The 126,854-nt window shown below is 41.7% G+C and overlaps 2 protein-coding genes across 2 annotated transcripts; one reads left to right on the top strand and one right to left on the bottom strand.

Annotated features, from left to right (window-relative positions):
* The first annotated feature begins 16,633 nt into the window (after positions 1–16,633).
* Positions 16,634–53,319, top strand: Smarca5 (SWI/SNF related, matrix associated, actin dependent regulator of chromatin, subfamily a, member 5). Its single transcript, XM_027404878.2, has 24 exons — positions 16,634–17,244; positions 20,174–20,248; positions 21,599–21,765; positions 22,725–22,825; positions 24,325–24,425; positions 25,209–25,388; positions 27,001–27,156; positions 27,242–27,373; positions 29,017–29,085; positions 32,286–32,395; positions 35,400–35,626; positions 37,810–37,931; positions 38,476–38,628; positions 40,516–40,648; positions 42,606–42,754; positions 43,752–43,871; positions 44,663–44,773; positions 45,018–45,131; positions 45,454–45,576; positions 48,523–48,655; positions 48,790–48,908; positions 49,272–49,484; positions 52,072–52,179; positions 53,008–53,319. Exons 1-24 carry the CDS (start codon positions 17,044–17,046, stop codon positions 53,071–53,073), a joined length of 3,183 nt encoding a protein of 1,060 aa, XP_027260679.1. The 5' UTR covers positions 16,634–17,043; the 3' UTR covers positions 53,074–53,319.
* Positions 53,320–57,406: 4,087 nt separating this feature from the next.
* On the bottom strand, positions 57,407–119,576 carry Frem3 (FRAS1 related extracellular matrix 3). Its single transcript, XM_035441664.1, is given in 19 exon segments — positions 57,407–57,636; positions 63,974–64,016; positions 64,019–64,098; positions 64,101–64,234; positions 66,750–66,787; positions 75,823–76,133; positions 76,229–76,599; positions 83,809–83,836; positions 87,555–87,701; positions 115,048–115,107; positions 115,110–115,790; positions 115,793–115,958; positions 115,960–116,223; positions 116,225–117,328; positions 117,330–118,005; positions 118,007–118,071; positions 118,073–118,407; positions 118,410–118,787; positions 118,790–119,576. Coding segments are annotated over 19 exon segments (5,898 nt in total).
* Between the last annotated feature and the right edge of the window lie 7,278 nt (positions 119,577–126,854).

Raw genomic sequence — 126,854 nt, 5'->3', positions numbered from 1 at the left:
GAGATGGCCCCAGCAGACCTTGAACTTCACAAGCTGGTCCATTCCACAGCTCTAAAACACAAAACAATTGTGTTAGAGAGGCCCCTTGCTGTAGAAGAGTGAGACTTTTCCAACACTGCAGTAATAGTTTAAATTATGAGACAGTTACCTGTGGAGCAGACTTTTCCATGCCTTTTTCAGCACCAGGCTGAGATGTTTATGTTACTCAAATACGGAGTCAGAAAAATTCTTTTTTTTTCACTATTGTATTTCAGTTACTTCTAGAAAACACAAATGTGTGTAAATTGTTGATATAAACCTGAAGAACTAGTTTATTTCTAAGCTTAGGGTTTTTTTTTTTTTTTTTTTGTGTGTGTGTGTGTGTGTGTGAGTGTGAGTGCCATTAAGAAAATGTTTGTGTCTACAAATATAATTGCAAATATAAGTTAAACACAAATATCTTGGCACAGACATGGTAACATTTGTCTGCAGCCCCAGTACTAGAGGGTGGAGGCAGAAGGCTCAGTAGTTCAAGACTATAAAAAAGGAAGCACAGGCCTGAAGAGTCAGCTCAGTGGTTAAGAATACCTGTTCTTGCAGAGGACTGGTGTTTGGATTCCAGCACCCATACAGTGGCTTGAGGTCACCTTTATTCCAGTTCCAGGGGATCTATGCTCTCTTCTGACTTCCATGGGGATCAGACACACATGTAACAAACAGACATACATGTAGACAAAACAAATACACTCAAATCTTTTTGTTTGTTTGTTTTTTTGAGACAGGGTTTCTCAGTATTGCTTTGGAGCCTGTCCTGGCACACTGTAGACCATGCTGGCCTCGAACTCACAGAGATCCTCCTGCCTCTCCCTCCCAAATGCTGGGATTATAAAGGCATCACCACCACCGCCACCCGTCAGCCCTTCCCTGTTTCTTAGAACAGTGGTTCTCAACTGGTGGGTCACAGCTTCTTTGAGGGTCAAACTATCCATTTACAGTGATCTTATTAAGGCTATTGGAAAACATATTTACATTATAATTCATAATAGTAGCAAAATTACAGTTATGAAATAGCATTGAGCCGGATGGTGGTGCACACCGTTAATCCCAGCACTTGGGAGGCAGAGGCAGGCAGATCTCTGTGTTTGAGGCAGGCCTGGTCTACAAAGTGAGTTCCAGGACAGCCAAGACTGTTACACAGAAAAACTCTGTCTCAAAAAAAAAAAAAAAAAAACAAATAGCAATGAAAATAATTGTATGGTTGAGGTCCCCACAACATGAGGAACTGTATTAAAGGGTCATAGGATTAGGAAGATGAGAACCACTCTTAGAGTCAATGTGGTTGGCCTTGTCCTCCACTCACTAGTGTAATAATCAGGTCCTAGACAAGAGCATGCATTAGCCAAGTCAACAGAGTACATACAGTAAGAAAGAGACATATCCTAGGATGACATCTGGTGTTCTGTGTAAGTTTTTATAATACTTTAAAGGCTAATGATATAGATCAGTGGTAGAATGGTTACCTAATGTGATTTGTATAAGAATGCCCCCTAGGTTCATATGCTTGATATCAGTTACTAGTGAGTGGAACTGTTTGGGAAGGATTAGGAGGTATGACTTTGCTGGAGGAGGGATGGCCTTGGTGGAAGAAGTGCACCCCTGTGTGTGGACTTTGAGGTTTTGAAGGCCCACACCAGTGTCTCTCTTTTCTTCTGGTTGCCTGTGGATCAGAATGTGACCTTCTCAGGTACTGCTGTAGTGTCATGCCTGTCTGCTTCCTGCCATGATGATGGACTAACCCTCTGAAAATGTAAGGAAGCCCCTAGTTAAATGCTGACTTTTACAATAGTTGCCTTGGTCAATTGTGTGTCACAGTGTCCTTTACAGCAACAGAACAATGACTAAGGTACCTAATATGCACATGATCCTAAATTCAATCCCCAGTACTACACAACCAACTAACAAAACTAAGTTCTGAAGTGACTGACTAAGCTACAATGTCCCTGGTGTCGATGGACATTATAGACACCATGATTGACACGATGGAAACCCATTGTCATCTGACTACAATCATTCTTTATGGTCTTTCTACACTAGTTTATGCATTACTACACACACACACACACACACACACACACACACACACCCCTGTATTTGCAGCTGTCACTCATGATCCACTTTAAACATTCAGAGTTAATAATTCTAAATTTCTGGTAATAGGCACCCCCATACTAAGAACTTGTGGAGTCCTGGTCACACACTCCATCATGAAGCTGAGAACCCTTACATAGGTGACAAGCAGTAATTTCAAAATTTATTGGGAATGTATTACTCCTTGGTTCAAAATTTTGTTTGTTTTGTTTTTTATTTTCTCTCCTAGAATTAGTCTTGATGAATTTCTGAAACTGTTCACTGACAGTGAACTGAATTTCTGCTTCTGCTGGCCATAACTTTTATCTTGCAGGAATCACTGAAATGATTTCTCCAGTGAGCTAAAACAGAGTTCTAAGAATATAGGTGATTGGCATGCTAGAGAGACGGCTCAGAAGTTAAGAGCACTGGCTGCTCTTCCAGAGGTCCTGAGTTCAATTCCCAGCAACCACATGGTGGCTCACAACCATCTATAATGAGATCTGGTGCCCTCTTCTGGTGATATACATGGAAGCAGAATGTTGTATACATAATAAATAAATAAAATCTTAAAAAAAAAGAATATAGGTGATTTGAAGATTATTGTGTACAGCGTGCGCTCAAGGATGAATTAGTCCATGATGGTAAGATTTCTTTATTCAAGAAAGCACCAGGGCAAAACCCAGGCCAGAGCGAGGTCACAGGAACCCAGCTAGCGCTGCCAGAAAGAAGGGGCTAGGGTCTCCACGTGCAGTCCTTAAGAAGCTTCCCTTATGTCACCCTGGCTTTCCTTCACCACGCCCTTATGGGCGAGTCCCGGGTCCACCTGGCACCTGTCCCAGGACTATTGGGTGGGGCTAGGGTGTCTCCCTACAGTGATTGGCTTGTTACTGAGTAGGGCACAGCTTCCTGCTGAGCATGGAATTCCATTGTTAGATTTTTAATTATGTATGTTTTTAATTATTGTGTGTATGTATACATAGGCACTGCACTCATGTGGTGGTCAGAGGACAATCCTCAGGAGTTGTTTCTCTCCTACCATCTTGTAGGATCCAGATATCATACTCTGAATCCTCGGGTATCTTTGCCATCCAAAGTTTCCATGACTTTTCAAACATTACAACTGGATACCAGTGTTCAAACACATGAGCCTGTGGGGACATTTCACATTTGTGCCACAGCAAAGGATGCTCCTAAATGCAGTCACATCCTGAGACTCTGGTGGTTTGCTCTTCAATGTGAATGGAGTTGGGGTGGGGGTCACAGTCACAGTCCCTAACAGATAGGTGGCTGAGGTGGTTTGAATAGGTATGGCTCCCATAGAGTCATGTGTGAATGCTAGACCCATAGAGAGTGGCACTACTAGGATGTGTGGCCTTGTTGGAGTCAGCATGGCTTTGGAGGAAGTGTGATTCTATGGATGCAGGCTTTGAGGACTTACAAGCTCAAGTCTGGCCAGTATGGCATACAGTCTCCTACCGCCTGATCAAAATGTAGGATTCTCAGCTGCTTCTCCATCACCATGTCTGCCTGCACACCGACATGTCCTGTCATGATGATAATGGACTAAACCTCTGAAGTATAAGCAGATTCCCAATTAAATGTTTTCCTTTATAAGAGTTGCTATGGTCATGATGTCTCTTCACAGCAATAGAACACTGACTAAGACAGTGGCTGACTCTATGGTTGAATGCACCTTAGAATAAGAACAGTCTCTGCTGTCAGTGTAGAGATCTCATTCCTGGCACACTTGGGGCAGTAGTGGAAGACAGGTTAAGTCACCACTGACTGCATAAGTAGATTAGTTAACAGCCTTTAACAACAGTAATCAACTCACTATGGTAAGAAATCATTGTCACTGTTTTAATGAAGGGATTGATGAGAAGAGCTGACATTGAAACCCAGCAGGAGAAGTGTACCAGCAAGCATTTTGATCTAAGGTAGCAAGAAATAACTACTTCCACTCAGGTCTGTAAGGGTCTCAATTTTTGAGGGACTCCAAACCAGGGCACCTTTCTGGTGAGTTACCATTGGCTAAAATCTACTTATTTCCCAAATACACCAGGAGATACAAAGGTCAGCCTTCTAAAGAGAGTTCAGCATCAAGGTCCTCTCTAGGGTAATTGAGGAGGCAGAAGAGCATAGGCTGTAAGCCTTTTGGGTGGCTCGGATGGGACAGGTTTCCTGGAACTCAGAGTCACAGAATACTAAGTGTTACACAGCTCAGATGGAAAGGTATCCTGGAGCTTGGGAGCAAAGGAATACCACAGGTCACAGTAAGCACAGCAGCTTACAGCCTGGTTTGGGGGGGGGGGGCAGGAGAGGGGGAGAGGGAGCTTCCCCAGTGTGTCAGCTCTGCTCCAGCAGAAAAGGGCTTCTCCTTCAAAGTTGCTAGGGTTGTGCTTTGTTCTGTTGCTTCTCTTCTCTGCTGGAAGGTCTTCACCCAAAGCTCCTTCAGGGATTTTTATTCTCTCTACAATTCCATGTGGGCTCGGAGTTTATATAGTTTTTTTTCCAGGGGGCGGAGATTGGTCAAATTTGAATGCCTGAACCGATTGCCTAGCTCTCTGTTCAGGGATTGGTTAGTTTTCTGCATAGGCTTAGGGCCAGATTGGGCTCTAGTTTCAGGGCCAAAGTGTGTTTCTTTTACTGGTCTTTTTGGCTTTCTGGCTCTAGTTTTAGGGCCAGGGTGTATTTCTTTCACTGGCTCTGATTCTAGGGACAAAGTGTGTTTCTTTGGCACTAGTTTCAGAGTCAGGGTACATTTCTTTGGTCTGGTTGCTGAACCAAAATGTGTCTCTTTGGCTCTGCTCAGGGTGTGTTTCTTTGGCTAGATCCTTTTTCCTACATAGGCCAGGAAGGGAAAACAAAAGCCTCCGCAGTCATCATATTTATCATTATGACAAACCTTTCATTAACAAACATTTATTAACCATCATCAAAGAAATAAGAAGTCTTACTGTTTTCTTGCTTAACTGCTGATCTAGCCTTCTTCTAAAGTTCTTTCTTGTAGACTTCAGGAGCTGCAGAGATTAAAAAGATGGCTAAGGGGGCTGGAGAGATGGCTCAGAGGTTAAGAGCACTGACTGCTCTTCCAGAGGTCCTGAGTTCAATTCCCAGCAACCACATGGTGGTTTACAACCATCCGTTATGAGATCTGGTGCCCTCTTCTGGAGTGCAGATATACATGGAAGCAGAATGTTGTATACATAATAAATAAAATCTTTTTTAAAAAAGATGGCTAAGTGGATAAATGCATGCCTGACTACCTGAGTTTGGTCCCCAGGACCCAACTCCCACAAATTGTCCTCTGACCTGCTCAGGTATGGTGTGGCAAATGTGTAATAAACACACACACACACACACACACACACACACACACACACACACACACACACACCAGATGTGAAAAGATCAGACAAACCACATTTCTATCTCTCCTTGCAGCAAGTGGAAGGACTAAGATGCCCTCACAGATGGATGGGTAATAAAAATGTGCTATACACACATGATGGGATTTTTATGCAACTGTAAGGAAAAATGAAATTCACAGGAAAATAGATCTGGAAAGTATTAAGAGAAGGTGCTCCAAACTCCTCGTGTGTGTGTGTGTGTGTGTGTGTGTGTGTGTGTGTGTGTGTGTGTATAACATGAATTAATAAATGACCCAGAGACTGACATTAGGGTTCAATCTTCAAGCTGAATATCAGAAAAGCAGAACTGCTGGCCACTAGCTTCTTACCTCTGCCTCAAGCTGAAAGGGCTGGTCCTGTCTCCACCAGCTCTCACCAAGCCTCAGACTGAAACCTCTCCTCAGTGTGGCTAGAGAATGAATGCCTCCCTAATGTTGGGATTAAAAGTGTGAACTATAATTCTCTTTTAAACCGGTTAACTCTGTGCAGATTCGGGTGGCCTTGGACTCACAGAGATCCGTCTATCTCTTATTTATTTATTTATTATGTATACAACATCCTGCTTCCATATATATATGCACACCAGAAGAGGGCACCAGATCTCATTACAGATGGTTGTGAGCCACCATGTGGTTGCTGGGAATTGAACTCAGGACCTCAGGAAGAGCAGTCGGTGGTGCTGTTATCCTCTGAGCCATCTCTCCAGCCCCCCCCCCCCCCGCCCCGTCTATCTCTTCATGAGTCCAAGGATTAAAGGTGTGTACCACCGCCTCCAAGCTTCTGACTGCTGGGATTAAACTTGAGCATCACCACTGCCTGATCTCTATAGCTTGCGGCTGACTTTGCTTTTCTGAATCCTCAGTCAAACTTGAATAAATCATAAATAATATATCACTACAGGTGTGAGCATGGGCATAGGCTATGTGGTGCTATAAAGGAGATCCCAGAGGGGGAAAGTATTAAGAAAGTGAGGGAAGACAAAAGGACACATGATGCAAAGACCCAAAGGAGGCTGTTAGAGTAGAAAGACACAGAGGAGAAAGGGGTTAGAGCAGGGAGAGAGAAGAATCAACAGAAATATTCTTGTTTGAAAATTTCATAATTAAACATAATGCTACATGGTGATGATAATTTTTAAAAAACCCTCTGCCAATTCAAGACATAGGAATGTAAGATGAAACAAAAATAAGTTAATAACATGAAGTGGCAGGCTTTGTGAAAACATTCTAGTGATTTCTTTATATTGTATTCTCCATAGCCCTTTTAAAAATTTCATACATAAGTCTAAAGAAATTTACAAAATATTGTTTCCTATAAAGTATGTTTTCTACATGATGTCTTGAATGAATATTTCAGTGACATGTTCAAAATGTGAACACATTTTCTTCTTCCCATATCCAAGTTGTGTATCCTTTCAAGATATTCCGTGCTATTATGAACAAATTCACACGTGTTAAGGAGACTTCAGTGAGGCCTACTGGAAGGACTTGCTCTTCTCTTGAGATTACATTGCTGATGGTCTGTCTACCTCTATGACTTTGTTATTTGGTTGACGGTGCCCTCTTGTGGATGAAACTGAATCTCCAGGGCCTTCTGACAACGGGAATGCATTCATATTACCATTCTGTCTTAGAGTTACAATTGTAAAAGGTTTTCTATTTCCGGGTGGTGGTGGCACACACCTTTAATGCCAGCACTCAGGCGGCAAAAGCAGATAGATCTGAGTGTGAGGGCAGCCTGAGTTCCAGGACAGCCAAGGCTACATACACAGAGAAACTCTGTCTCAAAAAACACAACCAACCAACCAAAAGGTTCTCTTTTAACATTTTTTTATCAACTAAATTTGCTCTCTGGCAATCTCAGCCGTGTACATAATGTATACTGACCATTCTCTCCTCACTTCCTCATTTCCCTGCTACCTCTGTCTAGACCCCCCCACGCCCCACCTCACCCCCACCCCACCTCCCCACCCCCCGTCCCCCGCCCAGCCTGTCACTTTCTCACACTCATGTCTATTCACTTTGTTTTGAGACCCACTGAATTTAACCAGGGATATCCGTCCTCCCAAGGGTTTGGGACTATCCAATGGGGTCTGGCAGGGAAGACAATGACTTCCCCTCTCCTAGAATCCAGTAGTTTATCACTAAGGGGTGTGGGCACAAGCTTCTCCTTCCAACATTGATGGTTGATCACCCAGTCTTATGTAGTCGAAATTGTGATTCCATGATTACAAAGGCTGTGTTAGTGTGGAGGGTGGCATTCCACAGCCTTTCCCTGTGTCTTTCAGCCCTCACATGTCCCAATCCCTCTTCCTTATGTTCCCAGAGCCTTCAAGGGAGTGGTGTGGATGTCTTGTTTATGGTTGAGCCCTCAACCTTCACTTACTCTCAGCATCTTGGGCAGCGGCAGGTATCTGCATCCACAGCCATTCACTGCCGAGAAAGGCCCGTCTGACTAAAGCTGAGAGTACCTTTTGTTTATAGATATAGACGTACATGTTTAAAAGACAGTTTGATGCTATGTTGATTGGGTTAAACAACACTGTTAATCTCTGCCCCACTTCTAGGACCTATGCCCCCCCCCCAAGGGTTGTCAACCAGGCTTATAGTGCAGTGCCTGGGTTCCCTCCCATGGAATATGCCTCAGATCCAATCAGAGGGTGGTTGGTTACCTCCACCTACACTCATGCTGTAATTGCTCAGGCGGGAACATCTTTGTGAGAGGGTTGGTTTTGTGATTCCTGGTAGCTAAGACCCCCCACCCCATGCCTTCCTCCCATGCTCACCATCCTGCATAGTGCCTTCTAGCATTTTGAAAGCTAGCCAGTGTTATTGTTTTGTTTAAAAAGAAGAAAAGAGAAATTGCTGAGACATGAGACTTAAGACTATAAGTTTATTATAAGGCAGAATGGGGAGACTAAGAAGAGGAACAGGGTAATGGCTGTCCGCCATGGCCGGTCGCCATAGAGAGACAGAGCAGGGAAACAGAGACAGGAGAACACAGAGAGAGAGAGAGAGAGAGAGAGAGAGAGAGAGAGAGAGAGAGAGAGAGAGAGAGAGAGAGAGAGAGAGAGAGAGAGAGGAGAGAGAGAGAGAGAGAGAGAGAGAGAGAGAGAGAGAGAGAGAGAGAGAGAAAGAGAGAGAGAGAGAGAGAGAGAGAGAGCGTAAAGGGGCAGGAGCCTATCTTTTAAAGGGGTCCTCTGCACCTGCGTGCAGACTTCTTTCCCATGGAACCTTGGGCTGACCAGAGTATTGCCTGAGTGGATTCCACCAGGTAACAGGGGCAGGCCAGCATAATGCCTGAACCTTTCAGCCAGCAGAGAGGATATCTGGAGCCCAGTTCTAGCTTGATGTCTCTGTATGGTGCAACCAACACTTGTGTTGTCTTCAGCAGCAAAGCCTTATCTACTGGGCAACCAAGAGGACTGACAATTGTTTGCCCATGAGAGGGCACTCTGGGGCCTCCCTGACCAACTCCTACAGAGCTATTCCATACCTGGGAGTGGGAACCGTGCTGTGCCTTGGGCACAACGTCTCCTAGCTGGGAAGGCAGGGGAGCCACTTCCATTTGTCTTTCATGGTTCTTATTTGTTACAAGATGGTAAGTTTCCATGGGGCCTTTATATACTTCCTTCGTTTTGGTACCCCACCCCATCTCCCCAAATCTTCCCACCCTCCTCCCTGCTCAAACCTTCTATGCCAGTATTCTCCTCTACTGTCACCTGTGTTCTATCCTCCTCCCTTAAAGCAACCCGCCACCTCTACATCCCCTCCCTAATTGTCTGACTTCTGCAGGCCTCAAGGTTATATGTTGTAATCCAGGCAAACCTGGCCCTGCCTCTCACCCACCTGCACATGGTAGGTGTGTATACCCTGGCTCTTAAAAAAAAATAAAAAATAAAAAATCTACCTGAAGGAACCAGCTTCCCTTTTGGCAGCCATAACAGCCGAACACGTGCTTGCCATAAACCTGCCTTGGTCACTTAGAGGTCAGATGCCTGTCTCGTGACAAGGAACCAATCGGAAGTTAGCTAGTGGCGCTATGCTTTACGACCCTGGGTGTGCTTTACGGACAAGCACACAGCAATGATGTAGAGAGCATAGCAACCACCCTGGGAGGGCCTATGGGCCATAACAACCAGTTGACCAATCAACACAGGGCAAGCCCTCCAAGCCTGGAGGCACACCAATCGTGAGCCTGTGCGTACCCCTAGACACGCCCCTTACGCTGCCCTATAAAGATCTGTATGCAGCAGCTTCGAACGTCTTTGCTAGCCATCAGCCATGGTGGGTGGGTGAAAGACCCGAGCTAACATGGGGTTAGCTTTTTAAATTACAATAAAGCCTCGTGCAGTTTGCAGCAAGCTCTCGAATCCGCCTGGTGATTGGGGTGACCGCGAACCTGGCCTGGGACCCCGGATACTTGAGTTTTCGGGGGTCTAATGTATATTGATCATGTCTCCTCTTAAATTGTTTCAGGTTCCCCCAACAGGTGCTCCTCCCGCCTTTCCTGCAGTCTAGGGTTCAGGGATGGGTTTGTTTTCTCTGCCAGCTAAAGAAAAGGCAGGGGGAAAAGTGTTCCTAGAAATACTGTGGAGTCCTAAGAGAGCCGTCAGATGACACCAGGGAACTCAGGCCTCCCCGGGGAGTTCTTAGTTTCATTAACAAAAGAATTAGGGAGGGCCTCAAATGGAAGTTCAAGGACAACGAATTAATTTGAAAGAGTAAATCTTGAAGTAGCCGGAAGGACAATGTAGAAGCACAGAGGTCAGTCACTGACGGGCAGCCACAGGACAGGGAGGGGCTTTAGATAGAGAGCAAGGAGTCCAGACGGTTTAATCTAGTAGTTTTAAAGCACAATGGAAAGAGACAACAAATAAAAAAACAAAAACAAAACAAGTTCTACCCTTCTGAATCTTTGGGCACAGACCCAGCCCATATCTCAGGGCACTTAATCATTAGTGTAAGCACTGCAGCTCGGATGGAAAGGTACCCTGACAGTCTGGAATCAACAAGTACCACAAAGTCACAGTAAGCCTAGCAGCTTGCCGCCCTGCTCCAGGGAAGGGCTTCCCCACTGTAACAAGTCTGCTCTGGCAGGGGAGGGCTTCCTCAGCTCTGTTACAGCTCTGTTCCAATCTGCACTGGAGAGGTGTTACAGTTATGCTCTGCTAGGGCGCAGTTTCCCCATAGAAAGTGTTACAGCTGGGCTCCACTTCAGTGAAAATGTCACACTACACAACAAACGTCACTCAATAAATTTATTAAGAAGGAAGAATCCAGGAAGGTGGCTGACTCGGGTGAGAAACAACAGGTTATAGACCTTATGTAGAGTTTCTTGGGGTGGATGGGGGTGGGGGGCTCTCCAGGGTGGCCTGGGATTGGTGGATTGTTTTTAAACCGGGCGTTGGTGGCGCACGCCTTTAATCCCAGTACTCAGGAGGCAGAGGCAGGCGGATCTCTGTGCGTTCGAGGCCAGCCTGGTTTACAGAGTGAGTGCCAGGACAGCCTCCAAAACAATAGAGAAACCCTGTCTAAAAAAAACAAAAAGAAGGGTTTTTTTTTTTTTGGGGGGGGGGGGTCTGATTCTGGGGCTAGCTCAGGGATTGGTGCAATTTCCATGCTCAGGGCCTCAGGGTTTTGTGGGATTCTGTGCTCAGGGATTGGTGGAATTTAGCAGCCTGGGGCAAGTTCAGGGATTGGTAGGATTTCAAACTCTGGTCCTGGGGTCAAGTCAGGGTCGGGGTGACTTTTTCTTGGCCCTTTTCACCCTAGGCTTAGGGGGGGCACTAGGGCATAGGAATTCTGGGAAAGAAAAGTACATTATCTTAACGGTGAAGCCTCCTCCTAGGGGTGGTCCATTAGCCAGGTGTCTGATCAGCCTTGCTGGATTAACCCTTGGGCCTATCATCACCCAGAAGTAGATGCCATTCTCCTCCTCCACTTTTTAAAAATAACCCCTTCAAAGTTACCAGTGCTGCCTCCCTGGGTATGGCCACACCTGCCTGCCCAGACAGCCATCAGCCATAAGGGTGAAGCCTCAGGAACTCTTTCCCCAATTGTGTTGATTTACTGAGGACTAGTTTGACTCCTGGGCTATGTAAACAATTAAGAGATAAAATTGAGAACATTTGAATATAAAATAAAACGTTTATAACAGGTCATATTGTGCTGTTAAGAAATGGATGACCTCATCCAAATGAAAATGCTTGGAAAATCTAGTGACCTAGGTCCAGGTTTGTGTCTATTAGCACATTGCTAGGAAATAAGAGTTGATCTACATGAACCCTACTGTAAAATTAAACTTAGGTTGTAACAGTTGGACTAGTATTAATTTTTTGATGATTTGTATTGTTTTTAATTCTGTCTCTCTCTTCCATGTGTGTGTGTGTGTGTGTGTGAGAGAGAGAGAGAGAGAGAGAGAGAGAGAGAGAGAGAGAGAGAGAGAGAGAGAGAGAGAGAATGCAAGTGCAGGTCCTGAGGTATTGTGTTTGTTTTTTATTTACTCTTTTGGCTTTTTGAGGGGCTCACCACCCTGCTCCCAAATAAATCACACACCACACAGAGGCTTTATCTTAGATGTGAATCCTTGGCTTTAGCTTGGCTTGGTTCTTGCCAGCTCTTGTTTGTTTGTTTGGTTTTGGTTTTTCAAGACAGGGTTTCTCTGTGGCTTTGGAGGCTGTCCTAAAGAGACCAGCTCTTGTAGACCAGGCTGGTCTCGAACTCACAGAGATCCGCCTGCCTCTGCCTCCCTAGTGCTGGGATTAAAGGTATGCACCACCACCGCCTGGCCGCCAGTTTTTCTTAAAGTAAATTAATTTGTCTATCTTTTGCCTCTGGGCTTTTATCTTTCCCTATTCCTGTATACCTTTCTTTCCTTCTTAATCCATGTCTTGCTTTGCAGCTGGGTGGCTGGCCCCTGAAGTTCTCTTTCTCTCTCCTTTTCCTTGTTTCTCCTATTTAGTCTCCTTGCCTGCCAGCACCACCTATTCTTACTCCTGCCTCACTATTGGCTGCTCAGCTCCTTATTAGACCATCATTAGACAGGCATAGTACCACAGCTTCGTAGAGTTAAACAAATGCAACATAAACAAAAGTTTATTTCAAGAGACTAGCACCAAGCCAATTTCCCTGTTGGGAACAGGCAAAAAGCACCTTGCCCTGGGTACTACTATTTTGACTTCAGACTCCATTTTACCCGTGGGGTGAAACAAGTTCCTAAGCCCTGGAGAAGCTGGAACCTTATGGCTGACAGCCTCCTCCTTAAACCATAGAAATAGTCATTATGCATCTTTTTCTCTAAAAACATCATGGCTGTCCCTAACAACAGAAAAAAAGCAAATGAATCTGATTGGCTGGACTGAAAAGCTTACATTCTGCGTCGATTGACAGTGATGAAACACATAGGGAAAACGCCGAATCTTTGGATCCTGATTGGTGAAAAATGTAACTGTAACTTGGCATGGATGTTTGTGGTTTTTGTACTTATGTTACAAATGATAGGGTGTGGGAGAGCTGGCTCCACCCCTTACCTGAGGGGAGATGGTCCTAGCAGCCCAGTCAGACCAGCTCGGCTACCACCAAGGCCCAGACCCAGGGCTTTGAATTGGCACTCCCCAGCATCAATCTCATGTATGACCTGCTTAAGCATGTGAAGGGACTGGTCCTATGGAACCATAGCCACAGGATCTCCATGACTCAGGACAACAGCAGGAGATATATCGGAGAAGAATCTGGGTGAGGGTCCAGCATTGATGGTGAACCAGAAGCCAGGGGCTTTAACCTGACCAACAACTCATTACACAATGAACATATTCAAGAAAAGCTGTGTGGACAAAAGGGTCTACTGCATGATCACAGCAGCTCCCAATGGCACCAAGATAGTGAAGAGGCGATGGAGAGGTGAGAAATATGGAGGCCCCACGTGTTTTTTTGTTGTGGTCATTGCTTTTCTTTGTTTTTTAAAAACTAATATTATTATTTGTAATTTTAATTTTTTATTTTTGTTATTACTTTTTAAAGTTTTCCTTTGGGGGAATGTCCCGACCTGCAGGACATCAACCTGGGGCAAGAGAGTCAGGATAGGGAATGGGGACAAGAGACGCAGAAAGAACGACCACAAGACAGGATTCTGATCAAGTGGCAAACTTTACTTGTCTCAGGCTAGCTTATAGTCAGGATATGAGGAGGGGCAGAATGGGTTGTTTGTGCACCAGGTGTTAGTATAGGCAGGATATTAGGAAGCCACAAACAGGATGTTTGGCAGGGTAAAGAATTCATGAGTAAGAGGTCCAGGAAGGGATTGCCTAGGTGACTGAGCCTGTGGGTGGAGGACTGGGTCAAGCTGTTTCTTTTCTTGAGCTGAGGTTCTAAGGAGCTGCTATGTAAAGGTTAACTATGTGGCCTGCCAAGCATTGCCTAGGATCTCATGCCAGCCCTGAGATTTGGCTCCCAACAGGGGAAGGAGTGAGTGAAAGACCCCCGCCCTTAGCTTTTTCAAGTTTGCCTCCTCCTCCGGTCGGCAGCTGGCGGAGTGCGCGGGAATGCATCCTCCCCTGCACTCCCCGACCCTTGATCCCCACAGCTGCCGGCTCCCACTTCCCCGCCGCCGCGCAAGGCCGGCCCTCGCCGGATCGCTCCGTCCCAAGGTCAGCCATCTGGACGCGGCAGAAGATAAAGGCCCTTCCCCTAATTATCAAACCGTGAGAAAATGCTCTGTACCTCATTAAATTGTCCAATAGGATCCCTGTAACTATGCTTTTCGCTTCTGCACTGTGCTTTTTGCTATATAAGGACCTCTCTCCCTTGGCTCATGGGCTTGGCCTAAGAGAAGTTAAGCCCCCGGGTACCCGAGCCACTAATAAAGCCTCTTGCGGTTTTGCATCCAAGTTCGTGGTTTCGCTGATTCCTGGGTGCGGGTCTCCTTCTACGAAAGTACCTCTTCGCGGGTCTTTCATGGGCCGATGCAGAGGGACTGAGAAATGAGTGGGATTGGTGTATATGATGTAAATTTCCCAAAGAATCAGTAAAAATAATGTTTAAAAAAAATGCAGGTTTAGTGGGAGGCTTAGTGGGAGAGTGGTTTCCAAGCTGATAATCACAGTTCAATCCCAGGACCCACATGACAGAAGAGAACTGACTCCCAAAATTTGTTCTGTGACCGCCACACATGTGGCCTGTGTGCATAGTTCCCTACCACATATACGCACAAAAATAATACGTGTAATAGAAATGCTGACAAGAGCCAGGCGGTGGTGGTGGTTCACACCTTTAATCCCAGCCCTCGGGAGGCAGAGACGGGAGAATCTCTGTGAGTTCGAGGCCAGCCTGATCTACAGCTCAGAGTACCAGGACAGCCTCCAAAGCTACACAGAGAAATCCTGTCTCGAAAAACCAAAAAAGAAAGAAAAAAAAAAGAGAGAAAAAGAAATGCTGACAAGAATTATGGTACAGATAAGGACCACAATTACTTTTAGTAATTCCACAAATATATTTGTTTGAACACACTTTTAACTGCTAAAATTTTCAGATAGTACTTTATAATCAACATACTTCTATGTTAATGATTGTTAAATGTTAATAGTTTATCTTTTAGGTGTACAATATATCTAACATAATACTAATAATATTGAAATTTATCCCTTAATAAGCTTTTTGCCAATAAGTATGGATTATGAGAATTATTGAATTTAATCATATAGATATGTAAGCATTGTTATATACTAGAAATATTTTGTTTCTGTTTACAAATTTTTGGAGATAAGATCTCATTTAGTCCAGACTGGTCTAGCAGCCAACTGTGGACCCCCTGTCTCCACTTCCCCAAGTGTTGGGATTCTGGGCATGCATCACCACACTGGATCAAAATGGGCTGGGGCTCAAGCCCAGGATGTTTGCAAGCAGTATGTTCTGCAAGCATCCCACCAACTGACCTACAACTGCAGCTTTCAGAAGCACTTACTTCCAGAGAGTTTTTATTAGAGAATTATTCGACTAGTTCAAACATTCGTGTTACATATGTTATTTATTCCAAGAGATTTGAAATTCAACATGTTTTAGTTAACTCTTGAAAGGACTTCATTTATTCAATATTGGTGGCCACTAAGTCATGAATGGGAAGTAGGTGGGTGACACAGGAGAGGACACAAGGCCTCAGAGCCTCCACCACAGCCTAAGCAGAAGCAACACCAATAATTTTTAGAGGCAGGGCTTCTCTGTCACCACCGCCTGGCTAAGAATTTTTTCTTTTTTAGTTTTTGAGACAAGGCCTCACTGTGTAGCCCTGACTGTCCTGGGACTCGTTCTGTACACCAGGCTGGGCTCAAACTCTCAGAGATCCACCTGCCTCTGCCTCCCAAGTGCTGGGATTAAAGGCGTGCGTTACATACTTGACAAACACTTTTTTAAAAAAATAATTTATTTAAATTCATTTTTTGTGCATTGGTGTTCATCTCCTGAAACTGGAGTTGTAGACAGTTGTGAGCTGCCATGTGGGTGCTGGGAATTAATTGAACTCAGGTTCTCTGGAAGAGCAGCCAATGCTCTTAACCACTGAGCCATCTCTCCAGCCCCCTGACAAACATTTCTTAAGCAGACAAAAACGCACATTTTTCTTTGATGCTCGTGGAAAAAATACACGCCATCGTTTGTCCCCAGCTATTGCCATTCCGGATCTCACAGGCTCGCAGTCCATAAACTCTGGAAGGGTGGGATGGCTGATGGGGCGGGCATTTTTTTCTTGGACGTCCGACGTCACTGGAGGGAACCTGTGACGTCTGGCCGTGAGCGACGGCGGCGCGACGGTGAAGGCCAGTCCCCGGGCTGTCGCGCCGCTCCCAGGCCGGCTTCTGTGGCGCGGCGAGAGCCGAAGAGCCGTTAAGAAGCGCCCAGCTCGCGTCACGCACACCTTCGCAAACCTACGCCGACGCGCTTCCTCGAGGCCCCGCCCACTCCCCCCCCCCGCAGTTCGGGGGCGGGCTGGAGGAGGCGGGGCCCAGGAGGAGCAAGCGCATGCGCTCTCGCGATCCGGCCGCTGAAGGGTGGGGGGAGGGAGAGGACTAGCGATCTCGCGAGGGTTGAGAGCGGGTGGCGTAGGCGGCTGTCCCGGTGGTTGGAGAAGAGAACCTACGCGGGGCGAGGAGAAGGCGCCCGGACGCCGCGCAGAACCTTTCGCTTTCCTTTCCCCTGCCCTCAGCCCTCGGTCTCCCCGGAGTCAGCCCGCCCTCCCTGACCTCCGTGACCCCGCTGGCCCCGCCCACCCTCGTCGACGTGATTCCCGCCGTGAAGTCAACGCCGGCGGAGTGGAGCGGAGCCGGGTCCCGCGGAAGAGGAGGTCGGGGCGAGCTCCGCGGCAGGGCCGGCTCGGGTCGGTGGCGGAGCCGCCGCGCGTGAGAACTTCCGGCCGGGGCTCGCTCCTCGGTCGGCCCGGGCGCCAGAGTCGAGCAGGCAGGCCGGCCGGCCCAGGCCGCTTCGCTTCCCTCCGCGCCGCGCCTGCCCGTGGCCGCGGCGGGTGACGCAGCCGGAACATGTCGTCGTCGTCGGCGGCCGAGCCTCCGCCGCCCCCGCCTCCCGAGAGCGCGCCTCCCAAGGCCGCGGCCGCGGGCGCCGGCGGGAGCAGCAGCAGCAGCAGCGGCGGCGGCGGCAACAAAGGCGGCCCCGAGGCCGTGGCGGCGCCTGCGGCTCCATCGTGTGCGGGGGGCGCGGGCCCCGCGGACGCCGACATGGAGGTGAGCACGGCGGGCGGGCGTGCGCGCAGGGAGGGAAGGAGGGAGGGAGATGGATGCTCGCTTGCCCGCTCGCTGGCGCTGAGTCTGCCTCCCTCACCTCTGCGTTTCCCTCCGCGTAGTAGCCTAGGCGGCTCGCCGACCGCTCTTAGGAAACACATGTTCCTGATTACCGTGGTCGAGGGACCCGGTTTCCCCCAGCGTTAGACGCCCTCAGAAGGGCTCTGTTTCCCCCGGATCTGGGTTTTAGTTTGCACTAAACTTTGGGGAAGGGCGAGGGAGCTGGCCCCTTCGCCGTGGAATTCACGGGGCGAGCGCGACGTTTGTCAGCGTCGCACGCAGCCGGGGACTTTGGGCCTCCAGTGCCCCATCCCGGTGCTGGCGGGGGCGGCATCTGTCTGTCGTGGGCAGAAACAATGGCGAGAGCTGGAGGGCCGAATGCGCAGTGGGGATGAGCGGGGCGCAGCTGCCTCTGCAGCAAGGGGAGGCCCCTCCCGAGCCCCGCTCTACCGGGAGGAGAGCGAGCGAGCGAGCCAGCGTGACAGCCGCAGCACCTGTCCCGGATCCCCATCTAATTAGGGGTTGGTGGACGGACGGATGAATGAATGAATGGGAGCATCGGGGGAGGGCGGTGGGCTACTAGCCCAGCGAATTACCTCCTGTTAAAGCCATTCAGACAATTCGCCGTTGAACCACCATCTGGGACTCGAGTGGGCCAGATGATGATGACAATGCTGGAAATGGGGGAGAGGGTGGAAAAATGGGGGAGTTGCCAGACAGGTCTCTTGGATATGCTCCCAGGCTTTGAGTTGCCTGGGAACAAAGATACTGCTTCTAGTTTTTATTCTTGGCCTTGGACTTGTTTTGTGCTGTTCTATAGTTCAGTCTGAGAATTTCTGCACTTATATTGGAATAATACTCTAAAGATGAACCTTGCTGCAGAATTTACACTATAAGGAAATGATGGTGCAGTTGCATCACTTGGATGAAATAATGTGTTGCTAGTCTTTGAAATCACTTTTAGTGTGTGTGGGGGGTGTTAGTGTAGTGCATCAATTTGAAGTGAAGTTTCATTTTAAAATGTATTTGATGCCAGGCAGTGGTGGGCACACCTTTGATCCCAGCACTCCGAAGGCAGAGGCGAGCGGATTTCTGAGTTCGAGGCCAGCCCGGTTTACAGAGTGAATTCCAGTACAGCCAGGGCTACAAAGAGAAACCCTATCTACAAAAACAAAAAATGTATTTATGCCCCTTAAATAAGATTTTAAGTGGTCTTTTGAACTTGTAGAGTTGTTTAACTGGATTGTTGGATTTCTGCTTGAAGTCTGGACACCAAAAACATTGAAGGAAATTATTTGTAAATGTACAATTCACCCCAGAGAGATGCACTTGCTTGCCTAAGCTTTGCAGATTCTGCTCTGCGGTAACTTGAGTCACACATTTCCACAATAGGTGTCATTTCTATTTACAAGTCCTAAAGAGAACTTAAAACCCAAATGAAATTAATTTTTGAGTTTCTGTCTTTCAATTAAAATTTAAATATAGGCATGAATAAGATAACACCTACGATATGAAATAAGTGGTATTTTCGTTCATCAGAGGAGAAAACTGCGTCTTCTGGATAGAGCATGTGACAGAAGTGTGATCTGTTTCCATAATAAGCCTTTTCCACACATCTTGGCCTGTCATTTTTTTAAGTTTGACGATTTTACATATTGAAAAATATCAATAGTTTGTTTTTCTCAGTCGTATTCACTCATTTTCTTTTCTATTAATGTTGTAGTTAATTTTATTGTCTTTTTAAGACTATTACCTTCAGTCTGCTTTCCACTGTGTTAGCTGAATGTAGAATTAGAATTAAGTTTGAGTTTTGGACACTTGCCTAATGTATCTGATGACCTTAAGTAGTTTTTGCAGTTAGAAAAAGAAGACACTAAATTATGAAAGTAATGTCTGCAGTTGGAAAGCACATATTATTGTAGGGTGTGCTTTACCTCTAATGTGTGCTGACAGGGATTTTGTAAGTTAAACTAGGTTGGAGGTTTTGTATTTCCTTGTAGCATTTAAATGTCAGGACGAATGCATTTTTTTTTTGTTTTGTTTTGTTTTGTTTTGTTTTTCGAGACAGGGTTTCTCTGTGTAGCTTTGAAGCCTATCTTGGCACTTGCTCTGGAGACCAGGCTGGCCTCAAACTCACAGAGACCGGCCTGCCTCTGCCTCCCGAGTGCTGGGATTAAAGGCGTTTTTTTTTAGATTTTATCTATCTATTATGTATATATATAATATATATATATTATATATATTAATTATGTATAGATAGTTAACAGTCTTCTGCCTGCATGCCAGCAGAGGGCACCAGATCTCATTCAAGGTGGTTGTGAGCCACCATGTGATTGCCGGGAATTGAACTCAGGACCTCTGGAAGAACAGTCAGTGCTCTTAACCGCTGAGCCATCTTTCCAGCCCGACGAATGCATTTTTAAGAATAGTATATTTATTACGAACTAGGAGTCAGACTGAGAATATTCAATTTAAGCTCCTTTTTTGGACAGTGTTCTAGATAGTGTAAATTAGTGACTAATGCTGCCTTCCATGTGTACATTTGTGTAATAGCACACTACATAGATGAAATTTTATGATAAAAATGGAACTTTGTTCACATTAATGTTATGTAATTTGCATTTATAATTTTTTAATAGGTACTTATTTTCCCATATGACTTGTATAGAAAGTAATTGTTCTTTAGGGTATTATTTGATAATATTTTAATCATGCCAGTAGTTTATAATTGGCAAAAGTGATTATCCCCATTTTATCCTTCTCAGGTTTCATGTCAGGTTATGTGATAGCCTTTAGATACCTAGGGATTTTGGAGTAAGAACATTTTATTTAGTTGACAATTCTTAAATCATTCAATTTCTCTTCCTACCAGGAAGTATTTGATGATGCATCACCTGGGAAGCAAAAAGAAATCCAAGAACCAGATCCAACTTATGAAGAAAAAATGGTATGTTCTATAAATGTAAATAGCATTTATAATTAAACTTTTTTAAAAAAAAGATTTGTAAGTATTTATTAGTTTACATATCAGGTGTCTCTAATTGTGCTGTAAAACTTAAAAAAATATTCTTTGTTACTCTTTTTTAGATGAACATAACTTTAAGGCACTTTTACCCACTATGGTTTAGAATCTGATACTAATACTGTACTAAAAAATACAATTGTAGTCCTGTGTCTAAAGTTCATTTCATTGTTGCTGGTCTCACATGTATGTATCATTCCCTGAAAATCTTTACCCTGAGAGACTATTCTCTCTCTCTTTTTTTTTTTTTAACAAATTTTTAAAGATTTATTTATTATGTAAACAGTGTTCTGCTTGTATGAATTCCTGCAGGCCAGTAGAGGGCACCAGATCTCATTGCAGATGGTTGTGAGCCACCATATGGTTGCTGGGAATTGAACTCCGGACCTCTGGAAGAACAGTCAGTGCTCTTAACCACTGAGCCATCTCTCCAGCCCATGAGACTGTTCTCTTTTTAAGAAAAAATAATTATCACAATTGGTTTTATTAAATTAAAGGTGTGTGCTACCAAATCTAACTTGTTTCTCTTTGTGTAAGTAAATTATCATGTCTTTAAAGTATCAGTTACTGAAGGACTTGAGACTTTGTTATTTTCTCTTTTTTTTTCTGAGACCGGGTGTCTCTGTGTAGCTTTGGAGCCTGTCCTGGCACTCGCTCTGGAGACCAGGCTGGCCAATGCCGGCTAAGATTTTATAAGAAACAAGTTTCTTAATAAATTCATTCTCTTGATGTGATAACAGGATATATTCAAAGGGATAGCTAATAAATATGAAAGAAATATTATTACATGACATTCGGTTGAAGAGTATTTATTGATAAGTGAATTACAGACCTGGTACCAATTTAAAATTTGGCATCAGGTTGAGTAACCAGTGTTTTCTTCTTCTGAATGCATTCCCTTGTACAATGTTTTGTTTTTTATGTTGAATTTGAAAGTCTTGTTCCTGCCATCTTATTAAAGGATAATAAACGTAAAATTTTGGAAATATATAAATTCATTTAAGTATTTTTGTAAGCAGGATGTAGAGTATTTTCTATCGATCATTTCTGCCCTCAACCCATTATCTCGTTTCATCTTTATGTCACTAACTAGTACTTCATATATTCATATATCCAACTTGATAAAATGCTTCCAAGAGCCAGAGTCACCTGTGTTGCTTTTCTGGCTTTTCTGGCTTATTTCAGTTATTTGTTCATTTTTATTCTTGAGTTTGTCATGCAGGCATGGGGAAATTGATTTCTAAACCTTAATAAAATGTGTCTTAAATTTTGCAGCAAACTGACCGAGCAAATAGATTTGAGTATTTATTAAAGCAGACAGAGCTGTTTGCACATTTCATTCAGCCTGCTGCTCAGAAGACTCCAACCTCACCTTTAAAGATGAAACCAGGGCGCCCACGGGTAAAAAAAGATGAAAAACAGAATTTGCTATCAGTTGGCGAGTGAGTAGTTTATATTTCATAGTTTAAACTAAACTTGTTTTCTAAATTCTTTTGGGAGGGTGTAGAGACAGGGTTTCTCTGTGTAGCTCTGGCTTTCCTGGAACTCACTCTGTAGACCAGGCTGGCCTCAAACTCAGATCTGCCTGCCTCTGCCTCCCAAGTGCTGGGCCTAAAGACATGCGCTACCATCACCGGGTTTAAATTCTATTTTTTTAAGGTTTTTAATTTATCTTCTGTAGTTTCACAGATATGGCCAGCAGTGTCTTAAGTATCTCAAAAATAAATACAATGACTTTTATACCGTATGTGCTCTATGAATTGTAACAGCGGTGTTGTTCATGGAATTAAGATGTTAACCTGTTTCTTAGAGAGGTAAAAATTGCAGAGGCTAAGTGTGTTAGTTACTGTTAAATAGAAATACATAGTCCCAACTTGAACTTGAATCAGATTTATGTTTTTGTTTTCCAAAAAATAGGTACATTGAGGATATATAATTTTTTTGTGTTGCTACTGGAGATTGAACCAAGGGGGGGCCTCATGCTTGCTGGATGAGCATTTTATCACTGACTTTTAAAATCTACCCATCTTTTTTCACTTTTTGAAATTTTGAGACAGGCTTTTACTGAGTTGTCAGAGTTGGCCTCAAATAGAACTTATGGACTTAAGGTCCTTCTCTGTCAGCACTCTAAGTAGTTAGAATTGCAAGTCTGTAATACCAGCCATGGTAATAAGGGTGGTTTTCGGCTTACTCTGCTTTTCAACTTTTTATTTTATTTATTTTCTTAATGTTTGGGGTACGCTGGCTCTAACCAGGACTTGTACTTAGATTAGATAAGTGCTCCACCATTGAGCTACATCTGTGGCGGTGGCTTAACTGTTAAGATTGTTGTGATGTCATCATTTGTCTACTGGGTTGACATAAGAGTCATTATTAGTTGATTTTTCTTTTATTTTGACAGCTACCGACACCGTAGAACAGAGCAAGAGGAGGATGAAGAGCTATTAACAGAAAGCTCCAAAGCAACTAATGTCTGTACTCGGTTTGAAGATTCTCCCTCATGTATGTTAAATTCATTGAATCATTTGGTTTTCAAAGGCTCTTCCTTTGAGACATCTTTCTTTGACATTTGAATTTGCTTTTTCTATAATTTACAAAGGGAATTCTTAGGAATCTGGATAGTTAGAGGCTGTGAATAAGTTAGGTGTTTTTGATCTGAGATGTTAATATCTTGACTGGCGTTATAGCTGTAGAGTACAAAGCCTTGGCTTTGATCCCTAGAGCTAGAACTGAGAGATGATAGTATGTGCTGTACTTCAGAAGTATATGAAAATGCCATTTAATTTATTATGGTTCTAAGGTACATGTAAAATGGAGTGATTTTGCCTCTTATTTTTCCCAAACAAGAAAACTACTTTGTAAAAGAGTGGGGGAAAAAAAAATCAAGAAAACATTAATTTGCTGGTGTTTTCACGTGAATTTATCATTTTTGTGAAATGTATTCGTGGTTTTCTATGAGAAAACATTTAGCCAGGTTACTTATAATTATACATATGTTGATTTGTGATAGGGTAGAAGCTTCTGTCATCTTCACTGCAACTTAGCTTTCCTATGAGTATTTAGTGTGAACACTAACAGGTTTTGGTTGGGCTCTTGCTTAGTTAGAATGTTAAGGCACTCACTCACTCACTCTTTCCCTTTTCCCCCCTTGCCTTACAAAGCACCCACTTTCTGTTTCTCTACACATTAAGCTAGAGGCTAGAGGATCATTTCTGACACGATGGAAAGGACATTCATTCATCAATTGTAAGAGTGTACCCAGTTCTTATTAGCTTTTCATTCTTAAGCAGTGATTTATCCAGGGAAGTAAAACAAGTAATACGTACTGAAAGACATAAGATCTATCAGAAAAAGAACTTAAGAGATAGAAAGGGTGGAGTTGGAGAAGGAATTCTCTGTCTTCGTTCTACTGTCAATAGGAGGAAAAGAAAGTCTTCACAGAGAACAGAGACCACTAGCTGTTGGGGGTGGGGCCGAGACAGGGTTTTTCTGTGTAACAGTCCTGGCTATCCTGGAACTCACTTTGTAGACCAGGCTGGTCTTGAACTCACAGAGATTCACCTTCCTCTGCCTCCTGGTGCTGCTGGGATTAAAGGTGTGCACCACCATGACCCAGCTCAGTATCTGATCTTTTTTATGAAGGATAAAAACACTTGGTTACAAACATTGTACTGACATTAAAAGGAAGTGAAGAGGCTAGAGATGCTCATAAGAAGGCCAGTGTAGTGTGTTTTTAACATTGGGCTGAGTGGTTTGGATGAGGATTCGGATGCTAACAGTCACAGTTCTGCACTTCAGTATCAGTTGTTTGTATCCAGCTACCCCTGCTTCAGTCCAGACTTCAGAGGCTACTTTTAATGATTTTAACCTTTCAGAATCCCCATAGTACATTATCTTCTAGAAAAGAGTAGTAGACACTCGTAGGTCCCAGTTCCTGGGGCCTGGCCTATCTTGTATTTCTTATGTTTAAATTGAACATTGTGTTTTGTTGTTGTTCTTAGATGTAAAATGGGGTAAATTGAGAGATTATCAGGTCCGGGGATTGAATTGGCTCATCTCTCTGTATGAAAATGGCATCAATGGTATCCTTGCAGATGAAATGGTATGTATTTGCTTATCTTGAAGCTTGAAGGTTTTTGTTGTTGTCTTGCCTTTGTAACTTAAGATTTTTAACGTTAAATTTGTAGCTACCAATCAAGAGAATAGTTTTGTTGATTGATTTTCTCAAAGTTTTATAAGCAACTTGCCTTAGCTATTATAAGTGACATCTTCACATGTGAAGAATTATAATCTCTGTAAGTAAAGTACATTTTAGAAGTTTTTTTGCTGTTTTATTTACTTTATTGTTTTGTTTTTATTTTATTTACTTTTTTTGTTTTTGAGACAGGGTTTCTTTGTGTAGACCAGGCTGGCCTCGAACTCACAGATGTCCACCTGCCTCTGCCTCCCGAGTACTGGGATAAAAGGTGTGTACCACCAATGCAGCTTCTTTATTTTTGTAGTAAAGTAATTTGGCTGTTTCTGTTCACTATTTATTAGTCACGTAGTGAATATTTTTACCCTTCTCAATTGTTTAAACAATTGGTTAGAGAAAGTATCAAGTCCAAAAGAGATCTTTACTTCTGCCTCTGGTAGGTTACTTTGGAAATAAGACATTTTCTGAGCATTGTAGAAGTGATATTTATACGTACCTTCCTTACAGACTTATGTGGCCTAACTCTGTAAATTTTCATACACATTAAGCTCCTGTCATGCTGTTCCAAATGTAGCATTTCTTTTAAATGTTCCTGTACATGTTAGGGAACTGCTAAGTATGGAAAATTAATTATTAATTTAATTGATGTGATTAATTGATATAATGATTAATTGTGATGAATTTTTTCAGGGTTTGGGAAAGACACTTCAAACAATTTCTCTCCTTGGGTATATGAAACACTATAGAAATATTCCTGGTCCTCATATGGTTTTGGTTCCCAAGTCTACATTGCACAACTGGATGAGTGAATTCAAGAGATGGGTACCAACACTTAGATCTGTTTGCTTGATAGGAGATAAAGAGCAAAGAGTAAGTTTCTATACCATTAAGATGAAATATCTGGAGAAGGGATGAAAAAGAAAGGGTCTTCACAAATTATTAGTGATTTATAACTGTGCTACTGTTTTTGTGGTTAAGAATTTTATGAGAAGGATTTATAGACTAGAAAGCTGTAAGAATTTATTAAATTTATTTTCAGTTTGTTTCTCCCCTTGGAAATGTTTTTATACAGTCAAGGATGGTTTATTTGGAAGTATTAGCATGTTTTTTAAAAAGGTTTTGAATGTGTTATCATCATTAGAAACTTGAGGGGCAAAATTTCTAATTTAGGGTACAGTGGTAATAGAATAGTAATTGTTAAATTTGAGTAGAATCAATTCTAGTAATTTGAGATGTTATGATACAAATATGAGTTAAAATTAATTCATTTCTTAGCCATATGGTTTTGGGCTAAAGTCATAGCAATAATGACACTACTAAGAATAAAGAACTTTGCTGGGTGGTAGTGGCGGTACATGCCTTTAATTCCAGCACTTGGGAGGCAGAGGCAGATGAATCTCTTGGGTTAGAGGTCAGCCTGGATTACAGATTGAGTTCCAGGACCGCCAGAGCTACGCAGGGTAACCCTGGAGAGTTGGGGGGGGGCGGGGAGAAAAGGAGGTTGGGGGAAAGGGAGAGGGGGAGAGAGGAGAGAGAAACATAGATTTGGAAGGTGGAGATAATAGATTGCATACATTGATTAAATTAAATGGTTTTGTGCTTAATTAGTGTAGATTAATTTTTTAAGGTTATGTTTATGAGTGCTTTGTCTGGATATATGTCTCTGCACCAGGTGCATGCTTCTGAAGCCAGAAAAGGGAGTCGCATCTCTGGAACTAGAGTTGCCGATGGTGTTGAGCCACCATGTGGGTGCTGGGATGTGAACCTGGGTCCTCTCTAAGAACAGCAAGTGCTCTTAATCACTAAGCCATCTCTTCAGCCATCTAGATTTCTTTCCCTCCTGAGTAGATATGTAGGTTATTTTTAAGTTGCTATGTTGCTTTTTCTTAGGGTGACTCAATTCTCTGGTTTTTACTTTTATGTCCTTATCTATAAAATAAGAACAATAACAGTGTGTTAATACATCTACAAATCAAAGCAATGAAACTGTTTACTAACAACTGTTAGTCTTCTTGTTACAAACTCTGTTTCCTAAGAATTTTGAGATATAGTTGAATTGTGGAAAGACATTTTTTGTTGTTGTTGTTTTTGGTTTTTGAGACAGGGATTCTCTGTGGCTTTGGAGGCTGTCCTGGAACTAGCTGTTGTAGACCAGGCTGGTCTCGAAACTCAGAGATCCGCCTGCCTCTGCCTCCCGAGTGCTGGGATTAAAGGCATGCGCCACCACCGCCCGTTGTGGAAAGACATTTTAAAGAATTAGACTTCTGAATTTTGTGATTCACTTCAGCTTTCTGAAACTAAGTTAAGACTGACATTAACATGATTAATGAGTAATTTAGTGGTAGGATACCTAGCTTTAAATGCTTATTTAATGATAGCTATTCCGTTTAATAGTCTCACTTCTTTTTCTGTATTACATTACTTGTTGGTTAGTTTAATGTATAATTGCATTGAGTGATATAATTTTTCTGTTGCTTTATAGGCTGCATTTGTCAGGGATGTTTTATTACCAGGAGAGTGGGATGTGTGTGTCACATCTTATGAAATGCTTATTAAAGAGAAGTCTGTATTCAAAAAATTTAACTGGAGATACTTAGTTATAGATGAAGCTCACAGAATAAAAAATGAAAAATCTAAGGTAATTTGATATTTCATATGAACATTTTTGTGTCTGAGGGTTTGGTACTTAACAATGTTCTAATAATGAGCTTTGAATTTTTCAGTTGTCAGAAATAGTGAGGGAATTCAAGACTACAAATCGACTGTTGCTAACTGGGACGCCTCTTCAGAACAACTTGCACGAGCTCTGGTCACTTCTAAATTTTTTATTACCAGATGTGTTTAATTCAGCTGATGTAAGCATCTCTTTATGGTTAATAATATTTTGTTTTTAATGCCTTATATTTTAATAATAGCATTATTTGAGATGGTCATTAATTTTTTTACACTTATGTAGTTAGCCTATTAACTAACCTAAGTTGATTATGTATTTTGAGAATTCACTTTTGAGCCTTGGCTTTAATCTCATTTCCCATCAGTTTCTACAACTGGAATGGCATATTTTTATTCGAGTTTGGCAATCAAGGCTGTTTAATTTTACCTCAGAATTTCTAGGTTAACTGCTTGTTTTAAAGCATTCTGGGTCTCTTTGTATATCTCAAATGTTCTGTTTTAGCATTCAGAGACAGCCTTCAGGGGTTTCTCTTCCTGTTGCTGTAATAAAATACTCTGACAAAAGCAACTTAAGGGAGAAAGAGTTTGTTCTGGCCTGCGGTTTAAGGATGCATGCTGTCCAGGGGAAGGTGCTGGCAGTAGCTGATTATACATCACTTGAATTCAGCAAGCAGAGACAGTGTGATTAAATGTATCCTAGTGCTCTGATCCTTTTCTCCATTCTGAACAGTCCAAGATCCGAAACCTGGAATGGTCACACAATTGAGATACCCCTACATTAGTGCTGGGAGGCTCATTTCTGGGCTAATTGTAGACTAATTCTAGGCTAATTGTGGAATCGTTGACAATGAACAGTAAACATTACATGGCTTTCATTGTAATGTAATAACCTAGTCTTTATCAATCAGTTATTTACATAATAAAATGATGGTATTAGTGGTTAACTGTTCATTGTACTAGGAAAAATAATCAATGTATCAATAGTCTGTGCTATTAGTAGTTACAGTTGCCAAACCAAAGTTCAGTTTTGAACTGTTGTTCCTATGTTTGGAATGGGTGGGGAGAGCTTTGTAGATATCCATGTTAGTACATTTATATAAGTAAGTTGTATAAAGGTATTCATTTTGGTTTAAAAATGTGGAAAAAGTATATTCAGATTTTAATTCTAAATGTTTTGATGTTTTAGAGATAATTTTCAAGATAATTTGTTTTTCTTGCTAGGCTAATTGTTTCTGTTAAAGCCCTCAGTTGTAACAGTTATAAGATGTTTGCTTAACATAGCAAATTTATAGTAGATACTTAAAATTCAGATCGTACCTAAATAGAAATGAGATTCTTTTAATCTAAGTTCCACTTAGATTAATAAGGTGGACATTTCTCCAGAAACCTTTGAGTTGTGTATTCTAATTATTTCTTTGAGTCTCTATTTGTGGAAAAAACACTTAGGGAATATTATGATTCAGCTACTTTTCCTGGAGCTAGTAGTAAACAGGATACTTGGAAAATAAGAGTTTGAAGTAAATTGGTTTGTTTGGTTTTTTTGTTTTGTTTTTTCCAGACAGGGTTTCTCTGTGGCTTGGAGTCTATTCTGGCACTTGCTCTATAGATCAGACTGGCCTCTAACTCAGAGATCTTCCGGCTTCTGCCTCCCGAGTGCTGGGATTAAAGGCGTGCGCCACCAACGCCCAGCTGAACTTAATTGTTTTTTGTGGCTTACAACTCATATACTATACTAATTCTAGAAACTATTTTTACATCTGGTGCTATAGAACATTTGTGGTTAATATATTTTTGACCTTAAGATGGTTTTTGTTTGTTGATATAGGACTTTGATTCCTGGTTTGATACAAATAATTGCCTTGGGGATCAAAAGCTAGTTGAGAGGCTTCATATGGTAAGTATGGTTAGACCATATTTTTAATGGGAAAATACTTAAATTAGTTATTTTACTGTTAACAGAGGTACAATACAGAATTATATTTGTTTTAATTTAAAATCTACTCTTTGAAATGACATTAGGAGATGATGTGTGATGGTTTTAGTGTTTGAACCTAGGGTGTACTTTGAGTGTAATGAAAAAGAAAGTAACCTCTTAGTCCACAGGTAAAAGTTGGTAGGTAGATGAGGATGTCCTTGGCTGTCAGGATCAAGCAAGACATTGTGACGTGCAGAAGTTTGGTTTGGATAATAGGGGATAGGAGGAGACGAGACAGTTGCACTTTGTACTTTATATAGTCCATTTAACAACATCCCTAACACTTTCTCCTCGGTACCATTTGTGACAACAACAAACATGCCTATAAACATAGTAAAAGTTCCCTGGGAGATAAACTCATGCCTGCTCACCTCTCCTTACATCCCAGTCTTTTCAGAATACTCCAGCTTTAATTTTACTCTCCACTTGTTCTTTGTTTTTACTATATCTAGAATCTCTGATTTCTCCCCCCCCCCACCCCCCCCCAGACAGGGTTTCCCTGTGTAGCTTTGGAGCCTATCCTGGCATTTGCTCTGGAGACCAGGCTGGTCTTGAACTCACAGAGATCCACCTGCCTCTGCCTCCCAAGTGCTGGGATTAAAGGCATGCGCCACCAACGCCCGGCTCTGATTTCTTCCTAGGTAGTCTAAGACTTATTTATGTCTACCACCTTCTTTATTGACCATCTAGACTGAGGCTGGCCTAGTGACTTGTGTATGCATTCCATCTTGAGTCATTTGAGTATTCTGACACTGTAAGACTTTATACAGGGCACTGGAGTGTTCATGGGCAGGGAACATGTTTATGGACTTTGCACAGTGCCTGGCTTCAGTGGATATTTTTCTTCTTCCTATCTTCTCTTTCTGATGAGGAATATTCTTCTGTGTATATGTTTGTGTTATTGGTTGATGAGTAAAACACTTATTGGCCAGGTAGGATGATAGGTAGGACTAGAAGACAAGGAGGATTCTCAGAAGTGTAGGCAGAGAGGAGTTGTCGTGTGATCCCAGGAAGTGACATAGCTGGGCAGAATCAGACTACAAGCAGAGACAAATAGGAAATTGCTCTCTTCATTGCTGAGACACTGAACAGTCAAGATGTAGGTTGCCAGAGGAGTAAGAGATCCCTGGACCTTTCTCCGGTAAGATAAGACCATGTGCAAATACATGGATTATTAGAAAATGGGTGAATAATTAAGACTGAGCTAACAAATAAGAAACCTTAGCCAGTGGCCAACAGCTTTATAATTAATATAAGTCATGTGGGACCCAGGCCACTGGTGGGACAGAGTACACGTAACCTCTTTCTCCTGTCCTCATCCCTTTTTCTGCCTTTTCCCTATTCTTTTGAGGCATGATCTTGCATGCAGCCATGGCTGGCTTTAAACTAGGTAATCCTGCCACAGCCTCCTGCCACAGCTGGAGTATTCTGAATTACAGTATGAACCTTTCCACTAGGTTGACCTTTATTTCCTGTATACATTAATATTTTTAAATTCTTCTGCATTGAAATTTTTTGTTATATATCTGAGAGGTTATAATGTCCTAGGAACTTTTTTAGTTCAGATAGCAGTCAAGTTTTTAAATCTGTTTAGATTTTTCTTTTTATTTAAAGTATTGAGAGTGTTGAAAGATTAGAGTGTTGATAAAATCTAAGTGAAAAATGAGGCAGAGGAATTGGATTCTTTTCTGTTTTCTTTTCCCATACCCTTCATTTCATGGTTTCCCTTTAAGTTACCCTGTACATGTAGGTAAAGCAAACTAAAGCACCTAGGCAATGGAGTCAAGCAGTTTTAGTATCTTTGTTAATTTTTCTTAGAATAATGTGAATTTCTTTATCAATTTAAGAAGAGAAATGGTTTCTTTACTTTGTCCTGACCTTGCATTCTGAAATCCCCACTATAGTGTCTATGACTCTGTGATGGGAGGGGCATATTTAGAAGTCAGCCTGGAAGGCTGTTGACATGGCTCAGCATTACAGAAAGTGCTTGTTTTGGAGATCTTGTGAGGCACACACCAAGGTGGAAGGAGAAACCTGATTTGACATGGTTGTCTTTTGACTTCCACATGTCTGCTATAGCATGTACATCATACACAGATACATGTGCACAAAATAAATAATTTTTTTAAAGCTCAGCCTGCATGTTCTTAGGAATGATTTGTCAGCTATATGCTGCTACTAATCCAGTCCTTTACTCTCTACAAACTTCTGCCTTTTAATAATTTTAGAGTTCGTGGGTGTTGTGATTTCTTTTCAGATTTTTCCTGGGTTTATTCAGCTGCATTTAGCTGGACAGTTTTAGAAGACAGCCAAGTCTTGTCTTGGCAACAGCTGGTGCTTGATTAGGTCTACACTGACATTATTGTCTGCTGTAGCCTGGTTGGAGTTGCTGATGGTTTTCCTCACCAGGATTCTTATCAGCTAGTAAAACTAGTACAAAGAAGGTATAAAATAATTTTAGTTTTATTGTTATATTAAAACTTATATTTTATAAACAGGAAAGAACTACTACTTTGTGAAACCTAGATGCCAATCATAAACGTTGAATGAAAAAAGTTACAAGTGGTAACATTAAAAGATAATTTGTTGCTTAAAATTAAAAATAAGAGGTGAAACTGATCTGTATTGTTTACAAAGTCAAGAATATTACTTACTGTTAGGAAAGGACTGGGAGAGACTCAACGATTTATTAACTTGCTAGAGACTGAAATGAACTGAGTATTTTATACTTGCCACATGGACTGGTTCTATAATGGGTAATTATTTAAAAGCTAGCCATGCAGCTCTTAATGTTGGACAGTGTGTGTGCAAGTAACTAATTTTTAAACTAAAATGAATTATCAATGTTGAAATCAGTTTTAAAACTTACCATTATTTCCTAGTATTTAATGAGAATATAGCAAGCATTATATAAATACTTACATACAGGGTAAATAATGAAATTGTATTGTTATCCTTCAAGAATAAAATCGTAATAAATTATGTATTTGGGACAGGGAAATCTTAAAAATTACTTGGTATTCAGACAAACTGCCATATATTTGACACATAATTTTAAGATTTTGAAGTAATACCAATATTGCAGATAAGGTTATCTTTTTCTTTTTGTCCTTTCTAAGGTTTTGCGTCCATTCCTCCTACGTCGAATTAAAGCTGATGTTGAAAAGAGTTTGCCTCCAAAGAAAGAAGTAAAAATCTATGTGGGTCTTAGCAAAATGCAAAGGGAATGGTATGTATTCTGAGATACTTGAGAATACTTTGTTTTTCTTGCATTTTCATTTTACAGTCTGTGTCTTTGTGGGATTTCTATTTATTGGATTAAGCTTAACCTGCTAATGCAATGCCCATTAAAAGGTGGCAAGAGATAGGTCAGCCCACCAGCCTGGCTTGCAGTGTGGCTTTTGTTGCTCAGGGTATTCTGATGGTAGGCATTCTTTCTCTATTTTATTTCAGATACGTGATTCAAAACTAGGAGTTTAATTTAGTTATCCTAACATTGAGCAGTGTGTTTTTATTAATTTCACCCAAAGTTTACTTAAAAATTGAGTCATGGGACTGGAGAGATTGTTCAGTGGTTAAGAGTACTGGCTGCTCTCCAGAGGACCCAGGTTCATTTCCCAGCCACCTACATGACACTTCACAGCTGTCTATAACTCCAGTTCCAGGGGACCCTACATCCTCATCAAGACACACATGAAGGCAAAATACCAATGTATGTAAAATAAATAAAGAAGAAACTGAGTCATAATTTCTGTACTTAAAAAAGTACAACATTTTTCTGTCCAGTCATGAGAGCTAATGAACAGAACTAAGCAAGATCCATGATACAAACAAAACAAAATGGCTCAGGAAGTAGTTTAGTGTTTCTCTAACACGCACAAAATCCTGGGTTTGATCCTGATCACCACATAAACTAGGTGTGATTGTGTACACCTGTAATCACAGCACTGGAAAGGCAGGAGTATAAAATCATCTGGGGCTATGTTTGAGAGTAGTCTGAGATACCCTTTCATATATGTGCACACAAAAGTATACACTTATGGATATGTAAAACTTTATTTTCGTTTGTTGTATGACGGTTTTGTCTTGAATGTATATCTGTTCTCCATGTAAGTGCCTACTCCCTGTGGAGGTAGGAAGAGGGCATCAGATCCTCTGGAACAGGAGTTATAGGCAGTTGTGAGCTACTGTGGGTAATGGGAATTGAATGTGGATACTCTCTGCAAGAGCAGCCAGTAGTCTTAACTTCTGAGCTACCTCTCTAGTCCCCTGTATATATAAAACTTAATGTTTTTAGTCTATAAAGCTACTTTTATTTTAGTCTAAATACCTTTTTTTCCTAAAATTTTAAGCAGTATAAAATGCCTTTGTGAAATGATAGTAATGATACCTGGTAGTTAGTTCCCGTATTCTCATAGGAAGAAATTTAAAAGTTGAAAATGTATTAGTTCTTAAGGATTTTTTGTATGTAATTATTTGTGTGTAGGTACATATATGTGTACTATTTCATGTTAACGGTTTGTATGTAGAGGTCAGAGACTTGGGCAGTTTGGTTCTTTACAATGTGGGTTCTGTGGGTCTGCTCAGGTTGCCAGGCTTTGTTGGCAAGTGTCTTTACCTACTGAAAGATTTTACTGTCCCCACTTTTTAGAAATAAATTTTATTTTTAAAAGCTTTACAGACAGGTATAATCTAAAAAGCTAGAAACTTCTGACTTATTTTGTTAGATACATTTATCATGATTTCATGTGTATATAATGTACTTTGAACATATTTATACCCCATTATCTTCTCACCCTAGTTATTCTCCCACTGATCCCCTTCTTTCCAACATGAATTTTCCCTATTGGTAGAAAGCATACCATGGACTCATTGTAAGATGACTATAGGAAAAGATCATGTAACTTTAGAATATGTAATACAAGCATAGTGCTCCAGGGATGGATGTAAGAGGCCACCTATTATTTTACTGGTCTTACCATGTTTATAGATTGCGAGGAGCTAGAGTTGCAGAAGGATGAAATGGATATTACAGATGTAGGCAAGTTATCTGAAAGAGCTCCACTGTAGAAGATGAGCTTATTTTCCATGTCCTCAGGACTTTAGAAAAGCTATTACAAGGTAGCAGAGATACTCGGTTTGCCCTGCATGTGTATGAGTTGGTGTCAGAGGTGCACAGATGCTAGTAAATTAAACGTGTGAACTTCCTATTAGAATTGTAATGAAGTCTGCTCTCAGTTACTTTGTTCAGAACATTTGGTTTGACTAAGACTTTAATCTTTAAACATGATTAGTTACTGCTGCTAAGACAATTTCTAAATTCTTAGTAATCATTAATGGCTTTTTTATGGTTTGACTTTAAACTATAGCTGTAGTTCACAAACATCCCTTCCTCTTATGTATTTATATAAACACATGTTTAAATCACATCACATTCATTTTAATGTCATCATCATGCCTTAGCCTCAGGATTCCTCCTCTTTTCTTAGATCTTAATTTTCTTACTCAAATGTTGCACTAGCTATCCAGTATGTGACACAGTCAAGTATCATTTGACAGTGGGATATGTTCTGAGAAAAGCATTGTTAGGCATTTTTCTCCCACTGTACAAATGCCTTAGAATATTCTTACTGCGACATCTGTTAAATTAGTTAAGTGAATAATTTCGTAGGACAGCTGTTGTATGTGCAGTCTGTTTACTGAAGTATTTTGTGATTCATGACTGTAATTGAGTAAAATGAGTAATTTTTTGTTTAAAAAATACTGTATACTAAAATTATGTTTATAACAATGTTTTCTTTTTAAATCTCAATTACATGAAAAGGTTGTATCACACTACTTTATTTTTAATTCTATTTAAGCGGACTATTTTGAACATTTAAAATGTCTTTAAGGTTCAAGGGCATAAATGTGAACATATACTATCGGCAATAAAAACAAAAAAGTTACAGATGGTAAGTAACCATACCTTAGGAATTGATGGTGTACACCAGCTACATAGTATATAGATAGCATAATGATCCATCCTTTAATGATGGGATATAGTCTGACAAATACATTGGCCTTTGTTTCGTTATACAAATATGTGAAATTTTAAATGTGTGTATTCCTAGATCATCGGAAGCAAATTTCAGACAATGACTTTTCAAATTATTCTTAAGTATTTTGTGATTGGGTGGTAAGGGGATTAAGTGTGCAATGTGTCAGCATTAAACAATTTTTCTTTTTAATAGGTATACTCGGATATTAATGAAGGATATAGACATATTAAACTCAGCAGGGAAGATGGACAAAATGAGGTTATTGAACATTTTGATGCAGTTGAGGAAATGCTGCAATCATCCATACCTTTTTGATGGAGCTGAACCTGGTCCACCTTACACAACAGATATGCATCTAGTTACCAATAGTGGCAAAATGGTGGTATTAGACAAGCTGCTCCCTAAATTAAAAGAACAAGGTATCTATGTTACTGGCATTAAATTGAAAAGTAACGAAAACTTTAAAACCTCTAATATTAAGAGGACAAAAGAACAACACTTTGAAATGTCGGTTCTGACAGTTTTTAAAGTTGAAGTGGTGGATGCCAAATCCCCTTCTAATTTGGGTCCTTTACTCTCATAAAAGTTGATAAATATTCAGAGGAACTACCGTTCAATTTAATCTTTTTATCATAAGATAACAGCAGTGCCTTTTCTGCATACATATTTCCCAGATCCTTTGTTTAGAAAGTGATGTTTGGGCTTATGGTATCTCGAGTCTTGATGCCTGTACCTGTCTTTTCTCTCATGCCAAATGTTGGGATGCTATAACGCAGGTCAGTTGATTCCAGCATGAAATTTTAAGGCCTATGTGGCAGCAGGAAAGTCTAGCCTCTCTGATGGGCTGAACCCCAAACAGCCGAACAAAGATGTATTTATTGAAAGTTACACCTTGTACCAAGGTCCCTAATCTAATTTACATGTGTTACTAAAGGAGAGTATCACATGCCCCCATGACTCTAGTCCTTTATTATTGTATCATTTGCAATAACAATAATACAAGAGCCTCAGGTGTGCCTGAGGTGTCTTGTGACCAAAGTCATGGGATGGCTGCAATGCCCTTTCAGCAAAAAACGGTTCTGCAGATCACAGGAAACAATTTACTGTTTTTCACAAGGATTCTTCAAGGTCAAAGTACTTCTAAAAAATGATTGTTCATTCTAATATCTACCCCAGATACAATGGCTGCAAAATTCCCACATTTTTATTGTATTTTTTATGGAGTTTAATATATTTACTTGAATATCATTTACATGGACTGGAAGCATTTCTTTTTTTTTTTTTTTCAGTTTTTTTTTCTTTTTATTATTATTGTTATTCTTAATCAAGTTAGGGAACAGGCTTGTTTCACATGTAATCCCCCTCTCCCTCTCCCCTCACCCCCCTTCCTTCTCCCCCAACTGGAAGCATTTCTATTTACAATATTCTGATTTTTTTATATATGAGAATCTATATCTGAATAATATATAGTGTATAATATATAAAATGTGTATGTAATATATAATGTATAGTCCTTCTAGATGAATTGAAGCATCTCATTATAACATCTTGTATAGCATCATAGCTTTTAAAGATAAATATCAGTCCTAAATGAAATAGAATTCTGTAATATCAAGAGTACAGTGAGCTTTCACATTTCTCCAGTTGTATTTACAGGTATGATATGTGAAGGAGAGATGGTTGTACAAATAGATGCACCTTGATAATGATGTCCACAACATCACTGTGGTTGTTAGTGAATTGGCTTACTTTTATTTTACCTTTTTGTAATTTTTTTTATGAAAACAGTGGAGTAATTAAAGACTGATTTGGTAGGTAGGAGTGGTAGGAACCTACGCGCCATTAAATGTTGGTGAGAGTTACATTGAACTCTAAGAAAATAAGCCAGAACATCCTTATGCATTTGGTCCAAGAATGTGTGCACAGGTTGTCAGCCTCAGTTTTGAGTTAGGCTTGTACGATAATCAGTTATTCTCAAAACAACTACTTTGTCATACGTTCTCCTTAAGATGTTCCATAGCTGGCTTGTGAGAAAACCAGTAGACTCATTTGAGTCATGACATTTGGGGATGTTGGGGAGTTTAAGGGAACTTTTTTTTTTTTTTTTAAAGATTGATTTATTATGTATACAATGTTTTGTCTGCATGTATGCCTGCACACCAGAAGAGGCACCAGATCTCATTATAGATGGTTGTGAGCCACCATGTGGTTGCTGGGAATTGAACTCAGGACCTCTGGAAGAGCAGTCAGTGCTCTTAACCTCTGAGCCATCTCTCCAGCCCCAAGGGATCATGTTTTAAGAAAGGTTGTGGAGTGGTAGAAGACTCCTTTTAAATATATATGAGGTAATAGACTAATGATTCAGTCTCCTACACCAGACAGTTTACCTTAGTGTGCTGTACATGTCACTCTTTTTGTGACTTCATGGGAGATAGGTGGAGATACTGACCTAGGTATTTACTGATGCCATTTTTATCCTTTTAACCAAATAGTAATTTGGAATTGATTGGTAATTTGTTAGTCCTACTTCCATTAGCCTTAAATTTTTAAATGAAAATTTCTGTTAGAAAGCTCTTGGCAATGGGTTATTTATGTTCATCAGGTTCAAGAGTACTAATCTTCAGTCAGATGACCAGGGTGTTAGACATTTTGGAAGATTATTGCATGTGGAGAAATTATGAGTACTGCAGATTGGATGGGCAGACACCCCATGATGAGAGACAAGTAAGTAACGAAGGCTGGGGAGATAAAAATCAGAACAATTTTACTTTATTTTTTTATGTTCTGTTAGCATGTACCAAGGTAATATATGTTTGCATTGTATTGTTAGAATATTTGAGTTTTTTTAAGAATACACTTTTCTTTTTAAATTAAATTTATTTTGTGTGTAAGTATTTTGCCTGCATGTCTGTCTGCACCTTGTGTATGCCTGGTGCCCAAGGAAGCCAGAAGTGGGTGTTGGAGCCCTGGGATTGGAGTTACAGATGGTTGTGTGCTGGGGATCAAATCAGGGTCCTCTGGAAGAGCAGCCAGTGCCCTTAACCACTGGGCCATCACTTCAGTCAGGAACTTAAATGCCAGGCTAGTTTGGGATTCACTGTGTAGACAAGTATGATCTTGAGTTTCTGATCTTTGTGTCTCTTCATGAGTGCTGGGTTTTGGAATGTGCTGCCATGCCCTAGATAAAGTAATTTTCTAAGCCAGTCATGATGGCGTGTACCTGTAGTCCCAGCTGCTTTTTTTAACGCTTGTTATTTTATTCCCATAGGACTCCATCAATGCATACAATGAACCAAATAGCACAAAGTTTGTTTTTATGCTAAGCACACGTGCTGGTGGTCTGGGCATCAATCTTGCTACTGCTGATGTAGTAATTTTATATGATTCAGATTGGAATCCCCAAGTAGATCTTCAGGCTATGGTAAGAGATAACAAGTAAATGCTTTGTGTGCTTGGTAGATGTTTTAGGTAGGGTCTGCTTATTCTATAAGCATCTCTGATTTAACCTAGTAGAATTTTATTTTTAAAATTTATTTAGGAAGTATGTCGACAAATCTCTGCCTGGTGTATATGTGGAGGTCAGGACAACCAGGGGAGTCTGTTTTCTTTCTACCATCTGGTTTCCAGCGATTGAACTCAGGTCATCAGGCTTGGGCAGAAAGTTCTTTTACCTGCTTAACTGTGTCCTTAGCCACAACTCTTTATTTTCTTTTTTTTTTTTTCCCATTCCCCCTACCCACTTCTCTACTCTTAGACTCATGTTAATACATCCTCTCCTTCTCAACTTCATGTCTTGTGGGTTTTTTTTTTTTTCCTTTTCTTTTTTAAATAACCCAGTGAAACCAATTAGTGCTATTAGAATAGACTCTTTGGAGTTTCCACTGAACGTGTCTCCCAGCTCCTCATTAATATAAATGAAAAGTTGTAATATTCTGATTGCACACCTGTAGTGCACCCTGTATATGGGGCCATCTACTGGAGCAAGGGCAACTTACCAGTAGCTACACCCAAAGAAAAAGATTGCTACTCAGGGAATGGAGAGTTACTTGCCGGTAGTTCCTTGGGGGCCTCAACAGCTAGAACTTTGATGAGCTTGATTCTGTGCAGGTAGCCACAACTGCTGTAGGTCGATACCTGTAATGGATGTGTTCTGTACAAGAGATAATCATTTCACGGTGTTCCTACCCATTCTGTGGCTCTTAGGTTCCTTCTCCCACCTCTTTGATGTTCTTTGAGAGCACTTGGCTAGGGTGGGAAGTTGATAAAGATGTCCCATTTAGAGCTGAGTGCTCACTGTCACTAGAATTTTATGTCTTTGGGCTAATGGGTCAGCCAATATATTTTGAATACTCTGGTGAATGAAAGGATCAGTAAATAAGTATAGTTGTGCTTTGGGAGAAATGGGAAATTAGTTTGAGCAGCTAGCTCATCTGCCAGTTGGGACACCTAAAATTTGTGCTCATATTTGGAGTATCTGACCAAATGAGAAAATTGAGTCTTAAGACTGAGAAAATTCATGATCCACAGACTAATGTGCAATATATAGACTCTGACTACTGACTTGACTTGGAATGTTGGTATTTGTGAGTGCAGCTTGAGATCTGCATTGGTCACTTTTGTCTTGTACTGTTTGTAAGGGTGGTTAAGGTAAATTGATAAGAAATGAAGTGTTTTGCTGGATATAATGTGGTTAGTAAATTGATCAGAAGTTAAATTAGCATGTAAATATATTTGAATGTATTTAGCTAATTATGTAATGTTTAAATATTTTATATCATTTGTGAAGGACATTTTTGTTTTCCTAATAAGTGAAAATTAAGATTTCATTCAGGCCAATGGTGGCCTGAGCCTTTAATCCCAGTACCTGAGAGGCAGAGGCAGGTGGATCTCTGAGCTCAAGGCCAGCCTGATCTACAGAGTGAGTTCCAGGACATCCAAAACAAACAAAAATAGACTTCATTAACTTAATGAAAGGAAAGATTTTGAAATTAAATTCAAGTAAAAGAAATCATGAAACTGAAATACTAATTACAATTTTGCCTATAAGCTAGTGTCATATTTGTGTTACTCATGTGGTTAGCCTTGTTGACTATTAAACAACTATGATTTCTTTTAGTCTTAGGAAGCTTTCCATGTATTTAATTTGATTAAATCTGAGATATATTTATGTAGCATGAGATATTTAAATAGTATTTTATAGGTCTTTTACTTTATACTTAATAAGTATCTTAATTTTGGTTCTCATTGTACATGTTTCTGTATTTCACTTTTTAACTGTATTCAAAATGACATAATTCAATTCTCCTAGGACCGAGCTCATAGAATTGGACAAACAAAGACTGTCCGAGTGTTTCGATTTATAACTGATAACACTGTAGAAGAAAGAATAGTAGAACGTGCCGAGATGAAACTCAGATTGGATTCAATAGTTATTCAACAAGGTGAGGCCTGGAACTTTCAGATAATTCCCTAAGTTGGATTGGCAGCAATATATTTCCATCTGAAGCTTTTTGAGAGGAGTTTTTAAGCACCTAGAGTCCAGCTAACAGCCAAGAAAGATGGCTACTATTCCAGATATTTAAACTTTTATTTTGTTATTAAGGAAGTAGTTTTAAGCTTGGGTAAGTTGATTTTAGTATTTATTAGCTAGCAGTGTCCTTCTGCCTGAGCCTCACATTTCACTTAAGTGGAAATAAAAGTAATGTTTAAAAATTTTTAAGAATTAAATGGGGTACTATATAGACTATATGACCTTCAGCAGAGCATATATTAAATTGAGCTATAGTGATGATTTATAAGCACTGGGGGATACTGAAGAAATGAGAGACACAAATTTTTTTTTTTTTTTTTTTACTTACCTGGAACTATGTTAGTCACTGTTGTTGCTACCGAGACTAAAGCAACGAGTGGACTAAGTGTGCTTATTTTCAAGGAACTTTAATGTTTACTAGGAGAGAGATTCTTGACTAGACACAGGACTAGAGGGGATAGGACTTTATTTGGCTTAATTGAAGTAAACTCTCAAGTTCTCATATTAGATCAGCCTTTAGGAATACATCCTTTGCCTGTATTGTGAAAACACAAATGATGATTGACTTAATTCCTGCTGGTTCAATTTAATAATTAAATTAATTAGTTGGTTAATATTGAAATCTTTTCTGTGATCAAACTAAATTTTCAGAAGCTTTGGGTTCATCATATCTAGACATTTTATTTTATGATTTTGTGGGGGGGGATGGGGGGAGACAGGGTCTTACTGTGTAGCCCTGGCTAGCCTAGAATTTGCTAAATAGACTAGGCTGGCCTTGAACTCAAAGCAGTTTTCCTAGCTCTGCTTTCCCAGTATTGGGACTAAAGGCACCTGTTCTTACATAAAATTGAAACACATTGAAGGCTTTCCTATTTCAGTTTTCTAAGAAAAAGCTGACTGGGAAAGATGAACAGTAGTATCTTTCTGATATGTTTCTTAAGTTTATAATGTTTACAAATGTTAAAATTTGTGAGATTCTCTCTTTGATTTTCTGTTTTTGAGACAGGGTCTCCCTGTATAGCTCTGGCTGTCCTGGAATTTACTATGTAAACCAGACTGGGCTTAAATGAGAGATACGCCTGTTTCTGCCTCCCAAGTTCTGAGATTTAAATGCATGCACCACTGTGCTCACCAACTTGATTTTCAAATATATCTCAAATACTATATTGTCCCGACCTGCAGGACATCAACCTGGGGCAAGAGAATCAGGGATAGGGAATGGGGTAGGGAACGAGTCACAGAAAGAATGACCACAAGACAGGGTTCTGATCAAGCGGCAAACTTTGCTTTTCTCAGGCTAGCTTGTATAGTCAGGATATGGGGAGGGGCAGAATGGGTTGTTTGTGGACCAGGTGTTAGTATAGGCAGGATAGTAGGAAGCCACAAACAGGATGTTTGGCACGGTAAAGAGGTCCAGGAAGGGTTGCCTAGGTGACTGAGCCTGTGGGTGGAGGACTGGGTCAAGTTGTTTCTTTTCTTGAGCTGAGTGAGGTTCTAAGGAGCTGCTATGTAAAGGTTAACTATGTGACCTGCCAAGCATGGCCTAGGATCTCATGTCCAGCCCTGAGATTTGGCTCCGAACACTATATTCTTCAAAAAACATTTTATTGAGCCAATATATAGTAGGTATCATATAATATGTAAGCTTTAGAAATATTTTAAGACCCAGCTGAAAAATGTAGCATTAAATTTAATGTATTAGTGAATTTGATCACCTGTAAATTAGCAGTAAACAGAAATGGGGTAAAGCTATAGGGTTATTGCCTCTAACAAGTAAAACTTTAAGTTTATAGTAAAAAGCTTAATATCATACAACATAATTTTTAATTTATACTTAAAATTAATATCATACATACAATGTTTTCCAGGGAGGCTTGTAGATCAGAACCTGAACAAAATTGGGAAAGATGAAATGCTTCAAATGATTCGACATGGGGCCACACATGTGTTTGCGTCAAAAGAAAGTGAAATCACTGATGAGGATATTGATGGTATTTTGGAAAGAGGTGCAAAGAAGGTAAGATGCATAGTAAATGATAATATTTTGTAACATAAACTGACGACATGCCTGCTCTGCTGTATGGTTAAGGGGATTTTTTTTTTTTTTTTTTTTTTTTTTTTTTTTTTGGTAGATACAAGAGAACAGCCAGAGGCATCTGGAGGAGTCCAGAGCAGAGAAAGAAGTAGACTTGAACATGGCCAGGGCTAGGAAAGTAGCAGAGGGTAGAGAGAGCATAGTGAAAACAGCAGGAACTGAAGCTGGGAAGCTGGGAGAGTCCTGAAAATAGCTAGGCTGTTAGAAGGATGAATAGCAGGTAGGAGGGAAGCCCAGGGTCTGGAGGGAGTTTACATAGGGGAGGAAGTGAGAAAGGCTAGGATGCTAGCCTTTGGCATGGACTTTGAAATGTGTAACACACACTTGTGATAGACACTGAGGGATCCTGGAGGCCAACATGGGATTTGATATGCTTATTAGGTGCCACAGGTAGGGAGGCTGCCAGAGATAAGGGAAATGACTCCCTTCCACAGCTGGAACTGGCTTGGCAAGTTCTTGAGGAATGCTGGCTTTTAATCTAGTTGCCAGAAATCTTCCTGTATTCCAGGTTGATCTCATTTTTGGATATTTGGTCCTCTTTGAGAGTTTGAGAAATTCAAGTTTGGCAGTTTAGACAAAAACTACTCGAGAAAATACTTCCTCTTTGAAATATTATCTTTTTTTCTATAGAAAGCTTTTGTATACTGTAAAGTCTAATAAAGTCTAATTTTTTTTTTTTCTTTTGAGTATTTTATGTGTATGGGTGTATGTGCATCATGTGTGTGCTTGTTGCCCAAGAGGCCAGAAGAGGGCACTGGATCCCCTGGAACTGCAGCTAAATATAGTTGTGGGCTGTCTTTGAATTGAACTAGGTCCTTTGGAAGAGCAAGTGCTCTTAGCTGCCCAGCCATCTTTCTAGCCCCAAAGTCTAATCCATTTTGTTGCTTTCAAATTCAATGTGATGTTTTTTTCTTTGCAGACTGCAGAGATGAATGAAAAGCTCTCCAAGATGGGTGAAAGCTCACTTAGAAACTTTACAATGGATACAGAGTCCAGTGTGTATAACTTTGAAGGAGAAGACTACAGAGAAAAACAGAAGGTATTTATTTCAGAGTGGAATTTTGGAGTCTTGTGTCAGTTGTGAGACCTTAACAATTATTGTTGCAAGCAGCAACAATATTCCAATCTTAGGTTTTTCATAGTTTAAGTAGTGTTTTAGCTTGTAAGCTCTGATTTATTTACTTGTTTGTTTACTTATTTATTTATTTGGGGGGTCTTACTACAGCCCTGAGTGGCCACCCTTGCTTTATATTTGAGGGTGGCCTTGAAGTCTGCTAATCTCCTGCCTTTATGTCTCTACTGCTGACATTACAGATGTGTGTCACTGTGCTAGTTTTGGAGTGTTTGTAATTTAAATGATAAAGTTTCATTATATGCTGTTACTGAAAGTATTATTGTATGGGGTTATTATAACTGGGGATATTGGAAGTAAACTAAGTGGCAATAAAAAGACCACAGGCTACTTTTCTTAGAACTTGATTTGACTGGTAATTAAAATGATTCCATTTCATTAGCAATACTTGATACTGTGGAGAAATATTGGATATTCAATATAGAAGAAATATGTTACTTTTTAACTTTTAGACATATATTAAGCATAGTCTCAGAAGTTTTTCTAAGATTATTTCTGTTTTTTTCTACTTATTTGGGTTGTAGCACATGTTCTATGGTATTATAGATTCTGTCTTGTCTTTTAGCTACATAGTATAAGAAATACTGTAGTCCTTACCTTTATAGAGCAATATTTTGTCATTATCTTTTTATTTATAAATCACTAGATAATTTATTGCAGTGTATAATGAAATTAATGAATTATTTCCTACGTCCTAGATTGCATTCACAGAGTGGATTGAACCACCTAAACGAGAAAGGAAAGCCAACTATGCTGTTGATGCGTATTTCAGGGAAGCACTCCGTGTCAGTGAACCTAAAGCACCCAAGGTAGAGTGACACAGCATGGGAATAGTGAAATATCTTGTAAAAAAACAAAAGAAAATTGGGAATCATATTTTGTGTGACTTGAATTTGTCTAAATTTTGGCTAATGTCAGTTCATTTTCATTAAAAGGTGAATTCTGTTCCTTGGAGAATTGGCTATCATGGTTTAGGAAAAGACAGTATGGGTGTGTGTGTGTTTGCATTTTTTTGTTTTTTTAATGGACAATACTGTTTTTATTTTTCCTTAGGCACCTAGACCTCCGAAACAGCCAAATGTTCAGGATTTCCAGTTCTTTCCTCCACGTTTATTTGAATTACTGGAAAAAGAAATTCTGTATTACAGGAAAACCATTGGGTACAAGGTGATTGAAATTCTTCTCTAAATGTTTTCTCCTCAGAAACCACAAGGGCACAGCTACTTACTGACATTTGTTTAACCAGGAGAGCCTAGTAGGAAATACTGTTATTTGCTGTACTCTAGTTTTATGTATTTAGTATATGAACTTTGTGAGCTTTCACTGAAAAGAAAAAATTTCATGAGCAACACTTATTAAAGTAACATTGGAAATCAGTATGTTTAATATCATGGGTATACTGAAAATGTGAAATGTTAATTTGTTAAGAATTTAGTCTGTTAAGCTCCTTAAAATTTCCTAATTGATGGCATTGGAAAACATCTGTTAGGTGCCTCGGAGTCCTGACCTACCTAATGCAGCACAGGCACAGAAAGAAGAACAACTTAAAATTGATGAAGCAGAGCCCCTTAATGATGAGGAGCTAGAGGAAAAAGAAAAGCTTCTGACACAGGTATAACCTTGGATTACACAGTTATGTTGTGCAGTACTGTTTGGGGTGTGTTGAGACATACATAGTGCAAATTGCTGCTTTCAAAGAATAAATAGGGGGCTGACAGTATAACCCAGCACTGAAATGCTTCCCTAGCATATATGGTATTCTTCGTCCAATCTCCAGCACTATGAAGAAGTAAGAGGGAGGGTAACAAAATAAGGAAATTTGAACACATACTGCATTTTGATTTTCATTACTAGTTGAGGTTAAAAATACGTAATCCGGTAGAGTTAGTATTCTTTAGAACTTATTTTCAGTATTGGTAGTTTTCTGTGAGCTCCATACTTGCAAGTTACCTCAATTACAAATTTCTATTTGATACTTAATTAAAAACACTTTTAAAATCTTATATATTCATTTTAAAATTTTATATATTCACTGTACTTGATACTATGCTACATAAGGATACTTTTACAGCACCAACTATACATCATATGTTGGGCATACTCTTTCCCATATACCTCCCACCCTCCCCTTTCTCTTTCCGCCCTTGCTAGTAGTCCTCTTTGTTCCTTTCCCTCTTCTGCGTTCATGTCATATAGACATGAATATTTTAAGTGTCTGTAAAATCTAGATGCAACAAATGAGAGAATACATACAGTGTCTGGTGTTGGCTTCATTCACTTAGTAAGATTATCTCCAGTTGCATCCATATTTCTGTAAACAATGTAACTATTATTTAGGCTGAAAAAATTCCTCACACTGCTTGTTTTATATTTTCATTATTTCTGTAGTTGGTCCTGTAACTAGCTCTTGAACAATTGCCGAGTACAAGTATCTCAGATACATTGGACTGCCATACGGGGGCTGGAGAGATGGCTCAGAGGTCACAACATTTGTTCTTGTAGAGAACCAAGGTTTGATTCACAGCTCCCACATGGCCACTCACAAACATCCGCAACTCCAATTCCAGGATACATATGATATAGACATACATTTGTGCAAAAACACTTATATACATAACATTAAGTAAATAAGTCTTAAAAACATGCTATATTGACTTCTGTAGTGGCAGGACTAGTTTAAATTCCCACCAGCAGCATATAATGGTTCCTTTTTGTTCACATCCTTCGAAATATTTGATACTTCTTCATGATTGCCATTCTGATGCGAAATAAAATTACAATTTCATTTTAGTTTGTATTTCTCTGATGGCTAGTAAAGTTGGATAGTTTATGTATGTTCATTATCCATTTATATTGATATATATATGTTCATTAGTCATTTATATCATCTTCTGTAAGCAGTTTATTTCCTTATCCCATTATGTAATAGGGTTCTTTGAGTTTGGGGGTTTAATTATTTTGAGTTCTTTGTATATTCTAGTTCTTAGTCCTCTGTCAGATGTATTCTGCTTAATATTTTTATAATGTTCTTTGGGATTCAAACCTTTGAGAGTCTGGTCTTATATTTTTGGTTGTGAACCTAGCTTTAACGGTTGAGCCATCTCTCCAGCTTTGAGAGTAGGTCTTTAACCTGCTCTTTTTGAAAATTAAATTTATTATTTGACAATCTCATACACACACATACTGCATTCTGACAACTCTTACTTCCAACAGCTCTCTCTAATCCTTTCTACCATTGTCAAACCCTACCCCAGCCCCATTGTTGTGACCCACTTATCTGTCTGTGTGGGTGTAGCTGTGGAACATGGTGTTCTCACCAGTGGCTGCACAGCCGAACACATCTGCTCCCCTTGTCTTAGCATGTATAAATAGCCAACTATTTCCCAGTGATGGGTAGAGCTCTATGAGCTCCTCTTCTATCCGTTTCTTAACACCAACAGGTTCAGTCTTGTGCAGGGTTAGTGCAAACAGCTGCAACTGCCATTGTTTGTGAATCTCATGGCCTAGCATTTCACAGCTCTCTTCTTTGTCATCTGGCTTTTACATCCTTCTGTTCCCATTTCTGTGATACTCCCTGTAGTACTATAGCACTTTGGGCACTGTGTAGGCCAGCCAACAGGGAGGAAGCTTCCAGTTAAGTTCCAGCTTGAGTCCTCCAGGTCTTGTAACCAAATTGTGTGCTATCTTCAGCAATAGGTTATCATCATCTAGTTCTGGAGGGCAACCAGGAACAATTGCAATAGCCTGTGTTATTTCTGGGTTTCTGAGCCTTCTTAACCAACTTTTATAGGGAGGTATCACACATTTGGCAATGGGGGAGTTTTGTTTGATCGCCATGACTTCTGAGATCAGCATTTTTCACTCATGTAGAATACCTTTGTGTCGATGCTTTAAAAACACTACAGTTATGTACTCTTTGTTCATGTGTGTGGACACCTTGATGGAGTCCGTTCTTTTTACTATGCAGATTCTGGGGATTTAATTCAAATCATCAAGCTTGGCTGCAGGGACCTTTTCATGTTGTACCATGTCACTGACTTCAATACAGTTGCATAGGATGTAGCATGGGGAGTAGTAGGTTCCGTATGTCTTCTTATACCCTTAGTTTTGATTAACCCTCTCCCTCCTGTTTCTCCTTTCTCCTGCCCCCCCCCTTTTCCCATTTCATCCTAACCACAATATCCCCACGCCCCTTAACTTCGTATGTTCTATCTTTTAAGCACTGTTGTTTCTTGCATGTTTCTACTTGCTCCTTTTTAATATTTATTAACTTTTCCTCCCAAATGTCTAATAATATTTCAAAACTAAAAAAATAGTGTCATTGAACCTTTTCATGTAATGTTCCTTACTGTTTCCATTTAGAGTTAGTTGCTCAGGTTTCTGAGAAATATATAATGTACTGGTAAAAGTGTGTACATGAAAAGTTAACCACTCCAAAACTCTTAGTTAAGATAAAGTAACATTTTTTTCTGTAATACCAAATTTATTTGTAAGTATAGTAGCATTGTTTTCTAAGTTTTATGTACTGTGATTAAATATTTTGCTTATTGCTGTTTAGGGGTTTACTAATTGGAATAAGAGAGACTTTAATCAGTTTATCAAAGCTAATGAGAAGTGGGGTCGTGATGATATTGAAAATATAGCCAGAGAAGTAGAAGGAAAAACTCCAGAGGAAGTCATTGAATACTCAGGTAATACTTCACTATTTTAAAAGAGGAATGTTAGCACTCTTTGAGAGTTGAGTAGAGGTTTTTGGAAGCTTCCTGTTTTCTTTCTTATGTTTTCCCCCCCTTTCTTCCATTTATTTTAATTTATATGCTTACAGCTGTGTTTTGGGAAAGATGCAATGAGCTCCAGGACATAGAGAAGATTATGGCTCAGATTGAAAGGGGAGAGGCAAGAATTCAAAGAAGAATAAGTATCAAGAAAGCACTAGATACAAAGGTATTTTGTATATTCATAAGTACAGTAGATAGTATAACTCCAATTTGAATATGAGATAACCATGTTAAAGGAAAAAAATTACTGTTTAAAATTAAACTTCCTAAAAACAAAACATAACTTTTGTTAACATAGTTTAAAGGTGCTGGACTCAGCTTCTGCCTAAGTCATGTCAGGAAGGTTAGACCTCATTTTCTCTCAGTAACAATAGTGGAAAACTATAAAGTACTATAAGACAACGGGCAGAAGAGGCTCCCTAAATGGAAATACATTTATGGTTAATTATAATAAGGCTGGAGTAAGTTTGAAGTGTGGATTACATAGGACTTGTATTTCATCTCATATATTTAAATACAACTTTTATAGATTGGAAGGTACAAAGCTCCCTTTCATCAGCTAAGAATATCATATGGTACTAACAAAGGGAAAAACTACACCGAAGAAGAGGACCGTTTTCTCATTTGTATGCTGCACAAGCTTGGATTTGACAAGGAAAACGTTTATGATGAGTTACGGCAATGTATTCGAAACTCCCCTCAGTTCAGATTTGATTGGTTTCTCAAGTCCAGAACTGCAATGGTGAGTATCCAGGGTTTTTTCTGTAAGGCAGCAGGGTTCAGAATAAGTATAGTCAGTATTTGTTAATTTCTAAAAACACCCCTGAAGTAGAATTTTATTTAGTTTCAGAAATTAAATAATTTCCTCTATTTTTCTCAGCCAGTTTGAAAATTTAGAGGTAATTTGAAAAGGCTTGATGATTCACACCTTTAATCCCAGCACTGGGAGGGCCGAGGCAAGTGGATCTCAATGAGTTTCAGGACAGCCAGAGCTGTTACCCAGAGAAACTCTGTCTTGAGCCATGCCTCTCCCTTAAAAAAAAGAAAGCTGTCCCCTTTAATATTTTATATTTTAATATTGCTTTATACAATAGTATTAGCTTTTGCTACTAGTTTTAGTTGTTCTAAATAAGGAGAAAAGTTACCATCAAGTTCACCTTCTGAACATGATGACTTTTGGGTTTGTAAGTAGACAGAGTTCTGTAGAGAAAAATGTTCTTCAGGCATCTGTCTGCCCATTAGGATGCTGAATCTAGGTTCTTTTAAATGGCTGATTGGTATTCTTTATACTGACGAAGACAAGATTTAGTTTGTAGTCCTGTCAGACTGTTTCTAACAAGAGGTATTCATTTCTAACAATCTCAAATCAGATTTCAAGAAAAGCTTTGGATTGCTCCTTTTCTTCTATATTTCACCTCTGACCTTTGTTTATTGGAGTAATGAAAGTACAAAGATTGAGTAGTCTTAAGTTTAAATATACAGCAGTTGGCAAAGTATATGCATTTGAATATCTTGCTAAATACATAGCCATGGATGGTTTGTGGTATTTTCACAATTTACCACTGAAAAATACATTTTTTTCACTAGATACAAAAAGGACTGCAGTTTATGCATCTGTAATATAAGTGTATAGTTGGTTGAAAGATTTCAGCTGATAATAAAGTCTCCTATGGTTCTTTTATGTGAGGTATTGTTTTCACATAGTTAGTAGGAGTAATCTTGTAGTAATAGTAATGAGATAGTGTCACATACCACATAAACCGGTTCTGAAACTGCCTTATTTCCTAATATGCATATGTTAAGGTACACAAAATAGTCAAATATATATAGGCTTTTGTGATGAATAGTTGAGGCATAATCTTGCCCAGGAGTTTAAAGGATTCAGTGTGCATCAGTGTGTGCTGTAGTGCACCTATCAAAAACTGTGTGCAGCAAGCAGAGTGGTCGATGTGCTGCATGGTACTTACTGTTTAAAGGAAACACAACTTTGTTATTGCCTTCTACCTCTGTTGTTGGAAGTAATACTAAGCCATGGATGGAGTTCCTACCAAGTAGTTTAGAAGTATTATTATTACTTTGTTTTTCAATACAGGGTTTCTTTGTCTAGCCTTAGCTGTCCTGGTAGACCAGGCTGGCCTGGAACTCAAAGAGATCCATCCACCTGCCTCTGCCTCCTGAGTGCTGGGATTAAAGGCATGCCAGCACCATCTGACATTCAGAATTATTTGTACTGTGGTTGTCTGTGTAGAAGTTTTACTTACATATAAGAGACTAAACAAACAAACAAACCATGTTTGTTCTGTAAGGAAATGAGCTGCTAGCAAACAGTGATGCAAATGGATTTTACCTCACTGAGTAGTACATAGATTGGTAGAGAAAGGAGGTAGACAAAACTCATTATGAACTTCATAGCTGTGTGTGTATCACTGCTATCAACTAAGATGCTAATGCTTTTAAAGAAAAGACTGATTTTCGTCTCTTAAGTTCTAGGTACTTTTGTTTTTGAATTCTGTATGTTAACCTTTAAATATAAGTAGTCCAGAGTTCCTGAGCTTTGAGTAGTTTTTGTATATGTTGATGTTCATTGTCACTGTGTTAGTACCTAAATGATCAATAGATTAATGGTGTGTGGAGAGTATACATTAGTATGGAGCTTTACTATTTACCTGTCTATTGGCAGATACACTGAGCTACATCCCCAGCCATATGTTAGTGCAGCTTTAAAGAATCAAGTATAAACACTAAATATTTGCTCTTTGTATCCTCATAGCATGGTCTGTGAGTAAAAAATAATTTCGTTTTGCTTGTTTTTATTAGTCTATTAGAATATATGGGTGTTTTTTTTTTTTTTGTTTTGTTTTTTTTTTTTTTTTTTTGGTTTTTCGAGACAGGGTTTCTCTGTAGCTTTGGAACCTATCCTGGCACTCGCCCTGGAGACCAGGGTGGCCTCGAACTCACAGAGATCCACCTGCCTCTGCCTCCCTAGTACTGGGATTAAAGGCATGTGCCACCAATGCCCGGTCCTGTATGGGTGATTTTTATATTTGTTAAAACATCTCTATTTAGACATTGAAGTCCTGACAATATGTAGTTTGGGGGCTGGAGAGATGGCTCAGAGGTTAAGAGCACTGGCTGCTCTTCCAGAGGTCCTGAGTTCAATTCCCAGCTCCCAGCAACCACATGGTGGCTCACAAACATCTGTAATGAGACCTGGTGCCCTCTTCTGGTGTGCAGATATACATGGAAGCAGAATGTTATATACATAATAAAATCTTTTTAAAAAAATGTAGTTTGAAATAACAAATTTACTGTGTATGTTTACAATTTAGGAGCTCCAGAGGAGGTGCAATACCTTAATTACTTTGATTGAAAGAGAAAATATGGAACTAGAAGAAAAGGAGAAGGCAGAGAAAAAGAAAAGAGGACCAAAGCCTTCAGTAAGTATTCATGAAAATATAAAACATAGATTGTGTGAATGATGCAGGTAGGTAGGTAGGTGTGTGTGTGTGTGTGTGTGTGTTATGCAAATATGTGTGTGTGTGGTAGTAGTTTGTGAGGCAGAGGTTGACAATCACGTGCCACCTTATTCTTTGAGACAAGATGGAGCTTGCCATCTTGGTTAGACTATCTGTTCTATGCTCCTCAGCCCCCAGCCCCCATACCCTCATCTGATGGGGTTGTCTGGGTTTCACTGGGGTTTGTGGCTAAGAACTCAGGTCCACATGCTTTCATAACAAGCAGTTTACCCACTAGCCATCTCTCCAGAAAACCCACCACTACTACCCTGTGAAGTATTTGAGCACTGTCAGCACTTCTTGTGTTAGGTTTGTCTTTTTTCTTTGTGAGTAATAAATACATTGAGTCACCTGGAAATAGAAACTGAATTTGATGCACTACATATGGAAAAACATGTTTTCTGATTGCCAAGAGTACACCTTCTCCTTAGTTTAGGAGACTGAGGAATATTAGGAAAACAAAAGCTTTACAAGTGCAATGGTTGTCTTCTGAGCTTTGATTCACTGTCTTAGTAATGTGTTCACAATTTGAATGTATTCAGGAGGAAGCAGGTATCTTGTTACTAATAATGGTAAAATATTTGGAGATTTGATAGTGGTTTGAAAGATTGGTTGTGGAGCCCTGAAGAAAAGTCGTGTACTGTCGGGTCATGTTTGTTACACTAATGTGCTGCAACATGTATGGAAATGTATTTAATGTCCATATTAGTTGAATCTTGTCATGAGAACTAATTGTTGTGTTTGTTATAGACACAGAAACGTAAAATGGATGGTGCCCCTGATGGTCGAGGAAGAAAGAAGAAGCTGAAACTATGAACGTATATTGGTCTTATAATCACTAAGCTAGTAGTTCTTTAATTTACGGGTCTTCATAAGATGTGCTGTACAGTGCTCAACTGTTATGTCATTCAAAGACATCAGCTCCATCTGCTTACTGAGCTAGAAACATAGGATGTAGTTTCACTTTTTTAAATGCAACAGCTGTGCTGAAATTTTTTTATCATTAACACTTGAAGTAATAAAACAGGCTTCATTTATTAATAAATGTTTCATTTGATTTATTTTTCTATTAGTTTCATTTGTGAAGATTGTGGCTTTTTATTGGCTACGACATTAGCTCTTGTATGGCTTTAAAACAAGCAAACAAGTAAAAAAAAAAAATACAAAGACCATTTGTCCCTTCAAGTCTCCACTTACTTTTGTAATAATTTTACTTCACATTCTCTGCCTTTGATTTCTTCTTCTTCTTTTTTTTCCTGTAGTACTATTGAGTCTCATCTAGAAAGTTTGTGTAAATTTCATTCTTGCTGGTTATAGAATGGGGAAAGGCAAAACAAGTTATAATGATGTCTATGCATATTCTGTTACACTTTGCGTTCCTAGGGCTCTGAAGTGAATGTGCTCTGTTCGTTGGATGAGTGACCTTTTTAGTAGTATAGCCAAAGACAGTATTTTCTGGTTCTTGAAGGTGTTGTATTTTGTAGCAGGATTTTTTTCTTTTAAAGTATTTGGTTAATATTTTGATAAACGGCCTGTAGCAGCCACAACTTAGAAAGATAATGTCAGAAGTAAGGTGATTTTTTTTTTTCTTTTAAATTTGAATGACCCAGCCATAATGAGGTGTGACTCTTGTCATATTGTTACAATACTAATAGAATGTACCCTCTCAGTTTATAGTATTTTTGAGTTTTTAGAGTAAATGAAAATTTTATTTTATTATATTTTAAAATAACTTCTAAGTCTTAGTAGCAAGATGGAGTGTAATTCCAGTTTTTATTTTCTATGGAATAGACTTGCTAACTGGAGACCCTGAAGCAGGAATACCCAGAGGCCTTTATGTGCTACACATCATTTGTATAAAGTTTTATATGTGCAAATTGGGTACATAAGCAGTTCTCCATTTTTCTAAGGGAATGCAATAAATGTAGCATCGTGAATAAATATAACTTTTATAACCCTTAAAGTGGTCTTTTCTTTCCATCTCTTTGAATGTTCTTCCTTATTTAACTTCAACCTTTTTCCCTTAAGAGGTAGTCTGTTTTTCTTAGATCTCTTCCTCTGTAACTTAGTTTTCCTCTGCGTACATCCCTGAAAAGTCTGCTTTCTGTACTGTGATTGCCTGGTTGTCTTAAATGTAGGGCTACTGGTGTGTGTGTCGTGCTTTTGGACTACGGGGTTTTGTAATTTGAGTTTTTTTTTTTTCTGCTTTCCCAAAGTTGATTACTACTGAGACTAGATGTGGTTTCATTTTGGAAGAAATGATTGAAAAAAAAAGATTGAAGAAAACTATTAAAGGTCACAACGTGAGGTTTGAAAGTGAAGAGAAATTTGGAGGTGCTCTATAGTGGAAGAGCGCTGAGCATGATGTATCTGTTGAGATAAGTTAAAAAAAACTGTGGAAGGTACTAGCCAAATTTAGCATTGTGATTTACCAGTGCTGGAGGTTTGCTCTAGGACCCGTTTGGATAGCACCCCACACTCCTCTGGAAGGAAGGAAAGACTGCTATAACCCTGAACTATCCCTCTGACTTAAAAGAGGAATTGATGAAGACAGAACAGGAAGCCACACCGAAGACTGGTACAGTGGTAGTGGTGCCCAAGGCAAAACTAGAGCGCCAGCAGTCTGTTCCCCACAGAAGTATAAAGAATGGCATTACTGGGAAAATAATACTGTGCTAGCAATGAAATGCAATATAAGCGTTAATTTTAAAATGACATAAAATAATAATGTAAAAATATCTATTGCTATCCTTTTACTTGAGAGTACATTGTAATAAAATTTTAACTTTGCTTAATTTAATGGCTGTCATACTGCACACTTATAATCCCAGCACTCAGGAATCTGGTGAATTTGAGGCCAGCCTGGGCTACAGAGACCCTGCTTGTTAGTATATATTTTTTTAAGATTTTATTTATTATATATACAACATTCTGCCTCCATGTGTGCCTGCAGGCCAGAAGAGGGCACCAGATCTCATAACAGATGGTTGTGAGCCACCATGTGGTTGCTGGGAATTGAACTCAGGACCTCTGGAAGAGCAGCCAGTGCTCTTAACTTCTGAGCCATCTCTCCAGCCCTTGTTAGTGTATTTTAAATAACTGTTCTTTCAAATAAAATCCATTGCATAGTTTAACGTTCCATGTTGACAGTATTTTAAAATTAGTTATATGTTAACTTTTTTCCTTTTAGAGATCTGTTGTCCTCAGAGTAGTAAGAGGTTCAGATAAAATAACAGTTTGGGGAACATTTGTAATTCCCATTTCTGAGAAGCTGCTAACTCTTAGTGCTTGACAGTCCCCTGTTCAGTGTTTCTCTACAGTAATAAGCTCTGTAAGTAGAATCAAGGTTTAGAAAATGGAAAAGCATGGTATTTACAGGTAAAACTGTATACTTGCTTCGGGAATATAGTTTACTCTGACTTTTAAAGGAAGGAGCTTGCAGCATGAATACTGCAGTATATGTGGATCTAAAATACTGGTGCCTGGGCCCTCCCACAGATCTGGGCAGCATTGAGGAATGATAGACAGTCGCTGAAACTTGGCAACTAAAACAGTTGAGCTCTACTGTCTTCATGCTTGTCTTTTCTGAAGCCATCCGCTGGTAAGAAGCCAGGCATCACTCAGCACTACAAGTTGAGTTGATGAAGTGTCACCCCAAGTTTGATATTTTGACACTTTCTTCTGGACCTACACTGACATACTCTAAGACTTTCATCTAGGTGCTGGTAAGAAAGGCAAACTTGGGACTAGTGCTGAACAGGATCACTACTGCACCAAGATCTTCAGTGTGTAGTAGAATTGGAAAAGCAATGTTTCAAAGTATTTCATAAAAGGAAAATGAAACCTTAATGGCCACATAGCAGCAGCATTATTAGTGCCATTATTATCAAGAGCAGACATCCTCAGTAAGGCTTTACTTTTTTTTTCTTTTCCTATGCTGAACCACCAAGCTGTAACATTATCAGGAGGCCTACCAGTGTTTCCAGGCTGATCTTGAGCCTTCTCCTTCAGCCTCCCCTAGCTGTGACCCTGGGTGCAAACCAGTGCATGAACACAGATTGAAGGAAGGAAGGTTATGTTTTTCAGATAATTTTTCTTCTATGTATATAGACCAGGCAGGTCTGTAACTTGTACCTACCAAGGGCTGAGATTACAGGCACGCTCCATTGTACCTGATCTTTAAATTGTTAAATGTTAGCATTTAAGTCATGAAAAGCCCAACTACTTTAGAGCTGTGTTTCTTTAGGCACTAGGGTTGTCCATGGCAATGCAGGAGAGTGTAGAATCACTAGTGTGGTTGGCATGCATAGGCTCTGGTACCAGTCTCCAACAGCCTTAAAAGTAAATCACAGGTTGTTCAGAAGTTTGTGGGTTACAGGCATGTTAAAGTTGAGATGCCATCATTTAGAACGATTCAGTATACCCATGATTGGATAGTATTCCATTTAAATGGAATGGATGTAACAATTGATTTTTCCTGCTCAATTTTTTCTTTTTCTTTTTCTTTTTTTTTTTTTTTCTTTTGGTTTTTTGAGACAGGGTTTCTCTGTGTAGCTTTGTAGTCCAGGCTGGCCTTGAGCCCACAGAGATCCGCCTGCCTCTGCCTCCCAAATGCTGGGATTAAAGGCGTGTATCACCTCTGCCCAGCTCCTGCTCAAATTTACAAATCTATAATGTATCAGACAAAGGAAGGGTGCTGAACATTGAGTGATTCTGGATAATTAAATGATGGTTCATATGCTAGCTAGTTTGTATCAGCTTGACATAGCCTAGTGTAACCTAGGAAGAGTTTTAAACTAAATGTTTGTATTGTGTGTGCACAAGTGTGTGTGTGTGTGTAAGAGAGAGAAGGTGTCTTATGTTCCTTGACATCCAATGTCAACTGGTAAAGAGAGAGTTGATTTAATTGGTGACACTGGGTTTTACTGGCCTTAGAAACAAATGAAACAGAAAAAGTAACACTTTTTTTTATTGGTTCAATCATTTCTTTGTATACATATTTCTATCTCCATGTAGTCACATAAACTATTTGCACAAAAACAGTGACAGTACAATACCGTTGTTACTCCAGAGTTGCTAAGCTCTGGAATGGTACATCTTCACTCTGTGGTTCATATACATCTAGACTACTGTTTGTCTCTTCAAAGAACTACAAGCACTTTGCTTGGTAGTTGGTGATGTCGTCATTGATGACAATAGTGGTTTTATTTGGTTCTCCAAGCACTGCACCTGTAGGCATCTGGAGAAGTAATTCATACTTCTCTGGACCCTCAAAGGCAGGCTGACACAGGTCATCAAGGATTGTCACTCGGAGTCTCTGCACGATTACTCCTGGGCTAAAGTGCAGATTTTGGCTGACACCAATGTAGTCTGTTCCAGCTGGGGTGGGGAGGAGAGAAAAGACAATGAGACTGGGTTTCATTATGTAAGTGATGAGAGCTGCCATCCACTCCCAATGCTCTCTACTCAGCATCACCAGCATCAAGATTGCAGTGGATTTCGGAATCTATGTTCTAACAAGTGTTGGGTAGTTTCTCATCACACGTCTGTGTGCCACCCTTGTCAGACCAAGCACATCATCACCTTTTCCTAACTTCACAGAGACTCCACTCATTACATGGAAGAAGGTGGCTTACATTGGAAGTAAAAGAATTTGCCCTTTAAGATTGCATCTTGAAGGTAACTGTTAAAAGGTTTTATTTGATGAGGCTCTATTTCTCTGGTTCAGTCTTGCAACATCCCAATTCAGTTTTACTCAGCCATGGAGTTTCTGCCATTCTGCTTGTTTTATCAGCCATTTTTGCAGGCTGGCACACCCGGCCATTTAGATTCTCGGTTATTATTTATTTTGAAAGACATCTAATATGACAGAGCAATGATAATGGAATAAGGTAGAAACCCCTATACATAAATATATAAATACCTAGAGGAGAACTTACATTATCATAGGAGCTCTCTCCAGAAAATAGTTACAATAGTTAAAGCTAACTTTATAGTAGAGGAACCTAGTAAATACCACTTGAACAGACGATGAGCTAGATCACCAGAATCGGACAGAATGCAGTGAGAACACAGCACCGTCCCTGGGATATTCCTGCTGAAGACATATCATTTCAGTCTAACCATGAGGAAACCAAGCAAATCTTCCAGAACAAGTTGATGAGGGTTAGGAAAGGAGAAAGGTGTGGGGTGGGTGGAGACACTAGGGAGATGGCTCAGTCAGCCAGGGGGATTCAGTGGAAAGGGATCGAGAGATGCTTTCATCCCCTTCCTATAAAGTATTTGACCAAAGCGCCTTAGGCCAGAAAGGTTTTCTTTCAGCTCACAGTCCATCATTGCAGAGCTCAAGGAACCTAAAACCGATCCCATGGGCAAGGGCAGAGAGGGTATGGAACATGCTCATTTTCCCCCTAATCCAGGAACAGTGCCACCCACTTTTAGGCTGTGACAATCCTTCATTGAAACCCTTCCCAGGTGATCCGGCAGTCTGAAGTTGATAACTGAAACTAACCATTGCAGTCACAAAACCTAATACCAGCTTCTGGCATCAGAGAGAAGGGGTGGGGTGGGGAGGAGGAACTGCACTACATTGTTAGAAATTAAAGAGGGGCAGGAGAGATGACTCAGCAGCTAACAACACTGGCTGCTCTTCCCGGAGACCTGGGTTCCATTCCCAGCAACCACATGCCTGCTCACACTCATCTTCAACTCCAGTCCCCAGGGGGCACCAAGCCTGCACACGGTACACACGCAATCAGAACATCCATGCATAAACCAATAAAGAAATTAAAGCAGATCTGACAAATATAAGGTGGGATTTTGGATTGGATTAGTTGTGATTAGAGGAGCGCTGGCAGAGCTTAACCTGAGGATTAGGTTATAGAAATATGTCAAGTTTGTTTCCTGGTTTGATGTCTGTGTTGTAGCTCTGTGAGGGAATGTATCTGCAGGAATTACATTTTGAGTTTTTGGAGTGGTGATTCTAAATTTACTGGCAACTTTTCAGTGGTTGGGGAAAATGTCTTGTGGCACTTGTTGCTCTTCTGTCAGTTGGAGATTGTCTCAAAAATTTTTTGAGAAGCATTAAATAAATGATGGGTATTAATAGGAACTATACAACTGCTGTGAGAATCGAGAAGGCAGGGGAGGACAAGAAAGGGCTTTGTGCCCTAGTACTTGGTCACATCCTAGATCATTGCTTCATTGCATACATTAGTCAAACTCCTGTGGGCTCAGTGTCTCCAACTGCAAATGCAGGTGTTTACAGCTGCCAGCAAGGCCACTGTGAGGAGTGAAAATAAAATAGCAGCCAAGGCAGCACAATATCTGGCGAATACTGGGCACAGAATGAGTGTAGAGTGACAATTACAATCATGCATTTTTTCTTTATTCTTTTTTTCATATATTATTACATCCTGTCTGCAGTTTCCTCTCCTTCCTGTCTTCCCAGTCTCTTTCTCACACCTCCCCTCTGCTGCCCTCCTCCTCCTCTCTCCTCCCTCTCCCTCCCTCCCTCCCTTCCTCCCTCCCTCCCTCCCTTCCTGTCTTTCTTTCTTTCTTTCTTTCTTTCTTTCTTTCTTTCTTTCTTTCTTTCTTTCTTTCTTTCTTTTTTTCTTTTTTTTGAAACAGGGTTTCTCTGTAGCTTTGGAGCCTGTCCTGGAACTCACTCTGTAGACCATGTTGGCCTTGAACTCAGAGTCCACCTACCTCTGCCTCCCAAGTGCTGGGATCAAAGATGTGCACAACCACCGCCCAGCCGCCTCCTCCTTTCCCTTCAGAAAAGGTCAGGCCTCCCAGGGATATCAAGGAAACATGGCATATCAAGTTACAATAAGACTAGGAATATCTCTTCACATTAAGCCTGGACAAGGCAACTCAGTAGAAGGAAAAGGCTCTCAAAGGCAAAAGAGTCAGAGACACCCCCACACCCACTATTAGGAGTCCCACAAGAACACCAAGCTACATAACCATACCATATATGCAGAGGACCTAGATCAGACCGTTACAGGCTCCATGATTGTCAATTCAGTCTCTGTGAGCCCTTATGAGCCCTGCATAGTTGATTCTGTGGGTTGTGTTCTTGTGGTGTCCTTGACCGACCCCTCTGGCTGCTACAATCCTTCCTCCGACTCTTCCTCAGGATTTCCCAAGCTGGCTGTGTCTTTCTGCGTCTGCTCCCATCAGTTGTGGGATAAGCCTCTCTGATGATGACAATCATGCACTCTAAACACAACTGTAAAATGAGTGTTACTTCCTGAGCAGATACTGCCCATTTGCTAGGTCTGAGTTGTTCTCTCTGTGTTTTTCTTGTTTAGACACATGAATCACTACCCCAAGAACCGTCAGTTCTAGGCCACTCCAGCTCCAAAGTGGCAGTACTTTTGTGCAAAGGGATTTACCAAAAGGAATTTAAATATCTCCTCCAAATTATAAGCCAGAGTCCAGTGAACCAAAATTGGTTCTATTCAGTTCTTTACTTTGTAGACATATTTAGAACAAGAAATGAACCTCTCTGAAAATTAAAGAAAGGTAGACAAGTGAGATGGTTCAATGGATAAAAGCACTCGATGTGCAAGCCTTAATTTTACCCCTTAAATCTCACATACAGGTGGAGGGATAGAACTTAGTCCAGGAAGTCATCCTCTGACCTTCACGTGTGTGTTGTGACTCCTGTGACTTGACACACAGATCTTGCATGTGTACACACATACACACACAATTTATTTTAAAGGGATAGATGAACTAGTCAGAGTCATTGTTGTTTCACATATCTGTCTAGCATGTATGTACAAGTGTGATGATGTCAGTTTCACAAGTCTAAGCAAAACGACAAAGTAAATGTAATGAAATTAAAGTTTTATGAACTTTGCCTCCTAACACTAGATTTATTCTGACCTAAACATCTTTGAAATAAATGGCATTTGGGCTAATAGTAGAGGTTTAAAAAAAAGAAAGAAAAGAAAAAGCCAGGAAGCTTACACATGGATGGATATAACCCTGGAGATGGAAAAAATAGAAAATCATAGTTAGCGAGTCACAGACATAATGCCTTTGTAAATTAAGTGAAGATGTGTATCTGAGTTAAAGTAAAAAAAAAAATCTGGAGAGTAGAGATCAGAGTTAAAAGACACATTTTAGTGGACAGAGACATGGGTAAACTACATCAGAAGTTTACTGTGCACACAAAACCTCTCATAGTGTAGTCTGACTTGAGTCTGCTTCTGAAGTCATCTGGAACTGTGTTCCTTCTGGAACCGTACTCCATGCAGTTCCCTGTTTTCCAGTTATACCTAAAGATTCGCTGGTAACTTTGTCTGAACTGGATTGTGCTTTTTTTTTTTCTTCTTCTTCTTCTTCTTCTTTTCTGAGAGAGGGTTTCCCCTGTGTAGCTTTGGAGGCTGTCCTGGAACTCACTCTGTAGACCAGGCTGGTCTCAGACTTACAGAGATCCAGCTGCCTCTGCCTCCTGAGTGCTGGGATTAAAGGCATGCGCCACCACCGACCAGCAGGGCAGGTCTTTCTTGACAGGCATCTTCATGGTATTGGTCCTCTCTGGCCTTGGATGGACAATAAAACAAACAAACAAACAAAAAACCCAAATTTGTTTCTTGTGGAAACTTGGTGGCATCTTTGGAAGCCTCTCGCTCCCAAAGCTGGGTATCTGTCTACTGTGGTTTCTTGGTAAGGATGAAATGTCATCATTTTGATTGCACAGTTATCAGTCCTTCTTAAACCCCTAAGCATTGGGTGATATCCACTCCTGAGACTGTCCTAGCCTCTAGATGGCGCATCTGGACCAGACAGCTAATGTCTGCTGTGAATCTATGGGAACCCTCCTTTTGCCTAGCTAGACTCTGGAAAGACTGCACAATCCCAAAACAGTCTTCTCATTTGTTTGTTCATAAAAGTGGCCAATCGCTTATCTCCTGCACTGAGGTCTCTCGGGCAGAGCAAGACTGGACCTCAAGAGAGGGTTGTAGGGATTGAAATCTATTATTGTTGTTATTATTATTATTATTATTATTATTATTATTATTATTATTATTTGTGCCCATTTCTCACTCTGGTTCTTATTTCCTTAATATAATCAGCTCTAGTGTTGAGGTCATGTGTAATTGCTGTAACCTCCTGATGTAAAGACATTGTACCATGTGCAGCTTCTTCATCTTAGCATCAGTTGCTAACATGTTCATTTTGTCCCATTTAAGTAAGTCACCTGCTCTGTGTGGACTGCTATTTGCACAGAGTATCCTTTTCTATCCTTCACTTTCAGCCTCTGTGAGTACTTATGTACAACAAGTTACTTACAGATAGCATATGTGGCTCTTTTCTTTCTAAATCCACTCAGTCGGTCACTGTTATCTTAGGAATTCAATCCATTTGCATTTAAACGTGACGGCTAATAGGGAGGAATATTATGCGTGTGTGTGTGTCTGTGTGTGTGTGTGTGTGTGTGTGTGTGTGTGTGTGTGTGTGTTCACCCACACACCTGCGTGGTTCTGCAAGCTTAAGGCCTCAAAAGCAGTGGACAAGCAAGCACTCCCTGACCCTTAACTGGTTCCTCTTCCTCGCAACTCTTTTCTTCTCTTAATGTCATTCTTTATGTTTCATGGAAGCATTGTTGTTGTTGTTGTTGTTGTTTTTGTATGGATATTATAATAGCTATTCTTGCTTGTCAGCTAGACCATATCTGGAATCAACTGAAGGAAGGCCCTGGGCAGCCTGTGAGGGATTTTCCAGATCAGATTATCAGAAGCAGGAAGACCCACCCTAAATGTGGGCTGCACCATCTGGTGGCAGCACAGAGAAAAAGACAGGGAAGAAACTTCGCTTTTGCGAAATGCAGAAATGGCTTAGACAACAGACTGCTGCTCTTCCTGCGGATATGAGTTCAATTCCCAGAAGTCACTCTGTTGGTGACTCACGAGTGTCTGTAACTTCAGTTCCAGGGGCTCTGATGCTCTCTTCTGGCCTTTGAGTATGCTAGGTATTCATGTGATGCCCAGACAACCATGCAGGCAAGAAACCCATATCCATAAAAAAAAAAAAAAAAGAATGAAAAGAAAAAAGAATGTAGGAGCTGGAGGATGGGGAGGAGTAGTGTGAAGTGCTGTCCTGAGTTTCAGTTGGGCTCTCCAGAGTTCAGGAACCCCAGGAAGGGGACCAGATGCCTGCACACAGAACTCTACAGCCACCCACCCCCATGTCATTTTAAGACTCCTTATGTTATTGAGGACTTAAATGCCTGACTTAGGATCTTCCAAGTCTTATACAACTCCTTTGGCTACGCTGTTTTCTTTTTCTTTTTAGAATGAAGTCATACGTACAGTCTTAATCTTCCTGCATTCTATTTTGCCCTTGGTGTTGGTGGAGTCTCCACATGTGGAAAGCTATGGCATAGCCTTAGGAGGAAGCAGAACATGGAGGTAATGGGGGCTGGCACAGTGGCTCAGTTGATAGAGTGTTTGCCCATCATACACAGAGTTCTGGATTCTGTCCCCAGCACTGCATAGAGCCAGGCATGGTGGCTTACATCCATGATCTTCGCACTTGGGAGGTAGAGACAGGAGGATCAGAAGTTCAAGGCCATCTTTGGCTTGAGGCCAGCCAGGGCCACATGTGAGCTACATGCGAGATATCTAAAATTGTATAATTTACCTTACAGCTGTGAGAGCCAAGTAGGAGCTGAGCCATTGCTTAGATTAGGAGAATTTACCATCCTCTCTGTCAGCCAGGATTGTTATCCCGGCAGTGGGGAAAATTTGGCTCCCAGCTGTCCTCCCGTTGACAGGCTCAGGACAATGCTGAAGGACTCCTCTTCTTTATAAAGGGAGTCTTCTTCATAAAGACCTGACAGGTCTTCTCCATCTCACCCTTTTTGAAGTGGAGCACGCTAGTGTTGTCTCCTGGTCGTGAGATATAATCTGACCAAGATAACTCCAAGTTGAGAATCGTGCCAGTGGCAGAACCTGCAGGCAAGTCAAGAAACACAGAGACATCAAGAAGAAACAGAATTCCCAGTGGGACTTTCTTCCCAGTTCACCAAACTATTTGTAAACAACAGTCATCTGAATTACGTACTTGCCTCTTCCATTAGTGTTACAGTTGGAAGGTTCTCAGCACAGTCTACTACTTTGACATGGTGAGGATTTACTGGTCTTTAAGTAGGAGTCAGGTCCACTCCCCGCCCTCCCAATAAAAGGACAGGCCCATGGATGGGTCCAAATCTGAGTCTAGGCCCAACTCAATCAGGACAACAGATGGATTTCTGTCTGGCAGTTGGCTAAAAGCCAGCATTCCTCAAGAGCTTGTGAAGTAGTTCCCAGCTGCCAAAAGAAGTCATTCCTCTTATCTCTGGCTACAGGGACACGTGGCTCAATTGACAGATACTGTGGCTGCATTCAAAGCCCATGCTGGCATCCAGGCTTCCTTGTCTCCAATTCACAAGTGCTTGCGGTGTATTTCAAAGTCCACAGTAGCCACCCCAGGCTTCCCTCTTCCTAGATAGTCACGTGTTTTCTTTATAACAGCAAGGTTTATCCCCTGCCCTGCTATTATCACTGTTCTCTCTCCTACTCTCTCTCTATCTCTTGCTGTTCTCCCCTTCTCCCAGACAGCCCTGGTCATGTCCATTGTGTTTCTCTTTCTCTTTGCTTTGGACTCTTCCAGATGTCTCTGGATGTGTTCTCTCTTTTATGCACAAAAGACTTTCCCTTAACTATACCATGGAACGGACATGTTGGCAGTTTCTTTACTAAGCCCCTTTGCATATACAGTGTATATTGGATAAGGTTTGTTTATTTTAGGAACTAAATGAACTGAAGGACAATAGGATTCTGCAGCTGGATTACCCCAATCTTTCTTTAACAGATGGGAAAATGTAGAGCAGAGAAATGAGAACCAGGGAATCCAGAGTGTGACAGCTGGATAGAATTTTTCCTGCCTTCCTATGCCATAGTGACATAGCACTTACACAGTGGGCAGCATTTACACAATCTGTCACTCACATTCTGATTAGAGTTCCCTACACATCACCATCATATGGCCACAAGATTAACTGTTAGTTTACAAACAGTACAGGATTGATCAGGGACTTAAAAGTGCTTGAATTTATTGTACTTTATATATGCATATTTTTTAGGTTTTTGTTTTTCTTACTTTTTTCTTTTTTTTTTTATTTAGTTACAAACACGATTGAATTACATGACAATCCCAGTTCTCTTCTCCCTCCCGTCCTCCCCTACCACCCCCCAACTAAAACCCTACCTATCACATACCCTTTCTTCTAATCTACACCTGACTCAACCTTTCTGCTTCCTCATGACCTCTGCAACCTTCCTCTTCTTCCCTTCTCATTCTCGTAGCTCCCTCCCCCCTCTTCCCATGTTCTCAATTTGCTCAGGGGATCGTGACCCTTTCCCCTTCTCCAGGGGACAAAGTTTGTCTCTTTTAGGGTCCTCCTTGTTTACTAGTTTCTCTGGCAGTGTGAATTGTAGGCTGGTAATCCCTTACTCTGTGTTTAAAATCCACATATGAGTGAGTACATATCATGTTTGTCTTTTTGTGATTGGGTTACCTCGCTCAGAATGGTTTCTTCGAGTTCCATCCATTTTCCTGCAAATTTCAAGATTCCATTTTTTTTTTTCTGCTGAGTAGTACTCCATTGTGTAAATGTACCACATTTTCTCTATCTATTCTTCAGTTGAGGGGCATCTAGGTTGCTTCCAGTTTCTGGCTATTACAAATAGTGCTGCTATGAACATGGTTGAACAGATGTCCTTGTTATATGAATGTGCTTCTTTTGGGTATATGCCTAAGAGTGGAATCTGGATCTTGTGGTAGACTGATTCCCATTTTCCTGAGGAATCGCCATACTGATTTCCAAAGTGGCTGTACGAGTTGGCACTCCCACCAGCAGTGGAGAAGTGTTCCCCTTTCTCCACATCCTCTCCAGCATAAACTGCCATTGATGTTTTTGATTTTAGCCATTCTGACAGGAGTAAGATGGTATCTCAGAGTTGTTTGGATTTGCATTTCCCTGATGGCTAAGGATGTTGAACACTTTATGTGTCTTTCAGTCATTTTAGATTCCTCTATTGAGAATTGTCTATTTAGTTCTGTACCCCACTTTTTAATTGGATTGTTTGGTGTTTTGGAGACTAGCTTCTTGAGTTCTTTGTGTATTTTGGAGATCAGCCCTCTGTCAGATGTGGGGTTGGTGAATATCTTTTCCCAGTCTGTGGGCTGCCATTTTGTCTTACTGACTGTGTCCTTTGTCTTACAGAAGCTTCTCAGTTTCAGGAGGTCCCATTTATCATTTGTTGATCTCAGTGTCTGTGCTACTGGTGTTATATTCAGGAAGCGGTCTCCTGTACCAATTAATTCAAAGGTATTTCCCGTTTTTCTTACTTTTTAAAGTGTGTGTGTGTCTGTATAGGGCACATAAGTGCAGTGCCCATAGAGGCCAGAAGAGGGCATTTGATCCCCTGGAGCTGGAGTTACAGAGGATTGTGAGCTGCTGACTTAGATGCTAAGAACTGAACGTGGGTCTTCAGAAAGGGCGGTATGCGCATGCTCTAAGCTGCTGAGCCATCTCTAAAGCCCTATCTTTAAATTTTATTGAAATAGTTCACTCGTGTTAAGATTTATCAGTGTAAATGCACAATTGTTGAGTGTCGATAATAGGAATAATATGTAACTAACAATATAATTGTAATATAGAACATCTTTTTATCCTCCCACTAGCAATGACTTATACTTCTATTTTGGAATTAATTTATTTAATTTAATTTTCCTTATTTATTTAAATTAGAAACAGGCTTCTTTTTTTTACGGTTAAGTTTTTTTTTCCCAACTTTTTTTATTTGAATTAGAAACAGGATTTTTTTACATGGCAATCCTAGTTCCCTTCTCCCGCCTATCCTCCCTTATTCCCCCCCAACTAAAACCTTATCTGTCACATATCTTTTCTGCTCCCATTGGATGGTGAGGCCTTCCATAAGGTGTCATCAGAGTATTTCGTATCCTTTGGAATAGGGCCTAGGCCCACCCCCATGTGTCTTGGCTCAGGGAGTATTCCTCTATATGGAATGTGTTCCCAAAGTCCACACCTATGCTAGGAATACATACGGGGCTTCTACAGGAGGTCCCATACATTTCTGAAGTTTCCTCACAGAAACCCATGTTCCTGGGGTCTGGATCAGTCCCATGCTGGTATTCCAGCTATCAGACTGGGGAGCAAGAGTTCCGGATGTTCAGGTCAGCTGCTTCTGTGTGTTTCACCAGCCTGGTTTGGACCTCTTTGCCCTTCACTGGTCCTTCTCTGCATCTGGGTTCCAGTTCAGATCAGTGATTAGTTATGGGTGTCTGCTTCTACTTCCACCAGCTGCTAGATGAAGGCATATAAGTCAGTCATCAATCTCATAATCAAGGGAGGGCATTTAAGGTAACCTCTCCTCTGTTGCTGAGATAGTTAGCTGGCGTCATCTTTGTAGCTCTCCAGACATTTCCCTAGTGCCTGATTTCTCTGTAAACCTAAAATGTCTCCCTCTATTATGGTATCTCCATTCTTGTTATCTTCTATTCTTCCCCTGACTCAACCTTTCTGCTCCCTCATGTCCTCAGCATCCCTCCTCTTCTCCCCTTCTCATTCTCCTAGCTCCCTCCCCCCTCTTCCCGTGCTCCCAATTTGCTCAGCAGATCTTGAACCTCTCCCCTTCTCCAAGGGACCATGTATGTCTCTCTTAGGGACCTCCTTGTAGAAACAAGCTTCTTTTACATGTCAATTTCAGTTCCCTCTCCCTCTCCTCCTCCCCTGCCCCCCACCGACCTCCTATCCAAACCACTTTCTTCTCCCCAGGGAGGGTGAGGCCTTTCATGGGTGATCGTCAAAGTCTCTCATATCGTTTGGAGCAGGGCTTAGCTCCTCCCCAGTGTGTCTAGGCTGAGAGAGTATCCCTCTATGTGGTGAAGGCTCCCAAAGTTCATTTGTGTACTAGGGGTAAATACTGATCCACTACCAGTGACCCTATAGATTGTCCAGACCTCCAAACTGACTTCTTCCTTCAGGGGGTCTGGAACAATCCTATTGACTTACACTTCTTGCAATCTTCCTCCTGTCTCCTAGTCCTCAGAAACTACAGATCTGCTTTGTGTCATTATAACTTTATTCAAAATCATGAGGATTCCATATAAATGGAAACAAACACCACGAAGGCTCATGTGTCTTGACTCTTCCATGTGACACAGTACTTTGAGACATCTGTGCATCGTGGCTTTGTCTTCTTTTATTGCTGATTGTTGTTTCTTTTCAGTTCCAAAGGAAACTCCGATTCCCCAAACTCCAAAAGGCAGTCCAAATATCCAGAAATGAGATGAACCTGGACTATAGGAGGATTTCTGGTGGTTATATAAAAGCCAGCATTCTTCAGGAACTTGGGAAACTGGTTTCCATCTGCCAAAAGGAATAATTACCCATATCTAGGGCCGAAGGAAAATATGGCTGCCTGTGGCACCTATCAATATATCAAAACACATTCTGACCTCCAGGCTCCCTCAGTACGGCAAGTATCTGTAACAAATTTCAATGTCTGTGTAACCAAGAGTTATCATCCTAACTCTTCTCTCCTTCCCCATCTAAATTCTCTACAGTTCATGGGTTTCTCCCCACAGCTACTCATTCTCCTTCTAACCCTGTGTCCTCACTATGTTCTCTCTATGCTCTGCTCTGCTTCTCTCATTATGGTTTCTCCATTATCTAGCCCCCACTCTTTTCCCCTCTCGAAGATAGCACTAGCCGTGTCCAGTCTGCCTGCCATGTTCAGCCTACTTCTTTCTTTCTCTGCTCTGGACTCTTCAAGATGCCTCTGACTGTTTTCTCTCCCTTATCTACAATTAAACAAACAAAAACAAAAATACCTTCACCCTAACCATAGCATGAAGAGGTCATGTCATCAGTTTATCCATCTGGTGTGGAAACTCAGGAGATGCATGAATGGACCTTTCCAAAAGGCTCAGCTTCTCCTAACCGAGTCAAGCTGCTGGTCTGACTTTTCTAAGGTGCAGGTCATTTGTTTCTGCTGGCTTCTGCCATCTACTACATTTGACTCCAAATTTTAGAGTCTACCTCTTCAGCCACCTCTTTTCCTTATCCCTGCTCTCTCCTGGTGCATGGGTAAATGTCAACTAGAAGCTAACTGCTTTGTCTCTGTCAGTTCCTGGCACCTACTGCTGCTACAGCAATCTCACTGGTACACCAAGCAGTTTCTCTCACCCTACTGGACACCCATCTCATGGAAAGGGATCTCTCTCTGTGATTTGGGACATTTCTCTCTATCATTGTGTAAACTTTGTGTATCCCAGGATTTGTAAGATAGTAGATTTTTTATGTGATGATTTTTGTCCTGAAAGTAAAAACAAAACACAACCAAAATCCAAAAAACAAAAAACAAATGAGTACAAAACATGAACAATGTTTATGGAAACTAGGATCTAAAACCAGCCTGTGTTTGATGATTAAGGTCTACTTAGGTTAACAGAAACTGACACAGAGGTGGCTATCTAACCTCTTATATCTTTTCTAGCTGTATTCAACACCAGGCTTCTATAAGATTTTAGATAAGGGATAGCATATGTTCGATGAATAAGGTAGATTTGATAAATAAGGTTTATAAATTCCTAAGGTCTATTCGGGCTAGCGAAAACTAACTTGAAGATATATGTTTAGTCTCTTTGTCTTTGCTAAACTTTGTTAAGCTTTAGTTCCTTGAGATAAACTGAGTCATACAAAAAAAAAAAACTGTGATATTCTGTAAAAGTACACTGTTAAAGAATCAGAAAAGTAAGGTTCCCAGTTTGTCTGCAGACTGTGTTTATAGTTTTAACGTTTTATTTTGGTTTCTAAAGGGTCTTCAGTTAAACCTTCTATTCAATTTTTTAAGACTTCAATTTAACAGGGATTAAATTGTAAAGTCCTAATTTTATAGAAGCTACTAACTTGTAACTGTTAAAGATAATTAAGGCACACAAGTTAATGGTCAGTCACCTTATACATTATTAAATTCTTTAATATTTCTCAGAACTGTGCTTGTAGTCATGTTAAGCACAAATGTAATTCATTCACAGAACAAGATTTAGCCTTCTGTATATGTTGTCATGGTTAAGCCTGAAGCAAGTAACTAGAAATTAGTTAAAACTAGTAGTTTGCTTAAAATCAAGAATATTTAGTAGGTTAGATTTTTGCCCTTTAACTCTTCAGAGGGATCTGCTGATTATGGAGTTTAATGAAAAAGGCTTCCCTGTAGAGACAGTAACACCAGCTTCTATGGCAGTAGCTGATGCTGCCTCCAAAGATGGGCAGCAATGGGCTCCATCCAGAGCTTGCTTCAAGGGTGGTGACATGGACCTCTGGCCAAAGAACTGTCCCAGGCCTCACCCACCACCAGGCTTGCCCAAACTGGAAATATGGAAAAACCCCTTCTCAAACAAAGCAAAGCAAAACAAAACATACATAGTACACCCTGACTGCAGTTTACTCTCCCCCAAATCTTTGGAGTACCTCCGTCACCTCAACTTTCCCAAAGAAGTGTCTATTTTGGTTTTTTGTTGTTGTTGTTGTTTTCATCATAGAGCAAGACCACATAGGTACTATCAAACTGAGTCAAAGAAGATAAACATTAAACTTAAGGTTAGTAATGGCTTTTCTACCATTCAAATTCTAAACAATAACAACAGAGCAACAGTGATGATTAATTAGAGTAAGTTATTCTTACTCTAATCACCATGGAAGATCCCAGGCTGGTAGTCCAGGTGGTGGGTCTCTTCATTTTAAATGATCAGAAGCCATTTGGACTGTACTTCCTGTTCAAATGTATCTGTTTGAGATGTCTGTGGTGGTGTTGACAGTGAGCTGTGGCTTTATCAGTTTAGCAGCAGCAAACAGACTTAGCCAGCTCCTCCCTCGAATGCTGCAGCCACACTGTCAGTTCACATCATATAGAAAAACCAGGCCTTGCTTTTTCTAGAGCCACTAGGTCTCCTGCTGAAAAAGGCAGACTCACAGACAGAAAAAGAAAAGCTCACAAAACAGATCTTGATATAAAAACAAACTCAAGCTATCATGCTGCTATTACTAACTAAAAACTCACCTTTTACTATTCTTTTATTTAAAAGAATTTGCTTTTCAATGACTGCTCTTAGTAATCAAGTACTTACATCTCGTGGTAAGTGATTAGATGAAAAAAAAGGGTTAAAATTTGTGTAAACTGTGAGGATCTAAGGGAGTGATTTAAGGTATGCGAAAATTGAAACCCAAAAGATCATAAATGATGGTAAGGTTTCAGAGATTTTTGTTTTGTTTTGTTCTTTTTTGTTTTTTTGAGACAGGGCTTCCGAAACTCCCTCTGTAGACTGGGTTGGCCTTGAACTCACAGAGATCCGCCTGCCTCTGCCTCTCAAGTGATGGAACTAAAGGTGTGCACCACCACTGCCTGGCAAGGTTTCAGAGTTTTAACGATAATCAATGGAGTTCTGATAAACTAGTAATCTGGCTTTGGTAAATACTGTTTACTATTATCATAGTAACAGGCTCATAGATTTGAATTTTCTTTGGTTATTTTCTAAATATAGGCTTAAAAACGCTTCTTGCTGGGCCTTGGTGGTGCATGCCTTTAATCCCAGCACTCGGGAGGCAGAGGCAGGTGGATCTCTGTGAGTTCGAGGCCAGCCTGGTCTCCAGAGAGAGTGCCAGGATAGGCTCCAAAGCTACACAGAGAAACCCTGTCTTGAAAAACAAACAAACAAACAAACAAACAAACAAAAAAGTGCTTCTCACTGTGCTGAAAATACCTCTGTCCAATCCATATATATCCAGACATGCTCTCCCGAGTTGACACCATTTTAGGATTTCTTTTTGCTATGGCTCCAAGGCGTGAGTCTTCTCTTCCTTCTGCTGTTTACAGACACTTTGTTAACTGCTTTTCTACAGTGAAGGATTCAGAGCAGATTCAGACAGTGGTCATGCTAATATATCTAAAGCTTTTTATCTCTTGTCAAGTTTAAAAAATCCATGTAAGTTTCAGGGAGTCCTGACTTGTCTTCATCTGTCACAGTCAACTGTCAACCACCCGAGTTTTTCCACCCCCTGCCTATCCCAGAGTTCGGCTCTTTCCTTCTCCAGGTTCTTTCCACAGCCACAACTACCAGGGTTACAGCCCTGAAAGCCTCAAGTGTACACTCAGCACAAAGATTCCCCAAAGTTGCTAGACTTTACTTTCTGTCCCTAGTCTTTGTTTGACAGTTTTCCATAGAGCTGACGGATGCCATCCAGGAATTATCTGTGACCTGCAACCACTCCCAAACAGCTTGCACCACACCAGCCCCAGGTGGCCCTGCAGAGTCAGGCCAGCCTTGGACTTGTCATGAACTGGTCTAGCCAACATGATTGCTTCTGACAAATGCCACCTACCATTTCTGAATCCCCTTCTCCTCCTGGCCTTTGCCTGGCATTCCAGCCTGTCTGAGCTCCAAAGACTCCAAAATTCAGAGTTTTAACGCTCCCTACTGTTTGGCTTTTCAATATTTCTTCACTCATTAACCAAGTGTTATGAGACATTTCTGTAGACAGTCTGACTTAATTCTTCTATGATTATTCCAATGTTGGTTTTTCAGTTGGTATTTACATTTATCTGTCTGAGCTAGAGTAGAATTTCTAGGAATCGGCTCATTCTTTGGTAGCATAAAAAACAGCAACTCGAAGGGCTGAGGCTGTATGACAGGGGTGGAGTGTTTGTTTGTCTGTCATACAAGAGGCACTTGGTTCAGTTCCCAGTATTTCTAGAGGACAACCACAATAAGCGATAGAACAAAGCCAGATTTGGTGGCACACACCTGTAATGGGAGTGCTGGGGTACACAGAAGAGGACGAAGACTTTCACGGCAGCGCAGGATTTATAATCCTGTGGGCAAAAGTCTCATCACCAAGCTTGGTGACAGGTCAAACTAGGACCCACATAGTAAAAGGAGAAAAGCAGCTCCCACCAGTTGTCCTCTCATGTCTATTCATGCACCATGGTGTGAATGTGCTACTATCATACATGCACAACCAAATCAAAGTAAAGCAAATCAAATCAGATTCAATTTCTAAGGCCAGCCTGAGTGACACAATAAGACCTTAGGAAAATGAAAGGATGAAGATGAAGCTTAGTGGTAGAGAGACTGCCTTCCCTGGGCAAGGCCTTGGGTTTGATTCTGCATACCATAAAACCCACAGCAATAAAGAAAACACCAACAATAGTACATGTTTAGAGTCAAAATTGTGAAAAATAGTTGTAATAGGCAGACCAGATCAAAAACTTTAAAATGTCTCAATATATTTGGCAAAGTATTTTCTAAAAGTATGAGCATCTCCTATCATACTTTCTTTAGTAAAAAATAGTGAATATAAGTAAAGCAAGCCAGTAAACAACATTCCTTAATGGCTCCATTTCAGCTCCTCCCTCCAGGTTACTGCCTTGAATTCCTGCTACAACTTCTCTTAAGGATGGGCTATAAATTGAGAGTGGAAATAAACTCCCCCCCCCCCACATTGTTTTGGTCAGTGTTTCATCACAACAACAGGAAGCATTTTAGAACTTGGTGCCATGTTGAGAGGCCAGCACTCACACTGCCACCCCTTCCTCGGCTCTTCTGCTGTTTCTCTCTTCTCTGCTAGGCTCCCTGAGCCTTGTAGATGTGCTCTGGATGCATGGTAGGGCTTAGCTCAATAGTCAGTTAGTCTCAGCACTGAGACAAGTATGAGCCTCTGCAATAACCACTACCCACTTCACCAACGTTTCCTACATTGAATATTTATGACCCATACTTCTTAGGAGTTCTTTCAAGAGCTGGTTAGTGCCTGTGGGTCTCAACCCAGCAGCAGTTTGATTCCAAATTGTTATGTTGTAGAAGGAACTGTTAAGCTAAAGCCAATCTATCTACTAGATTTTTTTTTTTTGAGACAGGATTTCAGGCTGGCCTCAAACTCTCTCTCTCTCTCTCTCTCTCTCTATATATATATATATATATATATATCATACTATTATATAATGATATTGTATATAATGATATTATATATATATACATATATACACACATATATATACATATATATACATATATACATATACATATATACACATACATATATACACACACATATATATATACATATATATATATATATCGTTATATATAGCTGAGGATGACCTTACTTCTGATTTTCCTGCCTTCAGTTTTTGATTGCTGGAATTACAGACATGTACCACCATGCCCAGTTTTATGTGGTGTTGGAAATTGAATCCAGGACTTTGTGTATACCAAGAAAGTATTCTATCAACTGAGCCATATCCCCAGGTCTATGTATAATTCTAGAAAATTTTAAGAAACTACTTGGTTATGTATATGGATGGTATAGTCAAGAACACAGAATATTGCCATTTACATAAATAAAAAGTTCAATTTTTTAGCAGCAATTTAGGTTGGAGAGGAGGCCTGTGATTGGAGACAGGAGGGGAAGGGAGTGGGGAGAAGGGCAGATTGGAGATGCTGTAGATTGGAGGCTTCTATCTAGGGGAGTCTTTGCAACTTCTGTCACCAGTGCTTGGCCCAGGTGGTGCTCTGAGGTGCTTCAGTATTACAGTCTAAGCAAAGCCAACCATCCTGGCTTTTCTATGCTGAAAGAAATCAAGGAAACCATCAAGAGCCCCAAACAATGACAGAAATGGAAACAGAATACTCTGCTCTAACAACAACAAAATCTTTCAAAGTTCAAAAATAAAAGCCTACAGTCTCCTCCTATCCCACCAAAGGATAGGCAAGCACCCTGAACCCCAGGCCACCCTAGCCAGAAGACCAGAGAGAAAACAGAAACCAAAGAAGAAAAGCCCCATCCAACAAAGACAAACCAAAAATTCAGCACCAAGACCTATAATCACCAAAAGACAGATGTCTAGCACAGTGTAAGAACGTAATTAACAACAGCCATAGGAATATGTCACCACCAGGGCCCAGCCATCCCACTACAGTAAACCCTGAATATTCCAACACAGCTGAACCACAAGAAAATGACCTTAAAACCAACTTTATGAAGATGATACAAGTCCTTAAAGAAGAAATGAATACATCTCTTTTTTTCACATAAACCTTTGTTTTAATGAATAAAGAGTATTTGTGGTTTAGATTTTAAACCACATTTCAGATAAGAAAAACTAGACCCAAATAGTAACAGTGAAGCTAGTGTTGCTGGAGGAATGCAAGCCCCGCATGCACTTGACACCCAGAGAGTAGGGACAGCATGCACACTCACTCTAGACTAGACTAGGAGCAGGGAGGATGCGTCCTTGGTGAGGGCTCCTTAGCACCATCTGACCCCTCGTGTACTGCTGCAGAACCAGTGTACAGTTGTGGTGTCAGATGAGCCGGGGCTGGGTTCCTGCCCACACCAAGTGGCCCTCCTTCTATGACATTAGGTCAAGGCCACAGGCTGCAGAGGGGATCCACTGATTACCAGTTAGAACAGAATGAGGAAACCACACAGGTATCTGCTGCTCCAGGAGTACAGCCTCGGATGAGCAGCACCTCCTCAGGCTCAGTCCAGAAACCTCCTATTGGCATTGGCACCAAACAAGGCTCCTGCGACTTCTGCATCATCTGTAGGGCTGTGAGGTCCAGCCAGCTTTCCAGAGTGTTAGAAACCTTTATCTTGCGATCCCCATTATAGATTTCAACTCCACCAGGTAGGCTCCTGGTCAATTTGGACATCAACATCTTTTTCGGTGGCAATTTTATAAATAGGATTTGCTTTTTGTACTGCAGCCTCCACCAAAGGGAAATCTTATTTTCTGCAATGCACAATCAACAGAGGCTTTAACAGGTGGTACAAGCCTTGAGGGACCAGCCCATCCAGCAGCACTTGGTATCTGGTTCTGTCTTTTACCACCTTGCTGTTTTGCCTCATTTAGCAGATCAGTGATGAGGTCATCTCTTGCTCTAAGGACTTGGAACCTTGCTTGATTCATCCGATTGGACATTTGAATCTTCTTCTGCTGCTCAATTTGCTTTTGTTTCTTCTCATAGTATTCCATAGACTTCAGTCTTTGGGTTTGCACAAGATGACATTTCTCAATGTTGAACTCTTGTGCTTTTTCATTGGCTTCTTGGTTGAAGAAAGCCATCGTGTGCTTAATCCGCCTCTGCCCATCTGCATCCCTGAGAGCCACAGAAGGCAAAGCTCGGCCATGGGCTGCCTTGAGTCTGGGCTTTAAGTGGCAGCGGGGCAAACTCCAGACAGAAACCCCGAATATATTTCTTAAAGAATGTTATGAAATCCAAGAAAAAAAACATACAGTTGAATAAAATGAATAAAACTGTTCAAGATCTGAAATTGGAAATAGAAGCAATAAAGAAAACACAAACTGAGGGAATTCTGGAAATAGGAAATCAAGGTAAGGAACTGCAGATACAAGCAAACAGAATAGAAGAGATGGGAGAGAGAATCTCAGGCCTGGAAGATAAACAGAAGAAATAAATACAGCAGTCAAGGAAAAGGTTAAATCTAAAAAATTTCAAACACAAAACATCTAGGAAACTGGGGACACCGTGAAAAGACCAAACCTAAGAATAACAGGAATAAAAGAAGTATCCCAGTTCAAAGATCCAGAAAATACTTTTAGCAAAATCATAGAAGAAAAATTTCCTAACTTAAAGAAGGAAATGTCTATATAGGTACTAGAAGCTTATAGAACACTAAATAGATTGGACTAGAAAAGAAAGTCCCCTCAACACATCATAATCAAAACACTAAACAGAGAGAACAAAGAAAGGATATTAAAAGCTACAACAGAAAAAGACCAAGGAAGTAACAGATAAAGGAAGACCTACTAGAATTACACACGACTTCTCAATGGAGACTCAAAAAGCCAGAAAGGCCTGGACAGATGTGCAGTAGACTCTAAGAGATAATAGATGCCAGCCAAGACTATAATTCCCAGAAAAACTTTCAATCATCATAGATAGAAAAAACAAGATATTCCATAATACAGTGAAATTAAAAAAAAATCTATCCACAAATCCAGCCCCACAGAAAGTACTAGCAGGAAAACTCCAACCAACTACATCCAAAAAACACAGATATCCAAAAAATAGATAATCTCATACCAGTAAAACCCAAAGAAGGAACACAAACAGACACACACACACACACACACACACACACACACACACACACACACACACTACTACCAACTACAACAAAATAAAAGGATTATTAACCTTTGATCATTGATATCTCTCAATATCAATGGACTCAATTCTGCCATAAAAAGATATAGACTAACAGAAGGACTACAGACTAACTGAAGGACCACAGACTAACAAAAGGACTACATCCTTCTGCTGCATACAAGAAACATACCTCAACATCAAAGATAGACATTATCTCAAATCAAAAGGTTGGAAAAGATCTTCTAAGACAATGGCCCCAAGAAACAAGCTGGTGTAGCTATTCTACTATCTGACAAAATAGACTTACAACCAAAATTAATCAAAGAGATGGAGAAAGACATTTCATACTTATCAAAGGAAAAATCCACCAAGATTCTGAACATCTATGTCCCAAGTGCAAGGGCACCCACATTTTAAAAGAAATACCACTAATACTCAAATCACACATTGATAGTGGGAGACTTCAATACCTGATTCTCACCAATGGACAAGTCATTCAGACAAAAACCAAACAGAGAAATAATGATACTAACAGACGGTATGAACCAAATGGACCTAACAGGTATCTATAGAACTTTTCACCCAAACACAAAAGAATATACCTTCTTCTCAGGACTTCATGGAACATTTCCCAAAACTGACCACATACTTGGTCACAAAGCAAGTCTCAACAGACACAAGAAAAACCCCTTATCCCCTCAGACCACCATGAGTTAAAGCTGGATTTCAACAACAACAGAAACAACAGAACGCCTACAAATTCACATAAACTGGACAGCTCTATACTGAATGACTACTGGGTCAAGGTAAAAATAAAGAAAGAAATGAAAGACTTTCTAGAATTCAATGAAAATTAATGCACAGCATATCCAAACTTATGGGACACAATGAAAGCTGTGCTAAGAGCAAAGTTCATAGCACTAAGTGCCTTCATAAAGAAATTGGAGAGATCTCATACTAGCTCTAGAACAGAAAGAAGCAAATTCACCCAAGAGTAGCAGATGGGAGGAAATGAGGGTTGAAGTCAATCAAATAGACAAAGAGAACAATATAAAGAATCAGTGAAAGAAAGAGTTGGTCCTTTGAGGAAATCAACAAGATAGACAAACTCTTATCCAAACTAACTAAAAGACACAGAGAGAATATGCAAATTAACAGAATCAGAAACAAAAAGGAGGACATAACAATAGACACTGGGGAGATCCAAAGAATCATTAGGTCATACTTCAAAAACCTGTACTCCCACAAAATTGGAAAATCCAAAATAAATGGACAATTTTCTTGATAGATAGCACTTACCAAAGTTAAATCAAGATTCAATAAACAACTTAAATAGACCTACAACCCTTAAGGAAATAGAAGGTGTCATTAAAAATCTTCTAACCAAAAAAAAAAAAAAAAAGTTCAAGGTCAGATGATTTCAGCATGAAATTCTACCAGACTTTCAAAGAATAGTTAACACCAACACTCCTCAAATTATTCCACAAAATAGAAATGGAAGGAACACTGTCAAATTAATTTTATTTAACTTTATTTTATGTGCATTGGTATGAAGGTATCAGATCCACTGGAATTGGAGTTACAGATAGTTGTGAGCTGCCATGTGGGTGCTGGGAATTGAACCTGGGCCCTCTGGAAGAGCAGCTAGTGCTCTTAACCACTGAGCCATCTCTCCAGCCCACCAAATTAATTTTATGAGGCCACAGTCATCCTGACATCCAAACCACACTGATTTAACAAAGAAAGAGAATTACAAATTTCCCTCATGAACATTGATGAGGGAATACTCAATAAAATAGTTGCAAACTGAATCCAAGAACACATCAAAAATATCATCCACCATGATCAAGTAAGCTTCATCCCAGAGATGCAGGGATGGTTCAGAATATGAAAATTGGTCAATAGACCCCATCATATAAACAAACTAAAAGAACTCAGGAGGCAGAGGCAGGCGGATCTCTGTGAGTTTGAGACCAGCCTGGTCTACAGAGCAAGTGCCAGAATAGTCTCCAAAGCTACACAGAGAAACAAACAATAAACAAACTAAAAGAAAATGATCATCTCATTAGATGCTCAAATAACCTTTGACAAAATCTAGCAGCCCTTCATGATAAAGGTCCTGGAGATAATGGATGCAAGGGACATACTTAAAAATAATAAAGGTAATTTACAGCAAACCTATAACCAACATCAAATTAAATGGAAAGAAACTCAAAGCGATTCCACTAAAGCCAGGAACAAGACAAGGTTGTCCACTTTCTCCATACCTATTCAATATAGTGCATGAAGTCCTAGTTAGAGCGATAAGACAACTAAAGGAGATCAAGGGGATACAGATTGGAAAGGAAGAAGTCAGAGTATTGCTATTTGCAGATGATATGATAGTATACATAAGCAACTCCAAAAATTCTACCAGGGCACTCCTACAGCTGATAAACACCTTCAGTAATGTTGCTGGATACAAGAATATTCTAAGGGATGAGAAAGAAACCAGGGAAACAACACCTTTATAATAGCCACAAATAATATAAAATGTCTTGGGGTAACTCTAACTAAGGACTAGAAGTCTTTGAAGAAGGAAACTGAAGAAGATATCTAAGATGGAAAGATCTTCTATGCTTATGGATTGGTAGGATCAACATAACAAAAATGGCCATGTTACCAAAAGCAATCTTTAGATTCAAGGTAATCCCCATCAAAATTCCAACACAATACTTAACAGGCATTGAAAGAACAGTACTCAACTTCATATGGAAAAACAAAACAACAAAACAAAAAACCCAGGTTAGCTAAAACACATCTATGCAATAAAAGAACATCAGGAGGTATCACCATCCCTGATTTCAAGATGTACTACAGAGTAGTAGTAATAAAACCACACGGTATTGCCATAAAAACAGACAAGTTGATCAATGGAATAAGTTTGAAGATCCAGATGTAAATTCACACACTTATGGACACCTGATGTTTGATAAAGAAGCCAGAAATACACACTTGAAAAACCGAAAGCATCTCCAACAAATGGAGCTGGTCTAACTGGATGTCAGCACGTAGAAGAATGCAAACAGATCCATATATACCACCGTATACAAAACTCAAGTTCAAATGAATCAAAGACCTAAGCATGAAACCAGATACACTGAACTTGATAGAAGAAAAAGTGGGGAATAGGCTTGAACACAGGAGACAGCTTCCTGAATGGAACACCAATCCCAGAGGCACTAAGATCAACAATTAATAAATGGGATCTCATGAAACTGCAAAGCTTCTGTAAGACAAAGGACACTGTCAATAGGACAAAGCAGAATCCCAAAGAAAGTGAAAAAATCTTCACTAACCCCACATTTGACAGAGCACTATTATCCAAAATATATAAAGGACTCAAGAAACTAGGCATCAACAAACTAAACAATCTAATTAAAAAAACGGGGTACAGATCTAAACAGAATTTTCAACAGAGGGATCTCAAATGACTGAGGAACACTCAAAGAAATGTTCAACATTCTTAGCCATCAGGGAAATGCAAATCAAAACAACTCTGAGATTCCATCTTATATCAGTCAGAATGGCTAAGATAAAAAATGTAAGTGGCAGTTAATGCTGGTGAGGATATGGAAAATGTGGAGGAGATGCTGTACTCTGCTATTGCTGGTGGGAGTGCAAACTTGTCCAGCTACTTTGGAGATCATTATGGCAGTTTCTCAGAAAACGAGGAATCAATCTACCTTAAAACCAAGCCACAGCACTCCTGGGCATATATCTAAAGGATGCTCCATCCTAACCACAAAGACACTTGCTCAACTATGTTTATAGCAGCTTTATTCACAATAGCCATAGACTAAAAATGATACAGATGTCCCTCAACTAAAAAATGGATTTTTAAAAACTGTGATATGTTTACATAATGGAGTGTTACTCAGCTGTTAAAAAAATGACATCATGAAATTTGCAGGCAAATGGATATAACTAGAAAAAAAATCATCCTGAGTGAGGTAACCTAACCCAGCCCCCAAAGGACAAACAAAGGTATGCACTCACTTATAAGTGGATATTAGCTGTCAAGTAAAGAATAATCATGCTACAATCCACATATCCAGAGAGGAAGTCTTAATAGGAGACTCAAGGGTCTCACCAGGAAGCAAAAATAGCATAGATTTTGCAGGTGGGGTTGGGAATAGGAGGGATCAGATGGAGGGAGAGAATACTGGGGGAGACGACTGGATTTGGGGGGCATTTCAGGAGCAAAGCAGAAACCTAGTGTAATGGAAACTCCATGGAGTCTAGGTGGGACTGGGACACCAACCCAGCCACAAAGCCTTTGTCCTCCAGTTTAACCTGCCTGCAGAGTGTTCTGGGACCAAAGCCTAGCAGAATTGTCATCAGAGACTAGAGAAACTTCATCCAGCAACTGAAGGGAGAAAATGTAGAGTCCCACAGCCAAACATTAACAGGAGCCCTGGGAGTCCAGGGGAGGAGGGGGAGGAAGGACTGCAGGAAGCAGAGGGGTCAGGGCCACCATGAGCAGAGCACAGAATCAACTGAGGGACTCAAGAGGTCTCACAGAGAGCAGGGAGCCTGTAGGGGTCTGACCTAGGACCTCTGCATATATGCTATGACTGAGTATCTTGGTGCTCTTGTGGAATTCCTAACAGTGGGAGCTGAGGAGTCTCTGGCTCTTTTGCCTGTCTTTGAGATCCTCTCCCTCCTACCGGGTTTCCTCATCCAGCCTTGTTGTGAGACTATATGCCTGGTCTTACTGTGGCTTGTTATGCCATATTTGTAACTGTTCTGAGCAGAGGTGGCAGGGGTGGGGGTGAAGGAGGGGGAGAAGAGAGGTGGGGGAGAAACAGGGGACGGGGAGGGAGGGGAAACTGTAGTCAGGTTGTAATATATAAGAAAAGAATAAATGAAAAAAAGAAAAGAACGAATGAAAAAAGTAAGGAAAAACACTGAAAAAAAAATTCTTTTCAACTCTCCAGCGCCTGATTTTAACCCAAACCTCCCCTTTCTTTATTGGTCACATTCGAGCACATTCCGGTTGCCTGGGCCTCTTTCTTGGGCAAATGATGCTGTTGATCAAGTTACCTAAATAATTACCTTGGCTCAAACAGGCCCCCCTCTTTCTGACCCCGTATCCTTAGCCCAAAAGCCCATGCCATTCATCGTCTCAATGACCATACCCTACGCCTTCAGTTTGGCATTACTTGAGAACAAGCTAGAGAGATAGTCCGCTCTTGCAAAGGCTGTTTTACTCTCCTGCCGGAGCCCCACCTTGGGGTTAATCCCCGAGGTCTGCTCCCTGGACAACTTTGGCAAATGGATGTCACCCACTTCTCCCAGTTTGGGAAATTAAAATATATACATGTGACTATTGACACTTACAGTGGTTTCATTTATGCCACGGTCCAGGTGGGCAAGGCCACCAAAAATGTCATAAGTCATGTTCTTTCCTGCCTAACGGCCCTACCCCAACCCAAGACTATTAAAACAGATAACGGCCCTGGATATACCAGTCTAGCCTTCAAGCAATTTTGTTCTCATTTAAATATCAGTCACATTACCGGTATTCCCTACAACCCCCAGGGCCATGGGATTGTTGAAAGAGCTCACCAAACACTTAAAAACATGCTATTTAAACTATATTCGGGAGGATGAATTTTATACCCCACTAAAGGCAATCATAAGAACCTACTCAATCATGCATTGTTTGTGCTAAATTTTCTCACATATGATGCTACAGGAAAATCAGCCGTGGATCACCTCTGGCATCCATCAACGGCTCAAAATTATGCTCAAGCCTTATGGAAAGATCCCCTAACTCACAAATGGCACGGACCAGATCCGGTCCTCATTTGGGGAAAAGGACATACATGTATTTTTGATACTCAGGCCAATAATGCTAGATGGTTGCCTGAACGCCTTTTAAAACTATATAATCCACCCAGGGAAGCCCCTGAGAAATCTTCTAATTCTGTTTAATTTTAGATAAAAAATGCTGTCTTTCTGGCTACTTGTGTGTTTCCCACCTTGGATTGCCGCTGCAGCAAGCCCTTATCAGATCTACAACTACACCTGGGTGATCATCAATCAAGCCGGTGACGTTGCCAATGCCTCTACGTACATTGGACCTCAGCCTTCTTATTCCCCCCGATAGTAGATCTTTGTGCCTTGGCTATGGGAGTCGACCCTCTCTGGAAAACTCCCTCCCATTTTATGCCACAACCTAGACCTGTTAATACCTCCACTAGGTATGCAACCACCCCTAATTGCTATAATCTGTTCTCTAGAACTTACCTTTCAAAGGCACCTCTATACGTCTGTCCTGGGTCTCACAGAGTGGATTTGAGAATGAAACTAGACCCCTGTTCCAACAACCTAATTCAGGACCAGCCCACTTTAACTCCCGCTGTGGATCCCATTGGTGTAACCCCATACAAATTACCTTTACCGATAAGGGGAAAGCATCCTCCCTTTGGCAAGGGAGAGGTGCCCAATGGGGACTTCGACTCTATATTTCAGGCTGTGACATTGGCCTTACCTTTAAGATCCAGTTGCTAAAAAACCTTCCTTTCACCGAGAAGGTAGCCATTGGACCCAACCCAGAGTTACATCCCAATAAGGGCACTATGGGCAAACTTCCCCCACAGATACCCCCTGCTACTAGCTTCGTAGCCCATACCCCTATTGTGTTTCAGCCGACCATTCCCCCCGGGCCCTCCCTCCTCTGCTGACCTTATACTTTCACTAGTTAATTCTACGGTTCAGGCCATCCACCAGGCCAACCAGTCCCTCATAGAGGACTGTTGGGTCTGCTACTCTTCCACCCCTCCCTTTTATGAGGGCATTGCAGGTTTTTGGGATCTACACCCCACTAACGATACCTCTTCCCTACACTGGAATCCAACTGACGGCCAAGGACTAACACTTGGACAAGTGTCAGGTTTGGGCCTATGCCTTCTTGGGCCAGATATGCTTCCCCCAACCCCCCTTTCTCAAACTTGCAATCAAACCCTTATAGTTAATTCCTCTTTTCTTTATACCTCAACTTTTAATAATTCTTATCTCACCTGCTCCTCAGGATTAACCACCTACATTGTTATCTCGGTATCTTTGTCTAAAAGAGATTATTGTGTCCTGGTTCAACTATTGCCCCACCTGACCATCCATGATCCAGACACCTTTTTGAATTTCTGGGATCAAGGCGCTGCCCTCCAGTCCAGACCCAAAAGAGAGCCCATTACTGCTATCACCTTGGCGGTTATCTTAGGCCTGGAAGCCACGGGAGCAGGAGCAGGACTAGCAGCCTCATTAGTCCCTCCAATAAACAATATGCACAATTAAGCACAACTATAAATAAAGACATACAGGAACTACAGAGAGGACTAAAAAATCTCAAAGATTCTGATGTCTCCCTCTCTGAAGTTGTATTAAAAAACAGGAGAGGCCTCGACCTCCTTTTCCTACAGCAGGGGGGCCTATGCGCTGCCCTTAAGGAGGAATGCTGCTTCTACTCAGAAAAGACAGGCCTAGTCGAAGATAGCCTAAAAAAGGTTCAGGATAGTATAGAAGAACATAAGAGACTAAGAGAACAAGCTGAATCTTGGTACCAAAATTGGTTCTCCACCTCTCCATGGCTTTACACCCTGTTACCTTCCATCCTTGGTCCTATGGTTGGGTTTTTCATTTTAATCTCCTTTGGGCCCTGGGCTTTTCAAAAACTAACCAGATTCATTAAGTCCCAGGTTGACGCCATCCTCAAAAAACCGGTTTTGGTTCACTACCATTGCCTGGAGGCATTAGATTCTAAGCTGCCTGATGACAATGAAAAACCCCACAGTCCTAAAGGACTGGATTTTTCAGGCCTTGAACATCGAACCTCCCGATTTCCTTGGCCTTGGAACCGTCCGTGATGGCAATATTGTGATGCTACAAGCCAGATGCTGACCCTTCCCAGCAGCTGTAGCGTCCTCCATGACGGGTTTAGCATGAGACTGACCCCCAGATGCCCACTCCAAAGCACTCCTGAGCTGCTAGCCTTATGAAGGGTCATCGGAGTGCTGGGGGCAGATGCATCTCACATAACCTAAGACAGAGGCACTACTCCTCACTGTCATATAAATGACAATATCATAAAACATAGGGTCCTGGATGCGGGTGCCCATCACTTAGCCTAAGCCAGACACTCCATTTTATTATACTTAGTAGGGGGAGATGTCAGAAGCCAGCCTCGGCCACCTCCTATGCCTAGCTAGCCGCCAGCTAGCCTAGCATCCCACCCCTCAGGTTCTGGGACCTGGCCTGAGAAGCAACTAACACCTATTCCTTCCCCCACTTCCTTAAGACAGGAGATTCCGGATACCTGCCTGAGAGCAATTAACATTCATTCCTCCCCCCACCTCCTTTTTCTCTGCTTCCTCCTTTCTCTTTAAAAATCCCCTTGGTTTCAATAAAGTTGGCCTTGACAAGGAAATCTGCTTGGTCCCGCTCTTTCTTTCCTGCCCATTATTTGCAGGCGGGATCCACCTCGGACTCATGAATTGCCGGAGCCCCACCGGCCGGGGCATCTAGGCAAGGCTACCAGTGGTGGGACTGGGTTGCATTTGGTTGAGCTGCTGATCAAGAAGGTCCTGAGGAGATCCCTAAACAACCCAGGCTAATGCTAGGACAGAAGGTCATTCTCTGAGAACTGACAGCAGGCCATGGTGCAGAGGACAACTTCTACTTGTAGAGAGGTAGAGCTGGTGCCACACACAGCCTTCACCCTTGCATTTTAGTCTCCGGTGCAGGAAGGGACTCTGCAGGCTATGGAAAGAGAAACCTAGACACCAACCCAACCACAAAACCCCGAACCTACAATCTGTCCTGCCTGCAAGATGTACTGGGGCAAGTTGGTTGGCACAGAACTTGTGAGAGTAGCCAACCAGTATTTGGTTTAACTTGAGGCCCACTCCACATGAGGGAGTCATACTCTATCTACACTGTCTGGATGACTAGGAATTGGAGACTGCACAACCCAGGGATCTAGGATGGAACCAAACAAAAAACCGAAACAACAACAAAACAAACAAAAAACAATAAAATGACTCCTAATGATATTTTGCCATACTCATAGAACAATGCCTTGTCCAGTTATCATCAGATAGGCTTCCTCCTACAGCCGATGGGAGCTGGTATAGAGACCCACAGTCAGACATTATGCAGAGATAAAGAGAGCCTAAATTGGAGGAGGTCTCCATTGGGTCCCTCCCCTCAGAGATCAGGGAATCCAGTGGAAGGGGAAGGGGGACTGAAGGAGTCAGGGGGGATGGAGAACACTGGGAAAAACACGGCTCACTGAATAAACTAAGCTGGGCTCACATGGGTTCACAGACACTGAAGCAGTAAACACTGGGGCCTGCAAGGGTCTGCACCAGTCCTCTGTGTATATGTTAAGGCTGCTAGCCTGGTGTTTTTGTGGGGCTCCTAACAGTGGGATAGGGTGGGTCTCTGACTCTTTTGCCTGCTCCTGGAACTCCTTTCCTCCCATCCGGTTACCTTGTTCAGCCTGTTGAGGGCTTTATTCGTGTCTTACTGTATTTTGTTTTGCCCCATTTGTTTGTCTTCTCTTAGAGGCCTGTTCCTTTCTGAAAAAGAAACAGAGGGAGTGGAACAGGGGGAGAGGGGAAGTGAGGGGGCAGGGAGGAGAGGAGGGAGGGGAAACTGTGGTATAAGTAAGGAATCTGTTTTCAATTGAAAAAAAAATGGGTGAGCTGGGGGTTGTGGGATGGGAAGGAAATGTCTCAATTTTCCAGGAGTTTCTTGAGTTATAGAAAAGAAAAAGATTATAATCTGTTAGAAAATGGAAAACACACAGAAAATAACCAAAGCATACCAACTTATAGCTCACTCCTGCAGCTCACACAACACAGATTTCCTCTAATTTTTGTAGGTATTTCCACCAAATCAGCTGCTGATACTCCTTCAGTTACTGTTTGTGAGTATTTTAGGCCCACATTTTGTTTCCACATCCTCTTGCTTACAATCAATCCCAAGCTACTTACTGATGAAGGATGTGCTTTCAAGGTACCCTCTGCATGTCAGGGTCACTTCGAAGAACACGGAGTCTTCATCCACAATGTAGTACTCTTTTTCCAAAAAAATCCAAGCCCAGCGTAGATGGAAAGGTTGATTTGTTAGTTTATGTCCTCCTGTAATGGGTGGAGATAAAGAAGACCTCAGCAGGTTTTTTGTAGAGAAGACATGTTCTTTGATTTTTCTAGAGAACATTATAAATAATTCTCAACACATGGGTATCGACCACCACAGGGGTTGCAGATCAGATATTCTGCGTATCAGATGTTTACATTAAGACCAATAACAGTGGCAAAATTACAGCTATGAAGTAACATTGAAAATAGTTTTATGGTTGGGGTCACCACAGCATGAGGAACTGTATTAAAGGGTCGAAGCTTTAGGAAGGTTGAAAACCTCTGGCTTAGAGAAACAATGGTACAAATTGTTGGGCACAAATTAGATATTCAAAGCATGTCAGTTATTTTCATCAGGGCTTTTATCTTTTTGTTTTTATTTGTGTGTGCAGGCATATCTGTGTTTGGGTATGTACAAATGGGCAAAGGTGCCCATGGATGCCAGGAGACGGTGTCAAAGCACCTGGAGCTGGAGTTATAGGAAATTGTGAGCTTCTCAACGTTCATCATAGCTTTAAAGGGGTACAGACTTGATTTCTACCAGGTTATCTACTCCTGGTACAATACACTTTTAGTAGCAATTGGATTATTTGCATTAAAATTTTCTGCTAGCCTTAAGAACAGCCTCTGCTTTTGTCATAGCATCTCAGTCCATGGCATCTTATTATGATTTAATGTTAGTTAGCTTAGTCCTTGAGCAAGATAAGTAGATGTGAAAGTGTCCCTGCCTCAGGCATGAGCTCATCAGTCTCTGGCTTGACATCTAAGGCAAGCCATTGTGTTCTGCAAGCCCATGCTTGCTGTTGGGTTGCCTATCAATTCCCTCCTAGGGAAATGAGAAACACAGGCAGTGCAGTGTGGCACCTAGCAGATGTTTGCACCAGGTGTGTTGAGAGGAAGAAGCTAGGTGAAGCCAAGAGGTGAGGTTCATCTATGGGTGTTTTGAGGCTGTTGTCACTAACATTGCTAAATAATGACTACCTCAGAAATAAAGAAACAAATATCTAAGAAACAGTTTGACAGAGCTTCAGTGTAAAGATAAATGCTCCAAGTACATGCAATGAGACACTGAAGAAAAGGCAAAACTAGTCATGAAATCTAAAAAACTCCAAGAGGTAAGAGAGCATTAGAAAACTCTCTCCCAAGAAATGAATGACCCTCCCCTGTTATATTGGCCATACCCCACAGACTGATCTGAAAGAAATATGCACCCCTTAAAAGATGTTAAAGACATTACTATATTTGAATTAAATATGGACTTTTGTCAATGACAATATCTGGTGCTGGGATTGGCTTATACATGATGCCTCCTTTAAGAGGTAGAGCCTCCTGGGAGAGTTTCACTCATGGAGACATGTCTTTGAAAGGAATACCACTACTCTAATCTCTTCCTTCTCCTCCCTTTCACTTTTGCCATGAGGAAAGGTCTCTCCCCCCATAGACTCCAGTGATACTCTCAGCCTTGCCAGGGCTCCCAGATCAACAGGCCGACCAACAGTGGACTGCAACCTCTAACACTGTGAACCATGGTAAACTTTTCTTCCTTTTTTTTTTTTTTTGATTATGTTAGGAACTTTGTTACAGTAAAGAAAAGCTGGCTAGCACAACTATTAATGCAATGATGAAGATAACAACTAACTGCAGAGTTTCTAACTTCCTGAAATGTAAACCACTGCTATATAGGTTTGCAAAATTCCAAACAATTTACTATCATATGCTTTGGTGGGGGAGTTGAGCTACCCTTTCCCTTTCACAGTTTGACATCGTATCAGATTTATACCTGAGAACCTGAAGTCCTTCCCACCACAACGGAAAGTTATATCAATCCTATCAGCTCCCAAGTGCGAATTGCAGACCTCAATGACACAGTCCAAATGCATATAAACTTGGGGGTTCATTTAGAGAGCTTAGGTCATGAATGAGTGTTGTGACAGGCTACCCTCTGTTAGCCACTTCTTGAAACAGAGCTCAGGTCATCAAAGAAATACCTTGTAAGCTTTGGGGTTTTGAAGCCATATCTGTTGATATGGACACTAGTTATAGTATCAAGAGATCTCATACATCACCAAGGAACTACATTGCAGTAGCCAAGCCACAGTCTCCTGAGAAAGACTCATAAAATTAAACTACAGACTATCTGGCTAGGGTGGTGCATGTCTTTAATCCCAGCACTAGGGAGGCAGAGGCAGGTGGATCTGTGAGTTCAAGGCTATCCTGGTCTACAGAGCTAGATCCAGGACAGCCAGAGCTATGCTGAGAAGCCCTGTTTTGAATAATCAAACAGCAGCAGCAGCAGCAGCAACAACAACAAAATACTTCGAACTTATCAGAGTTGCCTTTCTAGAGAGGCTGGCTTCAGTTCTAACTGAGCTACTACACCTTTATACATTTGGAACTCATTCAGGGCTAATTTACCTCATTGTAAATTTACCTCATTTATCAAGTATATATCCTGTGAGACTTATGGGTGTTATTATTCTTCTTGAAACACTCTGAACCTAAGAAAACTTCTCTCTGGCAGCAAACCGTATTCATGAAATCATACTTAGATCGACTCTTCATTTCAACCTGTCTCAACAAGGGCACAAAATGATAACTCTTTCCTCTTGCAGTGTTGGGAAGTAAATCCAGGGCCTAGAGACTTCTAGGCAAGTCCTCTCCCACTGAACTACATCCCAGCGCACAGTGAGACTCCTGTCTTTACAGTTGTCTCTTATCAGGTTGAGAAATACATCAAGTATTTATCCAAGTACTATATTCAGTAGTATGTTTTATATAAGTATCAAATTATCATATTTTATACTACAAATGCAAATACTACTCAGCAAAAAAGACAAAACCTGGGGGCTGGAGAGATGGCTCAGTGGTTAAGAGTTCCGACTGCTCTTCCAGAGGTCCTGAGTTCAATTCCCAGCAACCACATGGTGGTTCACAACCATCTGTTATAAGATCTGGTGCCCTCTTCTGGTGTGCAGATGTATATGGAAGCAGAATGTTGTATACATATTAAATAAGTAAATAAAATCTTTAAAAAAAAAAGACAAAACCTTTAGATACTGTATCTAGGAAGACTTAATACCTGATTTATCTTAGTTACCAAGTCTTAGTGCAGAAATAAAATTTCCTTTAAAAATACAAGAATTTGGAATTAAAATTAAAAATAAAAATTGGGCCAGCAGCACATGTGGACAAGTCTGATAACCTGAGTTCAATCCCTGGAACCCACAGAGCAGAAGGAGCTCTACTCCAGCAAGCAATCCTCTGACCTTCTCACATGTGCTTGGGTGTAGCGATGTGGTAGATGAATGCAAAGTAGATGAATGCAGAGTAGAAGATGAATGCAAAACAGTTAAAACTTGAAAAGAAGGGATTAGAAACAGCCGGAGAAAAACTTGAAACTGCATCTAATAAATTCTGACTCCCAAACAGGCAAAATTAAATACCAGATGATAAATTAGCAGCTGTTGTCAAATGTTTAAGACTTTGAATATGTGTGGGAGGGTATTGTTGAGTAGGGTATACGGGATGCTTAATAATTGCAATGAACACTTACTGTCACATACTCATGTTTTCTGATACTCTATGACATATTCAAATAACTTCAACCATCATAAGCATTTCATTTCTGCAGTTCCTACCCTAATGTAGTTTAACATGTATTTAAATTCATTTGCAACTTTTTTTTTATCACGAATTTGGGAATATAACCTGAAGGTAACAGCTGTCAAATAGTACATATCATTTGGAAAACATTCCACAGTACCTCATGGGGATGCATTCTTCTGAATTAAGGTTTGATATCCTCAGTTGCATGGCCTCAGATTAAAAATTTAAGTCTTTTTCCCCTTCCAAACAGCTATAAATTTAGGTAAAAGAAACCTGAGATAGAAAAGTTTGCAAATTAAGAAATAGAAAAGCCGAATTGCATGTCCTCTGGGTCTCCATTTACTTCCCACAGTCATTCATTACCCAAGTGTTGGGAGTAGTGGGCAACAGTTTCTGAAGTATATCTTGTTGGTAAGTCATATCACCCCTCTCTCAAGACAGGGTGATCTTCCAGGTGACTGCCGCTTCTCAGACTTTGGTTTAATTCACATTTATTTGTTATTCCATAGGTCAGCCCCATGCTCCTGCTCAGTGCTTCAGAGGGCTGGGAGGGAGAGGCCACCTCTGAGCAGGTTCCAAAACCCCAGGCTGCCGCACTCTCTCCCTGAGATGGTAGGTTATTGTTGTTTTCAGAAAAGAAGTAGAAAACGAAGCTAAAGACTCCCCAAGGCTTGGGATCTCTGGAACCATTTTGAACTTGGCTCTACTATAGCTCCTCTGGAGATAAGAGTATGAATGCAGCAGGGAGTTCTTTGTTTTGGTGGGGGACGTGGCAGGTGTCACAGCTTCAGGCTCTAATCCAATAACAAAGTCATGTCTGCAACATTCTTTTTGGAGGTGCCTCCAAACTGTATTGATGATGATCTATTTGGCTCTCTATTTTGGGAATAAAAACCAATACATGTGTTCTCTCTTTTCTGCCCCATTCTTAAAATAGTGTGAGATCACAGGTTTTCTTAGATTATTTAGCATGGTTCAATGGAGGCATTACCAGCTTTGGACAGAAAATAAAGTCACCTGAAGAAGTCTCAAAACAATCTTAGAGAATTAAATAAAATATATTTCAAGGTTGTATTAGCAGTTTTAAATATATAGGAGAGCAGAAATACATAGGTTTTTATTAACATGTGGGCCAGTGATGAGGGTTTGTTGTCAACTTGACTAGATGAGAGATGCTTAGGTCATTGCTAAAGCACATTTCTGTCTGTCTGTCTCTGTCTGTCTGCCTTCCCCTCCTTCCCCTCTTCTCCTTCCACATGCATGAACACATATGCATACACACATTTGTAAATACACAAGCATATGCACACAACCAGTTTTCTCTCCAAGGAATCTCCCTTCTATGTTGAGATTGTGAGGGGACCAGGCCCTTACCCAGCCCCCTGCTTTGGCAGCCATAATGGGCTGCAAAAAAGACCCAGCAGGATGTAGGCCCCTGACTCAGCAACATGTGCTGAGCTCCCCACCTTCCCTAATTACTGGGAATAAACCGCCAGAAACCCTCCATGTGGCAAGGAACCAATCAGAAGTCAACTGGTGGGCTCTGGATGTGCTTTATGGTAACAGTAGAGTACAGAGTGTAGCAACTGCCTTGGGAGGGCCTCCAGACATTCCTGTAGCTGCAGCTGACCAATCGACACAGGACAGGCCGCCCAAGCCTGGAGGTGTACCAATCCTGAGACTGTTGCTATACAATTAGCAGACTTCCAGACACTCCCCTTGCTCTATCCCAATATATTCCCTGCCCCACTGATGCTCGAGGTTCCCCACCTGGTCCCACTTGCTTCACCTGCTGTGTCAGATAGATGGAGGACCCTAGTTAATATAGTTAACTCGTTAATTAAAGACTCTTTGCTTTTGCATCGGATTGGGTCTCTTGGTGATTTGGGGGTTCAGAGTTTAGGCACAACAATTGTTACAAGGATCAAAGATGAGGCAGATGCAGACATTGCAGAGAGCTTTGCATTCTGGGAATAACTTGCATGTAGGGAGGTGGTAAGATGTGGCAGGCAGTGCTGGACTCAGGGAGGTCTGAGACGAGACTGGAATCTCAGCAATGTCAGTAACTAGAGTTGGCCCTGTGGGTGACTTGCCTCTTGGGAACTCAGTGTCTTTCATCCCAGGGGAGGAAGAGGAATTATATCTTTTCTGATCTCATTTTCAAATTTAATCCCCAATATTTTTTCTGTCTATCTTAGTATGTGACACTGCTGTTAGCAGCAGAACAACATTAATTTATGTCCCCATTTAGACAAATTATATTACTCAGTGTAAATCCAAGAGGACTTGACAAATTAAGTGTGAGCTTTAGCTCTCTGGTGGTCTGAGCCTGAGTCAGGAGAGTGAACTCTCTGGAAGGCAAAGGAGCTGCCGGAATTGTGCAGTCTCATTCCTGGCTGCATACTGTTGTCAAACTCTGCCACTCCTTCTAGCTCCTGTAAAAACCCAATTCTTAACAACTACTGTGAATATCAGGAGCCAGTGAACTTGACATTTGACAAATTACATCCCTGTGGTTCTGTGACTGTGCCTTCGTGCAGGTCACAGGCAGAGTAAATAAATGAAAAACTATGCAAAACCTATAATGGGGTGTGTTCTTCTCTATCCTTTCCTGTCCCTTTTACTGCCTCTGCTAAGAAGCATGCAATTTGTCATGTTCACAGTGTGGGGGCCATAACCTTGAAAATTCATGCATGTGGTACTCCTGGTTTCTCTGTTACTCACCACTATGGTAGCACTGTCATAAGACTGCAGCTGTCTGAGTTCTGATTACAGGTTTCTTTTCTTGTTGGTACACATAGCCAACAAGGATTAACAGGTCTCCAGTAAGTACCTGTGTGATGGCTGAATGCCTCCTGGAAACACTGACTTGCACGTGATGAAAGTGTAGCATGAGCACCTCTAATAACTTAACCTATGCATAGTTTATGCACACATTACTTCTACTGATTTAGTGCACAGCAGATAATGGCTATGATTTTTCTAGTAATAGAATAGGATGAAGTCAAGTTTTATTCTAGTTGGCAATAGTGCAGTACCCATGACCAAACTTTTTGATCTTTAGCTTCTAAAAAGTAATGTTTGAACAGTCAGGCAGTGGGGATTGTCAAGTTTGAGGGTCTTGTTCTAGATAAATCTTTTAAAGCTTTAATTCATGTATGTATGCATGTCTATGTGTGGGCATGTGTACATGAATGTTCTCGTAGGGACCAGAAAAGGGGATTGGATCTCCTGGAGTTACAAGTGGTTCTAAGGCTCTTGATAATGGTTTTGGGAACTGAACTTGGGTCCTCTGTAAGGACAGTAACTGCTATTGACTGCTGAGCCATCTCTCCAGCACCTAGAGAAATCTCCTAAAAACAATTAAAATAATACTTTCAATATCCATAGCATGTAATATTTCACTGTTTCCTCTTTTTCTCACATTTTATAAACTGATCATGCCATCCTGGTCATACAGGCTTATATTTGACTGGCATTTGAAAAGCAAGAGTAGTTATTATGAATATTTACTGAAAAGCCACTCTACATCATGTGTCTTAGGAAGGTCAAGTTCCTTACAGAATAAAGGCTTCTACCTCTTTTTGAGTGTCCAGCACCTGAGATGGTCACCAGCAAGTGTGTGCTGATGTCAGCAACTGAGGGTTTTGAAATTCTGGATGTAAAATCTAAAAGTAATTATAGTGGTAGGGAACACAGGGTAACAGGCAGAGAAGTACAAAGGCAGAGACAGGAACAGGAAGCTGATAGTCGCATTGATTACATTCAGGAAGCAGAGAGAGAGAGAGCAGGAAGTGGGGCGGGTCCCCAGTGACCTACTTCCTCCAATGAGGTTTTACCTCCTAACACTCCTAATCTTCCCAAACAGTACCACCAGCTGGGGACTAAGAACTCAAAACTGTGAGCCTGTGAGGGACATTTCACATTCAAACCACAGCATACTAAATGGGACCGAGCTCTGTAATTTTGTTTTCAGTTCAATGGGTCTGTTCTTGGCAGATTCATGTTTGTAACCTCCAAGGAACTAACAGCTCAAACACTGTTTAAGTGTTTTGTAGATCTGTGCAAGTCCCCAGCTGTGTGCAGAAGCTCATCCTCTTGTGCTTAATACTAAGTGCTCCCCATCTCATCTATTTATCCGTCTCCTTGTTGTGTTTAGTACTCAGTTAGAGGCTGCATCCTCAGTTGTGGAGGTGGTGGACCCTTTAGGGTAGAGTGGAAGATGAAAAGTTTCTGCACCCCACAAGCCTCTCCACCTATGCGACAATCCAAATCAGACCAAATCAAACGGACTTAGAAAAAGCCCACATTTAGTAGATACAATGCTCCCGGATGGCTTTTCAGCCTCCCTCCCCCAAGGAGATGGGAAAGAGAGACCAGAAAAATCACACATCTATTTTCTGGGGATACAGTTTAAGCACCTTGTGTGAATGGTCTTGAGCATCTCTGGAGGGAGGGGTCATCATTTGGCAGGCTTTCTGAGATTCGGCAGGGTTTGGAGGGAGATGGTGAAGGGGAACTTGGGTGGAACATCCACCAGAACATTCCAGACTCTTTAGTATATGGATGCAAGGGAGTAGGGTGAAGCTTCCACCATAACAGAAAAGATTTGGATCACCAAGGGTGTGTCCTTGAAGGGGATACTGGGACCTTTCCAAGGCTGCTACTCTATTAAAACATCCTTAGAAGGGCATTTTGTTCTAGCTAAAACTGTTTGGAAAACATGGCATGCCCGGAGCATTTCTGCCCACCATTTAAATCTTCTAAACACGACCTCCACATCATTAAGCTGAACATGTCCAGGAGCACGTCCACCATCTTTCTTTCTTGAAGTATGACTTTCAACAGAACATTCTCAGGAATATACTTTCAGGAGCTTTCCTTTATGACTGTGTGTAGGTTCCTCCAACAAAACTCATACTTCCTTTGAGGACTGACGAGCAAAGGGGTACATACCAGGCTGGTTAAACCCACAGAAACAGCTGACCTGAACAAGGGAGAGCTCTTGGTCCCCAGACTGATAGCTGGGAAACCAGCATGTGACTGATCCAGACCCCATGAATGTGGGTGTCAGTGAGGAGACCTTGGAAATCTATGGGACCTCTTGTAATGGACCAGTACTTATCCCTAGCATAGGAATGGACTTTGGGAGTCCATCCCACATGGAGGGATACTCCCTGAGCCTAGACACAAGGGGGTTGGCCTAGGCCCTATCCCAAAGAATGAGACAGACTTTGAAGATCCACTATGGAAGGCCTCACCCTCCCTTGGGAGCAGAAAGGGTATGGGATAGGAAGGGTGTTAGCTTGGGGGGCAGAGGAGGAGGGGAGGGAGAGGGACCTGGGGTTGACATGTAAACTAATTTTCTTTCTAATAAAAATAAAAACCCCATACTTCTTTTGTTAAGGAAGGCATTGCTCTGGGGGTATTTGTGCTGTACTTCCCTTCATCAGCTAATACAGCTTTATTTATTGGTCATGTTTTTTTTTTTTTCACTTCTACTTACTAAGATGTGAGCCCATTACATTTGATTGTATTGTCACAGGTCCCAAAGCAACATGGTCAAAGAACCAGGCATTTAAACCACTGAAAACAAGTGAATTATGACCTTTCATTTTTAAAAAGTTGATATCAAGTATTTTGTCATAACAACAGAAAACTAACACACCAATCCGCTAGCTGCCATTGCTTTCCACCAATCCAGCTAACACAATTTACAGCATTATATACACGTACCCCCTTTTTCTCTTCTGTCTCCCCCATCTCTTTCTTTCTGTCTATGTCCCTTTCTGTCTCTGTCTCTGTCTCTCTGTCTCTCTCTCTGTCTGTCTCTCTCTCTCTCTCTCTCTCTCTCTCTCTCTCTCTCTCTCTCTAAACCTGTGTGTCTAAATGTGTTTTTAAAAGAGATCAAATTATTTTCTCTCAGTAACTTCATTATTTCTTTTTTACTGAAATAGAGAGGTTCTGCAAGGCAGCAGTGCGAGAAGATATGAGGATGCCCCAAGCTCTCAAACTTGAAGGCTCCACTATTCATTGCATGCCCAATAGAAACATATGCACAGCTCAGAGCCATGCACAAAGTTGTTCCTGGATAGTAATGAAAACAATATTTGTAAATACAATGACATCAAGTCCACACATTAGACTACAGTCCATATAACGAAATATTATCTGCACACAGAGGAATGATATGTAGTGAAGCATGGCTGGATATTTCAGCCTTTTGCTAGATGACAGAAGCCAGACAGAAGTCATTTGTATTGAAGGCCCCAAATGGGCAAATCTGTCCAGATGGAAAATAGATTATATGGACACAAGAGTGACTGCTAGAAGGTATGCAGTTTATTTGGGGCCTAAAGTTGGGTTATCATGAGTTTGGAATTCTGTATACATTCCAGAACCATTGGATTGTGTACTTTTACATGGGTAAACTAAACAATATGTACATTCTGTCTCAAGAAGTTGTTAAAGTGCCATATGCTTTTTGTTTTCCACTTTGCTAATGTGTACTCTCACCGTTAGTGAGGCCTACTCTGAGATCTAAAGCCACCTACAGATTCAGTGTAGTTATTACCAAAATTCCAATGTCATTTATTGAGGAGATAGAAAAAAATCCTTAAGTTCATGTGGAACCACAAAAGAAACCAAATAACTAAAGCAATCTAGAAAAATTCAATTAAAAATACACTACAAAGCTATAGAAAATAAAATAGAATAATACCAACATAGGAATTGACATAAAGAGTCCACTAATAAATTCATTTCTTTATAGACAACCATTAGAGTCAGAGAGGGTGAGTGAGTTCTGGAGTTCTATTACACAGTAGGTGACTGTAGCTAATGACAGCACAGACCATATTTTGGGAGAGGGTTTCAAATTTTCTCACAACAGAGAAATGATGAATAGTCAGGTCTGAACTGGAGTACAGGTTCTGCTAGGTGTTTTATTTTATTTTATTTTGTTTTACAGATCAACATCAACCATATTTTAAACTTCAAGCACTTAAATGAAAGAAGTATTTTTCTTATCAAGAAACAAAAACTTGAACCATTTGTGGTGGCACACTTCTTTAACACTAGTACTGGGACAGTAGAGGCAGGCAGATCTCTGAGTTTGAGGACAGTCTGGTCTACAGATCTGGTTCAAGGACATCCAGGGCTACAAAGAGAAACCCTGTATTAAAAACAAATAAAAACAAAACAAAAAAACAAAATAAAACAAAACAACAACAACAACAACAACAACAACAACAAAAACAACCCAAAATCAAAACTTCTCTGGACCTGCAATGCCAGCACTGGGAATTCTGAAGCAGGAGGCTGCCTTGAGTTTGAGGTCAGCTTGGGTTATGTATTGAGAAATAAATAAAATAACACAGGCAAACCATAGCAGGAATTCAAAATTTAAACAAAACTCTGCAACTGGTACAGCAATTTAGAGTATAATTAATGTATTTTAGATGTTTAATGTGATTCTTTTTTCATTCTTTGACAATTTCATGCATGCACATAGTGAGTGTGGTGGTTTGAATGACCCCATAGGCTCACAGATTTGAATCTTGGTCATTAGGGAACGGTGCTCCTTGAGAGGGATAAGGGGGTGTGGCCTTGTCGGAGGAAGTGTGTTACTGGGGGTGGACTCTGGGATCTCAGAGGCCAAAGCCGGTCCCAGTGTCACTCTCTCTTCCTGCTGCCTGCTGATCCAGATGCAGAACTTTCAGCTCCTTCTCCAGCACCATGTCTACCTGCATGCCGTCATGCTTCTCACCATGCTGATGATGAACTAAACCTCTGAACCTGTAAGCCAGCTCAAATTAAATGTGGAGCCTAGATACTATACCATGGCATTCATCACGATCCCTTGAACAGCCCAAGAGTCTGTCAACAGATGAATGGATAACAGTGTATGCATATACATAAAATGGCATATTGTTCAGTCAAACAGTGATGTGCTTGTTGATGTAAGCTACAAGGTGGATGAACCTAGAAGACAGTATGCTAGGAAGAGTCAGCCAGACAGAAAAGGACCAATGTCATGTTAATCTACTTGTTTGTGATTTATGCATTGAAAAATTACCGAAACAAGAACATTTATGTTGCATATTCTTCATGGTGGCTCATATCCTTAGCAATTGCCACACTTGGAAGGTTGGGGCAGGAAGATTGATCAGAGGTTCAAGGCCAACCTGGGGTATTGAATGATCTCTAAGTAGCCTTGAACTACAGAGTGAGACTGTTTCAAAAACAACAGCATCAGTAAAAGTGGAATATTAACAATTATTGAACTGTCCATTTTACTTTATTTTTTTTTTAAAAAATCATTTCTTTGCATTGTATGTATATCAGTGTTTTGTCTACATGTATGTCTTGTGAGAGTGGAATAGGAGTTACAGACAGTTGTGAGCTGCCATGTGGTTACTGGGGATTGAACCTGGCCCCCCTGGAAGAGCAGCTAGTGCTCTTAACCAAAGCCATCTTTCTAGCCCCAAATTGTACATTTTTTTTATTTTTTGGTTTTTCGAGACAGGGTTTCTCTGTGTAGCTTTGGAGCCTATCCTGGCATTCGCTCTGGAGACCAGGCTGGCCTACCTCTGCCACCCAAGTGCTGGGATTAAAGGCGTGCGCCACCAATGCCGGCTCAAATTGTACATTTTAAATGGACAAATTGGTGGTATGAATGAAAATGGACCCCATAGTTTCATATATTTGAGTACTTGGTCTACAGTTGATCGAACTATTTGGGAAGGATTAGGAGGTATGGCCTTGTTGGAGTAGGTTTGTCTCTGGATGTGGGCTTTGAGGTTTCAAAAGTTCTCAGTTGGCTCTTTCTCCCAGCCTCACAGCTGTTGTGTAAATATACAAGCTCTGCATTAGTATCACATGGGACTGCCCCTCTGCCATGCTCCCTTCCATGACAGTCATGGACTCACCCTCTGGAATGCAAGCCAATGAACTCTTCAAGAGTGTGTGTCTTAGCACAGCAATAGAAAAATAAGACAAATTGTGTGGTATATGATTTGTATCTCAATAAAGCTGTTAACAAAGAACTCTATGGTAAACGTACTAACAAAATGCCAGCGTCCTGACGAATGAAGGTATTTTGGCCTCTCTGTAAGGTCTGTGAGTTGTTCTTTCTACATCTACAGAGACAATGACAAGCACTAATTCTGTCATTGATTACCTACATGTATATGGAACTGGGATAATATTACATTTTACGTGTAAGCTGTTGTGCTTGATAGTTTTATGTCAACTTGACACAAGCTAAAGTCATTTGAGAGGAGGGAACCTCAATAAAGGAAATGCCTCCATAAGATCCAACTGTAATACATTTTTTAGTAACTGATGGGGGAGGGCCCAGCCCATTGTGGATGGAGCCACCCCTAGGCTAGTGTTCCTGGGGTCTATAAGAAAGTAGGTTGAGCAGGCCACGAGGAGCAAGCCTGTAAGCAGCACCCCTCCAAGGCCTCTGTAATACCCCTACCCAGGTTCCTGCCCTGTTTGAGTTCCTGGCCTCACTGCTTTTGATGGTGAACTGTTACATGGAACTGTGAGTGAAATAAACCCTTTCCTCTCCAAGTTGCTTTTGGTCATGGTGTTTCATCACAGCAATAGTAACCCTAACTAAGACAGTAAAAATAACTATTATTTTATTTGGGTTCACCCTGCCTCTGAGTTCTATGGAATGATATGGACTAAGACGAGTGTATTTATTCTCTGGAACCTCTGCTCTGGGGGAAGCTCCTTTGCTTTTGTTTTCTTTGATTTATCAGCATGCAGAATTTTGGCAATGGAGAATTTAGTATTTGGCAACAGTTACTAGTTTAGAGTTGAATCAAGCTGTCACAGAAAACGGGAAGTCTGTGACGTTTCCTTTGAATCATCACTTGTCTGACTCTAGTGACTTCAGAGCCTGGAAAGTCACTGTCTTGAAAAGCTCGATTTCTTATCCTATAGTTCCTTGCTACTTCATCAGAGGTATTGGAGACCACAGACCATCAATCTGCCGGAACCTCCTTGGTGGACTCCGAGCTCCACAGCATCCTGCTGTAACACCACCAGTCTTGCTAAGTGCCTGCTCCCTGTGGCTGGGTGTCCCCTTCAATTACTAGACAGTTGAGCCTTGGTCCCGAGAGCACATTGTTTGAACAAGACATCTTACCTAGGCAGTCTCTGAGGGAATTCAATTTCTCTCTTTAGGGGGATTTAGCTGTTTGGTGGAGTCTCTCCGGATTACCTAGCCAGGCCTGGAACTCTGGATTGTAAGTGATACTCCGCTTTGTCTTCTAAGTAGCTGGGGCCTACAGCTGTATCTACCATGCCAACAGTATTCTTAGCTTTTAAAGAAAACACCACAAATGATTCTGTTTCAGAGACTGCCACTTTTAAAATGAATAAATTACACTTTCCTAAGCACATTAGTAGTCAAATGTAAAAAAGTGGTTTCTCATGTGACGTTGAGTCTAATTTAATAATTAAATCTGTATTTTTAAAAAATTTAGCTGATTCTTTGGGCATTTAACATCATGCACCCCAATCCTACTCATTTCCCAGTCCTTCCATGTCTGCTCTCCACTCTTGTAGCCTTCCCCCCAAAATAAAAGAAAAAAATTAAAAAACCCACTTTGCTCCTCTGTCTTGCCTGACTCTTCCTAACATATTTGCTCATCGTGGTGGTATTGGGAGCTGTGGTGTTTGTCCAAACAGCTTGCCTTGCAAATGTTCATTGTGTAAAGGTTCACTCACTGTTGGTCAGGTTCGAGGCCTCTGGTTTCTGCTACACCATCAACACTGGACCTTCATGGAAACTCTTGGATATCCTGCTGAGTCATGGAGATCCTGCGGCTCTGGTTCCACAGGACTGGTTCTTCATTCTCTCCAGGAGCTCATAGATGGGGTAGACTTTGAGTGGTCCAACTCAAAACCCTGGGTGGCAGCTGACTTGGTCAGTCTGGGCTGCTGGGACCACACCCTCAGGCAGGGGGAAGGGCCAGCTCTCCTACACCCTCACGGGTACTGTCTCACTGCAGCCAGCAAGGGACAGGGTCACCTTCTCAGAATGCAGTGGTCAGCTGTTGGAACCCAGCCCCCATGGGGTCTCTAAGAGTTGTTTTCCCCCATAACCACAGGTACCTCCTGTTTTCCTGACCTCACCCCACTAGGATCAATATCCTGTTGTGAACCCTTTGACCTGGGGTTTTTGTAAGTTTGTATATAAGGCTGCTCCACAGTAAAGGTGAGAGACATTCTCTCAGAAAAGGACCAGGAGTCTTGTGGTTCATCCAAATCTCCAGGCTTTTGCCCAATACTCGGACTTCGTGGCCAAGAGCAGCCACAAATGGAGGTTTCACCGAGATCAGGAAAGAAAGGGGACCCTGAGAGGTCACCCTCAGAAGGCTGGAAAGCAAGTAAGGAGTTGTGAGGGTGGATTGCAAAAGGTACTAGAAAATAGGTACCTCAACTCCTGAGAGAGTTGGATTGTAAAGGCACTGGGAAAGGGGATGCCTCAACTCCTAAGAGAGTTGGATTGTAAAAGCACTGGGAAAGGGGATGCCTCAACTCTTAAGAGAGTTGGATTGGAATAGAGATCACAGTCAATCTCACAGATAAAGTTTAAAGAGACAATGTACAGGAAAGATTTAATTTTAACTTTGGATTAAGTAATAATGCTAAGAAAATTATTAAGGAAATGTGGGAAATCTGCCAAGAAGGAATCCCTCCTCCATGAGCTACCCACCAGTAGCCAGCTGATCCAGCAGTCCGTGCTTTTGTCCACTAGAGCCTGCTGAGGGCTCCAGTCAGCCAGCAATGATGTGATATGCACAGGCTGGCTGAAGAAATTGCCTCCTGAGAAAAAGTTGGGGCGCTATGCTTGGAAGAAACGCTGGTTCATCCTGCGGAGCGGTAAGATGTGTGGTGACCCAGATATTCTAGAATACTATAAGAATGAACACTCCAAGAAACCCCTGGGGATCATCAACCTAAACTTCTGTATGCAGTTGGATGTAGCCCTGACCTTCAACAAACAAGAGCTCCAAAAGAGGTTTATATTTGATAACATTACCAATGAGCACACCTTCTACCTGGTGGCTGAGACAGAGGCTGACATGAATAGGTGGGTCCAGAGCATCTGCCAGATCTGCGGCTTCAGTCAGACTAAAGAGAGCACTGACACACTGAGAAACCTTTCTTTGGTCAGTCATAATCTCTGCTCTTCTCCAGCTGAATTTAGCAGCTCCAGTCAGCCCCTGCTCAGAGCAGGGTCTGTGGCAGATAGTGAGGATGTGTACACCTTCAAGGCACCCAGCAACACCCTGTGTATGGAATTTGGAGACCTCCTAGTGGAGTCAGTCATAGCTTCCCCACCACAGCACCACAAGACATCTCTGTGGGGCAGCCCTCAACAGAGACCTCCAGTCAGTGACTACAAGTATCCAACACGAGGTGAAGAAACTGCCTGCTGGTCTGCTAAATCTCTAGAAAAGACTGTCATGGGTCGATCAGACACTGCCAGCTCTGATGACAACTATATACCCACAAACCCAGTTTCTGACATCCTCATGAGCACAATGCCCCATCACGTTGCCAGGCGAGGAAGAGAGATCCAGCCACCCCCAGTCAGTATCCACCTCAAGCCTGGCCGAAAAGCAAAGCCAGTACCCCTTGACCTGAGTAACAACACTGTCATCAATGAGCTCCCTTTCAAGACACCTGTTACCAAGTCTTTGTCCACGGTCAACCACACCTTTAACTTCAGCTCCTCCCAGTACTGCCATTCCATCTCCAATACAGACTCCAGAGACAGTGAGAACTATGTCCCTATGCGGAACCCAATGTCTTCATCCCCTGTATCCAGTGGCACTAACAGCCCAGCTCCAAAACAGAGTACTGGCAATGTGAATTACATAGCCCTGGACTTTCAGCCGGTCTCCCAGAGCCCTCATTGCAAGCCATCCACATCATCTGTCTCATCGGATGAGCCAAGTGGATAAAGAAAAGACCCAGGCCCTACAAAAGACCATACAGGAATGGACAAAGATGCGGCAGTCCTCAAGACCTTCCAAAGATGCCAAGCTATGGTAAGGATGGCCATCCCTGACACCTCCTCTCCTTTGTGACTTTTGTTCAAAAGATGTATGTATGCTCTGTATGTATGGTGTGGCCACACATGTGTGTATGAAGTGTGATCATAAATGTGTGATTGTTAACAGAAGAATGCTATTGTGTTGTCTTTGAATCGTTTAATTGCTGGGGAAGGAGCAACAGTTGTTAAAGTACAGGTTACTTGGGAGGGAAATTTCTGCTTTTTTTCCCATGGAGGGTGAAGAGCTGTGGATTCCTTCCAGACTGGTATGTTTTCATGGGGCAGGACCCCCTGAAGCAGTGGCCCAGGTGATCCGAATATTTGTTTTCATTTAAATTTGGTTGGTTAGAAATGGTAGTGGTCACAGTCAATCACTTTTAAAAGGAAAAAGGAGGAATATGATATAGAAATGATACTTTGTATTGGAATGGATCTTCATTTGTTGATATTAGTTAGGTTTCTAGATATATAGATATTCTTAAAATGTTTCAAAGACATACAGAAAATATGGCATTTAAATGGTTTAGGGTTTTTCTTGACAGTGAGACACAACTGCTCCTTGCACACCAATTATATCTGAGAGAAAGATGGGCACCCAAGAAACTCATTATAGAGTTTGACTTGGACATGGCAAGACCAGCCATTTGGGCAAGAAGCTACTCTTGCCTCATCTATTTAACTGCTGCTTTATAAACTGGACATGCAGGACCCACAAGAAAATGCCTAAAGGGTCCCTGCTTCATGCAGGAGTACAAACTGCCAATGCAGGACAGTTTAGAATTTCCTGCTTCATGGGGGAGTCTGTCAGACATTCTACAGGACATAGAAAAAAGATGACAGACAAACTGCCAATGCAGGTGGACAGTTTAGAATATCCTGCTTTGCTGAGAAGTCTGCCAGACACATTGTGGCCTGTAGGCTAAAGATGGATGCCCCAAGGTTACCAAGAAACTTTGGGTGATTGTCTAGGAAGCAAGGTGTCTCTGTCAGTTCTAGAGTTCATATATTATCCCTCTATGGTCTTTGATGGAGTTGAAGATAGATAGTTATAGTAACACACTAAGATAGAATGGTTAAAATCTTATAGTTCTTACTTGATAACTGTGTTGTTATATATAAAGAAGGGGGAGATGTTGGAACCCAGCCCCCATGGGGTCTCTAAGAGTTGTTTTCCAGCATAACCACAGGTACCTCCTGTTTTCTTGACCTCACCCCACTAGGATCAATATCCTGTTGTGAACCCTTTGACCTGTGGTTTTTGTAAGTTTGTATATAAGGCTGCTCCACAATAAAGGTGAGAGACATTCTCTCAGAAAAGGACCAGGAGTCTTGTGGTTCATCCAAATCTCCAGGCTTTTGCCCAATACTCGAACTTAGTGGCCTAGAGCAGCCACAGTCAGCCAGGGAAGGACCCTTGTCCATGCCACTGAGGCCAGCTCTCCTGCTGTGGTCATCACTGAGGGGCAGAGTCCCAGGGCCAGTAAGGGTGCATGCAAATCCAGCTCAGCACAGACATCAATATCAGTCCTGGGACATCAACATGGCTTTAGGTGGCAGTGTAGACCATGGTATCCGAGTGGCCTTTGATGTTAACACTGGCCACAGACATCAACACAGTCCTGTGTGGTAGGGCCTTGGACCCAGACTGGCACTCCATCACCAGGTCTCTCATGCCCCGTCCCTCGGGGCTAGGTAATTCGTGAGTTTGAGGTGGATCACGCCTGCAAATAATGGGCGGGAAAGAAAGAGGGGGACCAAGCAGATTCCCTTATCAAGGTCCCCCTTATTGATTATTACAAGGGGTTTTTATAGAGAAAGGAGGAAGCAGAGAAAAAGGAGGTGGGGGGAGGGATGAATGTTAATTGCTCTCAGGCAGGTATCCGGAATCTCCTGTCTTAAGGAAGTGGGGAAGGGATAGGTGTTAGTTGCTTCTCAGGCCAGGTCCCAGAACCTGAGGGGTGGGATGTTAGACTGGCTGGTGGCTAGCTAGGCATGGGGGGTCGCCAAGGCTGGCTTCTGACATCTCCCCCTACTAAGTATAATAAAATGGAGTGTCTGGCTTAGGCTACGTGATGGGCACCCGCATCCAGGACCCTATGTTTTATGATATTGTCATTTATATGACAGTGAGGGGTAGTGCCTCTGTCTTAGGTTACATGAGATGTATCTGTCCCCAGCACTCCGATGACCCTTCATAAGGCTAGCAGCTCAGGAGTGCTTTGGAGTGGGCATCTGGGGGTCAGTCTCACGCTAAACCCGTCATGGAGGACGCTACAGCTGCTGGGAAGGGTCAGCATCTGGCTTGCAGCATCAAGATATTCCCATCACAGACGGCTCCAGGGCCAAGGAAATCGGGAGGTTCGATGTTCAAGGCCTGAAAAATCTAGTCTTTTAGGACTGTGGGGTTTTTATTGTCGTCAGGCAGCTCAGAATCTAATGCCTCTAGGCGATGGTAGTGGATCAAAATCGGTTTTTCGAGGATGGCGTCAATCTGGGACTTAATGAATCTGGTTAATTTTTGAAAAGGTAGAGGTGACAGTTTAAGTAGTCAATCTAGTAGAATAGGCAAGGTAGGAATTAAATGCTTGCAATTCCCTCAGAAAAGGGAGGGATGGAAGAATAGCAGATGGTCAGAGGAGGAGGGAGGTCCTGGGGGGAAAAATGGTCAGGGGTTCCCTAGTCTGGAGAGGCCCCTAAGGCTAAAGCACGTAAGTCAACTATCAGGGGGGAGTAGGAGGGGATGGTTGCAACAGTTGTGGAGGCGTTGGCAGCATCACCGGCTGGGTTGATGATCATCCAGGTGTAGTTGTAGATCTGATAAGGGCTTCCAGCGGCAAAGGCAATCGAACTTGGGAACACACATAAAAGACAGCATCTTTTATCAGGGAATCAGTCACTCATGAGCGGTGAGAACTTTTCCCAGACCAGCGTCCGTCGCAATCCGGCGAGCAGAACTTCCTTGTCGGTGTGCACTACTGAGGTTTCCTTGGGGGGAGGGGTCTCCGTTCAGCGAAGAATCCGTACCTCGAGCCCCACGTTGGGTGCCACCTGCCCCGTCGCTAGGCACGGGGGGTCGCCAAGGCTGGCTTCTGACACTCTCACATCAGATTGGCACCCCTCACTGTCCTTGCGTCTCCAGTTCTGCCTTTCTCCACAGCACATGAGCTGCTTTGCTTTTCTTTCTCTCTTTTGTCATTTCTCCACCACATATTTGTTCATCATAGTGGCACCCCTTGAGAGGTCCACCTGCCCACCCATCTGGCAGGCACAGGCAGGTAGGCCTCTCTGAATTTGTATTTTATATCAATATTTACAAATAGTCAAATCAATTTCTTCCCCTTTAATTTTTTTTTTTTTGAGATAAGATTTCATGTAGGTCAGGCTTGCCTCAAATTCATTATGTAGTTGAGGATGACCTTGAACTTCTGATCTTTTTTCCTCCACTTCCCAAGTGCTGAGATTATTGCCCTGTGCAATAAACACCTAGTTTATATGGTGCTGAGGGCTGAACGAGGGTCTCATGCATACTAGACAACACTCTGCTACCTGGGCTACATCCAAAGTGTTTGTTTTTCTAAAACCACTTTGTACAATGTGAAACAAGGCTCAAGTAGTACCTGGTTCTCTCTGCCCACAACGTGGATCCCAAGAACTGAATTCAGGCTGTCAGTCTTCATGGCAAGTGACTTCACCCACTGGCCCAATTCTGTGACTTTTTTAATCCTTCCACATTGATGGCTAAAATGTTTGTGCACTGATCACAACAATGCTAACTGTTTCAGTCAGTATCTTCGACACCTGCTTTCTTCACCTGTGAGATGCAGATATCTACGTCATGATGGTGCTGTGGGGAGTAATGAGGAAGGAAGACAAGTCTGCCATGACACTGTCCATGAGGCAGCAGCTTAGTGAGTGCTGAGCCTGAGTTTGACAAGGAGGTATTGACCTCAAGGAGACAGGAATGTGCTCATCAGCCATTCCAAGTGAATAAAACCTTTTAGAAAGCTGTATGCATGTCCAGGCTCATATATTAACATATACCTACATATGCATATGTACGTGCTTGCATTTGTTTAAATTATTTACCTAGCACTTACAGTCCATACATGGAATCTAGGGCTTAGTCTCATTGCAGTGTTTTGTTTTAAACTTATCCCTGAAGTGTTATTATTACTATCAGCAGCAGCAGCGTTCTTGAGACAGGGTGTCATTATGTAGCTCAGTACGCTTCTAACTGTAGCCTTACTGTATTAGACTCCAAAGTGTTGAGTCTGTAACACCATGCTCCACACTGAAGTGACTTGGGAGTTTGCTTTATGAAGCAAAATGAGAAGAACTTTGACTTTTTCAGAAATAAGCTTTCTGCTCAAGGAGTAATAAGCACCTCCACTGTTGTGTACTATAGCCAGGGAAAGCAAGAGATTCACAATAAAGCCATGTAAGCATCATGTTCCCCTAAAACAGCAGGTGTTGCTTACTAATAAAAAGTATCAAAGGAAATTCATTTATTTGTTTTGGAGTTTGAGGAAAATTTTGTTATCATTTAAAAGGAAAACTCCAGGACAGGCAAGCTCTAAATCCCAGCTTGAAGAAGAGAATTAATAAAGCTAAAATGAAGTAAACAAAACAAGCCATTTTCTTTGTGCACAGAGGTCAGCTGCTTGGTGGCAGTAGCCACGTGACAGGAGGGGGACTTTATAAAGAGAAAAGTAGAGTAGCTCAAAGTGGCAGGGGCATGCTTGGGTTCTGATCAGCACCCAAAGAAAAGACAGAAGAGAAGACCAGGACACTTCCTGAATCAGGAGTCACCACTCTGGCAAGCACCATGGACTCAACCCCCAGATGTGCTGGGGTGGGGATTCTGGGAAGAATAGTACATCTTCTCATAAAGACTGATTATTTCTCCTGCCTCTTCCCCTTGACACTGCCTTTCTGAGGTCCTCAGCCAGGTTGCTGACCCCATCCACCTGGAATGCTGGGACTCCATCTCCACCTACAGAGATTCTATTTCCTTGACTGGAAGGAGTCTTTCCTTAATGGGCAAGAAAATCATTTGTAATGTTTCTCTTTCTTTGAAAACAGTTTTCTTTCATTAACCGTCTGTTAAAGTATGTTGATTTTCTTGCACCAAGATTTTCTTAGCTTCCTAGATACTCATTCTGGCTTTCTGTTGTTGTTTTTGGAAATTGATACTTAAAAAATTAATTTTAGTGACAAAATGGGTACATGTCTTGTTTTGTAAAGATACAGCTGGTGACAAGGGTAAGTTTTATTCTTTCTTGTTGAAGAAACATTACCCTGATTCTTCCTAGCTTGGGCTTCTGAGCCCATTGTATTGTTAAAAGGCTATTTCTGAAGCAGCACAGCCAGAATAATGTGCTTAGTTATATTAATCAATCCTATTGAACCAACTTAGCAGTGGTGCACTCATGCATTCTCTTTTTAAAACAGAAATTACTTTTTCCTAATAATAGGAGTGACTTCTGTAAAGCATTTGCACAAGAAAATCTAAAGAAGTAAAAAGCAATAAAAGAACTTATGGTCCACTATTGCTATTATAAGCTAATTTTTACTATATATATATATATTGTAGAAATGTTCCTTTGCTTCAACACATACACAGAGACACTACACACACACACACACACACACACACACACACACACACACAAAACACTCCCCACTTCTCTACACACACACACCACATACCTCATCCCTTTCCTCTCCATACCCCAATACTATGCTCTTACACAGACACACATCATACACATATAGGCTTCTCCACACCTATCCCCCCACATGTAGGTACAACCCCATTCCCCCATACACACACAGAAACACCTCCCACAAACAGACACATGCCAAATATACTTCACCCTTATTCCTCCCTCTCACTGTTCTACACCACACACACACACACACACACACACACACACACACACACAGAGACACACACACACACACACAACACACACACACACACACACACACACACACACACACACACACACACACACAGACACATGCCATAAACCCTAACTCCCCTCTACAGAGAAACACATATATGAAGCACACAGAGACACACACTCATGTAATTTACTTTGTGTCATTGCATATTGTTTCTACTTGGCTACCTTTATTCAATGACACATGTGACCTTCTTTCCACACTCACAACTGTAGATTTATTATAACATCAAGGGCACATGGAATGTTTTACATATAGTCTTATTACAGCCATGCTTTCCTTGATTTGACAAGGAGCTATAGAGACATATGAAACATTTATCTCACCACTGTGTTGCCCCCAAGGTGCTTATGATTTCAAATATTTTTTCAAATATTATTTTAATTGAAATAGAAGTTTGTCACTTTTTTCCTTCCACTTCCTCCCTCCAGTCTTTTGTGGCTACCCTCTCTTGAACCTCTTCCATGCTTCTCCCTTCCCCAAGTTGACAGCTTCTTTTTATTTGATTATTATTGTTACACACACACACACACACACACACACACACACACACACACACACCCCTCCATGAATATAATGACTTAGAGAGAGAAATATAAAATGAATGTGCCCATCAGTATTTCTGACATAGTTCAGAATTTGAGAAATCTGTTCCACTGATGGCTTTCTTGGCAATCTTGAATATAATAAAATTTGCCTCACTATTAAAAAGAAGACTGAGAGCCGGGCGGTGGTGGTGTTTGCTTTTAATCCCAGCACTCAGGAGGCAGAGGCAGGGAGATCTCTGTGAGTTCCAGCCTGGTCTACAGAGAGAGAGTTCCAGGACAGGCTCCAAAGCTGCAAAGAAATCCTGTCTGGAAAACAAACAAAAAAGAAAGAAAGAAAAAGAAAACGGAGGTCTGAGAATATAGCTCAGTGGTAGAGAACTTGCTTAGCTAGTTTAAGGCCTTGTGGTGTTTGGGATGACAATGGCTCACAGAGGTTCATAGATCTGAATGCTTGGTCCTATTTAAAAGGACTAGGAAGTGTGGCCTTGTTGGAAGTGTGTCACTGGGGGTAGACTTTGAGGTTTCAAAAGCCCATGCCAAGCCCAGAGTCTTTCTTTCTTCCTGTTGTCAGCACATCTGGATGTAGAACACTTAGCTACTTCTCCAGCCACGTCTGCCTGTGAGCCACCATGCTCCTCACCATGATGACAATGGACTAAAACTCTGACCTGCAAGCCACCCCAGTTAAATGCTTTCTCTTATAAGAGTTGCTGTGGTTATGGTATCTCTTCACAGCAATAGAATACTGACTGAGATGGGCCTTAAGTTCTGTTTTCAGAATCAAACAAAAATGCCCTCTCCCCGCATTTTAGAAATAGAGAGGTGGCTCAGAGGTTAAGAGCACTTGCTGTTCAAGGACCTGGGTTCAGTTCTAAGCACCTGAATTGGCAGCTTTCAACCATCTGTAGTCCAGTTCCAGGGAGCTGGCACCCTCTTCCTGCCTCTTTGGGTACCTGCATGCATGCAGTAGGCACATACATATACACACAAATAAATATTTAATTAAAAAGAGCAGACTTCGAGTTTGCACTGAAATAGCCTGACTTCAAGTTCTTTAAACTAGAAACCATTGGGACACACAAATTAGTCTTATCAAGTTTTTTTTCATTACATTGCTGGTTAAACACTAAACAAGTATCATATTTATAACTGTATGAGAGGCCCACTTATATTCAGTGGGCAACTGATATATACTGGGCCGCCCACTCCGTTTTGATGTCTGTTGCTTCACTGAGCTGTAGCAGAGCAAAAGGAAAAGATACAGCTGATTGTGAAATCAAGAAGTAGATCGGCAAGGTGGCCATCTCAGCAGGCAGTACAGAAGCCCAGACCCGAGTCCATCAATATTTCCTCTTTCTCCTGGGCCTGCTTTTTAACAGATACTACAAGGCCGGTAGGTAGAGTGAGAATCTGAGTATTACACACAGTGGCCAATTAAACAGTCCACTGTGGCTTAATGACTGGTCACATATAATCAAGTCATCTAATTACAGATTTTGAGGACTAAATTGTTAAGCTTATGTTTTAGCTAGAGTAAGAAAAATACAAACTGATCTCTGGACAAATAATTGTAAAGACAGGATTTTACTGAATGACTCCTGAGCTTCAGGCATGCTTCTAAGCATTGGGACCCAGACGCCACAGGGTCTCTGAGTTGTTTTACAGTTGTTTAACCACAGGTACCTCCTGTTTATCTGACCTCACCCTACTAGCATCAATATCCTGTTGTGAACCCTTTCACCTGTGGTTTTTGTAAGTTTGTATATAAGGCTGCTCCACAATAAAGGTGAGAGACATTCTCTCAGAAAAGAACCAGGAGTCTTGTGGTTCATTCAAATCTCCAGGCTTTCGCACAATACTCGGAGTTAGTGGCCAAGAGCAGCCACATCTAAGTGCCTTACATGGGTAAATTCCCTTCATATTTGTGGCTGGTGTAGTATGTTCCTACTGCTGTCTACACCTCAATCTGGAGTCCGTAAGTATAGTGTATCACACAGCAAGGGGGCTTTACAATGTGATTACGTGAAGGTTGCTGAGATGGGGTGTGGTTCTGGATCAAACACAAAGGCCCATGTCCATGAGAAGGTGGCAGGAGGCCACTTCAGGCTGTGCAGATGGAAGAGTGGGCAACTTCTGTAAGCTGGGACAAGTGAGAGGTTTGTGTTCTTCTCTGGATCTCCACAAGGAAATTCGGCCTTGACAAAACCTCGACTCCGGACTGCCAGAATCTTTTTACATCTAACCACCAGAAGAGATGGGCAACAGGGTGTGTTGTTGAAGCCACTGCATTTGTGATTAGTTCCACAGCAATCATTAGGCTCATGTGATGATAACCAGCAATTCCCAAAGCACAGGTCCTCAGAGATATTTCACACCTATTGAATTGATCTGGGACTTGAAAACAGAAGTCCTAGTTTTCAGAGTCTGTGAACTGGAAGCTTTAATGGTACTCACCTTGTGGTTTTCATAAAATTATAGCTTTGTAGACATCTTGCAAGTACTTTCATCCTTAAAACTGCCCAGCTCAGCAGAGACAAATACCTAATGTACATTACTGCAGGTAGGACATCACTTCTCTGAGGGGATTGGATACTAATATTTCTGTGTCATCATCATCATCATCATCATCATCATCATCATCATCATTATAACTACCACACACCATCTCCACCACCACCATCACCATCCTCATCCTGGAGCCAGGCAGGAGTTAAACATGAGAGAAAAAAGGCAACTGCAGCAGGATTAGATTTCGGTAGCAGCATTTCCTGATGGTCAGGATGCCCTTTAGTGGCTAGGTAGCTCTGAAGCTGCAGTGAGGTTGTTCTGCTAGACAGAAACCCAGCTACCAGCCGCCACCCTTGTACAATAGTGAAGGGTCTACATCTAACTATGACATCATTCACACTCATTTTTAACCCTTGCTTTTTTGTGGGCTATTCTAGTGGAAGCAACCCTAAAAGGGAGATCTGGTCCACCGTATTCCATGAATGTGCCATTCATCTCAAAAATTGTTATGAAACATTCTTGAAAACTCATGGTGCAGAATGCAGTGGGCTGTTTCCCCTTTGGGGGCAGCCAGCTCCGGTCTTTCTTTGGAGTGCTCACTTTGCTCTGCTTTGCTAAAGAAACTGCTTAACCTGTCTGTGCCTCTCATTGAATTCTGGGATCATCCTTGTGGATTCCTGGGAGTTTCCTTGGCATATGGAAGAATAGATCCCATAGGCACCCAAAACTCCAGACCTGTTTGTTATTGTTAGAAAGGCAAAAATCAAAGAATATTTTACAATGCTGTTATGAACATGTGTTCCTGAATACATCATGCATCCCGGGGACATTCTGGCTATACATGTTGTATAGCATTCTGCCACTCTGTGAAGATCCCAGGCAATACAATCTTAAATTTCAGTGTGAGCACAGAGCCTGAATGACATGCACATTGTCAAAATTAGTTTAAATAACAGTACATATTACATCTGGAGAAAAAGAAAATGAGAATTAAGACATTGTTTTTTTTTTCTTATTGTCTATAACCCTTGTCTTTAAACAACTTGTTCCTTAGATTTGTGGTTGGTTTTTTTGTATTAGTAATTATTAGTATTTTAATGACCATTTGCATCCAAGTAGAATGTATTTAGAGAAACAATTCTTATAGAACTATATGTGATTTCACTGGCTTTAGAAGCAATCTGAAAATTCAACCAACCTGTGTAGCAATCCTGGCTATCTTGGAACTCACTTTTGTATACCAGGCTGGCCTCAAACTCACAGAGATCAGCCCATCTCTGTCTCCTGAGTGCTGGGATTAAAGGCATACGCTACCACTGCCCTGCTTGGTATGCCATTCTTAAACTTGAAAACATGATATCAAAATGAGTATAACCTTATGATATTTCAAAAGCCCGAGTGTCTGTGTTTTGCTGTTGAAGGTGTACTTACAAGGTTCATTACATATTCCTGTGTTTCTGTTAAGTGGCTCTTCTAATAAATGGCTGAAAAAAAAAACCCTAACTTTTTAGAAGTAATTGTATATTCCAGTATGTTTTTATTAAAACTAGAGTCAGAACCATTTTTCAGAGCACTGAGACCTCTAACCCACTGAGGGAGAGAGACAGAGGCACTGGAGGAGAATATGACTAACCTTGTTTGAACACGTGCATGCTCCTGTTTCCAGTGCCGGCATCGACAATGTAGCCATGCTGGGTCCTCTGGTCACTTTATAATTCAGGAGTCTGTGAGGCCCATCCTGATGGTCTGCTTGTAGATACTTGTTGGTAATGAGGAAACCCAAGTGCCCAATGTGAAGGAACTTCAAGGCTGAGGCTCCCCTGTTAACGGCAATCTGTGGGGGCCTGTTGCCAAAGGGGCTTATCTGAATCCGCATTATCTGAGGTATGTGTGTCTCCTGGCCAATGTCTGGGAAGATGTAGAACCCAGTGTGAGTGCCATCAGACACAGTGAAGGAGAAACTGTCATCAGTTGTCTCACTGCCATCATGACAATAGAGAATCAGGCTCTCAGTCAGGTCCTTCTTGGTGAAAGTGGTCATAGGATGGCTAGCATTATACAAAATCCTGCCATGGATGGGGACCTGGGTGATGGTGAAAATAATAAAATTATCTGGAGTATCCTCATCTTCCACTGTCAACTGAAAAGGAGTGACCTCTATGCTGTCCCCTCTTTGCAGTGTTAGTGTTCGGATGGTCACAGTTGGTTGCTTATTGTCCACATCTGTGACAAATATCCTGAAGATTCTGAACACAGAGCTGTGTCCACCAGTCACTCAAAGCTCAAAATGTTCCACCTTTACCTCATCCTTTGAAGTATGAACATAGGATATCTTGTTGCCAGCCAGTTGAACCTGAGTAAAAGAAGCCATGGGCCCCCATGCTGGTCAGAACTTTCCAAGTGGCCCATGCTAGGAGCTTGTGTAATGCTATAGTGAAGTTCCTCACCAAAGCTGTGATTGTCACTGGTATTAAACAGTTCAGTGGTGAGGGTCACTCTGCCATCTTCTGTTAAGGTAACCCTTTTGCTGACAATGTCGGGGGGGGGCACTGTTTGAGTTGCCAATGGTGATATAGAAATAGCCGTCTCTCAGAGGGTTAACTCCATCAGTCACATCAAATTTGAAAAGATCAACAGCCTCCTCCTGGCCTGTGTGGGTATAACTGATGAGGTCTCTGTCAATTTCTCCCTGGGTGAAATTCATTCCCACAGTGAGGTTGTTCCTCACGTCTCCTCCTGGCTTCCTCAGTCGTTGTAGAAGCCCCCATTGAGGCTCAGACTGGAGAACAAAAGTGAGACCCTTGTTATCAAGGGTCAAGATCTATGGCTTTGAGCATATGATTTGTGATGATTTCAGAGTGTCCAGTTTCTTCCTCCAGCCCATCACTGATGGTCAGCTGAGGGGCCTCATCATCTACCAAAATTACAACAATGGGCATCTTTTTGTGAGTGGTGTGCTTGCGGTCACTCAGCCAGATCTCAAAGCTGTCCTCCGTGCTCTCTGAGCCATCATGCTCATAGGCGACGGAGGAGGCCTCTTGGATCTCCTGCGAGGTGAAGCAGTGAATGGGCTTGCTGCCTGTGGCAAGCTGCTGTATGATTTGCCCGTGCTGGGGGAGGACTGTGAGTCGAAAACAGAGCTTGTCTGGTGGGAGGTCAGCATCTATTGCATCGAGCAGTGGGGTATCTATGACTCGGCTCATTCCCTCTAATACCACGAACTCACGGGGGACAAGTTTGGGCTGCTCATCATTGGTGGGCAAGATGGTCAGAGGGAGGAGGACATCTGGGGAGAAGTTGATGCCATCAGAGCAGTAAAAGGAGAACTGATCTGTTTCTGGTTCTACCCCCCTGTGGATACTTTGTACGTAATTGATATGCCCGACTTGGACATCCTTGATGAAGAAGGCACTGATGGGGTGGCCAGCCCGTGACACTTCTGAACTGGGAGCTGGTGCTAAGATTTCCAGGTAGCCATAGGATGGCTGTCCAGTCAGAGTGCAAAGGACTTCATCTTTGGAAGTGTCCACGTCTTCAGCGTTGAGATGTTGTGTGGTCAAGAGGCTCTTCCCACCTTCGTACACAATGAAGGGCTCTCCCACCAAGACCTTGGGGGCCATGTTGTCCACTGGCAGCACTGTCACCTGCACCAGCACCCTCTCCAGTATGTTGTCCCCCATGGACGAGTGATAAGAATCTTTGTTGAGGATAAGGCTAAAAGCATCATGCACCCTTTGGAAGCCAACATCACCTCCAGTGTGGACGTAGGTTACTACCCCACCAGTGAGGTCCTCCAGGGTGAATTGTTCTGTGGGCAGACCATTCATCAGAACAGAGCCCAATTTAGGCTTGTCCTCCACAATGAAAGATAGCATTAAGTCCTTCCCGTCCTTTCTGCTGTGATTGACACCCACGTGTCAATGTAGCAGCATTCTCAAGTACAGCTATGGAAATAGCCAATATTGGAGAGCCAGTCATAAAGACCCCAGGACATCCATCAGCCACAATGAGATGCACAGAAATCCGGACAGTGATGGGTGTACGGTGCACCCCATCACTTACCTCCAGGTAGAAGATGTCACTGGTAGTCTGGTCTCTACTATGCTGATAAGAGATATTCCCATTAATAATATCAGGTAGCATGAAAGATTCTCCTGCAACCATATATTTTTTAAAGCACCACAAGTGTCCATGCTGGGGACCCCAGACTAAAGTGAAGAAAATTTGATCATCATCTGTGTCAGGGTCTGTAACATCAAGTTCACTGTTGCTGAGAATAAAGCTGTCTCCCTCAAAGACAGCAAAGCCCCTATTGATGACTTTTGGTGGCTGGTTGTTCAAAGGCTGCAGGAATAATGTGACTGTACCTGGCACACCATTGCCTGCAGCATCTCCCACCTGGTAGGTGAATTGCACAACCCGAGGTATAATGCCCAGATTCTTCTGTGGGTGTTGATAAGCAATTTTTTGATGTTTGACCTGGGCCTGGGTGAAATGAATAATGGATCTATTTGGTGAATCACTGAGCACAATTTCTCCAGCCTGGACTTGGCGGTTGCTGTCAGTATCAGTTGGTGGTGTCAGTAGGGTCATCTGAATTCTGGTCAATGTATTGGAGGAATTTCTTCTGGAAGCGAGTGAGTTGGTATCCTTGCACAGTCACTGTAAGAGTCACTGCCACCATGCTGGTACACCACTCGCCCTGCACTTAGGTCTGCTGGTGTGAAATACTGATATCCCGCAGGTGCCCCAAGCACCACCAGCTGCCCATGTTGCAAACCTCTGACTGCAGCAATTCTTACTTCGTCCAAATTATCTTTATCACTGACCTGAAAACTTTGGCCATTGGACAGGGGCCTTGCCTGGCCTTCAAAAACCAGAAGTCCTCTATTGTAGCTAGTTATTGGAGCCAGGGCTTTCATAGACTTCACCACCACCACGACGGCAAAAGGGTCAGAGGTGTCACCATCTCCATTTATCACCTGTAATTGCTGTCCCCTTCTGAGCTCCCTGTGGGGGATCGAAAGGCAATTTTCAGCTCCCGAAGCTCCTTCTGGGTGAAGAAGGAGACTGGAAGACCCAAGGGGTCATCTGTGTTCACCACATATCCCTGCTGACCATGCTACCCAGGTGGGACCTCAGGGGCATTGAGAATGTTGAAGACTAGGTCATCAGGGTGTGATTCGTTGTCTTCTACAGCCAGAGCATCAGGTGTCAGGGCTGTAAGTGGGGACTGATCAACTTCCACCGTCATTAGAGCGGCTAAACTGGGCCTGGGGGTTGTGCTCCTGGCTGCCTTCTGGATTCTGATTTGAAGCTGGAAGTACTCCTGGGCCAGCACCTTCACTGACCTAGTTCCTTGGGACTCTGACGTTCTACTACCATGGGCACATAGTCCCTGCAGGGTGAGGATGGTGTAGCAGTGTGCTGGTAGCGCACCCCAGCCTGGACAAAAGTCTCACAGTCGGCCAGATGGCCCCTGGAGAGAGGGGTCCCAGTGGCGTCCACCAAGTGCCCGTACTTCGGGAGTGCTCCGCTAGGGTGAGGAAGCAAGGTGAGCTTGCACCTACTCCTGGAGGCGAAGTCTAGCACTCTCCTATTAATGGCGTGGTTGCAGCCTTGCAGTTTAAACACCTTCAAAGGCCTGTTGCGTGTCACCAACTGGAGCTTGGAGAAGACCACGTTCACATTCAGAGTGAAAGGCAGTACCAGCGTGGAATTCCCTGCATCGTATCGCAGCTGCAGCTGCACCCGGGTGCTTGTAGCGCTGGGCGAGCCAAAGTGAGTGTACCTGACCTTACGGACCCCGAAGTCACAGGGAAAGTGGCGCGGGGAAAGCGTGCCTTGGAGCCGCGGGATGTCCAGCACTGTCACCTCACACTGGTCCCCTGGCTGCATTTGAATCACCAAGTCCCCCAGTGGGTCGAGCCAAACCGAGCGGCCCTGAGGCACCTGGAGACCAGGGTTGGCGATCAGGATGTGAGGGTTCTGGTGGCTACCATCATTAAGTGCTCCCCAAGGAGGGAGGTAAAGCTCCCGGTGGGATGCGTCCCCACTCAAGGGTACCGGTCCCCTCAGTGCGCGACAGGTCAGAAGCAGACAAGCAAGAGCCACTACCAGCTGCGGAGACATTCCAGGAGGGAGCAGAGAATCCCCAGCCATGGTTCCCAATGGAATTCTGGAGTTGAGACACCCAGGTGATGCTCACTTAGTCCCAGGTGCTGGCATGGAGGCAGGGGTGCTTTACGGGAGGGCAGAGAGGTTTGGATCCCGCTAGCTCTAGCAGCGGCACTTGAGCTGGGGGCTCTCTCTGTCTTCCGAGTTCCAAGTCTCCACTGGTGCCAGTGGCCACCCAGATGTGCCCCAGCTAGTAAGCGTGCAGGCGCTCCCTCTCCACTCAAGTGTCTATCCCAGTTACCTGGATCTGTCAGGGTGCAGCCTCCTACTGGCTTGTCCGGATACCCTCTTTTCTGGGAGCCACCAAAGAATTGTCCCTCAGGTCTGGGAGACCGAGGGCGACAGTTCCTGAGTGAGTTCTGGGAGTGGGAGACACCGCTGGCGCGGTCCATTCACCCAGGAATGGTGTTTCTGCTGGAGCGCGAGCCAGAGTCCTTCCCTTATCGCTGACAGGAGGGTTTTTTCTTGTTTTTTTCTTGCCAAGTTGAGTTTCACTCTGGACTTATTAGAAAGCTTGAGGGACCGATTTGGAGACTGATTTTTGCAAAAAGGATTTTCTGTCTGTCTTGAGGTAATTCTGCACTTGCACAGCATTTTTTTTTTTTTTTTTTTTTTTTTTTTTGTGAGGGGCGAGCAGCTTCAGGAGGCTGGGGGTGGGGAAGCAACAGCTTCAACGCCAGCAAACTTGAATGGTCGGTAATCTGTTCTTAGTCAATAGGCAATAGGTCTCACATAAAGCAATTGGGCGTGCAGGTTAGGTTGGCCCGGCTTTCTTAGAATGTGGTTTCCATACCTAGACATGGCTGTTTCCTAATTACTTTCTTTGTTGAAAAATATATGGTAGTCAGAGGTGAGGAGGCAGGAGCAGTAGTATCAAAATATCCCACAAATAAATCTCTGTGAATCGATTCACCCAACACTTGGAATCAGGCTTTCAAATGACCATGATTCCTACCTGAGAGTGGAGTGAGAGGCAGGTCCTGGCTTGTCTTCATTTCTTAGGGACTAGAAGAGTTCAGGCTGCCACCGTGCAAGATTAAAAAAAAAAAAATCACCTCCCTCTTTCCCTCCCACCCTCCCTTCTTCCTTCCTTCCTTCCTTCTTTCCTTCCATCCTTTCTCTCTCTCTTTCTTTTTCTTTCTTCTTTTCCTGTGACAGAGACTTTTTAATGACTGAAAATAGATTCATGCAAAACTATTGATAAAATGGCTTCAAGAGGGTAATATAAATCCAGGGAATTGTCATCCATAAATCAATCTTTTGATCTTTCACAGTGTTGCAGACTCTTTATTTACTTTAGCAAACAGTAACAACAGCAGCCTCCACAGCCACCACCACCTTCATTGTTTTCAAAACAAGAACACCGAATGAGCCTTAAAGTGTTGATGTCTCCACCCTCTAACAGGAATCACCCATGAAATGCTCAGGTGTGACTCACTAGATCTGAATGCTAGTCCACCTCATTAGCACCCAGACTTGATCGTATAGCAAGATAGCAAGAGGCAGTAGATGTTAAATAATCTATGTTTAGCTTAATTATGCAGTTACCCAGCACATTCAGAAAGTGTTCTTTTAAACATGTATTTTAAAAAATTTAAACATGCATGAATGAAGCATTATATTCCAGAAAGCTGCCTACTGCTTCATATAAAGCATGAGTGTTCATGATCAAATGTCTAAAATGGTTGTTTTGAGACAGGCTCTCAATGCATAGTTTAGGCTCGCCTCAAACTTGTACTCCTCTAGCCTCAGCCCCGAGTGCTGGAATTATAGGCATATGTCATGTTCCCTTTAGTCTACATGCGTTACATTTTGCCAGCTGAGCATTCATGTGTGAGTAGTTTGGTTTCTGTATAAGCATTACTCCCTCTGAGGCAAGGATCTTTTGCACACACTGTTTCATGATGCGAACATGGAGGTGCAGAGCTAAGATGACAGATCACTAAATTATTATTAAATTGATGGTTTTGTTCTCTGACCCTCTCTGCTCAGCATACACCTTTCCTACCATTTTCTATCTGGAAGGGTCCCTGTCTCTTATCATCTTATTTCTTTTCCCTTGGACTTGTTCTCTCCTTAGGACACTCTACCCTGGCTTTAAACACATAGACCAAACTCTTGCTACAGTCATCAGTAACCTTTATGTCGGATGTTGCCACACCTTTCTATTCTCCCTTCCCTTCCAGTAACGTGGCTGCTCCAGCCATGTTACTAAATTTCATACTCATGCATGTACCTGTTAATTGAGGTCTGTCTTCCCTGCTAGTCTTAAAGCTCTATACAAGCAGTGAGAGTGTGCCAGTCACCACAGGTGCTTAAGAGTAGAGGAAAGAAAGCAAGTGTGAAGTAGTAACGATAGGAAACCTAAACACTCATCAGAAGAAGCCAGTACAGCAGCTGTAACTGTCTTCCTGTCCCAGAGTGCACCAGCTCATTAGAAACTGCTGTCAGTTGTGTTTACACGGTGAAAGGTTCAGGCATTATGCTGGCCTGCCCCTGTCACCTGGTGGAACAGGCAGTGCCCTAGTCAGCCCAAGGTTCCATGGGAACTAAGTCTGCACGCAGGTGCAGAGGACCCCTTTAAAGATAGGTCCCTGCCCATTTACGCTCTCTGTCTCTCTGTTTTCTCTGTCCTGCTCTGTTCCTCTGTTCTTCTGTCCCGCGATCTGTGTGCTCTGTCTCTCTATGGCGACCGGCCATGGCGGTCAGCCATTTATCCTGTTCCTCTTCTTAGTCTCCCCATTCTGCCGGGCCTTATAATAAACTTATAGTCTTATGTCTCATGTCTCAGCATTTCTCTTTTCTTCTTTTTAAACAAAAGAATAACATTTTGGCGCCCGGACGTGGAAAGGCTCTGCCCTTATACCTTCTCCCGCGACCCGCTGGCGGGCGCGTGTTAGGCAAGGGTACCCTTACAACCCACTTCCATCTCCGCTTTTCCTGGTACTCCCTCCTGCCTACAGCAGCCTGAGATGCCGGAACTCAACTTGCCGCTTTTCCAACTAAGTATTTCTGGAACTCACTGATCTGCCTATTCGCTACAATCCGGTAAGATACCCAAAACCATTCCCATGGGGCAGACCCAGCACTGTTCACTCTGGGTCCATTTTTCGGTTTCGGGCCGGGTGCTCTCAGACAGGGCAATCTGTGCCCTTTTTTTGGCCTTGCCCACAGGAAATACATTTTTATGGGATCTTTCGATTACTGCCAGCGAGTAGGTAAATGAGCGGAGTTCTGCCTCCCAATAGGAAATTACTTTCACTTGGGAATGTCCCTCATTGTTCTGTTTGCTCTATCTCTGACTGTGTTTTTTCTTGGTTGGCAATGTCTGCTTGAGACGCTCTGAGAGTTTTTTGTTTGTTTGCTGGTTTTCATTTTTCCACATGAATGAGGTTTGAAACTTTTCTGGCAATTGAGAATGTGCTTACGGGGGTCGCCATCCAAACCACGTGGGCTATCCTGGGGGCCACCATCTTGGTCATAACCAGGTGACCTAGCTTAGGCCTGCCCACTCAATTCAGTGACTTACACGGGAAAGCACTGCCACCTGACATCTTGCTTTTTATTTCTTCTTTCACTTGTTGGGTGCATTTCCTGAAGGTCAGGCATGGGATCCCGCTCCAGGAGCGGTGCTTTTTTGCTTTTTCAGTTCGGACCACTGGGTCCTTTTTCGGTTTTGGGACAGCTGTGTCCCCTTCGGGGCCAGGCCCCTGGCAACTCCCATGGGCAGACGTGCATCCGGAGAGGAGCTTTTTGCCGGTTTTCCACTTGCCTCACCCATGAGAAATGCATAGGGGAACCTTTCTGATTTCATCCAACAAGTAGATAAACAGACAAAAGCAGCTTATGGTTGCCGCTGTTTTGGTCATGTGGCCTACCTGTAGGCACACCCAGCTCCAGTGGCCTATGCCAGCAAACCTGTCTATTTCTGCCATGTCTTTTTGCTTTTTATTTCATTTTTTGTCTATGATTTCTTCTTTCACTGGCTCTGTTGTTCATGGCTTGTTTACTAAATACTATGCCTTTCCAGGGCCCTCTGTTTCAATCTACTCTCTCCCTTTAAATCTCCTGTCCATTTGCTACAATGTATGGATCAGAGATTACATTCTGGTTCCCCCTTTACTGTTATCCAGTCCTGCTTGTCTTTGTACCTGTAATTTAAATTTATACTTATCTAGCTCTATATACAATTTAAATTAAACTATACTAAGTCTCATATTTCTAAATTGCTATATATCTTTAAATGATGGTAAACATTTAAAGTCATAAAGTTCTAATCTACCTTTACTTAAAATATAAGCCAAGTCTATACAACTTAAATTTAACTCATGTATCTTTAAATGATTATAAAAGTTTAAAATCATAAAGGTCTATTTCAAATTAACAAAATATTTATACCACTCAGTCTATCCTGTAAGCCGTTTACAAAGGTACAGCTTTTATTACAAAAAGGTATTTTTTTTCTTTAACTAAAGACAAACTTAACTGCTGAGATAACTAAACTAGACAGCCCTCAAATGCTCAGAGATCTAGAGAATATGGCATTTAAAATGTTTTGTTAAAAAGCTTTTTATAACAGAGAGATAGGCCAGTTGCTGGCCCCACCCCATTTCCTCCGAGAAGACTGATGGGCACTGAAGAAGCTTCATCTCGAGTCAGTGACAATGCTAGTTACTGAGCAACCCTGCCCTTCACCTCAACTACTACAAAGTATTCAAGACCTTGGACAAGAGGACAACGGAATCGACTTTCCCGGCGTTGCTTGGGCCAACGGTAGGCGAGTCTTCCCAAAGTCTCTAATCCACAGGTCACAAGTTATCAGCAAGAAGGCAGGTGTCCTGCAGCCTGCTACTATGGATGGAGGACCTTGGGGATGGCTGTCCATGCAGCCTGCTGGCAAGTCTCTGTTATTCTTTAATCATTGATTCAGGTAAAATCTTGACATTGATGGGGACTGGAGAGATGGTTCAGTGGTTTAAGAGCACTTCTTGTACTTTCAGAGGACCTGGGTTCGATTCCCAGAACCTACATGGTGACTATAATCATTCATAACTCCAGTTCCAGAGGCTCTGATGCCTTCTTCTGATTTCTGTGTGCATCAGACATGCAGAGATGAAGACAAAACACAAATAAAATCTTATCCTTCTCAAGAACTCTGATGCTTTTGACGACTGGTAGTCTTGCCAGCTTAAAGCAAAACAGATTCCAGCAACAGGTATTTTAGGGTTTATCTATGTAAAGATAGGAAAGTCTAAGATATATGAAGGTCTGAGAATGTAGTTACAAAGGCCTGAGGATATAAAGGCTTAAGTGATGATAAAATAAGTTGAGATATTAAAAAGAATAAAATATGTTCCTGACTTCTCTATTTCTCATGCTACTGTTCATAATAAAGTTCACCAATACCACTATAGGATCATAACTACAAAGTCAAGATTAAGATGCTTTTCATTGTCCTAAAAAAAATCTGTCTATTTTAAAATGGTAATGCTTTTAGCCAAGTTGCTTCTAACGTAAATATGCTGCTAATGTGTCTAATACTTACGTTTCCACAAACTCTAAGGATTCTTGTTAGTTCCAGGGAGCCGAATTAGATCCAAACAGGTCAGATTCACTCCAGGTAATATTCAACCTTTCCCTGGTCCCAAATTCCCTTCACTCATCTTGGGACACCTCGGGAACCCCTTCCTCATCTTACAATCTTTCCCCCAAGTGACAGGACCTAAGAAAAAATTTTTTTTCTAAACTTAACCTTGTCCTCTGCTCTGTCAACATCTTGCCAGGTCTAAGAGGCGCCAGGGAGTTCCATACAGCCTGGACTGCAATGAAACAACCAGCTTCCCCAGGACATGGCAGCACCCCAACCTTCTCGGGTCCCCCAAAGATGGTCCCACATCAGCAGGAAGCAGTCTTAAGAATTCGACGCCCTTATTCCTTAACCTGCCATGTCTAAACACCCCACCTTTTTAAAATAATAAGTAGAGGTGGGAATGAAAGGTTCAGGCATTATGCTGGCCTACCCCTGTTACCTGGTTGAACAGGCAGTACCCTGGTCAGCCCAAGGTTCCATGGGAACTAAGTCTGCACGCAGGTGCAGAGGACCCCTTTAAAAGATAGGCCCCTGCCCATTTACGCTCTCTGTTCCTCTGTCTCTCTGTTCCTCTGTCCCGCGCTCTATTCCCCTCTCTATGGCGATCGGCCATGGCGGTCAGCCATTTACCCTGTTCCTCTTCTTAGTCTCCCTATTCTGCCGGGCATTATAATAAACTTATAGTCAATATGTCTGTCTCAGCATTTCTCTTTTCTTCTTTTTAAACAAAACAATAACACACGGTGCAACTTGTTTTCCAACCAAATCTTCATATCATTAAATCTTTGTTTCCTCAGAACAATTTCTTTCATCTGTGTTGTATCTCTATATTTCATCACCTCAAATTTCTCCTTTGAACCTGAGATGCATTTCAAACCTATCACTAAGCAGGAAAGAAACAAAATTATAAAGTACAGGCTCTGCTCATATTTTTAAAAGCCCTACATCACGTGATTCCTGCAAAAACCTTGCAAAGGGGCTATGTCTTGTCTCTATATGTAAAAATGACTCCCACTTCATCCAGCAGCCACAAGAATTAAATGGATTACTGCTCAGAAAAGGCTTCTTTGACTACTGCCTGGCACACAGTAAGCACTCAATAAATATAAGTTATTAATGTAATTGCAGATAGGAAATTGAGAGTTATAGGTACTAAACAGAAAATTTTTACCTTCTAAATTAATTCTGCTATCACCAAAAGTGTGTCCCACAGGGAAAGACTCCTTGTATACCTTTGGCACTCTAACAGAACTTTTTATCATACTATTTCATAAGTAATTGGCTGCACCCTGAGGTACATAGGATGAATGACATTCAAAAGGATAGGGGAAAGGGCTATATGCCCAAATACCCTTCATGCATTTGGCAGAGAGACAAGCCACTTTCAGAAAGGGCATGCACAACTTCTGGACAATGATAATAGGGGAGCAAAGCTCTGTCTGGCCAGGGAGGAAACTCCACTGTAGCATTTCCTAGTTCCATAGGCCACCACAGCCAAGACTAATTTAACTGACATTTGTCAAAAGAAAATTTTTTCTCTACCACTTCAGGAAATGAAAGGTCTTAGGCACTGTTTATCAGGATACATGCCTCTGACTGTTAGCCAATGATTAACAAAATTGTTGGATTTTTGTCTATCTGGAGGGTTTAATCTAATTGACCTTGAACCGCCA

Source organism: Cricetulus griseus, chromosome 3 (genome assembly GCF_003668045.3).
Source record: "Cricetulus griseus strain 17A/GY chromosome 3, alternate assembly CriGri-PICRH-1.0, whole genome shotgun sequence".
In the NCBI taxonomy this organism is placed as follows: domain Eukaryota; kingdom Metazoa; phylum Chordata; class Mammalia; order Rodentia; family Cricetidae; genus Cricetulus; species Cricetulus griseus.
The sequence above is the reverse complement of the archived record's forward strand: the minus strand, read 5'-3'. Positions and strand labels throughout refer to the sequence as shown.

Excerpts from the sequence above, each read along its gene's own strand:
- Smarca5 (XM_027404878.2), top strand. The coding sequence starts at position 17,044 with ATGTCGTCGTCGTCGGCGGCCGAGCCTCCGCCGCCCCCGCCTCCCGAG. Across the intron at positions 35,627-37,809 it reads CCCTAAATTAAAAGAACAAG|GTTCAAGAGTACTAATCTTC; the intron begins GTATCTATGTTA and ends TATGTTCATCAG. Across the intron at positions 49,485-52,071 it reads TCAAGTCCAGAACTGCAATG|GAGCTCCAGAGGAGGTGCAA; the intron begins GTGAGTATCCAG and ends TTTACAATTTAG.